Below are 144,179 nucleotides of genomic sequence, written 5' to 3' on the forward strand. Positions count from 1 at the left end.
TTGTATGCAAAAATCATGTGCAAAATTTTGAAATAATTTAAAAAACTTTGTTAATACTTAATGCCTTTTTATTGCTAAATATTCTACGACCGTAGAATGAGACCCCATCAATCACGGGTTTTATCCGAATTTATTTATAAATTATTACACTCAACACAATAATATAAATTTAAAATAAATCATAGAAAACAAAAATATTAAATTCTGTTCATAAAAAGGATAATTTAATTAAATCTTTAAAAAATTGGCCATATATGTTGCATATTCTTAAATTGTTCGTTTATTTTATAAAACTTCCATATAAACACTTAACCTTATTCCTGTTCAAGTATTTTATGGTATAAAAATGTTGTAATACAGATTGAAGACGTAGTCATATCAATTAATTTATGTATAGACTATCGTAAAAATTGTAAAAATATTAATCTTGACCCATAAAGAAATAGATCTGTTATAGATATAAATGCATTCATTATTCTAAAATCAGACATAAATCACGTACTACACATATGTATGCATGAATGAATTCAATAAGAAATTGAATAAATTAATAACCCCTACAATATATTGTAATATAATTTTATGAAAAAAATTAAAATTGTTCCTTACCATATCTATGATGATCTTATTAATCTAAAGTATTCATCTCAATGTTAAAACTTTTGAAAATTCAACTAATTATAATTTATGTTAGCATCATATAACATAAAGCCTTTTGTTCCAATGTTTATAAGGTTATATTTAACCACATATCTCTTGAATCTTCAACATTTAATTTATTTTCTAAAAACAAAAATTTATTTATGATATATTATATAGGTTAGAGAGTTAATTGCTGATATGTATAAAAAATTAAATTAAATGTACATACATATACATACATAAATGTGGGTACATAGCTGATTAATATTGACAATTGTATATGCATACTAATTTTTTTTTATTTTCATTAATTAAATAAGATGAACAGTGAGTTCCATTTAGAATTTTATTATTTATTTTAAAGCATCATTAAATGTACATGTTATGTCAATTGTAAAATATTTATGCATTTTGTAATACGTGATAACTTATATTGTGTATAACAATGTCAAATATTATTTTTTAATACAAAATTGTAATTGAAAAATAAAATTCAAAATCTAATGAAAAAATCACTTGTGAACCATATAATACATACAATTATAGTTGACAAATATTGTGATAAAACACTGCGGTATTAAAATTGAAATTTTTGAATAATTTGCAATAAGTGCTGTCAAAACAATGAAAGTGTTGTAGAGACTGTTAAAAAAAGAAGCCTTTATTCAAATATTTTTATACCATTAGATTACTTGTACAAATTGTTTTCGAAATTTAACAAAATAAAATTGTATTGCGATAATTTAGATGGCATTTCGAAAATTTTGTGTGTTTTACTCATATTTCATACACTACTTACCAAATTTTGTGTTAGGGTATAGCATTGAATAGTAAAATAATTTTGAGAACTTTTCAATAACATCTTGTCCAAAAACTTTTTAAATAAAATTACATTAAATATCTTTTGTAATATAAAAATATTTAATAAGTAAGGTAATGAGATCATCTTATTTATGAATCATAAATGTATGTACTTATGTAAAATATAAAATTACATAAATATTATAAATAAATCTAATTATGCATATACAGTAGAACATGGATAAGTGCATACTCTCGTGTATTTTAAATTTGTGCACTTACAAGTAATTTGCACTTGCACGTTAATAAAATTTGTTAATTAAGAAATTTAAAAAACGGTAGTCTATTTTTATATTAAACACAAAAGCTTATTGTAATTCACGCCATATTAAACTGCAAATGTATACACATACGTAACTCTGTATATACTATAGCGGAATAGTGTGTACACCTATTAAGAAAAAAATGTGATTGCAATTTTGCAGAAAATGTATCAAAAATATATCTGTCAAACAAATATCTGTCAAAAAAAAATTTGCACTTACACGAGTAAAAATTCATTTAAAAAATATTTTTGGTATAGAAATTTTTATGCACTTATGTATATAAAAATGTGCACTTATCCGTATTGCGCTTACCCCAGCTAATTTATAAGATCTATTACACGAATGGTAGGTACATGGGAATTAAAAAAATAATTTTCTTCGGCAAGTTTTGCATTTATCCGAGGTGAACTTAAGCGTTTTCTTTTGGAAGAAAAATGAGCAATGTGAACAAAAGTATAACTTATATATTATTACGATATATTCACAAACATACATACATATATTATATGTAATTAATACTCATAAATGCATATACTTACATACATAAATGAAATAAGCCCTTACATCTGAAAGAAGAAATAATTTTCTTAAATTCTAAATATCTCAGCTTAAAACTTGAAAAATGTGTGAATGTCACCTTAAAGGAAAATATAATAATAATATATAATTTTTTTTTTAATTTCAAAATATAAACTTCAAAATACAAAATAACATTTTATTAAATATCAACAATCAAAGTCAAATATTTTCTTAATATGTGCATAAGTATGTTCACGCACTTGCCTATATTGCTTATTTATTATATACAATTATATATAATGTACATATGTATATGAGTTTATAAAAATATATAGGCGCAATATACCTATTGCATTATCATTTTTAAATTTTTCTCTTTGTGTTTGCTATAGGTATAACATAACATTAAAAACTATTCAATAAACATACAACATATACCTATGTATGTACATTACTTAACATGTGTACGTGTATATAAAATATTAAGCTCATTTTCTCAACAAAAAATATATAAGATTAAACAGCACTCTATATTCGCATTACAGCATCAAAAAATACCGAATTTATTTATTATTCTTCTTGTACCTAAAAAAAGCTCAGCTTTATATTCATCTCTCTTTTTCTAACTTGTTGTTTTTAAATTACGAAAATTGTAACAGTGAGTTCTTTTGTTTTGTTTTTTTTTATTTCTCGACTCGAGTCTCAATTATTTCTTCTTATTATATTTTTCTCTTTTTTCTTGGTACTATATACATATACGTATATATATATAATTTTGTTTAAATTTATGATTGTATATGAATATTACCTCATATAGTTATCACATACCTTTTTATTTTAACAATATGAATGAAGCAGCTTATGTTTTAATTTTTATAGTACATGGGCAATTCATATTTTAGAAAAGAATTTTTTCTCCAATTTAATTAATATTTTTTCTCATTATTTTCTTTAAATTTTAATAACCATTATGTCTATATAAGTTTGTATGATTTTAATAAAAATGCATGAGAACATTAAATGCATTTAATATTCGCCTAAATATATGCAATTATCAAATATAACTCAAAACATCAAATAATGTATGGAAGTAATTTTTATAAAATAAATATGATAATAAGACGATAGCCCTTTATTGTACATATATACGGACCTCTGTGTATTATGTGATTTTAAACCTATGTATTATTAAATTCGAAATAAAATTTTAGCATCACAATAACAAATAAATAGCTGCAATATAGTTTAATAGCTGCATTGTGAATATAGTTTATACTAATATATAGAAGACCATTTTTGTAATTACACAAAGACTGACTGCCTTTTTAAGAGGCACTAGTGAATATTAAATTTTTAAACTTGAAATAGCGCTACTCAAAATAAAGTAGTTTTATTGTGTTTTTACAAAAATTACCTTCTATATAGCGCTCTAAACAATATACACAATGCTACAATCTAAATGAAAATTTGTTACAAAAAATTCTTGTTTTAAACTCTACAGTACATGTATGCACGTATGTATATTTTTTAGTAAATCTCACTTTCAATTAAAGATAAAATTTAACAAAAGTGTAGTCTGTCTGGTCTCTTATTTTACCTAATGAAATTTAAATAATCTGTAAGTATGTACATATTTCTATGTAGTACACTACACAACAATAGGTAGGTATGTATATATGTACATAGTTGATAATAATATTTAAAATGAAATCGAAATTTAACAATAATATTGGTATCTAATAACAATAAATAATAAAAATAAAAATATACATATGCGATCCTACTTGCAATTGACATAAAAATTTAAATATCAACAAAATATAATATGTAAATATTTTATACATAATAACATATTATGTATGTATATAAGTAATATACGTAATTGTTCTATATAGGTAGTATATAATAAATATATGTAATTATTAAGATTTCTTGCCTATAATGTGTTTTGTTTATTTGATATTTAATTCATGCAAATACATACATATATAAAATATACTGAAATATTAAATAAAAAACAAAGCCACAAATATATTAACAATAATAATGATAATAAATAAAATTAAAAAGAACTCAAAACTGAAGTCATTAAAATCGTGACAAACACTTCTATGTACATACATATTATATATTTTAACATTTTTTTTGTTAACATTCAACAAGTGATTGAAAATAAACAATAAAATAACAAAAAAAAAAATAACAGAAACATGAGAAAAAAAGACAACACATACAAATATTAAAAGCACTAGTAACAACAAAAACAACCATACGTACTTTGGGTTTTTTTTTTTTTTTGTATATAACAAAAATATTTTTGTTTTTTGTTTTTATTTTCTGGTGTTGTTCAGTAGATTCAAATAAGATAGAAAAGCACTAAGTAATACTCAGTGGTTTGACCAGTTTTAATTTAACATTCGTCGGTCGAACATACACAAAATATTATAAAAATAAAAATAATTATTAAATACGGTAAATTAAACAAAATAATAAAAATAATAAGTAAATAGTTATTATTTACCAAAATAAGTAAATTAAATTTTATTCTAAAATAATTATAAATTTAAATTTTCATAAATTATAGAAAAAAAAAATAAATTTTCAATTTTAAAATTGTTATCAAATTTTGTTAAAGGCTAAGAGTAATTGACATTTTGAAAATTAAATTTTGTTTCTAGGTTAAAATTACCATCCTTCAAAGTTTTTTATAAAATTTTTCAAACGGGAATTTTAAAATTTTTTTTCTCCCTCTTATACAATATTTTACATTATTCGTAATTTACCACAATATTTTGAATTTATGATTTTTAAGAGACTTACATTTATATTCATTTTACATAACATTATGTGCCCTAAAGATAAAAAAAAATTTATTGAAATTTTTTAAAGAAATAAAAATTTTTTTTCCCATAAAACAAAAAAATAAATAAATTTATTAATAAGAAAGAAAGAAAAAAATTTTTTTATTATAAAAAAATTATGCAATAGGCTCAAGTTTAAAAAAAAAAAATAAATAATTTTGTGAATTACAACAAATGATTGTGTGAAGTATTTGACATCAAATGTACCAAATCCAAAATAGAAGAGTTAAAAGTGAACAAAATATAAACACGCATACAAATATAAGCACATATTTTGTACACAACATGTGTACAAACACGAATACCTACATAAAATAAATAAAATATACAATTTATTTTTTTTTTATTAATTTTCGTAAACAAAAACCAAAATGAAGAGAAGAGCTACAATATTGTAATAATTATGCTAAATGAAAAATACAAAAAAAAAAAAAATAAGCGGAAAAAATTAAAAATTGAATATTCAAAGTCACTCTGTACACAGCGTCGCGTATAGAGCATTTGACAAATAAGTTGACTCCAAAAATACCTTTTTTTTTTTTTATTTTGTTGTTGATCTTAAAGTCGTAGGTTTTCAAAACTTGAACTATTTTTTTTGTCTTATTATTTTTTATTTTTTTCTTGTCATATGGCAAAGATCCGTTTACAATATTAAGAGTTAATCAAATAATTAATTGTCAAAATATTTTTCAGAAAAAAAATATTTTTATTCAATTAATTTTGTTATTTTTAATTTATACTTAATAAATAGGAATTAATAAAAATAAAATTATCAAATTTAATGAATTTTATAAAAACAATTGAAATTTTTTATTTAAGTATAAGAGAATTTTTTATTCATACACAATACATACGTACATATTTATTAGAAGAAAAAATAATTTTATAATTTTTTTTTTTTTTGAGGTTAGAAAAGAGTTTTTAATAAATCTTTCAAAATTGGTTTCAAATCGAGAAATTCTGTTAATATAACTGAAGATCCTGTCAAGGTAAGTTTATATAATTTAATTTAAAAATTCTAAAAGAAATTATGTTTCTTATTATAAAATTCATATTTTAGTAGGTATTTATGTAAATTTAAATACGTTTACGGTTATTTCAAAATAATGCCCAAAAATAAAATTGTTTAGAGTAAAGAATAAATCAATTATAAATTGGGCAAAAAATTATTATTAGAAAATCAATCAAATATTATGGCTTAGATATTCCTAAAAAATTATGCTAAATGGCGCGCTTGTTCAAATTCAAATTTAAATTTGTTTAAGTTTAATAAATTTTCTGTATAATTTGGCAAACAATACTAAATATAAAACAGAATTCAGTTTTATAGTACACTTATATATAAGTATGTATATGATGTCGATGGCTTATGGAGGAAAGCCACATATGGAAAACTTAATCTAATATTTGAAAAATTTTGAAATATTTTGCAATCTTTTAGAAATGAACAATCTGCATATTTGTAATAAATAGTCATGAATTAGTATTTTTTGGAATTTTCTTAAATAATTTCAAAATTTTTAAAATGTGAGATAGAAGGTTTTCTCAATCAGCTTTCGATGTTTAAAATTGATACAATTTTGGAATTCAAGTAGTCTTTATTAGACCCATCCAATTTTATATTTTATTTTAAACTAATTAAAAATTATTTTTAATTTGTTATACATATATGTGTATATGTATGTATATTTCAATAAGTACACATGGAAGAATTTTATACCATTTTGCTTTGCCGTTCCTTTTTTTTTTACTACTCGTATTGCAGAATATTGGGTTGATTGTAACGGCAATTCTTATTAAACTGTTTCTTATATTTTTACAGAAACTGTAGAGATTTTGGAAATTATAAGAAATTATAATAATAATTTAAATAGACAATTTATTTAAAACAGCATTCAACAGCATTAAGTTAAATTAATCGATTTTTGTTGATTAAATTGGGAATGAAGCATCTTTATATCGAGTACCATTATCCAATCAAATAAATTTTAATCGACGATGACTAAACTATGGCATTAATTTCAATATCTAACACAATTAGAATTTATTTCCGGGAGTATATGGCTGAATCACTTCACTGTATAGATCTTTTCATAAAAAATAAATCTTCATTCATATTAAATTTAATTAAGTCGTCAATATTTGTATATACATAACATCTTTATACTTTTATTTTAAAATTATATTACCTTCATTTTAAAATATTTAATTTTGAAAAATGCGGTTCTTACACTTTCTCTGCTTAGTAATATATTATAATTCATAATTAATTCATAATTAATCACATGACATAAGTAATTAGTTTTAATTATAGTGTTGGTAGGTATTAATTTTTGTTACAAGAATGATCTTTAAAGTTTTAAATACTCCGGTAAAAATTTTTAACATTGTCTTATCTATATTATGTTTAACAAAAGATCTAAGAATACATACATATATGTATACACACAAAGGTATGCAATGAGGGTAAATATCGAAACCATTGTATAATCGGATTACCAACAACAAACGGAAGTTCATTGTATATTCAATTCAATAAAATTTTTTACTTTCTTTTATATTAATTATCGTACCTATTACATTCTAATTGTTAAAGTGATATAGAGAATGAAATTTCAAGCCCTTTAGCGTTTATATACTTATATACAAATATGAATCTTTAGGTGAAATTTAAGAAATTCGTAAAGTAAAAGTATACACATGTGTTAATTTAAAATTAAATATGTACATACATAAGTAGGACTCATAAAATGCTATGAAACGTGAATGTTGAAATCTTTAATAAATTAAAGGTCATAAACCATTACATATAATATTAAAGGTTTAAAGAAATTTCAATAAATATTTGGAAAATATGTTTTTTTTTGTTTGGAAATCAACTAACATTTTAACTTATTTATAGATTTATGTATATGTATGTGTGTATGTTATATGAGTTTCAAAGTGCGTTAATTGTAGTTTAAATGAAATTTTATGACTTCGATTCGTACGGGTATTATAAAATTGGACTTCCGTTCGGTACTCTTACAAATAATGGCCTATATATTTACACCATTATTGAAAGAATCCAAAGTGGGTAGAACATTTGTTCAGAAGTGAGTGTCAAAGCTGGACTGTGTTAGAAGTGCCTATAGAAATTCGAAGAATATTTGATCAAATTATTACTTGCTTAGGTGTGTTTGCTTATAACTTCCGTGGTAAAATTTTTGAAAGTACTAATACCGAGCCGGAAATTCATATACAGTAAAAATCGGCTATAACGTTATTCTGGTGCCTTGAATGTATGCTGTAATCGATTTTTACTGAAAAAAGTAAAATTAATATTTAATTTTTTACTGAACTTTTGTTAGCTTTTTGTGGTTTGTGAAGCTTCGAAATACATAAACGTCTAATTATACAATTATACATTCAGACATACGTATATGTATGTATGTATATGGCAATATATATTAATAAATTTCAAGTTATTTTATCATTAATTTTTATTCACTTACAAATATTTTTTTTTATTTTTGTTATTGAGTTTTAATTTTTTAAATTAATTCTAACACCTAAGAAGCCAAGCCAAGCCAAGAAAGTTCTATATTTCTAAATTTATAACTTTAATGCTAAGCTCATATTGCAAATGTTTTTATTGTTTTTTTTTACACGTAATCGCATTAGAGTGTAAAGACAACAAAGAAAAAAAATAACCAGTTTCTCTTATTTTATGCTTCTTTTCATTTGCTTGTTTTTATTTTTTTATTTTGGATTCGGTTATTCTCATCGTTCATTAGCAGAGAATTCACGAAATCAGGTTTTTTGACTTAAGTATAAACTTTATTTAGTTGCTTTTGTTGTATAGAACTTTACGAGAATTATTTATGTATATTTAATAATAAACTTTATGAAAGCAAAAAATTATACAGTATAATATGTAAACATGTGTGTATAAACAACATACATTATTTATGTATACAGAGTGTGTAGGCTTCAATAATATAGTTGACATTTTGCAAATCGACCGTAAATTAATTGCTAAAATAGATTTTTACTTTCTTTTCTTTTCTTGCACCTCAAGACTAGCCTTCTAGTTTCTTATCTTTGTAATATTGTTTTAGAGCTCATAAAAAATTATATCCTGTGCGAAATATGTATAGGAGCTATGAATATTAACAGTGCAGTTCAAAGTACGCCGAGCAGAGTGCGACTTGTAGAGAATTTAAAATTGTATACTTAAACTTTCGTAGGTATACCGATTTCTCAAAATTATAAGTAATTTAAACTATTTCGGCAATTAAACTGGCACCGTATCTTTGAAATTAAAACTGTTTTATGGAAAAAGAGAGCAAGAGAAAAAGCGAAATACTTTCTGTTATTTCGAAACCAATTTTATACACCCTGTGTAAGCTTGCAATTTTTTACCTGAAAAATAAAATAAAAGAAGAAATAAAACTTTGTTTGTATGTACCTATAATAAATTTTATGAAGGTATGGGACCAGTTAGTGCTTGACTCCAAAAAACAAAATTTATTTTTATAGTTTGAATTTTTGTCTACATACATATGTGTATATGTATGTAGATATAAGTAACGAAAATAAATTGGAAAATAGTGACAAATTTTTTTTTTTAATTTTGATCTCTTCTGAAGTCTTTTGAGTTAAAGAATTTTTCAATTCTCATTTCAAAATTTTTTGTGCTCATTGGAAAGCCATTGATTATTTTAACAACATTTCATACAAAAAATCATGTATGTATGTATATATGAATGAATGTTAGCATAAACCTTTTTAATTATTAAACGTATAGTACCCAAAGCATTATAAAATCTCTAAAACAGCTCAGTCGAATTTTAAACTTAAGTTTCTTATTATGATTTTGATATTTTTTACACAACCAGATTAGCCAGAATTAAAAATTCAATTTATATGTATGATTTTTTTTTGCAATATTATGTTTTTCCTGAGAATTCTAATTAAAATTAATATTCTTATGTATGTGTGTGTCATACACTAAAGATGATGATTCACTATAGTAAGTCAGTTATGCAATTCTACACACCTGAACATTATAATAATGAAATTGTAAAAAAAATCTTAAATCGTAATTTTTATTGATTATAAAAGTTTTTTTTATACAATCATTTTTTCAATTATTAATCTTAGAAGAATAAAGCAAATGGAATTTTTATGAATCAGTGGGAAATGTAATAAATAAAAATAAAATTAAAATAAAAAATACGGTCTCACTTATTGCGAGAACCGAGAAATTCTACGAAATTTTTACTTCAACGCTTTTATTAATGCTGAGTATACGAAAAGGATAAATAGATCTCATAGTAACTCAAGTATTCGAACATTGAACTCAGCTAATGTTTTCAACTAGGATTGCAGTTAGTAAAGCAATAAGCTTTGCTTCTAAAACCTAAATACTTCCATATTGGAAGGGCAAATCTCACATAACTAACTCAATATGACAATAGCAATTGTAACGCTACATATGCGTCCGAGTAATGTCAAAATAAACATTCCAATCAAATTATATTGCTTTAAAATTGCATAAAGCAAAAAAAAAAAATTTGAATTATTACAAAGATTTTCAACATGATTCATGAATAACGATAATCACTTAAAAATTCTGTAATTTATTCCTTTTTCATACCATATATGTACGTACATAAGTGTATGTGTACCCTAAACTCTTATATTACTTGCCTTTAAGTGCAAATTTTCGCTTTTTTTTCCCATTAAAAGTAAAAAGAAAAATTACTTGGGTGCATGCACCACTTTCGATTTTCAATCAATGAATTTATTTTTATTTTTTTTTGCTTTTTATGTGCATAATTCTTATAAGCATAACATAATAATGCCTATATCCTAGTTGGTATATCTATGATATTCTAAACCTGTTCCAATAGACTTACTTCTTATTTACTAGCATAAGAATTTTTATATTTTCTATTTTAAAAATGAAAAGAAACATAAAAATAAAACCGGTTCACCTATTTTTTTTTTCTTCAACTTCTCAACGGGTTGTTTAGTTTTTATTTTGTATAAGCTTCGTGTTTGTTATTACATTTTTTTTTCTTTCCTTTTCCCTCATTTACTTTGATTAGTAGTTTTTCTTTCATTCAGTGTTTGTTTTTTTTTCTTTTTTTTTTTGTAATTTTTCCTTTATACCTTTTATGCCCTTATTCTAAATAAATATACAACTATTATTTAAACGGTAAGTCTAGCCTAGTTTTCATAATAAATTCTTAAAAGTCACACAACACCAATTGTTAGAATAAAGTTAAATTAAACTGCAAAAAAAAAGAAAATAAATAAAAGTTCAAAAAAAATTTCTGGTTTTCTGTACATACACGGGCTAATTCTAATAAACGATGCGGTTAGATTTAGTTTATAGTAGATTTTGCATGGAAGTATGTACTTGGTATGTATATATGTACATATATATTGGTATTCATGCATGTGGAGTGTGGACATGAAATGTATTGGGTGCGTTTATGTAATATGCGGTGAAAGGAAACTGAAAATTTTTGCTATAGTTTTTTTTTTTCTTTTAAAACAAAAAATGATTTTTCACAATTTAGAAATTCGTTACGATATTTTCATAACAAGTTTGTATGTAGGTATTTAATAAAGATTGTCAGATGAGTACTAAAAGATTTCAGGAAAAAATTACAATTCTAAATTAAGTATGAGTCAAAGAGTTAATAGAAGTCAAAGAAATGAGAACTGTTTGATTCTTACATACATAATTAATGAAATGATTTATTTTTTATAATTCTGACTAAGTCAGAGCTTGTAGCAATGAGTTATTTAAGAAATTTTTTTGCTGAAAAATGAATAGTGTTCTATGGAGTCAAATTCATACATTATAATTTCGTGTGAAGGTATGGCGTCGAACTATCATGAGATGAAATAAAAAATGTAAATAAAATTTATATACGCATATAAATATGTACATATGCAACTCGAATAGTCAAAATGCACTGAATTTATTTGGCAAATGCTTTGCTAATCAATTAATTACGATGGTTTCTTAATATACTACCTATGTAAATAAATTTTTACATAAGCAAATGAGTGTACAAATTTTAATACGAGTATTTAATTAAAAACCAATTTCAGAATAATTATAGATTTATTAAAATCCACCCTCTCACGTTTCATTTCTAAATTATACAATAACATTGCTATTATCTAAAATAATTATAACATTTTAAGTTCAATAATAAATATTCAATTGGAAAAAAAAAATGGGTTAGGTCTAATTTTAATTATTTCCTCTTTATATTCACAATGTATACAGGAACTTGATTAAAATTTTTTATGATATATTAAAAATGATGATAAATTTTTAATTAAATTAAAGGTTTAAAACAATGTTAGTAATTTGTTCTCAATTAACTAAAAAATTTTTACTCAATTAAATCAACCACATTTAAAAATTTCATTTATTTTTCATCACATTTAAAATTTCATTTAATTTTCACTTTAAAAATATGAACTTACTTTAATTTTATAACAGTTTCTTATACATTGTTTTTTAACAACATACACAATATTTGGGTATAAAAAGTAAATACTTGCAAAAAGTAAGAAAAATTTTTTCAATACATATACACATATGCACAAAAAGTATGTGTATTCTATATGGATAATATTTTAACATAAATTCATTTTAAATAAACTGAGCAACTGGCAACTTTACTTCTACTTTACAATAGTTCATTCGTTTTTTATTTCTTGCCATTCTTAAAAGTATAATAGCATGGCATAAAAATCGTATATGTTTTTACTAACATAATAGTTAATCATAAAGAAATTTGATATCTTATATTATAATATAACAAATAATAATAATACAAACTAAAAGATTTATTAAAAGACAAGTATAATACCCAGCCATTTTATAATTCTAGTTTTCAAATTATGATTTGTAATTGGTTTGTTCATATTCTTTTAGTTTTAAAATTTCACTTAGTGTAATTTTGTCTCATTAAATAAATTTTGTGTTTGATATCAAACACAAATGAATCAAACTTTTGATTGAAATGTTTGATTTGGTCCAGTAAAGTATGATTATCAAAATTATTGTAATTATTCTATCAAATTATTTATTTGTCGAAACATTGTTGTGTGTCGTTTAAGGTTATATCTAGTTCCAAAGTATAATATAAAAGTCTCAACTTACATACTGATAACGCTTGAGCTGTGTAACATTTTCAACTAAAGAGCAGGATTTGGAAGGAATATTAATATAAATTTTATTCCGGTAGATGACTCTGTATGTATTTTTATGTTTGTTTAAATTATTATGACCATTATTATGCAAATTTAAATATGTAGTATATGTCATATTCCGGAATAGGTATGCGTTATTTTAAAAAAAATATACATTGAGCTTTGTAATTTCAGTATTTTTGAAATTATTTGATATTATATGTGTATGTTTTCTTTATACTGGCCTCATTTCACTTACACTTTATATGTATATACAGAGTCTACCATTTTATATGTCCGGTACACTGTACACACTATTCAATAAAACATATTATATACATACATATATGCAACGTATAAATAAGAAAAACATCAAAAATAACATATTGTTGTAGAACAAGAGAACAAAAATAAAAGAACACAAAACAAAATAACCAAATAATAACAAGGAATTGAAAGAGAAAAAATAAAAACAATAAAACAAAAAATAAAAGTGAAAATGTTGCAAATTTTTTTTTTTTTAAAAAAAAGAGAAAGAAAAAATATTTTTAAACTTAAAAAATACAAATACACAAAAACACGTGCATATGGTTTGATTCAATATACTCGAATACGTAACTACTCATACAGGTGCATATGCTTAGGCGCTCAATCGCTCATATATGTTTGGTTTATGCATGTTTGTGTGTTTGTATGAAATATCTAGCATATAAAACAGTAAATATATATTTTATTTTTTCATTTAAGTATTTATTGTGCCTTTCTTTTTCTTCCTTTTTTATTGATTTTTAGGAACTCATTTGCATTTTTTATGTACGAAGAGTTGAACAGAAAAAAGAATTTCTCATACAAATTTTTTTTTTTTTTGTTTCATTTTACATTCTGTTATTAATTGTGTGTTGCTATTTTTATTTTTATTGTTTTTTTTTTTTTTTTGCTGTTCTGTTTCTGTTATTTTCATTCTTATTTTCTTTATATGTGCAACAAATAAAGGATTTTTATGCTTGTTCTGCTTTTTTCTTTCTTCTTTTCGTCTTAAAATATGTACAAGTAGTAAGAAAATGAAGGAAAAAAAAAATATGTAATATAAAAATGGCATGTGAAAAAATTCTCAAAAAAAAAATAAAGGTAAAAATACACACAAGTAGGTATAGTAAGAAAAATACAATAAAGGAATAGTAAAGTAGGAAAAAAAAGGTAGAGAAATACAAAAAAAAAAAATTAAAATGGTTTTTCTTTTAGATTTTGGATTTGTGTTACTTTTAACACAGTCACTTTTCGAATCATAATTAAAAAAGACGTAATAAAAATCGAATCTAATTCGTTTACTGTTATTGTTGTAAGGCAGAGGTAGTAAAAAGAATGAAACGCTTAATTTGCAACCTAAAAACAAAAAAAAATTAATTATTTTTGAAAATTATTACATTGTTTTTTTATTATCATATGTTTTCTAAATATTCTTCAATTAATTCATACTTAAGTTGTTTTAATAAAGAAATCGTATTTAATATTATACACGGTAGTTAGTTTTGCAAAATCGTTTGGTTACTAACAACATTATAAACGGGAGAAAAAAAAATTTATTTAAAATTTAATTTTAAAAAAGTGTCCAGCTTTAAGTTAAAAGCAAAAACTATAGATCTAATATATAAAAGAGTTTTCTATAAATTCAATTAAATTTTTATGTGAAAAATTCAAAACTGTTCGTGTATTTAAGATTTTAAAAAAATATAATTATAAATCTATTTATATATTAAGTGTTATAACTAATAAATTATTATAACAGTATATATAATTATCTTTTGGGAAAGGAAAACAAAAATTACTTCAAAAATGATACGATACAGTAAATGTCCTGATACTGAAATGAATGTTTTCAATGAACAAACAATGAATTATGCTCCTGTGAGTTGATAAATTGCATGCATATTTTCTTTAATTATTTTTATAATTTTTAATTATTGCGAATACTATATTATTATATTTTAAGAATAAAATAAATATAATAGTATATTTAATATTTATGTAAAGGCATTTGTATTGTATAAAAAGTTTATTGTTATTAGACACTATATTGCCGAAAATACGAGTAATTAAGTATTCTCACACACTAGTTATTCTAAGTTTCTATTCTTACTTAATTTCCTAATAATAATGGTTATTCTTAATATAAGTTCTCAAATTAGAACTAGAGGATTAAATAGTATTATTTAAATATTTTAATTTTCTTCTTCACAGTATGAATATATGAAAAGTATAATGAATTTTATTTAAATATCAAGGCTTTATCGGAATAATTATAAAATAAGAAAACGGAAATTACTATACTTAACTAATATTGATTAAGTATAACTTAAATTTTAATATTTATATTTAGTTAAAAAAATATATTTTGGTATAAGTATGTAGTAAATATTTCGTATAATAACAATAACAAATAATAAAAAACTATTCTTAACTACATAAAAGCTGTTATTATTCACTTAAAAATAACTACAATAAAATTATTGTGTTTATATTTTTATATTTTATATATTGTTATACAAAAAAAATTATTAAAAATAAATACTTATATACTATTTTTGTTCATTCACATTATTACTTATGCTCAATTGTTATTTTTATTATTTTTCAAATTTGTTTTCGTTTACGATAACAAATTTCATTTTTTTGGTAAAATGAATTTTTTATTAGAATTCTTTTATATATAGAGAATTTATGAATACAAATAGAGATAGAAAGATATTTTTAACTTATAAATACAATCCTTGTGTAACATAAATGTTATGCATTTATAGGCAAAAATACATATTTGAATTATTCGTCGGCAAAATCCTAAATGTGCCATTTTTATATCATTATTTATTGTAAAGAAACCACAAATATTTTTAAAATTCTATGTAAACGCTAAAAAGGAGTGCTGGGCTTCTTCTATCGCAGTATAGCATAGTTGATTTAAAAAAAAGCAAAATGGCCATCATAATTAAACGTTATCTAAAATCTGTTTTTTTTTTCAAGTTTTTTGATGTCGTTTTTCTTCCAGATGGCAATTTATAAAAACCTATTTATAATAGTTTATTTCGTTAGAAGAAAACTTTTTTCGACCTTAATCTGCGCTCAAATTATCGCCACTCGAAATTTGTAAAATAATTTTTGGCACCTTGTATTTTCGAAACTGGAATCTTTTCGAAATTTCTATAAACGCCGAAAGCTAAAAAGAAATGCAATGTACTCAAAAAATATAATTACTCACGCATTTAACTCTCATGTTAAGATCTCCTTAATTTTTTTTTATCTCATCCTAAATGTATGCAATCTCTTGAATTATTTTTGTAATTATATTATATTTTTCGTTATGATTTAATACATTGTTTTTAGAAGCAGTAATTTCAATATTCTTGAAGCAAAAAGTGTTGCTTTAAAAAAACATTTATTTAAACTAAGTTGGAACTTAAAAGTTTTGAACATATAAAACATTCCATTTACATAAAGTCTCTATGTAATTTTAAAATAAATAATAAAGGAACTTATTTTTTTTTTTTCATAAAAGAATAATAGTTATAAAAAATGTCTAATTTTTTTAATTTTGTTTTTTAATAAACAAAATTCATTTACTTTATGTATAAAATGTAAAATATTTATAAATGAATGTAAACATTTTATTAACATTCTTCAGAATTGCTGATTCATCATTTAATGGCGAGCCGACAATAATTATAATTTAATAAAATTTTATGTCCTCTCTTAGTATTTTTTACTTAAAATATGTTACTCATCACTTTTACACAGAAAAAAAAAATAAAATATTTATTATTCAATACGTGAACTCACTATAGCATAACTAATATTATTAACAGAGCTGCAGTAAATAATCGACTATAAGACAATCTGACATCTTTTAAAATAAAACTACTACATACAATGACTAGTATGTATATAAATTTAATAAGCTGCTATTCTTAAAGACTTGAAGTTTTAAAACTTTTCAAAAATATGAAGCAAAAAAAAAATGAGAGTCAATTCCTCAGTATATTGCGATTTTTTTGTTTTTTTTTGTATAAGAGTAAAGAATATTAAAAAATAAATATTATGTTAAAGAAAAACCGGTTAGCAAGCAAAAATTAAAAAATAATAAAATACAATGGAAAAACATGTATGTTAAAAAAAAAATTATATTCAAAGACAAAGAACACTATTTTTGTTATTAATTCTCTTTTTTTTTCCTTATTTTTTCAAACAATAAATTCAACAGCTTATCTTTTACAACAAGTCAATCAGAAAAATTGAATGTTGCTAAAAACAAGATCGCAAGTTCAAAATGAAAATTATGTTTACACAAGAATAGGTATACACATGTTTTTTAAAACATACACATTTATACATACACATGCAGGCAGTGGATCATTAAAATTTTCGTGCTTATAATAATCGTAATTCAATATTCACACTAAGAAATTAAACAAAGGTTAAATACCTCTCTAAAATAAGAAAACAAAAATCGTAATCGAGAAAAAAAAAAAAATTTCACATTCATATAAAATTAATAATTTCATGAAAACCCAGAGTTCTTAAACTTTTGTTTAGTTTAATCAGCTATAATTACTAAAATCACTTAAATATAAATTAGACAGTTTTGATTACAATCTATATGGAAAAAATTTACAAGAATACTTTTATATTATTTTGATAACAATTAAGTATAATTTTTAAAAATTTTCGTTACGGATAATTAAATATTTTTAGAAAAATTACTGATTAAAAATTCTTTTCAAAATTGGACCAATTAGTTTTTGTCTGACCGTCCGTCATTAGCAAATAAATCTTAATTATAGAATTGCATTTTCCTCTTTAGAAAAAATATTGTCGTCAATATCCGATTCTCTTTTAATTATAGCCTCTAAAAGCTCCCCCAAAAGTCTAGTGTTTGACAGTGTGTATCTTGTACTGAAACCATGAGGAATCGTTGAATTCTGTAAGCTTACGAGCTTCCCCTTTGAACAAGAAAACTTTTAAAAAAATTTCAGTATGTCAAATTACTTTTCAAAATTTTTAATACAATTTTTGTTTTAAACCTGCAATTATTCTAAAACTAAATAATTGGGTGAACATTTTATTTGCTTCCCCTTCTATAATATTTCTTCTCAAAATTAGGGATACTTCAATTTTCTATCAGTTATGTCCTTGAAATTGTAGCTCTATTGAATTTCTCTAATACTTAACAACATTATATTTTGTAACTAATCACTGTTATATATGTATTCAAACAATGTAGAATGTATGAACATTTTCTATTACTGTTATACGAGTATTGTATATCGTTGTCATAAATGTACATATAAAATTTTCTGTATTGCAATAAAATGAACAAATATTTCCCGCTCTATACAAAATAAAATGTGCTACTCTGCCCAAACCATTGGCTCAATCAACTAAATTTCTTTTTTAATATAATTTAATTATTTCATGATAAATGAGTTTGTTCATATATTCGAAAATCTTGACATTGCATATTTAACCATAAAATTTTAGATTAATAATGGTTTTTTTTTCTTTTCTACATAGAACTTTCGTTTACATTATTGGTAAATCGAAATCTACTAAGAAAATTCTGGTATAAAAAATACAGACAGGATATAAAAAAATCTCAAGATATAAAGGTCGCTCGAGACATTTAAAATTAGTAGTGTTTAAATAAAAAATTCTTAATCATCATAAAAATACATACACATATATAAAAATTACCCCCAATTATATAAACAAATTTTACAAATTATAAACAAAATTTGTTTTAGATTTATTGTGTCATTAAAAATTTATCATATTAAACCATACTATTTTAGTTACATAATTGGATAATATACACTAAAAAAAAAATATTTTAATTTTGACACGCAGATTATGTCAAATTCGTAATTCGACACGGATTGTATAAGAATATTTCTTATTAATTATACTTGAATTTCGAGCAATCCTTTAAAAGTTAATTGTAATTTGTCAAATTAAAGTATAAAATTTCGATAATTTCAATTCTATTTTTAGTACAACAGCATTTAATTCAATATCAAATACATGAATATTTTAGGCGGATTCCGAACTATGAAATATTGTTCTTTAAGTATGGCAAATTGTTGGTTAATACTTAAAATTATTACTGGTTTAATTTTAAAATTTTGACTATTTTCAATTTTGAACCTTATTTATTTTGTTAATTCAAATTTCCTGATAATGTATTCCAATTAGAAAGTCATATATGTACGAGTATATATGTAATTCTGATGCATTCAGTTTATTGCTTACTGATTATGATAATTTAATAATTATATGTGCCTTCTTATAAAATAACACGTTTTTCATAGAACCGGCAATAATTAACACATTAAAAATTAAAAAATTTAAATAAGTACATATACATACATACAAACAATAATTGATTTTCATTCATAAATTTAATCATTAATTCCTGATTGGTATAATCAATGATTTAATAAAAGCTTAATAATTTATACCCATTTATAATATTATAGTACTTATATGTACATACATATATGTATAGATATAATTCATGTATGTATTTAAAATTTTACAAACTTTACACTCAAATATAGTGATGACATCGATTAATCATATTATCGAAAATTCCAGTCCTTGAAAATTAAAAAAATTTTTTTTTTTAATTCTTAAATTAAAAATCAGCTCACATCCGAAAAAATGAGAGGCAAAAAAAAAATTTTTTTTTTGTTCTTTTATTTTTCTTCTTATTTTTTTACGTAATATATATTATGTACATTAAATTTATATATGTATAGTATTATTAATGGAATTCTAAATCGACCCACTATAATGTATTTAATGTATAAAATTAATTATACACACTGTTGTGTAATGCATATACATACAATAACAAAAAAAAATGTGTTAATCCCTTTAAAATATTCAAGCTTTACAAAAAAATATGCTTACAATAAGATTAATTGTATTACATTTTAAATATAAAGGAGCACCAGCACCATAGCTATATACTTACTTAAATAATATGCGCCAAAGAAAAATCAAAATATTTACAAACCACTTAAAATTACTGTCATTTATTTTAGTTGCTTTTAGTTCGTTTCGGTATACCTATATAGGTACCAATGTATAACAATATGTTTAAGGGTTTATCCACCTTTGCTTTACATTTATATGGTAATGAAATAATTAAAACAAAATAATAAAAAGTACACATATATGAGAACAAGAAAAATATAAAATAACAATTAAATAATTAAAATATTTTCACCTGTTTTGCAATAATGTGACACCAAAAAAACTCATAGCGCACACAATACACATGTTTGTTATAGCGCAGAAGTTATAGTAACATTTTTTTATTCCACATACCTATATATCACACTACAAATTATTATGTTGTATACAACATAAATATTAACACACAAAACACATACAATACAGAATATATAAAACGTAATTGTAGCATAACAGTATATCAACAACATTGATTAAGATGATAATGATTGTTACAATGATGGGTGCAAAATGATTCGTTCACTTTATATTTTATTTTATTATGTTTGCAATTATGTTAAAAATATAAAAGAAAAAGTAAAGCATAAAAATTGAAACCATAATTGAAATCGAAACTTTTTTTTTTATGTTTTATAGATATAATATCGTAAATGGAACATACACACAATGAATATAATAAAAAATAATAATTTAAATAATAAAAGTAAAACCGCACACGGCAGAATATACGAGTACATACATATATGTACATATATTACACTTTATAAAGTGACTTACTTTTAATTTGTATAATACAAAATAAAAAAAAATGTAAGTATGTATTTAGCATACTAAACGTTTGTACAGTCATTACTCGCTTTTTAAAGATGACTAATTAGGTCATGGTCAGAGTATGTACAAAACAAAAAAAGCGCAATTTTATATAGCTTTGTAATTTTGTTTTTTGTTACACGTATTTGAAGATTTCCACACAAAATATATGTGCATTTATTTACAATATTACAAAAATATGCGCACATTTACATGCACAGAGCAAAAAAAAAAAATACCTATTGGAGTTTATCGTAAAATAATAAAAAATGAAAAAACAGAAACGATGGCAGCGCCATTAATCGCCTTTAACAGAAAAAAATATGCAATGAATTAATTGTGGTTTTTCTTTTGTTTTTTCTTTGTTCGTTCATTTAGAACTTACCGTTTTGAAAATATCAAAAAGAAGAATTTTTACTACATATGTACAATATTCATACTTTGCTTTGAAAACGAAAGAGAGCAAAATACTAGTATTTTAAGAGGAAAAGATTAGATTTTTACGAACTACCCAAAACACAATTTAATAAAAATTTGCGATAACTGCATACACTAATCAAAATTATTTCAAAAATCATTTTTCTTTCTGCAACAACAACATTTTGCCATACATGAATTTCAAAATTTACCGAATTTGCTGAAATATCTCGTAACAGTTTTCCAGAAAATATCATATTTTATTACTTAGTCTGACTAATTAAAAATCTATAAAATTGCTAAACAAAATTTTATTTGTAGAAATAAATTCTACTGCATGGCTATGCAAAATTGTTTAAGACGCTAAACGGTCACACTTGTAAATCAGTTTACGTACTTAAATAAGTTTTGTATGTAATTACATACCCGATATTGTTTTGTTTTTGTATTTAATTTTAGCAAATTAAGTAATTTAAATATTTTTTTTTTGTTTTAATTTTAGTTTACTTTTATCTTTAACTTAAACAAGCGTATTTTAATTAAAATAAAAAAAATTAATATAAAGTACAATTAAAATTTGAACTTTTTAAAATTTCGAGATTATCATATAATTTTTACATCATTAATTTGGAATTCAATAATTAATAATATAATATATGTATAAGTGAATAATACTGAGTAGTTATACAATTTTAAATTCAAGTTTACTTATTAATATTTTCAATAAAATTAAATTTATACGACTTCTATAGTCATTTAATTATTACAGAATATTGTGAAATTAATTTTAAAATTCAAAGAGCTAGCTTATTTTTAGAAAATTTCTAAAATTCAAATACAAATGTTTTTTGAAGTCTATATCTCTAAAACAATTTTAATTAAATTTCTAAACAAATATTGTCAACTATTTTTATTTTTAATTACTGCATACTTATGACTAAAATATTTTTTATGATTTATTGCGGACGTGACTCTGAAATCAATTTTTTTTACGAGTTGCAATTTGAATAATGTGTTTTATTTGAAATTATTCAATAACAAAAATAATAAATTTTTTGTCAACTTTAATTTATGCAATCCATTGATTTATTATTTAAATTATTTAAAGTAAAATTTTCTTAATGACTTCCGCTATAATGAGAGCAATACATCTTATTTTTTATTATATTAAGTATGTGATCTCTGTGTATATAAGTATAGTCGCATAAGTTGAATTAATCTCTCATTAGTTAAAATTAAAATTTATTTTTTTTATTAAAATTGTCATTTAAAAATTAATTTAAGATCATAAGAAATTTGATTTAAATGAAGTTTAAATTTTTATAAACAAAACTTTGACATTGCAATTAATTTATATTATATAGTATAACAGTTTATTTTTTTAAATTAAATAAAAGTAAAATATTCGTATATATGTATGCAAATTTCACTGATTAAAATTTCATTCATACACTCTTTAAATACTCAATTAACTTTGCGGTATATTTTATATGTACAAAACACAATATTTACACTCAATTTGATACATTTATAAACAAACGAACACACCATTTCATTAACCCATGTTGTACAGTTTCATTTTAAGTGACATGCGGCATTCGATTGTCAAAAATTTTGTATTGCCACTAAGCCATCCTGAATATTTGTATAAAACGTCAAAAACAATGAAAATAATATTTTTTAGTTCCAAAAACGTACGGTTGGAATGGAAAAATCTCTGGATAGTTTCTATATCACACAGTTTATTTGATTTTCAAAATATTTTTACATATCCTTCAAACTATTTTAAATCTATTAGAGAAGCACAAAAGAACAAAAAAAAAATATATTTTTCTTTTCTTGTTTTTAATAAAATGAACAAATCATAATATGCTTACAATTCATTTTTTTTTCTTGTTTTTGGAATGAATATTAAAATTCTTAATCTAAAGAATAGAACCTTCAAAATATTCATTACTGTATATACTTTAAACAATATTCTTTGACATACTTTTAGAAATGTACATTTAAATGAACAATAATTGTTGTTGAAAAAAGTCATTAACCTACATAGTCTTTGCAGTGCAGTTCATATTATTGTTATACTATAAATGCAAATATTATATACATATTAATATACATATATTTATTATACATATTTATGTACCTACAAATCTGCAATATGCAAATTCTTTATCCTTTTGTACAAAATTTCTATACCCTTTTATACTCATATAACATTAACAATAGGTGAAATATATAGAAAGTTTTTAAAATCAAAATATATTTTAATGTTTCAAAATATTTTATATGTGTAACCTGAAATATATTTTATACATATAACAATATTATGCCTATATTATGTACGTGTATATTTTGTAGTAGTTCTTTATAAATAGTTGGTATACATTTTCTATATTACTTTTATAGGAATAGATTTTGGATTTTATTTCACTGAAATTTCAGGATGACAATTTCCACTTTCTATTTTACTTTTAATGCACATTTTTAGAACAATATTTCGAATGCCTAAGATCCTTCCGGACTCAAATAGTCTTATACTGCTTTTATTTTCTATAATAAATTTTTATGGCATTATTTTGCATGTTGCATGTCATACTTATTTAAAATAAATTTCTTAAAAATTCCTTATTATGTTTATTAAGATGAATTCTAAAAAAGTATTGTTTAAGGAAATGTAGACTAAGTCAAGTGTTGAAGATAATAAAAATTTTCTTAAATTATCTTTCACATATTTTTGTTTATAAACATGGAAAAGTCTTTAACATAACCAGATAGAAAATTATTAAAAGAACTTTTTACATATACATATTCAAAGAAATTGTTAATGATGCTTAAAACATTTTTACTTTATTAAAAAAGTGCGTACTTCACTTGAGATAAACACTTAAATTCGATATTCTTAAGTTTCTCCTTTTTTTCTTATTACGACGTGATATGAAAGAGAAAATTTCTTATGTAATAAAATCATTAGGGAATTTGACAAAATTCGGTATACGGAAAAATTGCAATTTTTCAGCAGGGCGTAATTAAAAATTTTTAAAGTGAGTAGTTATTGAGTTTTGTTTACAAATAACCAAACTTGATTTTTAAGCATCAAGGGTGCCGCAATAGTTGATTCACGTGCCAGGTGAATTAATCGTCTCCTACGCAATACTTCACAAAAACAGAGAATATACTCGTCATCATGACAAAATCTACACAAACGATCCCCACATGTCCCAATTTGTACAAGTGATAACCCAGTCTACCATATCTACTGAAAAAGGCTAATCACTAATTTTTCCTTCCTGTTATTAGACGTCAACACCTCACTGGACCTTCTGGGAGACGGACCAAAAATGAAAAGCTTCACCTGCCTCATTTGGGATACTCAATCTCAATACTCCTACTCTCGGAACCCCATTCGTTCCTCCACACACGCCTTGAAGTGACAACTCACAGAAAGTCTCGACCCAGCAAAAGGCAGTTTCGCTCCCGACCACCGAAGAGCATCCGCCTCTTCGTTACCTTATTCCTTCTACAAAGTTCCGCTATCGCCTGTATACACTCCCACACCAAATTCAATTTGATTTGGTAAGAGTCTAATACCCAAATTACCGCCTGGCTATCCAAGAATATGTTCAAATCAAAGACCTCTACCAGGAAAATCATTAGAGACATCCCATAGTTTGCAGTTATTTTTCGTTACTAATTAAAATTGGCCTATAATTATTGGATTGTCGAAAAAAATATAAACAAATTGTCTTTTAATTGTGGCTTGCCGAATTTGAATCCTTTCTAAAATTAAAACTACTATTGTAACATTTTGATATCGAATGTGCGATCAACTAAAGCCAACATATTAAAAATTAGCAAAATAATAACAAACAAGGTGTTTACTACATTCTTAGTATAATTCGCATTTTTCGCTCACAACTCCAATTGCATTATACGTAACAACTCTTAATACCCACAATAGTACCTGCAAATCAAATTTCCCAATTATCATATTAGAATTACATCTGAGTCAAGTCAAAGATATGCGAGAGCTAAAAATTTTTTTAATAAAAATTTTCAAATAATTAATCATTCATTTTCACGCTAAATTACTTCATAGAGCACCTATTTATTATATTTTTTTTTATTTATTTAAAATATTTGCAAATTAGAAACTTCTAACAATAAAATAAATACAAAAAAAATTTAAATTTATCATTCCATAAAATGGTTAAAAAAACTTTTATTTGCCACATCGATTAACATCTTGACGCGATTTTCATAAATGACAAAAAAAAAAATATTAATAATAAAAAGCGTTAACATTTCACTTTAGAATTTTATTGAGTAAAAATTTACGCGTTTAACAATAATATTCATTTTTTTTTTCATAAACAATTTAACATTTATGATAATCAAAGTGCTAACAATTACAATAATAATTAAACATCTTAATAACTATCAAAAATTTTTGAAGCATAATGAAGTGACATTTTGAAAACAATGAAAATGATTGTTAAAAAAAATTGTTATTGACATTCCAAATTGCAAAATAAATGACAATTACCAAATTTTTACGTAATTGAAAAATATTAGTGACAGAATGAGTTGATTATTTCCTGTGATGCCCAAGTTTTTGGCCAAAAATTGACACCTGAAAACAACACACTAAGAATGGAAAATTACCAAATTTAGAGTGAATGACATTTGTCAATTTTTTAACCAAACTTTAAATTATCTCTTAACTTTAAGTTAAGAGAACAAACAAAATAATTATCAAAATGTCAAAATTTTCCATCAATTAACAATTGAAGATCAAAATGCTTTTTTTGTCTTTTAAAACAATTACTTTAAAAATTATATTATAATTTCTGGGAAAAAATAAAAGTTAAACTATAAAAGTTTTGTTTTGTTTTTTTTTAAACAATATTTACTAACTAAATTATACCTTGTAATTTATACTGTGAAATTTGTAATTTATAAATTAACAACGTTTATACGTGACCATAGCAAATTAAAAATATTAAAAAACCGAAAATAATAAAAAAGACCACGTGAAAAAATTTTTCACCGACAAAATATAAACTCAACCGCATTGTAATTTTGTGATAAACAACTACATTCATTTATACAAAAGGTATACACATATAGATATACAAATGTTAATGAAAGTGATGTCACACTTAGTTGCATCTATTGTGTTATTCAATCAAAATTATTATGCATTTGTTAAAATAAACAAAAGAAAATTAGTGCGCAATTTAAAGCATTTCGTGTATTACAAATAATGCGCATTTTTTTTTTGTAAATTTATTTTGGAAAATTTCGAATGGCGTGCGTATATGCAAATAAATATGTATGTATGCATATTTGGAGCTGAATCGAAATTTTTAAATGGCAAATGCAAAAATTATTTAATTAAGATCATATTTAAGTAAAGGGAGAAAAATTTTTTTTGAGTATATCTAGGAACTGTGGTACAATAAGCAGTTGAATCAAACAATATTTATTAATTTTAATCAAATTTTAATAATTTTTTAGATTTTTCAATAATACTCAGGTACATAAATACATACATATATTAACATATCAAACGACTTTTGACTTTTCAGTATGAAACTATGACATTTTTGAGACCGTGGGTTTTTCACCTGAAGCATTTGAATTTTTTGTCATACTATACTTCATGCCTATCGAAATTTTTTAACTTATTTGACTATCTAATGGTGTAAACGAGCCACTGTAGTATTTTTATGTAATTAAGTATATTGAAATTTTTGATTACATACATACATATGTATAGATTCTTTTTCTAAAAAATTCTTTAAGAGCTGTTAGTTACCATTTACATAAATGACAAAAGTCGTTATAAAGTCATATATTTTGTCAAAATTTTGACGTAAATCTCACCGCCGTCAGAAAAGTTCAGTTTGATATATAAACAGTCAACAGACTCTATTGTAGATTTAATTTTAGATTTTGTCGTATGTGTAAACAATACCATATTCTTTATATACATTTTGGGAAAATAACACAATTTTTTAGCACTTTTCCAAAAATTTTTTGAAAAAAAGTGCTTATTAGTTTCACTCTGTCCGTCCGTCCGTCCGTCCGTCCGTCCGACCGTCCGTCCGTCCGTCCGTCTGTCCGTGTGTCTGTTTACAAAACTTCTACATTCTTAAAGATAGAAAGCTGAAATTTAATACGTGCATAGATCTTTACTAGAAACTTATTTTCGTAGAACAAAATTTTTACCTATCTCCCCCCCTCTAGAAGTTATACCCCCCCAAAGCCAGAAAAATGGCCCATTTTAACTATTTGTTGCAATGAAACCATAAGCATTTTTGAAATTTTGCAAACGCAGAAAGGCAGCGGCTGGCTTTCCCTAGCGCGGTATACTATAGCTAAACCTTAGAAAAACAAAATGGCTGTTCAAATTTACCGTTATCTAAAGTCCTTTTTTTCCAAATTTTTGATGTCGTTTTTCTTCTAGACCCCAGCCTGTAGAAGCTTGAAATTTTAGGGGCTTTTAGACATTAATAAGTAGTTCATTTCGTTAGAAGAAAATTTTTTTCCATCTCTACCCCCTCTCAAGTTATCGCCTCTTGAAATTCGTAAAATTTGAATTTTTGACACCTTATATTTCCGAAACCTCAAGCTTTTTCAAATTTCTATAAACGCAAAAAGCTAACGGTAAATTCCATGACATTAAAATATATAATTACTTTTTATAACTCACACAATTAACCCTTAAAATCGAGCATTATGTTAACCCCTCTTTATATTAATTTTTATCTATTTCAAAGACTGCATAAATCGTTCATCCTAAATATATGCAATCCTAGAAATAGTTTCGTTTATGAATGAAAATAATTTTAATAGTGTGGTGGATATACATAGATTTTTAAAAGCAGAATTTTCACTTGTTGAAGGGAAAAGTGCTACAATACAATCCATTGGTTTGACCCAACTTTATTTAATTCTATATTGGACAACAACCATAAAGTCTTTAATAATTCCATGATATAATGTCATTTAGATTTCCAATTCACCTGTGCGTTTGGCACAGCTTAAATTGAGAATTATTTAATCGGAAAATAGTTTTCGATCTCGTTTCCTCAGTTTTCATTGTATCATCTTGGAAATTTTAATATGGAAAAATTCAATTTTACAATTGAATTTGAATTAAAAATTCAATTTTATAATTGTGTTTTTATTCTTTATAAACAAGAAAGTTTTATAAAATATAGCTACAATTTTCAGATTACTATTATAATACCAACATTGAAACTAAATAAAAAAATGTAACCACTAAATTTTTTTCAATTATTTTAACCATAATGTTTACTTACATATTGCTATTATAATATTGTCTTATTACACACACAAATACTTAACACAATTAAATAATTTTTTGTATTTCGTAAACTTCCTTGAAATCTATTGAAAAATGTTTTTATTCTCATTGCTTAAAGCAATTACTTAAAATTCATTTATACTTACATACATACTTACATACGAGTATATAGTAAAACAATCTTTAAAAAATACAATTACTTTCTTTTAATAATATTTTACAATAGTGGCTATTATTAACCGCTTAATTCAAGTTTAATAAAATTTAAAAAAAAGCCCATACCACATAATAAATTCATTCAAATATGTATATTTATGTATATACATATACATTTATGTATGTTCCTATATAGTGAGTATGTATGTGGGTACACCATTGATAACATGTAATTTAATATTTATAAGCGTGACTTCATTTTTAACGTTTACTATAGTAAAGTCGTAAATTCATGCTAGTAAAGTCGTAAATTGTACAAAGTGTACATAGGTAAGCTATACACTCAAACACATGCACATTTACTAAATTGTTGTTGAAAAATTTTTTTTTTGTTATTACTAAACTACTATTAAAATGCGACTAAAATTTTCACGTTTGTAAATATTACGCAATATATTACAAAGTTATGTTAACTATACGGGATATAAAACACATTAACAAACATACATACAACAAGTATAATGTAACATAAACAGCACGTCATATTTTATTAATAAAATATGTAAATAAGGAAAAATATTGCGTTTAATTTCAAAATATGCAAATATGTACATACAAAATATGTGGGAATCCCCAATAACAAAAATATTAAATATGTATATATTCAAATTATCATTAAAATGGAAATTTCGAAAAAAAAAAAAAATTGTCAAAAACATTTTGCGTATACAAAATGGAATGCGTACTCGTATTATAATTTTGCAATTTGGCATAGATGCCAAGGTATTTGTACTAAAATTTGAGCACTAATCGGACAGTCTTATGCTATGGAGTAAGTTAAGTATAGTCAAACATTTTGTGGTATGCAGAAATACTTAAGTATATATACGAAGTTTATAAGTTAAATAACATTCGATATATGTACATACTATAATTTTAACAACTTCATGCCATATAAACTTTGTTTCTTTGAGAATTTTAAAAAACGGTATACTCAAAAATATCAAAAATGATTCGGATCAAAGTAAGAGTAAAATAGCACATTTCCAAGCGAAAAGCATTTATTTTCAAGAACTTATTTCCTGCATATAAATATTGTTATACTCATACTTGATTCTCTTAATATCATTATTAATATACCATATTATTGCATATCTTCAGGATGAAAATTAATTCAAAAGGAACCATTACAAGTTGATGAAGTTCTTTTTTATAATATTTTAACGGGTCATTTAAAATATTTAATCATATTTTTGCATAATAAGGCACTTTCCGCCACTTGTTTGCTTTTATAAAGCTTCCATGGCATAGTTCAAAGAAATTAGTTGTTTTTCTGAATGGAAACAAAAATTTTCGTAAAATGTAAATGGACGAACAGAGTGAAACTAATAAGCATATATTTTTTTTCAATTTCTTTTGAAATATTCTACAATTTTGCAATTCTATTGAAATGAACGCAAAATCATATCATTGAAATTTTTTTAAGAAATTTTTCGTATAATTATTTTTCAAGAATTTTTCATTTTTTTTTTTTTCAAATAAACACGTTAATGACCGCGAATTTAATAAATTCTCAATTTAATTCATAAATACAAAAGAGATAGTAAATAAAATAAAAACAAGGAAATTCATTCAAGTTTTCAACAAAAAAACAAAAGCAGAAATTTATGAAAAATTTTAAAGCGTCTATCAGATAGACGCTTAGATTTGTCATTTTCTTTACGCTTTTCTTTTTAAAAAGACAAGGCAAATGATTTTTATGCAAATTTTTTGTTTTTTTTAAACAAAAACTTGTTATTTTCAAATTTCAAAAGAATCGTTTAGCTATAATTTTACTTAATTTAATTATTTTTTTTACAAAACATTAAATTTTCATGTGTCTATGAGCATAATTATTGTGTTTGAGCATAATTTGTGTTTAAATTCAATTGACGCTATATAATTTTTTTTTTTAAGTTGCTAATAACAATTTATGTAGCTGTTTAGAGAAAAGAAAGAAAAAATTTTTTGAAGGTTTTACTCATTAACAGGGCTATTAATTGTTATTTAAATAACATAAAATTAACAAACAATGAATTTAATTTAAAAAAAAATTTAAGTTGATTTTGGAGAATAAGGAAAAATTAAGAATAAACAGTGATTACTTACATGCCTTAAATAAAAATGGCCTTTCAAGAAATAGAAAAATTTGAAATTATTTACACTAAAAGTAAAAGTATAAATTTTTTTTATAATATTAAAAAACAAGTATATTTGTATGAATGCGTATACAATATTTTCTATATTAAACTCAAAACGCTTTTAGAATAAGATGTTTTAAAATTTTAAATGAATCTCAGATATATAGTATTAATCTCATTTGAAAAACAAGTTACCGGTATATGGTTTCCATTTGACATTGATTCTTATAAGGCCATCTTAATTACACGCGGTATCCGGTATGCGGTTATAAAAAATTCGCGTTACTAGTGAAATTAAACTTTTTTTATTAAAGTATAATTTACGCTTGTACAAAGCGTCACAAACAAAAAAAATAGTGTTATAGCCCCGTGTATTTAACCGTAGTCCTAATAAACAGATTAAAAGCGAATCTACCATCAATTTGACTTATTGTTGTCATTAAACTTTCATTAATAAAAACTTGAATCAAAGCCTAAATCAAATTGGTCTCTTTTTTTTTAAAAATTTGTTGTTTTGCTGAATTTATGACAAAAAAAAAACAATATTTTTAATTAGCTGGTTTTTGTTTTGTTGAATATCATGTTTTTAACTTACAAGATTGTAAATATTTGGAACGTTGCTGTCAAAATTTTGACATAAAGAGATAAGATGAAATCTATTGTACAAATGTCAGATAAGATTTCATCTTATGTTCAGTCCTCGGGCCTTATCTTATATTAAATCATAGATTTAGTCTGCTGAATCATTTGAATCTTACACATTTGAAGGTTATGTATAAAGAAGTGTCAAAATCTTAAAAAATTAAAATTTAACAATTAAGTTCTAATCGATATTCAGCTTAAAGTTAAAGTTCAATTATGTAATAAAAATTAGGCTAAATAACACATTTTTTTTTTTAATTTATTAAAATTTCGAAATACATACACACGGACCTATACCTATATACGCATACGTATGAGTCTAGATTTTATGTTCATCTATGTAGCTATATACATAGTACAGTATGATGGCAATACTTAAACTTATAGATGAAAGAAAGATAAATTAACTGACCTCCAATGACCTTGTACTTGACAAAAAAACAAAAAATTAATTTAGCTATTTTGGAAAAAAAAATCATTTCATTTCTCTTAGTATGGTCATTTTTTTACTCTTTTACTATATTTGTATTTCTATAATTAATATATTGGGTTCTTACATAAGAATAAAATTTTTGTATAAATTTAACTGTATAATGTTTTCTAAACATGTGACTTTGCAATAATTTTGAAAGTTTCTGTTTCCTATTTCGTTGTCTAATTACAAGAATAAAATCAAAAGAAAAAGAAAAGAAATGTGAATAAGCGAGTATAAACCTATTAACGCCTTGGCGTATTGTAATTCAATTTTAATGTTGCCGTCAATTTATACAAAATTTAACTCTTGAATATTTCAGCATATTTCTGTGCCATATGTGCCATATGTGCCACATGTGCCATAGCAACATAGTAAATAGAAATTTTTAATTAATTTCCCTCTACTTGAGATGTGTTTGCGTCTACGCGCCTGTGAAGATAATAAAAGAATCAACTGATCTTGGTAAAAAATCATTTTCGCAATGCAAAATTTTTACATACTCACCCCCGCCTGAATTAATTTGTTACCGAGAGACATACATATGCCAGCATTTCCTCTATAAAAAGTCATTAACAGCACGATATCAAATAGAATCTTCAAATTACGTTTTTTTTTTGACATCTTAGTCGCTGTTTTCTCTTTAAATTGATCCAGTATTATTAATTCATTTCTTGTAGTCATTTCGCTTCTACATTCTGGAATAAAAGACATGAAGTCTTAAAATTTTACATGCCTGAATGTTTCTCTTTATTTCTATTCTTTCCTCAGCTAATATTCTCAACCTAATATTTTTTAGATGACATAGATTTAATCGAATAAATATAAAACGATGAAGGTATCAGTAATCACTTTCTTGTCCAAATATATACATTTAAACTATAAAATTTAATTAATTAATTAATCTTGGTGCATTATTTTAATTTAAAATCATTGTTATTTTAAGATTCGTCTCACAAAACATAAGTTTGACCTACTGTATTTTTTCTGTATTTAATTAACATAATTATACATTCCTTTCTATTTTAAATTATTTTTCTTATTAATGACTTCTTCTAGAGTCAAAGTATAACGAAAATATTAAATTTTATATGACATACGTCATAATTTATTCATATTATGTCAATATAATTATAAATGATTGTGCTCTTTTACAATGCTTAAAAATCAATACAATTTGCTGGTAATTTATGTACAAAATAATACTATAGAACATGAATATTAAAGACTTCTCATGTTCATTCATACATGTATGCGAAAATTTTTAATTAAGTGCATACATAAATAATTATATATGTACATTATCGATTGATATATCCATCTATATTTTATAAAAGTTTTTTAATTGTAACACACGCATATGAAAATAACATTGCATTCCATTTATGTTATATTTTATTGCAATGTTATTGTCAAGAGCAAGGTCTTTAATCATTTATTTCATTTTATTGTATCTTATTGATTAATTATTTTTCTACACATGAGTATACTTACATACAAACTTATATTATAAATGTGAATTGATTTATTTAATTTATAAAACAAATAAATACGCACGTAAAAAGAATCATAAAATTTAATATTAAATCGATTTTTTTTTATTTAATCGAATAATTATGATAATTAATTGCATTTCTTGTAATTTTTTAATAAGAAAATTTAAATCTTTTCTTTCAGAGTCAATTTAAAGTAATGTTATTACAGTCTACTACTGTATATACATATAGGTATTAATATGTAACAAAAATTAATTCTTAGAAAAAGAAGAGGATTAACCTTCATTTTAATTAATTTCATTATCAATTATTTTTGTTTCCATTTGAAACTATACAATATTGATTAAGGTTAGAATTCAAGTTCACATGAAATTGTATAGAAGATTTTTTATGTTTTTTATTAAACGTTATATATATACATAGATAAATATCCCACATATACTGCAGAAAACAATTAATAAAATGATAAATTTTGCACTTTACCTCAGTGTCACTGTACAGGTCTTCTTATTAAATTGCTTTATTGTGTGTTTGTATATTCAGTTGATAATTTTACTTAGTTGCATTTAATTATAAACTGTTCAAAATTCTGCCGATTCGCCGAATATTTCGAAAAATAAATATAATTAAATAGACCAATTGAAAATAAAGCTGTGTTTATAGTAATGAAATCTAAAATTTTATTCGTATGTAGGTTCGAATTTAAAATTATTTGAAGTGGTAAAAATATTAAAATTATTAACAGTTGAGAGGGTTATGTTAAAAATTTTCCAGATTTAATTATTTAAAAATTTTAATAAAAAACCATTCTAAACAATAGATCAATAAAAGAGGCGATCTTTTTAAACAATTTACCAACTCGTTACCTTATGATTTAACAAATCCAGGCTATTTTTAGCTAGAATATGTGATACACAGCGTGAGTTAAAAACTTATTTACTTTAACAGCTGTAATTCGAGACATCGGTCAAAATTTGAACAGGATGTCTTCTTTAATGAGCCACCTCTACGAACTTAAAAGAGCTTTATCAAAAACGTCTTTTATTTTTGTGCATATTTCTGGCTTTTCTAATCATAAAGAAATTTTAAGAATATCAGAATATTTATTTTAAATAAAATTTATTATAAATTTCCCTTATATTTTTCTATATTAAATTAATAAATTATTTTCTCTTCTTTTTTTTTTATTTACATATAGCACGACAATATGGGGTTTGGCACACGTATGGACTGTTGCGGGCAGTTCGTTAAATACAGTTTATTTATAGCAAATTTAATAATATTCGTAAGTATATTTTATTTTATTTAAAATTATTTCGAAAATTATTTTATTTAAAATAAAAAGGATAATAAGCTAGTATAAAAAAAACTCATTTATTAATGAACCTCGGGACTGTCATTCGTCAAAGATTCAGTAAATTAAAATTAAAATTAAAGAAGCAAATTGAATTTCCAGAATTCGAATTTTGCACACATATGAAGTATATTTAATCAAACGCATATTTTTAGTTCTTCTGCAACTTTAATATCGTCGGCTTACCGGATATATTTACTCACATTATTGTGTTAGTCGCACCTCTTGATGGGTTAAGATATTTTTGCAAAATATTATGTTTTTCAGTACGGAATATAATATTTTCAAATTGATTTTATTTAGAAAATTATAAAAATTTTAAATAAAAACACGTGTGACGTCAAGTAATACTGCTAACAGAATTTGAATTCGACTAACAGAATATGAGTTCCAGTATTCGTACACATTTAACTTTTTAAATAACAAAGGAACATTGTTTCAATACATCACATAATAAGATGTGTGTACCCATTTGCAGATTAAAATTTTACTACAGTTCAATGATTTTTAAATGAGGATGGAACTTGATTTTTGATGAGGAGGAACTTGAAAACAATAATATTATTATTAACCTTTTATAAATATTATTAATTACTTTTCTATTGAGGGTACAAGGTTTTTAGCCCAGAAGAAAATTCTGTTTATATTATAAAAATTTAATTTTTAAGTAATTGCGGCCCTTATGATTTTAAGCAATAATTTCACTATAATTTTATGTGATCAGTTATTAACTACTTGTTTGTGTTAACAATACACAATTTGACCAATCATTTACTAAATTCAATTATTTAATTCAACTATGTTATTATTAATTATATGCATATACATACATAATTAATTTATATTATTTTATTGAAAATTTTTAGATTGGCGGTGCCGTTGTATTCTTTTTGAGTGTATGGACATTAGTTGATAAAAGTTTTGTTAATGAACTTTTAGGTACAAATTTATTTTCTGGAGCAGTTTATGTATTAATTATAACATCAATAATAATATGTTTATTATCATTTGTTGGTTGTATGGGAGCAGCAAAAGAAGTTAAATGTCTACTATTGACGGTATGTAATGGAATAATAATTATAATAAAAATTTTTAATTATAAAAATGAAATTATTTATTAATTATTTATTTAATTTTTTTTTTTTTGTTGTACAGTATTTCATTATCGTTTTTCTATTATTTGTTACGATGTTAATTGGAGGAATTTTAGGTTATGTATTTAGAGAGAAAGTAACACAAACAATGAGACAGGTAAATCACAAAATATTTAATTATAAAAAAAAATTATTTTAGAAAACCGGGCACATAAAATATTCGAAATATAGAAATATGAAATAGTTAAAATGCTTTGAAAGGGTGTGAAACTCAAAAATTAATTTGATTCCTATATTAAACAATCTGATAGACTCTGATTTGACCATTTGTAAATTTGAGTAATTTGAGAAATTTTTAGCGTCTCAATGTCTAAATATATCATATTGTAGTTGTTGTTATTGTAGCACCGTTTTTAGGCCTTGTGTACAGAACAAAGGCGGGTACTGATAATATTTAATCTATTTTCCACCTAATGCTGGTCACCAGTGGCCCTCAGATGCGTAGATGCGATCATATTGTGCGTAAATATTGTTCATATTAATTGCTGACATTTTTCTGATATTTATTGTAAAACACACATGTTAGTTACCTTCATATTTCCCTGTTTTAAAATATAATATTCCCAATTGTTTCGATAAATAAAATCGATAGTAAAATCATTCAAAATTAAACGAGAATAGTCTTCAATCCCTTTGTTGTAAATTGTTAATCTCAATAACTGCGATTCTATTTATAATGAGGAGTTCATAATGTGTTCTAAACTCACAACTATTTAGTCAATGAAAATCTGTTTACGAGTACAAAATCAATAATAATTGCATAAATATTTTTTTCTTAATTTCTAAAAATATTTTTCCTCGACAAAAATAATGATGGCAAAAATTTTTTATAATAAGTCACGCGTATATTGCGAACCTTCTCTATTTTTCCTCCCTTTATTTTTTTTGTTTTTTAATATTAAGAAGATTTAATTTCGAAATATTTTTAATTGAATATCAAAAACAAATCGTCATATTTTTTCCATTTGAATGATTTTATAATTATTGTGGTTTAAAATTTCAATAAAAAAAAAAAAATTCTCATACAATACCATGCCAGGTACTTCGGACTATTCCAGTACTGCGGCCAAATACAAAACATTATTGAAGTTCAATAAATGGTACCGACTACTCAAAACCAATTTTTATTTATTTTTTTTATAATAATAATTAATAGAAATTTATTATTTTGCGATTCGTTAATTTTTTAATTTTTAATTTTGTACAATTTCATTAATAGGTGTATTAAAAAAATGTTTTTGTTTCTGTTTTTTGTTTTTGTTGAGAAGGTTCTGGTTTTCAATTTTAATGTGCGAAAATTCAACCTTGTATGCTTCAATAAGTCATTTTTTTTTTGTAATTCTATAAAGTGATTCAAATAAGATTAAGTTGCCTATACGCGCTAATATGTAAAGTTGAAAAAACGAAAATCATTAAGCAATTTTGTGATTTAGCACGAAGAAATACTATTTTTTTTCTTTCTATTAAATGCATATAGTATAAGAACATATACTAAGCTTACTAATATTAGATTGATTATTAAATTTGTTAAAATTAATATCTAATCAAAGTCTAATAGATATACTTTTCCATGAAATTGAATTTTCAATGAATTGAATTTAATTTCCAATTCAAATATGAATTCTAATTCATTTCTCACATACTTATATCGATAATACAATTTTTTAATTAGTATCTTGAAATGCATAATAATTTACGATTTCGAAAACAAATCGATTAAATAATTAATATCACACCCTATTTAACTTATTTAACCTGTATTAAAAGCATTAATACATGTAGTTCAGAAATCGACTACAAATTTTTAACAGATTTTCTAATTAGAATAGAATTAGATCTTAGATAATATTATAAAATTGAAAAATTAAGAAAATTTTAATTGCTTTCTGTTAGTCTGAAAGCTTTTTTATACATTAATTTAATTAATTTCAGAGAATCAATTTAGTTAAAACAGTATCCAATAGTGTCAATTAAAATATACGAATAAGAAGATGTATAGAATTCGGATGTCAATAAATTAAAAATTTTTTATTTATTTTATTTAGTATTTAAATATAATATTGATTAAGATCGAACCGGAATGTAGAGTTCGAAAATTGTTGTTTCCGAACCAATTTGAATAAAATTTGTTAAAGAGAAGAGCTCTTCACATGACCCATAACATATAAGCCCAATTTTCTAAAAATTTTACTCAAAATTGTTGTCTAAACTGAACTAGTCACTTAGCGACAGATTTAAAATACAGATTTTTTTTAAAAATTAATATAGCATCTTTAGAAAACTTTAAATGTGGAACTCTTTCTATTTTCAAATGAAGAATTTAAATTATAGATTAAAGCAACGGTTATAGTTATTTTTTTGTTGTACAAGGGACGAATACGGTTGGACTAATTTAGAAAGAAAACAAATAGTGTGTCATTTGAAGCATTTCTTAAAAAGTTATTGAGAGAGGAAATAAATCAAACAGAAAAACCGTTGAATTTTTCTAAAAAATTTACCCTATTCCGACTTTTTTAAAGTAAGAGCTACTTTTCAGTTCTCTATACATTACACGCTAATATTTAATCGGCTTATAATTATGCAAGTTATAACCAGTTAATTCGAATACATCTTTTTGTCGATATTAAAAACTTTCAACAGGAATTTTGGAGGTAAAATATTAATTTCCGGGTTCCCACCTTTCTGCCCCAGATTATTGAAATTATACCGCGTTACAGGTTCATCCCGTAATTGATTATTATAGATGCTATAATTCCTATACATATAGGAATGAAAAAATCTGTTAAATAGTGTGTTAATCACTGCAAAAAGCACAGAGAGCAGACATCACTGCAAAATATCATTATGGTTTTCATTGTAATTCATAATCTTGCAATCACATCAAATCACAAATATGAGATTATAGATTATAGACCTTTAAATATATAGACAATGTTTTTTTTGTTCTAAATCAATTCGTTTAGAACTTTTAAAATGTAAAAAATAAAATTTAATGAATTGCTTTTATTTTACATCACGTTTTTGCAATTAAAAAAAAAAAATAAAATAAAACAAAAATGGTTTTAATCGTTTTCATAATAAATATCGCGAAAAAAATTAATTTTATTATTCTTGTTTTAATTTGCATGCATTATAAATAAAAAAAAAAAATTATTATTCACAAATTAATATTATGTATTTATGTATGTATATGTATAGGAAATGCGATCATCAATGAGATTATATGGTAGTAGACGTGGTATTACACAAGCATGGGATGAAACACAAGTACGCCTTAAATGTTGTGGTGTCGATTCATGGCATGATTGGAATCGTTTTGGTCCAATACCAGAATCATGTTGTCAAGAAACATTTGGTGGTGAAAGAAAACCATGTATTGCATATCCATCAATTACAAATTTATATAGTCAAGGTTGTTTAGAAATAACAACACATTTTGTTAGAGATCATGCAGCATTAATTGGTGGAGCTGGTATTGCGGTGGCAATATTAATGGTAATTTTTTATTTTTATTTTTTTTTTTTGTATATTATTTAATTATTATAATTAAATATTAATTATTTTTTTTTTTTATTTTTAGATATTTGGAATGATATTCTCTTGCATACTATTCAATATGATAGAATAGTAGTTTTTTTTTTTTTTCATTTTTTTTTTTCATTTTTTAGAAAGAGAAGTTTCTTTTAGTTTCTTTATAATAATTAAAAAAAAAAAAAATTCAAGCAAAAATTTTTGGACCTGTTTGGCTTGTTCAAATTATGTTGTGTTCTTCAAATATGAAAAAACAAGAAGAAGAAGAAGAAAGAAGAAGAAAAAATACATTCCACATTTCACACACATTTATTTTTTTTTATTATTTTTTTTTTTATATTGTATTTTAAATTTTTGATTTTTCCAAATAGATTTTTCTCTAAATTGCTTATTTTATTCTGTATTATATTTATTATATATAAAAATTTTTATATATACATAATATACATACATACATACATACAATATATATACATAATATAACAAAAAACACTGTTGTTATATAAAAATAGAAATAAAATAATAAAAATTTTGTAAAAAAAAAAAATATAAGAATAATAAAAAATTTTAAAATATTTAAAAACAACTTGAAAAAAAAAAAAAATTAAATAAAAACAAAAACAAACAAAAATTGTTATAATCAATTTTTTCTCATGATTCGAATAAAAAAAAAAACAAAAACAGAAATTTTTCAAAATAAAATAATATTGTGAATTACCCACATACATACAAACATATATACATATATGTATCATGTATATCCAAAGCTACAAATGTATTTAAATAAATTATTCACCTGTTTCAATTTTAGCTTTTATTTTGAATGCTAACATGTTCAAAATTCATAAATTTTAACTGTGCTATAGATTTTTATATAACAGTATGGAAATTTTCAAATTTTATAATAATTTTTTTTTTTACTATAACCTCAATCAAGCACGTTATATATATATTATTTCTGTTAAACAGGAATGGAATTAATTCTTAACATTATTATTTTGATAAAAACAAAATTTTGTCCTACAAGAAAATAATTAAATCTCATTACGCAAACCTATTAATAATTAATTAGAAATTCTTCCATTAATAATTATGATTAAAAAAAGGATCATTTCTACAGAATTCTTATAGCATTATTTTTGTCATTTAATATTAATGAAACACATACATTATTCATGTAAATTACAAATTTTACTAAAACAATTTTACATATACATAGTTATTCTTCACTATTTCTTAAAAATCTTAAAAATCATCTTTAGCATCTTTCTAATATAATAAGAAATTAATTAAGAAAATGTAAACAACGAAAAATCTAATAATAAATATAAAATTAAATTTACTAATAATTTATATTGGAAAATTATTTTATTCAATATCATCGCGTAACAAATTTTTAAATTTCGAATTTACAGGATTGATTAAATTTACTTATAGGAACGATAAGACAAATTTGTTATCAATCTTTTAAAAATAGTTATGAAATCTCATAAAAAATCAAATTAAATTATTCTTCCAATTACACCTTATATACATCTTCCATTTGACGAAGTTTATTACATACCCCCAAATTTTAAAATTTTTAAATAAGAAATCTCTTATGTGAAAAATCTTGATATATTCAGAATTTCATAAGAATCAAGAAAACAAAAATGAGAATTGAAAATTGCTTGAAAAAAAATACACACTTAATAAATTTAAAATCTTATTGTACCTTTTTTTTTTTTTAAATTATTAATATTATATTTGATTAAATTAAAATAAAAAACTTTTTAAATTTTTATAAAAAAAAAAATATTAATTAATTTTTCCATTAATAAAATTTGTAAAGTGTATACTTTTATTTCTACTTTATTTGAATAAATTGAACTTGAAGAAAATAAAAAGAAAACAGTCAATAAGTAATTAGTTTATTGTATAAAATTTGCATTTAAAATTAAATAATGTAAAACAAAAAAAAAATTAATAAAAATTTGTACAAAATTCACTTAATTATATTGACATATAATTAAATTAAAATATTTTTTGTTTTATTTTTTTGACTAATAAATTCTTTTAAATTGTTCTTCAGCATTTTAAGTAGCATAATATCAAAATTACCAAAACGATAATATTTTTGATGAGGGAAAACTGGAAAATTACAAAGCTTAAATTAATCATCAATTTTATTGATTTTTATAATTTAAATTTAAAAATTTAAATTAGATACCCTTATTTTTTCCTTATATCAAATGTAAGGCACTTAAGAGGAGGTCCAAATTGATGGTAAATAAAAGCAACATAAAGGAAAAGAAAGGAACGTTTATTCTTCAATAAAGAGTCGTAATTTTTAATTAAATCACTGAAATGTTGATCACATGAGAAGGAAAACTCATAAACAAATAGTGAAAAATATCAAAAACCTTTGTAAATTCATCTAAAAAATTCAAATGTTAATTTTTTTTAATTATAAAGTGATTAAAAAATCAAGTTGCAAATTTTGGTACTTTTCTGTCTAAAAATGCATTCTCGAAAATTTAATTAGAAATTCATTTTAGACATATTAAAATTCAATTTAGACATATTATGAATTTTAGACATAGAAAATCTGGAAAATTCAGCATATAACTTTTAAATTTGACATTGAAATTAATTAAGAACTACAATGTAGATTTTATAGACTTCAATGTTCGGACTAGAGTTTCAGTTCAAAATACAATTATTGGATATTAATGGCTATGTTACTAATTTCTGCACATTTGTAAGTATGTTGCGAAAACTTTTGAGATTTAATTTAGTGTATATCTGAATTATCGAAAATCCCCATACTCTAATTGAAATATAAAAGTTGTGACTGCATTTTCAAAAGAAACTCAATCTTGAAACTTAAATTTAAAATAAATTTTTTTTTTTATTTTATTGTTAAGTTTTATTGAAATTACTTGAACAAAAAAAAATTCATATATAAGAATAATGGTTTTTTTTTTTGTTTTTGTAAAAGTTTTCTTTTATTTTCGCTTAATTTCCCAATTGGTCCAATTTAACTTCATAAAGAAATCAAATGTATGTACATTGATCCAAAGATTTTTTTTTATAGTTTAACTTAAAATTTAAAACAAGCATTTTTCTTTTTTTTTTCTATATATATATATATAGGATTTATATTTTCACGTATAAAATGATTCTTTTTTTTTTTTTTTGCTTTTTGTTCGGTTTATTAATAAAAATCAAAGTGTTTTTTTTTTTGTCTCTAAATTTTTCTCATATTGATTTTTCATAAATTTTCCTCTTTTTTTCTTTTTTATTTGTTTTTCTTTTTGTAACATTTCAACGCCTAAATTTTATTTTGTTAGAAATATCTTTTTACACAAAATATAAGATTAAAGTTTAAAGTAATAATAGTAATGTAAATAACATTTAAGCAAACCTTAATTTCGATAATAAAAGTAGATTTTTATTTTGTTTTACACTAAAAAGTACAATAATTATATTTTTATTTAATTTTCGCATTTATCTAATTAAAATTCCTCGAATGGAGAAAGAGAGAATATTTACTATAAGAAAATAAAAACAGTAATTTAATGAAACTAATTTATTAAACTTAATATTTTTTTTTTTTATATCTAAATGAAAAATAAAATTAACAAATTACATACATTTATTATGACTTGGGCAGTAGAGTATTGTTGCCTGTATTTTAAATTATTTTATCCATTTAAATGGAAAATTTTTAAAAACTTATTCCCTAAAAATATATCGTTTTATTTTTTTTTTTTTCATTTTAATAATTATACAATTTTTTTCCCTGAAAACTGAATAATCTGAGATATGGAGGACGGTCAAAAATATAAACAAATTGTAAATTATTTTTCTATTCTTTTTGGTTATAAAAATTCATAATATAAATTCAAACAATTTAATTAAATATGATTTTAATTTAATTATGCAGATTTTTAGAAAAAGTATAACATGCAAAAAAAAAATCTATAATATAAAAGTCGAATCTTTAATTTAAAGAAAAAAAAAAAAGGAAATTCTAAAATATTTAATACCAATATAATTGTGAAGTATTTTTTTTAAATAAATTCATTACACATTTTTTTATTCTGGGTTAAGCGCCATTTTTTAAATAAAATTGCATATTTTCAAAAAATTCACACAACCCACTTTGAAATTTTTCAATTTTAACAATATTTCTTTATGTTTTTATAATTATATCAATAAATTCTTTCCAAAAATTTTATATTATTTTTCCAAAAAAAAAAATTCTTTGTACAAGTTTTTGCTAAATTTCAAATATAAAACAAATTTCAAAAGAATATTTTCTTGTAAAAAAAATATTCTAAACAAGAAAAACCGGATATTCAAATTTAAAACTTTTGCAATTATAAAAAAACAAAATATGTAAATTTCGAATAAAAACAAAACAAATAATTTCATAATTATTATGTATATTATTATGTAATATACGAAAAATAAAATAAAACATTTCAAATGTGTTATTATATAATAAAAAGAAATAAAATTATTGAAATTACCCATTTAAAATATTTAACAAGAATAAGTTTTGTCTTCAATTTTCAATTTAATTAATTATGTAAAATAAAAATTTGAAAAGGTTTTTAAACAATTTTTTTTTGTTTTTTTGTAATTTATAATACAAATTTAATTAATAAAGATTAGAATTAGAATTATGCAATTGAACTTTTTAAAAGCGTTCATGAAATCAAGGAATCGCACCTCATTTAAAAAACTAAATTTTAAAATCTAGATTTCTTAATATTTATTGATAAAAATATGAAAACATTTAGGAGATTTTTTTTTAGCACGAACCAAAACATAGAATAATTATCCTTATATTATATTTTAACACTAAAATCAAGTAATATCACTTTTGTTTTTTTTTTCATAGATATGAATAATCTAATAACATTTTTGAAAATCAAGCTATTACTCAAAATCAATTAATTAAACTGAGATCCTTTTTTTCTTTTTGTTTTGTTTAAAGGATACAGAATTTTAATATATATTTTAAAGAAATTATAAAATTAAAAAATTTAATTACTTTAAGACCGATTTAAAATTTTTATCTTCAACTTAATCCACTATTCTATGTCTAGGAACGTACTTGATCATTACTATTTTTCTTTTGTCAAATTTGTAATTTTTAATTTGATTCTATTATTTAATTTTTTTCCCCCTTTTTAGTGTTTCTTTTTTTGATGCACTTTCAGTTCCGTGACAAGAGCAAATTTTTTACCACAATCATCACATTCGTGTCTTCTTTTTAAACCTAATGCATTCTGTTTGAATTTAAATTTTAATTTTGTTGGGGATTCAGATTTTAATTTATGACCAGAATGGGATCGTTGATGCATTGCTAAATGATTTGATTGATAAAATTTCTTATGACAATATTCACATTCAAAACGTTTCGCTTGATCATCTGAATTATCTTTGTTTGGTGAAACTTTAAAATTTGTTTGCGTTTGTTGCAATTCCTGTTTTAATAAAGTTTCTGTATTAATATTTGTTTGGGATTGATTTTGTTGCTGTTGATGTTGTTGTTGTTGTTTTTGTGGTTGTTCCTGTTGTTGTGGTTGAATTAATATACCATTATTTTTATTTCCTATATTTATTTCGTTAGATGTTTTATTATTTTCTGCGTTAAGATTATTAATTAAATAATTTTGTTCATTATTTATGTATTGTTTTATACTAGGTACTAAATTCGAAACAGTTCCGCCGCTAATATCACTGTTGTTACCAAGTTTTAATAATGTTTCGTTTAAATGTGTCAGTTGATGCGCATTTAATGTAGTTTGATTTGTAAAATATGCTGAACATATATGACATTGATATAAATGCTCATTACTGTGGGTATTTCGGCAATGCATTGTTAAATGACTTGATTGTGAAAAACACCTATCACACTCCGTGCATTTAAAAGGTCTTTCGCCCGAATGCGTTCTTTCATGGGCTAAAAGATGAGATAACTGAAAAAAACGTTTTCCACAATCCTCACATCCGTATGGTCTTATTCCAGTATGTTTTAGCATATGTGCGTCCAAATTACTTTTTTGCGGGTAAGCATTATCACACATATTGCATTTATAAGGTTTTTCACCAGTATGGGTACGAAAATGCGTTACTAAATTTATACGTTGTGCAAAGCATTTTCCACATTCAGGACATTCGTGTGGTCTTTGTTTTGATTTGACATATTTTGGGTTGATGGGTTTTTTAACATTGGGATAGTTTGATAAAAGTGGTATTTTATACTCTCCAAGAGCTGCAATTTGAGGCAAGATTCCAAGCAGCTGAAAAGAAGCAGCTGGATTTAATTGTGATACTATATCTAATTGAGATACTCTATGTTCAGAAACTTTCGCAGAAGTTTCTGGTATTTCTTCTAGTTGTTTGGGTATTTCTGATGTACTTTTTGACGTGGTTTGCCTTTCTAATATTTTCTGACTGATTTTTTCCGGCTCCACCTGGCTATCTGAAGGCTGAGGTAAGCTTACCGTTTTTGCAGGCAATTCATTTTTCGTAGAATCTTTTGGTGGTGCAGTTTGTTGTTGGATTGTGCTTTGCATATTTTTAATAACATTAAAATCCACGATCTTTTTACAAACCGAGTTTTTGTTTGTATTATCTTTTAGATTCTCTCTGATTGCATTGACTGTTTGTTCAATTGCCAATTTTTGTTTTACACTATCTTCAGAAGAATCATCTGAATCAGACGATTCAGAATCATCAATTTCAATTGTAGGTATTGTCTTTTCACCATTCTTATTCTTTTCTTTGTCTTCATTTTCGTCGTCATCATCGTCATCATCATCGTCGTCATCGTCATCATCACTTTCGGATAACTGTAGTGGAGCTATGTCTATATTATGATAATCTAATTTCTCTTTCTTGAATGCGTCCAACTGGGAACCTAAAATTTATATGACTCTCATTTAAAAAGGAACAAATTTTAAAATAAAATCATTTACATACCTCCATTCATAAAATCATCAACGTTGATGTCTTTATGAGTTTTCTTATAACAAATACTAAAATGTTGCAGGAAACTCTCATATTTATCAAAATTCTCATTATTGCATATATTGCAAATTATCAAAACTTCATTTACTGGTTGCAAGTAATATATTTCACCACATTTAACATGAAAACTAAAAGCGTTTTTTAGGTTCTTTATTTGTATTGATGAATTAACACCTCCTTGATTCATTTTTATAACGTTGATAGCTGAAATTGAAAGAAATGTAAAGCGATGCTCTTAAATCAAGCTTTTCGTATTTTTTGATTTTGAAATGCAAAAATTTTATTGTAAAAAATCACAACATTGATGACCTTGAATTATTTCCTGGTTTGTATTATTCTTAAGTCGGTCTTCAATATAAAATTATACACGAGGAGAAAAGAAACTTCAGGTTAAAATGGAAAGCCTAAGAATGCAATTTCAAATTTTGGTAAAACCGCAAATTAGTTCAGGCCAATTTGATCTACCAACAATCCAAAATCCTTTCTAAGACAATCTATAAATTCTTGCCAAAACTCAAAAAACCGACACTTAAATAAAATTGATGCTGCCACTTAATTTTGCATAATCATAAGATGTAAGGATATATAAAATTTACAAATTTAAAATTTTACTATTCGAAAACAATGGCAAGCTAAAAATCTTTTGTAAACAAAATTTAATTAAATTAGGTTGAAATTTTACCCACCGTTCTATCCATTAAATAATGTAGACAATTATTTTGAGTAATTAATACTTGAATATATTTTTATTAAATATCTTTTATTTAATATAAAAGGTTTGGTAAAATATTTATTATTTTGTTTGCAAATTTTTTTCCGATGGATACTCAGTTTGACATTTGTAATATATTCAAGAAGTAGCAGCGTTAATTATTAAAATGTTGCTACACATTTACGATATAAACATTAGCAGAATTTTGCGTTAAGTTAAACTTGTACTCATTTACTTGTCAAATTACAATATTAAAGTTTTTTAAATACCTACATGGTTATAATTTTACGTGTAATGCTCTACTAACGTTAAATTTTCTTTTGTTCAATATTCCAACAATAATTATGTCCTGTATTTTTTATTTATGTTAAAATATTCCGGATGCAATCTTTTTATTTTTTTATCAAAGATAGAATAAAAGAAATTGAATGTAGCGATTTACTAATATAAGGGTTCCACTCATTCGCAATATTCTATTAAGTTGCAATTGAGTATTCTATTTTGACATTTACAGATTGTGAATACTTATGATAATAATAATTATAAATTTCTTAAAGACTTTTACCAAAATATTTCGTTTACCCTATTTAAATGGCAGCTTGAAGCGCGCTTGAAACTTATTTTTTGTCCATATAAACTTTACTTAACTTGAAGCCGACTTCACTCAACTGAATCAAAAAAAGTGTGCTTACTTGACTTTAAATGTAAAAAATGACTTAAAATGTAATAGCCAGATATTCTCAAGAACTCAAACTGCTATATAAACCAGGTAATTAATTTTTCAATATTTTAAAGTTGAAAGTAACCTTTTATAGACAAAGTAATCTTTTATAGAAGCATGAAATTATAAATCATCTCATTATCTGACAAACTTCTAATTTTAATCTTGTGAGGAGACCTAAACTACTAATAAAATAAAATGTTACTGCTCAAACGCAAACGGCCAAAATTTTCCAAAGTTATCAAATAAATTTTTATTGATTCAAACAAATATTGTAGATGGTAAATCTATGAATAAAGTTTTTTCTTAAAAAAAAAATGTGGCAAACCGGAAAATTAATGATTTGATTCCCAGAAATTACAAAATTTTATAAATTCAGAAGCTAAGATTGTTAAAATATTATGGATGTTGATGCTAAAAAATCGTTTCTGTCTTAAATCACACATATGTATTTAAATAGTGTTGTTGAATCGATTTTTAATTAATTTATTAATAAAACAATAAGATGAATTTATTCACCTGTTTTACATGCCATGAACGAAACTGCATTTCTTATTTACATAATGTAAATACATACATATATACGCACATACAAAGTTTCAAATTAAAAATTAATGCTACGCTCCTAAATTAAAGTTTTTTTCATTCTTGCAAGTATATAATAATTGTAATTTAGAATCAATTTCAATTATAATCTGTTACGCAATTAAACCTTAATTTTTAAGTTAACTTGAATCGTAAAAAAATATTTTAAATTAACTTTTAATATAAGAGTTTGCATTTAGATATGTTTTTTGTTAACATACATACATTCATATATGTATGTATTGCTATTAACAAATAAATAAAAAAATTAGTTTTATGTAGTTAACCACAACCTACCTTAATTTCAATTCAACACCAAAATTTCTAAAATATGTACACAATAATATGTAAATGTGTGATATGTAAATACCCAAAATTCCTTGTAGTTTTACATGTTTTTGTATATATTTTCTATCCCAAAAACAAAAAATAAATAAAAATTAAAAAGCTTTTGATTACCATTCTGTTAATATATATATATATATATATACATGTACATATATATTTAACCAAATAAAAAATATGGTGTTTCAACATGTACGACTCCATCTTTGAACGCTATAAAAACCATTATGTTGTATGTAATTTTATTTAATGAAATAATTTGAAATTGGAAGATATGTATATCATATATGGCATACAAAATTAGAACATAATAAATCTTTTTCTTTCAATAATAATTTCAAAATTATAAGTTTTCGTATTAATTTCTTATTATATTTAGCATAATTTACTAAAACTTACATTGTGTGACTTATTATGAAAATGTCAAAAACTGTTTTCTTATTTGTTGGCAATACTTTTACATATTTTTTAATAGATCGCAAAGGCGGGAAAACGGTAAACTAAACACAATAAAGTGTAACATGACAGATTAATAATATCAAAATTCAAGATTTTAAGATAAAAATACTTTTTTCTTGTTTTTTTAAAAAATGAATTTAATTTATCGACTTTGGGGTAAATACTTGATAAAAAAACCCAGATATGATATACATACATACATATAGAAAATAGAAATGTAATTAAGCAATAACTATTAATATGTGGCATAAATTTATTGTAAAATTGATCAGATTTTTATGTTGATGTGCGTCTAATGCTGGGGGGTAAATATTCTTTTCCTACATTACATTTTATATATGTAAGTTAAAAGTTTTTTATTTGAATTCAAAATTTAAGGTATCTATTCTGTTTCTAGAGCGATTGATTTTGGGCTACACATGGCCACAGCTAGAAGATCAGTTTACAATTTAAAGCATAATGAATGGAATTCTCAAATTGTAATGCTAAATACATATTTGAATTTCTGATTTGGTAAGGAAATATTAAATTCCTCTTAAAATTCTAATGAAATTGAATAAATGGAATTAATACCCTAAACTTTAAGGTAAACATAATGTAAGTATGTAAGTAAGGAATTTTTTTCCGAACAACATAAAATATCCTTGAGGTACTATAGTCAGAATTTAATTTAATAATATGAAAAAAGTACAAACTTCTTGCCTTATTGGATAACCTTTTTTTTCATTATTAACTACAATATATTTAAAGAATTTTTAACGAAAAATATACTTTTATACATGTTTTCTTTTTTCGTCAATTTAAGTATAATAATATAAATTCCTTTCACAAATTTAATACAATTTATATATATACGTAGTATATATTCAATTACCATACCTATAAGTTAAGTTAAGAGAAAAAGGATAATATACTAACAATATGTGTACTTAAAAAAAGCTTTCCTCAGTATATACCTCAATAATTTATATGTTTGTCTATTTATTTTTTTCCTTTTCTATATTTTAATTCCCATATTTTTTCCAACCAGTTCAAGTTATAAGCTATAAGAGCCTACAAATTACTGTATTATAACTAATAATAAAAAATAATAATATATATAATAAAAATTTTATAACTTATAGACATTATAAATTATACTTTTTATATATTCAGTGTTCAAAATTCTTAAATTTTTTTTTGTTTTCAAAATAAATTTATAACTCTAAAAATATAAATTTTTCCCACAATTTTTTCTTTTTGGTTAAACTGTGATAATTTTCTAAAAAGCAAAGAAATATTTAAAAGAAATTCAAATGAAAACACAAAGATAAAGGAAAATAAATTTTTTTACAAATCTGGGATTCTGTGCAAATCAAGCGCATAAAGAGAAAAAAATTTTTTTTTTTGGATTTTCTTATTTTTCTTAAAATTTTTATAAATTTTTTTTATTTTTTATTTTTAGTTATATCATGCTTTTTAATAAATACTGCATACTGCATAATATTAAAAAAAAAGGAAAATTTCTTCATAATATCTTTGAAATTTTATATGCAGAAAACATAAATTTGAAAACAAAGGAAATAAAGAAGAAAGGCTAAAAAGGATAAATTGTGTTTTTGGAGAAAATAATACAATAAAGAAAAAAAACTAACAATAAATTTAATTATAATTAATTTTTCTCAAAATGTGATTTTAAAATAATAACAATAAGAAAAAGTTTTATTCAATTAAAACATATAAGATATATGCATAAAAGTTTTATTATTTCAATTAATTAAAAAATAAAAAAGATATTTAAAATATTTGCAAAATTTGTTATTAAAGGACTTCCCTTTTAATTAAGGGAAGTCCTATATATCTTTTTTTTATTCATTATAAAAAAAAATTGAATTGAACTTGAAATAAAATATATTTATATATATACATATATATATAACAGTAAATTTAATAAAAAAGTGAATATTTAAAATTAATTTATTGAATATATTGTACCATAATTTATAATATATAATAAAAATTTACATTTATAATGTTATTAAAACATATCAATAAATTGTTGAATTATTGTAAAAGTAAAAAATTAAATACAATTATTACAGATTAATATAAGAAATAGTATAGAAGAATGCAGATTTATATGTACATAAACTTATATACACAATATATTAAAAAATTATAAATAAAAGAGATATTAAATTATTTAATAAAAAATTATTAATTATTAATTAGTATAACAATTAAAATAAAATAAACCAGAAGTATAAAATTAAAATTCTAAAAAAAAAAATAATTATATTTTAAAATAAGTATAAGAAATTAAAAATTATATTTTATAAAATAAAATTTATATTTATATAGATTATGTCCCAACTATGAAACACATATGATATGTAAATAAATATATATATATAATAATAATAAATTAAACATCAATTTAATAAATAAATATTTAAATTATTTAATAATATATTTAATAAATTTATATATTAAATTATTAATTTACATAAGGGAAATAAAAAAAAAATTAAACAATTTCCCTTTTATTATTTTTTTTTTTTGGTTTTTCATATTATAATATATGTAAATATATTTGAATATTACAAATATATATTATTATGTATATTATGTATATTTTGTATCTACATAAAAATATTATGTGTAGAAAATAAAAATATAAAATATTTTCAAGGACTTTCTAAAGGACTTACATATATTTTATATAGATTATATATACAATTGCATATACATATTATATACATAATATAATATATATAATATAGTATTATATTTTCAAAATAACATATAAATATTACACTATATTTATTTTCCTATTCCTATATATAATATACATAATTCGTTGTGTTTCATTTTATTCTTTATTTATTTTATTCTTCAATTTACATTGTTACTCTCAAATTGCAAAATATAATATTCGATAAAGAGAAAATTCTAAATAAAATTACATATTAAATATTTATACACTATAATATATATAGTAAATAATATAAAATAATTTAAGTATAAATTATAATCAGAATTCAAAATGTATATATTATTAATATTATAAAATCAAAAAGAAAAATTGAAATTGAAATTGAAAAAGTGATAACAAAAAATATTTAAAAATAATAAAAATAAAAAGAAAAAAAAATAATCAAATTTTAAATTAAACAAAAAATATATTATAAAAAAATATTTAATAAAATTATAACTTTTAAAACAAAATATAAATAAAAAAAAAATGGTATATTTTAAAGCACATAATTTTAAATAAGAATAAATAAAAAAAAAATTAATGGTTATTTTCTAAATGAAAAAAAATATATACATATATATATTATAAAATTAAATATGCTATTGAAAATTGCTCAGAATTTAAATAAAAAAAAATTATAATAATTAATTAATTTTAATTATATATAATACACATGTTATATATAATTAATATTTCGTTATATATATTGAACATAATATTTAATGAATATTATAATAATTAAATAAAAAAAAAATTAATAAAGAAAAATTTTAAAAATTTATTTAAAAAAATTAAAAATTTTTTTTTTCTTTCCAAAATTAAATTATGATTAAAATAAATAAAATAGTTCTTATTACAATATTAATATTAATGAAATTTAAAATGGTAAGCTAATACTATACGTATATATTATTGTATTTTAAAATATAATATAAATGGCAATAAAGTCAAAATTAATAATTGAAATGATAATGATAACAATAGTTAAATTATAATATCTTGACCTGCAATTTTTTCAATAATGCATTTGGAATTTTCTCCATTTATGGCACGAGAGAGCATTTTAAAAGAACACTCTTTCGGTGTTCCCATGTGAGAAACGATTAAGTCTGGTTTAGCTTAAAGAAGGCATTCAGCATCAAATTAAACATTCTATAAACTTTGTGATCCATATATTTTTCTTTTTTTTTAAATTGTATTAAAAAGTCCATTAGCCATTAAAGATTTTTTTTTTGTACATCTTTTATTTCTCGCAAACAGATTCAGAGTCAATAAAAATTGAGCTGACGGTTTCAATTTTTAATAACACATATCCTCTGTTACATTATAATTGATAATTGATCAAACTTAAAATACGACTGAAAATATAATTTATTTAATTGGTATGTGAATATATGAAAATAACAAAAATTTATTATTGTGACAATGTTATAATGGAACAGTATTTTGGTTATTTGCCATTTATAATAAAATCTAATACATAGTTATATATATATATTATATATAAGATGCAAATATTACAAATATAATTTGAAAAAAAAAATATCAAAATAGAAAATTAATTCTTATGAGGTCAGTTTAAAGCAAACATAATAATATATGGAAAGGGTCCTTAAATAGACCAAGTTTTTGTACCCAATAATATTATTTTTTTTAACAATATAAGTAAGCGGATTTTATTTTTAAAAATACAAATAAAATTTTGATAATATCTTAATATCTACATACCATATACACATGTACCATACACACATATATAAATGCTTCATCTTCTGATTCAAATAGAGCACGGAGTATATATAGTTTTTGTTTTTGTATTTTTTAACAAATCTCTGAAATTTTTTACCCACTTCAAAATTTTTATATGATACCCTATGACATTTTCTTAATTCCTCTTCTTTTGAATGTAACCATCATCATGTTAGAGCTTAAAATGTAAAGAATATCATGTTGTATCAGAATGTAACCATCATCATGTTAGATTTTGATATGTAAAGAATAATAAGGAGATCAATTTTTTTTTTTTGGGTCAATAGGTTATTCTCATTCAAAAATTTATATATAACGGGCATATATACATACTCGTATACGCTATGTGTGTATATGTATATAAGAAATAAGTAAATATTAATTTTGTTTTTTTTTTTTTAAACATTGTTCAAAAAAATTAAATTTTTCAAAAAATATTTAAAATTTAATATTGAATTTTGATTTAAATATTTTTACAAATATAAAAATTAATTCATGAATTGCATAAATTTGGGCTAATTAAATAAAAATTGTATAAAAAATCAATTTTTTTATATTTAAAATTTTCAATATTGCTTTAATCTGCTTTTTTAATATTTGAAAAAAAAAAAACAACTTAAAAAATTCCAATTTTTCGAGAACAAAGAAAAATCAAATATTGCAAATAACAAATTATATGTGCAATAGAGCAATTCAATTACAATTTCAAAAATAATTAATATTAAAAAATTAAATATTTTATAAGTTTTTAAGAATTTGTAAAACTTAATGAGGTAAACATGTAAAATCCGCGCGATATTCTTTCCTTGTTTATTGATATTCAAACTTTTTTCGTAATACATACGCTACAATAATTGACACCTACGTTCCAAATAATTGTAATATGATATTAATATTACGGATAAATATTTAAATTTCGGATAATATAATATAAAGTACATTTGTTTATTTAAAGTTAACTGAATTTTATGACAAATCCAAATATTAATCGTAGTAGTCTAATCTAATTTCAATTAGGCACATGAATTTTGCCTTTCTTTAAAAATTTAGCGGAAGGAAACGAAATATATTAAAAGCATCAGAGCACATAGGAAGAATAAACTTACAATGTATAAAATAATTTTGAAATCTCATTTAAATAAATTTAACTTTAATAAATCATAAGAATTAAAATAAGCTTGTATCATCAATAAAACTATTCAATTTTTGTTTTATAAAACAAGATACACAAACATTCAATTAGATATTTTGCGTAAATTTTAATTTAAAATATAAAAAGTAAATTTTAATTGGAAAAATGTCGGTAAAAAAAATAACATAATCATCATTTATTATTGTTAAAAAATATATATATATATACGAGTATATATATATATATATATAAAAGAAAGTATAAGAAATGATAATTTTAATCAAGGTTATTTCTTTTTCCTTTATTTTTTTTTTGTTATGATATAAGGTTAAATTTGAGGGACAAAAGTTCATTGAAAAATAAGTTTTTTAATATTGTTATAAGTATAAATATTTTCATATATCTATATATACATAATAGATATATTTGCTTAATATTATTATTAACAAAAAATATATAAAAGAGGAAAAATGTGTAAAAGTTTCTTTTAATAAATTATGTCCTTCAACTTTCTCAAATAAAATATACTTTAGTACGTATAGGTATTATCCTTTTTTCCTTTTATGAAAATCGATTTATGCGTATACTACATATACAAAAAAAAGGAAAGAAATGAACTATACACATATATTTATAAGAAAAAGTAACTTTTGTTTTTATTAGAAAACAATTAAATTGAATTTTATATGTGTGTATGTAGGAATGCGTGTATATGTAAATTTTATGGCTTTTTTTTAATTAAGAATTTAATTATAATTTGAATTCAATCTTATATTTAGTTAATGACAAATTTATAATCTGTAATAACTCTTTTTTTTAATATTAGTAATAAAAAAATAAATCAATTTTCATTATTGTTAGAAATTTTTTAAATTTTATTGTTAAATAAAATTTTTGACATTATAAAACAATATAAACAAAGCATAACTGGTATTTAATCAAAAAAAAAAATTTAATATTTGAAAAATTTCTCTTATCTTGTATAGGTTTTAGGCAACAACCCGCCTTATCTCTTTTTCTCATATTTATCGCTCAAGGCATACAAAAGCTTCTCCCACTCTGTCTACAATTTCCAAATTGTTTGTATTTGAAGTTAGTGATGAATTCCAAAGTGACATGATATGCAAACGTCATACATCGCAATCTATGTTGTCTATATTTAAATATTAATATACCTATGAAAAGTAAAATTCTAATATGTCAATTGTGAAAATTTTTATTACTTTTGAAACATTAAACTATTTTTGTGATTTACATGATCGTCTAATATTTGACATACCGGAAAATTGCCGGAATTTGACTTACCGAAAAATATCATCTTTTTATACATTTTTCGTATTAGACGAAAAATTTTTTGTTTTTAAGTCATTGCGGGCTTCAAGCACACACATTTTTGTTATTTTCATTATTACATTTTCCTGTATATAAATATATTTTGCGTATTTTTAGGAGGTTTACGTTTATTAATCTACATGAAATATACCTACAGTAAAACAAACTAATTACTCAATTTCAAACTGCACTTAAACAAAATTTATGAGCAATTTTTGATTTCTTTTTCTTTTTAAATAACTGTTATACATTTGAACTGTTATATAACTTTCAACTGTTATACATTGGAAATTTACAAAGTAATAAATGCTTCGTTTATAACAAGATAAAATAAATGAAACTTTACAATAATTAAATAAACGTTTATAGCATAGTTTTGGGCTAATATTTATTTTGATAATTTTTCGCATTCTATACAGGGTACATAAAAGTATCAATTGTAATTTTAACGACAATTAGTGGAATTTTTATTTCTTCAAAAATTTTTTTTTGTAATACAATAAATTTAATTTGATATTTTATTTACCATCATTTTATTTATTATATTTTATATTTTGTTTAAATTAAAATTCCTATATGTATTTAAAAATAAACTTAACATATATTTGATATGTTTGTTTTGGTTTATGAGGCTGGGTGATTTATAACATTCTCTTTGTCCTATATACGTCATTTTTGTAGTGTGTGATATAGAAAATTTTTTTGAAAATATAAAAATAAAATAAAATTTATTGCAAAATCAATATAAATTTTAATTTCATTTATTTCAGGTGACATCAAATAAGTATTGTTCATTGCAATCAGTTACAGGCCAATCAAGATATTTTATGTGTGGTAGACATGAATATTGTTGTACATTTGGATGCTGTGTTCACTTAGCATTTCAATTTTATCAACTTTGGTATTATTGGTATGTAAAAGAAAAAATATAAATAAATATAAAAAATTAAAATCGTTTAAGTAAATTAAATTTAATTATTCAAATTTTTATTTAAAATTTATTAGGTTTTTAATTTATTTAATTAAAGCAAAAAAAATATAGAATGTTTTCATTAACAGTAAAATTTATTGTTTTTTTGAAAACGATTTAATATACAATAATCTAATACAGGGTGAATTGTGTATATCAATATGTGCAGGAAAATACAGAGTATTTTGAAAAATTTATAGAAAATCAAAATTTTCTATCTATTTTTAAAATATGAACATTTTGTTGTTAAGGAAAATATGAATCTTAATTGAAAAATTACTCTTAATTTAATTACTCGTTTAATTCGGTCTTCATAGTTTTTTACTCTTACATTAAATGTAGACAATGGAAAACATGTATTAAGAAATTAGCTGATAATAAAATAGCTAATATGAATAAAAATTTTTACCGACTACATTGCGTACAATAAGAGAGGTTATGTGATAGCACAAAATTTCGAATGTCCAGTTTTCGGGGATGTCTGTCTGTCAGTCTCTCTACTTTTAGAGAGATGTCTGTTAGGTACCAGCAACAGGATATTTACTACGGGCCAAATTCACACTATTGCGCATATAAAGAGAAATAATCATTCAGTTTGCGTGAAATTAAATATATAAATTTAGGGTTTTAAAACAATGAACTCATAAAGTTTTTAGAAACATCAGGGCTCGGAAATCGAAATAGGGTCCGATTTAACATTTTTTATCATACCCATGGAATTTATTGGTCGAACTTCTTGAAAAATTAATATTTGAGTTCAGTTTACTATACCACCAATTATTGGCAAACTTTTCAGGGAATTGACATGGTATAAAGTGAAACTCTAGCAAGAGCCAAATTTACATTTTTGTAGGTATTTTAACTAAAAAGCTGACTAATGTGCTTAAAATTTGAAAAAAAGAATTTAAAAGTAATTTTCATAATCTCATACAACATTTTCGCTAAACTAGACAATACGCTTTGCGGTCGCTTATGTGTTTACCACATCAGATGTTTTTTTTTAAAATAACCCGATTTTTTTTTTTAATTCTCTATGTTCTACTTTTATACAGACTAATGATTTGATCCAAATTTATTTTTTATAACTTTAGTTAAAATAGAAATTCTGAAAAAAATTTAACTGCAAATATGAACGTGATTTTTACATTTAAATTCTCTCTTTCAAATAAGTATAGAAAAACAAACATAGAAACTTCAATGTCATTTCGTAATTATATATACTAACATAATATATATATATATAGTGCAGCGTTTAATATATAGCTAGTAACCAAAAAAAAAATCTAGATTTTATTAGTTAACCTAAATAAATATTATATAAAATACTCGTACAATATAATGTTGAATATAAAATTATTTATGATTTATGAACTTTAAATGATAGTTTTTTTTTTATACAATTTATTTATTCTTGTGTAACCACTGGTAAAAAAATTTTTTTTTTTTAACCCATGCACTATAAAAGAAAAACACTTAAGTACACTCTGGCATATTTTCCATACACACACACACATATATATATATACCGTTCATATTATATGAATAATAAAACAAAATGCTCTTAATTTATTTTCAAATTAAATAAAATAAGAAGAAAAAATTCTCTCATCCTTATATTTTTTTATATTTTTTTTTCTCTTTGTTTTTTTAATATAAAAACACTTGAACACGTTTAAATTGTATTACGGATGGTTTTCTATACATAACAAAACAAAAAAATAAAATAAAATAAGAAAAAAAAAGAGAAACGGTCATATTTTATAAATGAGAGTATTTTGTATAACATTTAAAATATGTAGGGTAATTAATAATCGATATAAAGTTGAAATTGTTATATTTAAATGAAAAATGAATTTTATATTATTTTCCCAAAAAAAAAATTAATGCATTCTTACACAATAATTTATTTTTCGTGAATTTTGATTCAAAAAAGTATGAAAATTGCCCTCATTATTTTTATCGGATAAATTAATTTGATATTATTTTTATAAATTGTGAATAAATTGATGATATCACATTAATATATTTAAAAAAAAATTAGTTCAATACTTAATTTACGTAATCACAGCTGTCACATCGGCGTAAACTATAATAAAATATATTGTATAACAGTTATATAAAAAGTGTTATACTGTTATATAAATTTAGTTACATATATTTGGTATATGTGTTGTAGCTACGAAAATTTCAAATTTACTTAATTTTCTAAATTATTTATTTTCAATCAAAATTAATTCTGTGTCAACAAGGGAAACAATTTAACTCAATTTCGTATAAAATCAAAATTGAGAAATCAGAATATCATTATTTAAATTCTTCGTAATTAAATCTTTAGTTTAGTAAGTAGCATTTAATCGAAACCTGTAATCTATTTGCATCAATTCAAAGGTAGTTTTTTAGTATAGTTAAATTAAATGTCTCTTTGTTTAATTAATTTAAACTCTTTGTTTAAATGGTAAGATCCTGGTAACAACAATAAATTGCAGTGGTGCAAGCAGGAAAAATAGATTCATAATTGGGGACCATACCGAAAATCGAACCCAGGTTTGCTGAGTGAAAGCCAGCTATCCTAGCCACTAGATCATATGGGATAAAACAAAAACAATATTGTTAAATAGAAATATTTACTTAGACAATACTTACCGAAACACTCCGATTTTGTTCATTTAGATAACATTCAAGTTGCTTTTATTAAGAGTTTTTCGAAGGAAAATAATTTAAAGTAGCTGCTTTAGGCAGCTTCACGTGATTGCTAAACAAATATTTTTTTTTACTCAGAGCTGTTTTTATTAAAATTTATGGTAGATAAAAGTTGGAATGTGAATTTAGATTTAGGTTTAAAAATGCTTTTTATTTTTAATATAAGCTCTTCTACTCACCTCCAAGAAATTGACCCATCTGCCAGGAATCTTTTAAATAAAATTCATTTTAGCTATATTTTTTATAATAGCATCCAATACAATTCCCTGTTAATGGAAACAAAGAATTGGATTCAACATCCTTTGAACATTTTAAGGATTGAATATTCATATGAAAGCATAAACTACAAAGAAAAAAAAAAGTAAAAACCAATCTGTATGAATTTTTTAAATTAAATTCTATGCTTACATATGCAATATTCCAATTATAGAATTTTATTTTATATTTTATTTACCAAAAGAAAACCAAAAAAAAAAAAAAACAAAAAACTTCTTAATACAATTACTAAAACAAAATTTATTATCCTTTTTATGTAATATACTGATGATGTAGCACAACACGTAAATCGAAAGAAAAAAAAATTAAAGAATTTTTTTTTTGAAAAGGAAAGATTTTTCTCAGTTTATTCTTTGTTCTGGTTTTTCTTTTCAATTATTTTTGTGACTTTATTCTCTTTAGCACAAATTTAACATTAAAAGATTTCAACTCTCTAATGTCAAATAGAATAAAATCTTACAAAAAAAAAATCCCTACATATGCACAAACAATTTGTTTTATAATAGAAACTATAAAATTTAATTTTATTGAGTATTTTGTATATATAGATGACTACATAAGTATAATGACTTATAAGGGTTAGGATAAAAATTCATTACTTTCCTAAAAATTGTATTACATTTTTGCATTGGTTCCCTAACACAAAGTCGTTATATCTTTTCTAACCTAAGCCTTGAAATCTTGCATTTTAGGCAATTTTTCTTTTTAAATCTAGACTCAAATTCGATTTAAATCCAGATTAAAAAAATCGTTAATCACTTCAAAAATTTTGAATCTGGCATAGTTGAACTTTCTATTGATTTCAAAAGTGTTAGTTTTTCTATGCACAATCGCTTTATATATCATGCAATTCTTTGGGTAACATACCTTTTCTTATCTGAGGTGCGCTGAAGTTTTTAAAAATTTCGCGCTACAAAATTATATGAATAATATAATGTATTTCAGCATTTGCATACAATTTACAATTTAAGTACGTAATTTAGATAGAAATTTGCTGTGTTAGGACTAAAGTGTGCTGCGATTCACCATAGTACGGTCTATTGTACCACCCAAAAAGGTATTATAGATATAACACTTTCAATACTCACTTTCTTTCGCTTTCCCTCTAAACCTTACATAACATGTTATACCAATCACCAAACCCGAAAAACTTATGGTGTTCAATTCTATGATGTTGAGCTGAATACACCCAGAGATGAATACATCCAGTGAGGCTTTGTGGATTAAAACCTCACGTTCGAGCAAATGGTGAACTTAATCTACAAATGCAATTGTTCTTACAACTAAACTTTCTCAGATACTCACTCACAACGTTGGAAAGTCCGAGCAGAGAGCATTTTCATCTGGTTCCTATTTCTACTTATGATTTATTATAACTCTTCTTATAATAGTCACCCAGAAATTCTTTTGATTGTCATAACATAATATGTTTTCTCTATAATTCCGACCTTCCCCTCTCAATTTCTTTATTACGTATTCTTGGAATCCTTTCTGGCTAATTCCTCAAAAAGAGTATACTCGCTGCCCCCCTCCGCTAGCACGTCGTGCCGTTTTGTCCTGTACGTCCATGTACTATGGTGTAGCACAGATCCACCCGGTTCTACCAATCTAATTAACTTTAGCCTCTCTAAACAGTCCCAATCTATCTAGAAGATGAGAGCAATATACAAGTATTAGTTTATTGCTCTAATAGCAACCTGAATTTCCGAAAGTACCCCTATGTTCTGTCTCAGATGATTCAAGGTTAAAGTTCGCGCACGTGTTAATAACATGCATCCCTATTTAAATAATACACAGTACACTAAACGCTTTAATATGAAAGAAAAATTTTTTTACTTTTAATCAAAAAAAAATATCCTTTAATATCATTAGTTAATTAATATAAACAAACAAAAGAAAAAACAAAAAATAATAAAAACCCAAATTTGATCTCAGGAAAATTTGATTATTATTTAAACACATACTGTATATATGTATGTTATATGTATGAATGTACGTATATATGTACGCATGGGTATTCAACGTAATATATTTGATTGTTTTAATTTAATATTCCTAGCGATATGCCGATGTCCTTTCTCATACCTTTACGTTAAAAATTTATTTTATATAAATTACTTTTGCCTTTGATAAAATGCATTATTTATGTAAATATTTTATGTAAACAGAAAGAGAAAAAAAATCAAAAAATCAGGTTGTTAGCCTTAATGAAAAATTCCTTTTTAATTTTTCATATTGCTCTAATACTAATTTCATGAATACGTTTGCAAGATATACATATAAAGATAAAATCCAGTCATTAGAATATACGGCAAATTGTGATAATTGATTAATAAAGAAAAAGTATATGAATATTTTCAATTTTTAAATACTCTGCTGGTTAAACTAGCTTGCAAAATGTTATTTAACTTTTTATTCTTCCAAAACAATAGAAAAAAATATTTTAAATCTAATATAAGCTTACCAAAGGGTAAGATTACCGGTAATGCATAAGAAAATGTGGCTATACTAATCTAATTGAAAATTAATAAGTAATTTGCTTTGTTCCTGAATATCTCAAATAGATATTCGAAATCCGTGGTCACTATTTTTGATCTTCATTTTAGTGGAAACTTTTTACATCTTTTTTAATCAATTAAAAAAATTGGTGCAAAGTTTTTGTTGCACCATGAGCCAAAACGTATTAATTAACTATACTAATGAAAAAATTTCTTCTTTCAGAAAGTTAGGAAGTAAAATCAAAAGTAAAAATAAAAGTTATTGGTGCAATATGGTGAGCTGTTTTGCAAAATGAGGCCAATAGTTATTGGTCTCATTTTGCAAAACAGCTCATTTTCCTTTTGTGAATCGAGCCTTTTAATCACATATTTCTAAATTGAGCTGGTCAATCATACATTATCTGATAATATCAATATATCATTAACAATAATATCATTGTTTATGTACAAAATATGGAGTTTATGTACCTCTAGAGCTATGTATATCTTATCAAAGACTTATTTTTTATTGTTATACAAGTATACTGATTCAATAATTTCAATTATTAAGTATAAGATTATTATTAAAAAATTGAATCAATATTTTCATTTAAATAAATATTGTTATTGTATGATTTTCAGAAAACAAACGAAAATCAAACAATTAATTAATTCATTATTCCCTTTTTCCCAAAAAAAAATTTATTTACAAAACAAAATAAAAACTAGGTTAATTTAATATAATGAATCGGATTGAATGCTGTGTAGAGAAGTGTTATACTTATATACACAAATGAATATTATGCACATACGCCCATATAATTAAAATACTGCTATGCATGTGTATAGTAGTCGTAAGAAAATGTCTCTTATTTTATAATTTAAAAGAAAATTAATTTATGGATTCATAAGATTGGTGTTGACTAAGAAAATCACGAAAAATAATATTAATTTTCTTAATATAACACCTAGTGATGTTGTCTCCTTTCTCTGCAACCAGTTATACCCTTTTTTCAGCTATGAAAATTTTATATTTATTCTGATCAGCGACATCTTATTCTGTTGGGTCAACATTGTGCAATTGGTATTAATTCGGTAAACCACGTTACCTTTTCCTTTCTTCAGCTTAGTTGATTTGCCTCATCGGTCGATTTGCGCTATCTCTGACAAGTATGTCATTTAACATTAGAGTTCATTTTTTATCCACTTGGCTTTGATGTAACTGCAGAGGTGACAAGTAATATGGCTTTCCAAACTGTGTTTTTTTTCTGTGAGAAGTGAGATAACTGTTTAAGTTCTTCCAATTTGCTATTGTGTTTGTGTTTCCGCATTTTAATTGTATTGCCTTCTTGCTGTTCATTTTTTGTTATTGTTCTGTTTTGTAGCCCTATCGTTATAGTCCTATTAAATAGATTCCGTTTACGGTAATTCTTAAATGGCCTTCTGTCACGGGTCGAACAACACTACTGAATTGAGAAAGATGAAATATCTTGATCCCGCTTTTCATTTCTCGGCGTTGCAGAATCTGTGGTACGTGTGGAATCTATTCAAAGTACTGAAAAGAGCAATTTTTGCCGATGCACCTTTTGATTTAATTGTTTAATTTAAACACGTTATCTTAATCTGCAAAGCATTAAACGTTGATGTTTCAACAGCATAAGTTAAGTAACGGGCGCCGTATATCAAGAGTCTCGTTCGCCTCATTATTATTTGAATCAGTTTTATTTCATATGAAAAAATTTGACTTCCGATGTAGTGGACGAAACAAGAAAATACTGTTTCTTCGATCGACAACAAATTCATTGACATTAGTCATTTTTTACAGTTTCATAATTTCATTTATAAAGTATCCTGTTGCGTTCAATACGATAGTTCCTTCTAAAGAAAAGAATAAGAAGCCCTTACATATATCCTACTTCTACTTATTAATTTATCTCAATTTTTATTACTTACAAATTGTATCATATACATATAACATAACATTATTAACATAAAATCACCTAATATATTTGACATAAATATAATATCAACCTTATATACGTTACTCAACATATTCACATATATTTGACATAATGTAATCACATACAAATTAAGTTTTATTGTATTTTTTTTTTCATATTGATTTCAGTATTGCCGTAGTTATATGCAATAATAAAATGATTACAGTTTCCATACTACATACTTAGTATATGTAGCATTATAATAATTCATACATTTATCATACACTTATATTATAGAAATAAAATATTTATTCTTGAAATAATATTATTATTATTGCCAATATTTTTGTTTGTACATATATATGCATTTATATATTTAAAATATTATAAATAATGTTATTGCAATATAAATTTACATAAATATACATTTTATTTCGTCACTAGAGAGGAAAAAAAAAAGAAATTTTTTCACGTAAATACACATAACATAGATATATATTAAATATATATATATATATGCATATAAATTTCATGAATGCAAATGAAACTTTAAGAAATATAATAATAATATCAGGAAAAAAAACTAGCATGAATAAAAGAAACCTTGTTCTTGCCGACGTTATTTGTAACCTTTACGTTATTCACATTGAAAAATTTTCACATATATTATATATATATATACATATATATATATACATATATATATATATATATATATATATATGCATTTAGATGTTATTTACATTTAATATTATATATATATATATATATAAATTTTATATTATAAAAAATATATATGAAAAATCCAAGAGAATATCCTTTATAAAGGCCGAGGATATTCACACCTACACATAGGTATGCATAGTTAATATCTTGCATGCATAATAATTTTTCACAAGGTGCTCATTTTATATATTTTTTGTTTTTTCTTCTTTTTATCCTTTATTTTTCCCTTTTTTTTTTTATATTATAAATTATTAATTTCACTTATATATCGTTTTTATTTTTTCTTATGATTTTATTTTTTTTTTATAAGCATTTTTTTTTGCCCCAACAACATTCACCATGACATTGTATCTCTAATAATAATTTCCATGTAAACATGTAATTCAATTTATCCTTGTTATTTTATACAGAATGCACATGTATATTTTGCATGCATGCATATGTACAATATATATAGAATAAAGCATACACGATATATATGATATACGATGATATATGCGATATATATGATATATATGTATATATATCATATATATCATACATATATATATATATATATATATATACTTATTATTATTATATTTAATAGTCTAATATCATGTTAGTTTATTGCATGCGATATATTGATGGTAAATCTAATATGCAGTTCTTAATATACTTATACGTAAACGAAAAAAAAATAACAAAAAAAAATTAAGTAAAGAAAACACTTTATTCATTTTTCCACTTTTATATTATTATGAACAAGAGACTTTTATTCAATTTATATGCTCGAATTTATACATATATATATATATATATATATATATATATATATATATATATATATACAATATTAAGGAAAACAACAACTAAAACACAAGTTAAATATAAAGAAACAATAGAAACAATAAGGAAACAAAAATTATAAACAAAAGAAAAGCAAGAAAATAAACTTTATATAAAAAAAACCTCTGTTTCATGTTTTAGACGTTAAAAGGACTTACACAAGAAAATTGCAAAAAAAAAACAAAAAATTATAAGATTCTCAATTTCCTTTCCTATTATTTTAAAGCAAAACAAAAAATCTAAAAGCATAAAGGGAAAAAAAGTCTTAAGGCCACGTGTTTAAAAGTGTAGGTGGCGTTGGTGGTGGTGCACAATAACTTTTTCTATAAATAACAATAATATAGTTACCAATCTATGTATATATATTATTGACTATGACACAACTATTGTGTATGATTAAGGGTTCATATATGCGAATATATTATATATATATATAGAAAATTTTAACTATCTGTACACGAGTATTACTTGTACCTGTGCTATCTGTATATACACGTGTACATGTTACATGTATTAATTGATAATATCCAATAATAATTTATGACATTTTAAGAAACGTTTACTAAAGTCATATTATATTCTATTTAACATTTTATACAAACATCCATATATTTAGCTCAAAGCAAATTAACTCCTATACCTAAATCTACAATATATATTTATGTAAGTTTATAGTTTAACAAGAGAAAATGATTTTTTGTTTTTAACATTATAATTTTTATATTGTCGTGTGTTTTCTTTTGTATTATTCAGTTTTTCTTGGAAAATGTTAATGTCATTGTGTATATCTGTAAATATGTTGTTAATTTACATGATTATAAGCGATATATGTACAAGTATACTAAAACGTACATATATAAATGATTATTAAGCGAAATAAAACATATATAAAAAGTTTATGAGAAGGGAATGGTGGGGGAAGGGGAGGGGTGGTGGAGGAGAATAAAAATCAAAATAAAGAGAAAAGGAAAAATTAAAAAAAAAAGGATAATAATAATAAGAAAGGTTAAGGTCTTAATATATACCCACTATATATATACCTATATACAACAAATTCTATACTTCTGGTGCCATGCTTATTAAAAAAGAAAAGCAAGTGGTATAGAAAACAAAAGAAAAATTTTTATAAGATTAACTGTATATATTTTTACGTATATATATGTACATTACTTATGTAAGAATATATTTTGATTATTATTTCTGTAGGTGTGTATAGCAGGATTAAAAGTAAAAATTATAAGCTAAATTATTAAATACATACACTAAAAAAAAAAACAGTGTTATGAAATGTAAATATAGAGAGGGAGAGAGAGAGAGAGAAAGAGAGAGAGAGTGGGAAAAAAACGTTCAATGAACTTAACTAATTTTATAAGCCGATTTAATTTATGAAACAAAAGAGGCCTTCATATACGTTATCTATATATATATGTACGTATAAATAATGCATTAAAACAATTTACTTTGAACTTGATTTTTTTAATAGTCAATTATATTTTTTATTCCGTTATTATATAAATATTTTTATAATAATAACGGAGTAATTAAAGTCAATATTTTTTTTTTTGTCAATTCATATGTTGTTTAACTGCTGAGGAGAATGAAAATTCACGATGTATATAGAAGTTCTATATGAATACTTGAAAATCCTGTTTTCAAGTATTCACGTATATTCTTAAGCATTTCCTTTAAGGTGCCTGTTTGTTGATTTTCTTACAACCAACAGAAATTTTGATTTTTTTTTCATGATCTGCTTCAGAATTCAACAATATTGTTTGATGTTCAACATGCTTCGTTGTTCAACATGTTTCGTTGTTATGAAAAAAATTTCTTATCGAACTTGAAGAATATTAAGTATACAGAATTCAATATTTTAGTCCTTTTGTAAGCTATTTGAATAAATTATTTTTTTTTAATATAAATTGGGTGTTTCTTTTGATGACTAATTCGCTGGTTTATATTTGATGTAGATTTCCATTTGAATTTCTAGCTTAGAACTTAAATATTTTTAATAAAAAGTAAATTGTGCCTCAAAAATTAAAAAATATGCAAAAACATGCTATAATAAAAAATGCCTAGGAAGACCAATCAAAAGCTGCTTGGTACAATATAAAATTAATAAGTTCAGTATTATCCTAGTCTTTCATTTGGCTCTCTTAATTTCTCATACTCCTTTCTATCAATTGCGCTTTCCGTTTACTTCTTACACCCTTAATTTTTTTCTAGCCCGATACACTCAAATTGGATTAAACTTGATTACAATGACTATCATTTCCGAAACTGCTTGGTAGAAGCACAGAACCTAAAAGGAGAGTTCATCCAGTATTGAACCATATTTCTTATCATTAGCATCTTTCCAAGCCTCAGACCAGTTTAACATTGTCGAATTGATCATAAACAAGCAAAAACATCTTCAAAAATGTCTGGCGATATTGATTATAAATAATATGCGCCTGCATTTACTTCATCCGTTGGTTGCTATTGAGTATGACACAGAACAAAAACCTTGCATATTTAAATTTATTCCTTACTTTCTCACTTTTATTTTTTCACAAAAATAATCATTTTTTTTTATAATTTATTTAAATTTTCATATTTCTTTTTAAACTAAAAATATTTTACTTTTAAAATTTCCATTTTAATTCGTTCAAGCTGTCGAATTTTAACAAAAAACAAAAAGAACAAAAATGCTTTGTATATATTGATTTAAATAAAATGATTACAATACAATATGACGTCATAAACATATACATACACACACATAATATACTTGAATAAATAATTGTATACTATAATTATGTATATAATATGTAGATGGTAGAAGTATGTGTGTACTTATGTAAATGTGTATAATGAAAAATTTAATAATATGGCCATCAAAAATTTTAATAATATTTTTTTTTTCCTTTATATACGTTTTTATTTGCTTTATTCCTATGAAGTAATTTGCATGCATGTACAGAAAATAAGCACATACTCGGTGTTATAGCATGTATATCAAGCCTATATCCATGTATGAATATAATTTTATTTACTGTTTTGCTTATATGTTGGATACGTAGTGTGTGTACATACATATATGTACATACATATATGAAAAATATTCAAATTCGTGTTTTATAAAATTACAAATATTTACTATTGCGTTATAATATTTGAGATGGTTTCCTTATTATTGTTGATAAAAAATATATGCGACTTATTTTTTTCCTTTCATTATTTCAAGGTCCTTTTCAATTAACATTTTTTTCTTTTTCTTAAAATTCAATATAGGAATTTGTAATTTTTTTGAATTAATATCGTAAATTATATTATTATAAATTATATTAAACTATATATTGATTCTATGAATGTTTTAATGTTTTAAAAAAGAAAAATTAAAAAAAAATTCCTAATTTCCTTCCTTGAAGGAAATGAAGTAGATTATTCCAGTACCTTAGGTAACTTTAACTTGCGTGGCGGAACATTTCGATATAGACGAAAATAAGAGAGTTGATGGTTTCGCCCGGAGAAGAGCGTCAAATATTCGTTAGGCCGATGTTTTGCACACCAAAGGTGCTAAGGAGAATGAATCCTTGAATGGTTGGGAGGAATTGGTCAAGGTCGACATTTGGGAAAATTTCTCTATCTCACTTCAAAAAATTTATATCTCATTTGGAATTAAAAGGGCGAGAACTATAGCCACATTTGGTCGTTCAGATTTGAGGCTTTCGGTACGTGTACTCACTGGATACTACCTCTTGATTGTCCTCCTGAAAAGGATTTGAAAGACAGAGAGGGAGATCTGTCGCATGTGCCTGGAAGAGAACTGGTGAAGCACTTATTGTATAATTGCGAGGTGGTGGCTCGTCTGCGATTGAGATGTTTCGGAAGGGGCTTTGTGACTGTAATTCTGATGATCTCGAGACTTGAAATGGCTGCAATATCGCAATTTGTCAGGGGCTAATAGATATATTGCTAATGTAGGTGAGCAAAAGGATTCCTATATCCTATAGGTGGACGCGAAAAGTGCCTAAAAGCCTCGATGCCTTACAGGGTGGAAAAAAAGAGATGCAATATCTTGTCTTTCTCCGGCGCTTTAAAGCTCACCTTCCTGAAAATAGTTCTTTAAGTACTTACAAATATTCGATAGAACTGTAAAAAAATTCTAAAATCTGCTTATATTACTTTTATTCTGTTCGTATGTTCTTCGTTCACTTCTTTTTGCTATATTAAAATATATTAAAATATGCCACCTCTTGTACCACATCTTTACACACTTTAGAAGGGGAAAATTGCATAAATTTTGTACTGATATCAACTAATTAATTGTATATTTATCGACTGAACAAAATTTTTCTTCCCCTCGGAAATTCTGCATTGATGTTTATATTGTTTATTAGCATTGCCCTCAAGGTAGGCAAAGTCTTTAATTTGGTTCAAATTTATTCCTTTCTTCTCCTCGGAACCCCACGCCTCAAAGTAAGTTTTTCTAAAAAGTGCTACCCTTTTATAGCAAAAACTTTGATATCGTTCTCTTTACTTCTCAAATGCCGTTAAATCTTTAATAATTCATATATTACAATATATTGCTTTACTGCCTCAATTTTAATATACCCTTCTAATTCAATTAGGGAAAATTTTGTCAGAGCATTCACAATATTTATTTGATAAAACTTCCATGTACACGTTTAATATTCAATTTATATTTCACATAAATTTATTTAGAACTATTTAAAAAAATAAATTTTTTCTTCCAATTTTTATTTTCTATATAGAAAGACTCATATTAAATTATAAAATCTTGTATAATTAAAATTAAATAATATAAATTATTAAATTCTATATTAAAATATAGAAATTTATTCTACATAATTATTTTATAAAATACTCATATAGGTATGTATATATGAGCCGGATATTATTGAACCGAAAAATTAAATCCTCCTATCTAAAACAATATATTCATTAAATAAAATCCTGAAATAAATGAATTTTTCTCCAACATCTAAATCACACATATGTATATGCATGTATGTAGGGAGTAGGTGTATGTGTCTCTAAAACATGTTCACATAGCAAAAATATAAACTTTATAATTATCATACAAATTACAATTTACTATTAAAAATGTAAAAAAAAAAAAATGCTTATATGAACCTTTTAAAAAGGACTTTGTCAATCCTTAAGAGACAAATTTATAAAAAAATTATTCTATTTTTTTTTTTTTTAATAACCTAATTAATAATTAATTTTAATGATCATTAACATGTAAGGGTTTCAGAATTTTTTATGTTTAATATTTAAAAAAAAAAAAAAAAATTTCAATTACTCTTTAATTTTTTCAAAATTTTCTCTTTTATTTTTTTTTAAATTTATAAACTTATATGATGCTTGATTTTCACTGACACAATTTTTTAAATATTTTGAAAAATAAAAATGTTCCCATTAATTTCAATTTGTCTGTTTGTCTGTTCACTAGTTTGCAAAATTTTCTACGTCCTTTAAGGTAGATAGATGAATTTTTGTACAAGGACATAATTTTTTTTTCCTCTGTCACCCTTATAGAATAATAATGACAGGAGAGATATAGGACTGCTTCATGGCAATAGGCATACCGCACCGCAGCTTCGTAATCAATTGTGTTTTAACTTGGTTTGTGACTAACTTGTTGTTGAGACGCAAATAATTAATAGTGCCAAATTAGAATAAAATTTTTTCGAACTTCTCTCATCTATCTCGAGTTATTTTAAATTTGTAAAATGTACATTTATTTCTTCGGCTCTAATTAACTTCATATCGAACTTTTATAAATGCAGTAGTATTTTCAAATATGCAAAGGCAATATATGTATACTGTTATAAGCTTAACTAAATTATTAGCGACACAATTCATTTTTTGATTATTTTGATTATTCATTATAACTCTGAATTTTATGCAAATTTTGAATATTATAACTCCCAAATTTATGCAAAATTATTTCAATAGATTTGTGTTTGAATAATTGAACTTTTTTTTAAATTTATATTTAAATATGGTGTTTTATGTTTACCTATAAATTGTTCATGATATGTAAATGTGCTATTTTAGATACCATGGGTTTGATCGAATGCAGTTTTCATGTAATTATCATAATTTTATGTGTATATACAAAGACCCATGTATGCACAACGTCCCTATATAAAACGATTTTGAAATTACTTCTTTATTCTAATTGCATTCTTTCCGTTCTTCTTCTTTTATATTTTGTTTTTTTGTTCTTTTATTATATATAGTTTTAGTCCTCCCTTAACAATAAATATATTCTTATTAAATCATATCATAATATACTCTAATAATAATATAAATAATAATCATAATAAAAATAATAATTTAATTGACATGTCCTTTGCCTTTAAATATTATAAGTGCAACACATGTATAAGAATTCTTTATTTAACATACATACATACCATGTATATACATTCACATTATTATGTAGACGAATATTTTTTTTTCATATTTATTTTTAATTTTTATTTTTAATCGGATAACCTTCCTTCCGATCACTTTTATCTATATATATATACAACAAAAATATTCGAAATGAGCATAATATGAAAGAATTAAACATGAAATATGAATTTCGTATGATGTCCTTCTTGAAAAATTCAAGCTTTTTTTAACGTACACGAGTTTATGTGTTTGTATTTTATAAAATATAATTAATATATGTATATATATATATAGAAATAAATGCACAAATAAAAATTTTGTCTGATTTCGTGCACAATTCTTTATGTATGTGCGTATTTTTACCTTGATTTTCTTTACAGCCCCAACTTTATGTAAATTTTACCATTTAAGTAGAAAAGCAAAAAAAAAAAAAATAAAGAAAATGTTGAAAAATAAAAGGAATTTTAAAAGGAAGAAATAGTGGAGTCAGCGCACTAATTATTTATGAGCTTTTTTTTTTTTTTGTTTATTATTCTTTTATACATATATGTATGTGTGTACGTTTGTGTATTTATTGAAAATAATTTAAAGAAAAATACAAACATGGTCAAATTGTCAAATGCTGAATAAATTTGAAAAATATTTATTATAATCTTGTGTTAAGGTTCTAACTAAAGCTCAAATCCGAACAAGTAATCATTAATGTAAATATAATCAAAAGGTAAAGAACCACTTCAAAATTTTGGCAGCTTCAAAGTAGACCTTCAAAATTATCTTATTTTCTAATTTTGAAGCTGTTATCTGTCCAAAATTTTCATTGGTTTAAGTTGTTGTTATTGTTTCAGTATATATGAAATTTTTGAAACTGTAAAATTTTGAAATACCGCTCTCACATTTTGATTATGAGCTGAGCTGAGGTCAATTGCTCAAAACTTTGAAGAAAAGAAAATTTTTAAGTATCTCGGCGTATCCGGATTATATTTATCGCTTTCATTTAAATAAATAATACCGTACCCTATTGGCTTTATTTTTCAGGCTTCTAAGTAATGATGCACAGGTTTTTTTACTTTTATTCGCAATCTCAGAGTGAGGATGTATGCAGGTTTCATTTTAGTAGAAATAAGAAAAATCTGTTGAGAAACCAAATTTAGCTGATCAAATTAAGTTTGCAGCTCACTTTTATTTTTCAGGGCAAAGGTGCAACTTTTAAAAATTTTACTCATAACTACGAAGCTAACCTAGGTATATAAATAAAGTTATGACATCACATACATTTAAGCAAGAGAAGTTCAAACTTGTAATAAAATCAAAAACAGTAAAATTCGACTTGTACAGTTTTTTAATTGAGAGCAGATTTGAAAGAGAATTATCTTCACATGTATATGAAGATTTTCTTCGTGAACAAATTGTCGAGTATATTTTGCAATTTTAGTCAATCTATATATAAAAGATATATACAGCTGGGCTTACCAATTCAATATAGATTCTTAATAAAATAAATTTTCTCTTTAAAATAAACGCTTTTTATTTTTATTCAACAGGTTACTATTAATTTTTATGTTTATGGTATGTTCGGGTGGTAGCTGGTGGTATAGATTTTGTCGACAGAGTGATTCATCTGGTAGTATTAGAAATCAAATAAATAATGGTTCTGATACAGGTTCTTATTATGGAGCCAATCATCATTTATTACATTCAACACCAACAAGATCATCAAATAGTGGAAATAATGGAAGACATTCTAATGTAGCAGCAAATGATTATGAGAGGCGTGTAACTTTAGTCCGTAATAATGGAGTGCATTCATATTACTATCGTAGTAAGTGCTCAAAACAATTGTTGATAATATTACCTATCTCTATACATACAATTCTTATATAATTAATAATTTTTTGTAGATGGTAGAAATTCAAATTATTATGATACCGCATCTGTTCGATATCATAATGGTGTAACAGGTGATAGAACATTAAGACGTTATCAACAACAGCAACAACAACATGCTCATCAAACAAATTTTTTACCAAGATTAGAATTATGTCCATATTATCAATTATATGGGCCACCACCAAGTTATGAATCTGTTGTACAACTTTCTTCAGATAATTTATCAACATCTTGTACATTAGCTGAACCAATAACAACAATTGCACCAATTACAAATGATGAACAACAATCAAATTGTATTGGTTCAACATTAGTAACACCTCCTCCACCTACTTCAACTTTATCATCATCATCATCACCAAGAATAATTCAACCAATTGTCACCGTAAATTTATCAAATGCCTTGTCAACTTCAATTGAAGTACGTCCAATATGTACCGCATCAACAAATTTACCATTAGGTGAACCATTACAACAATCTCAAACATCCCATAATAAAAATTTAAATCATGTTGAGGTTATTCAACAACAGCAGCAACAGCAACAACAACCTATACAACATTCTATTGAAAATCATATTATGACTGATGAAAATTCACAAGAGCATAATAATAAAAATCAATTAGCAACGATTGAATCAAATAATGATATTTTACAAAGTGATAACATTATATTAGATGACCAAAAACAAATATATGAAAATGCTTGTACAGCAACTACAACCACTACTACAACTATTGTACCATTACCATATCGAACCAATTTTATAATGAGAAATGAAAAGAATTCAATTCCGTCCGTTTGTTCTTCAATTTCAACCTTAACAACAATACCAAATAAATATTGTAATAGTAATGAGCAGCAACAAATACAACAACAACAACAACAACAACATCAATCAGCTTTGATACAACAGCATCAGCAACCTACAACATCAACAATTCTAAAAGATTTTGATAATACTCAATGTACATGTTCTATGGGATCATCAACAACAATGTCATTAGTATCACCATCAACGACTAATACAAATAAATCAAATAAATTTTTAAAGTCCAGTAAATTTAATAGAAAATATTATAAAAAAAATTCAAATAATAGTAATAATAGTATTTCAAATAATAGTAATAATTTAAATAATTGCACTATTAGTCGTGGTACGAATTGTAGCAGAATAAGTCCAGATGAATCAACTATTAATACTCAAAATAATTTAAATAATGTAGATAGATCTGTTATTGTAGATAATAATTGTTTGGTTTCTAATCCAAATAATGATAATAATATGATGATTCAAACTACACAAACAACACAAGATACAATTGTAACAAGTTTACCAATGGCTGTTGCAATAGCAAAAACGCCTTCTAAAAAACACTAACATAATATTATAATAAAAAATTTACCTGTTTTTAGGGTATTAGCTCAAAAAATTATTACCTTTAACACAATATTATATATTATATATATATACATGTTATATATATATGTACAGGGTCATTTTAAAGAATTCATCGAACATTAAAAAGCAGATTTTATTTCAATAATAGCTTGTTGTACGAATATTTCTTTTTTTTTTTTTTCAAATTTCAATGAAATATCTATGAAATATGCTCTGTACAAAAAAAAAAATAAAATATTAAAAATATTATATTTTTAAATGATTTTTTTTGTTTAACTTATATTTTTAATTTTTGTGATTACCCAAGATATTAATTTATCCAAATTAATATCTTAAAAAAATTTAAAATATAAAAAGAACCTAATAACGCTTCAATGAATAGAAATTGTTATATAAAAAAAAATTAAAGCATTAAAATTGTATTTGTAGTTTATAGAGTTAACAAAATTGCCAATTTTTGTAATAATAAAAAAAAAAACAAAACTTTAACGTCCATTAAGTAATGTATATTTATAGTAGAGCAAATTGTAAATTTATATTTTTGAATGTATAGGTATAATAATTTTCTTTGAACGTTTCTAAATTAAATCCTGTAAAATTTATTCTAAATATTTTTAATATTTAATTTTAAAAAAAGCTATTTAAGCACTGATATATTATTTTATTATCATAATTAATTTTTGTTTCACATTAGAAAATTAATTAGGTTATATTTTAATTTTAATTTAATTGAATAATATGCAATATTCCACAAAAACCTTTGTATTTAATTAACAATATTCTAATACATATTGTAGCAGACACAATTTTTTATTTAATTTAGAAGTTTGATTAGAAATTTCTGACTCAAAATCGAATACAATTATTTTAAAATTAATAATACTCATTAATAATTTTTAATAATTGTTTACTTTCTTGAATTAAACAAATTCTGTTCATAAATTTTAAACTATATTCATATATTGAATTTTCAAATTTAGAATTTGATCGTTCATATATTCTTTTTGAATAATTTATTATACAATTTTTATAATATGTAAATACATATTTCATTTCTTTTTAATTTATAATTTGCTAAAATTTATGTGTGGAATAAACTTTTAGTCAAATACTTTTGCAAATTTCTAACATAATATCCTCAGAATCCTAATATCCCAAAATCTAATTTCAAAATTTCCTTTTATAAAAATTAAGTATTTTTTTATTTTCAAAAATTTATCATAGCATAAAACCAAATTATTTTGCTCAACTTAAAACCTGCCTTAATATACTAATTAATAATTAGTATATTAAAAAAAAAATTATGTCTACATTATTATATAAAATATGATAAAATTGTAAATTGTGTAGAAAAACCCCGTATAGAAAAAAAAATCTAATATTAGAATGTAAATAAAGTCATTGTCTATTTAATAATATTTTAAAATTATTTTTAATTTAATTTTGTTTTTATATTGAAATTATTTTTAGTTTAATACATATAGCTCTTGATTATATTTTATTAATTTGTAAATTTTCAAATATTTAAGAAATTTCCAATTCGAACCTAGTATTTCTTTAGAGAAATAAGGTGTTGTACGTTACCGGAATCATTTGTAAAATTCTATAACACTTTAAATTTCTCACAACAAGAGATTTTTATTGGTAAAAAAAATATTTAATATTAATTTCCTTGTCAAGAATCAAGAGACCCTCATTATTTTTTCAATATAAATTGGCAATGACTTTTCTTACAAACTAAAAATTTTTGTTTTTCAATTTTTGCAGCAAAAATTTGTAACCTAAGTTTTGCAAAAATAAAAAAAATAATTATTTATTTAAATAACATAAATATATTTTTCTTTGATATTAATTGTTAGAAAATGAAAATAAAAATAATAAAGTTAAAATTAATTAATTAATAAAAAAAAATTAAATGTTCAATATGTAAATTTAGAGAGCAAAAAAAAATGTAGGTCCAAATAGAAATTAAAAAAAAAAAATTAAATTTATTGAAATTTCGCACAGAGTTTTTAAAATGTAAAACAATTAAAATTAACAAAAAAAAAAAGATATTACACAAAATAGCTAAAATGTATATTTATATATCAAAATAACGGTAATTTATATATACATGAAATTATACATAATTATATATTTTATTTGCATTATTCTATATAAAATATTTCAACATCAAATTTAATATTTAAAAATTTATTTACTGTAGCTATTTAATTTTACTTTATTCAGATAATTACTAAAATATTATATTTTTTTTATTTTGACTTAAAAATTAACGTGACAATTTTAATGCCGAAAATATATAGTAGAATTTAATATAATTGTACAAAAGTATTAACCCTGTACCATATTTAGAAATGTCATTAGTCATAGTTTATATGAAGTTCTGCAACTGTAATAAAAAATATTATGCATAGGTACAGTTCATTCGATTTGAATTTAAAATAACTGTACAGCACACTTTTAAATTAAGTCATGTCAAATCGAATATTGAAATACATACAGCGAGTTGAAACAAAATAAATCGATTTAGACCTGTTTGGATTCCATTAAGCTCAAATTTTTTTTAAAATTTATCAATCAATTTTTAAATTTTATAAATACTCTTTGAGTCTAAGGCATTTGTTTGATGTTGAGATATTTTGTAAGCATATATACAAATTTAAAATAATCATAACTTTTGCCACATTGTTACTTCCATAACTTATTTTTAAAATCAATTGTGGTTAAATTAAAAAAAAAAAAAGCAAAAATAAAGCGAATTATTAAATGATTTAAATGAAATATATTAATGGGAATATATAAAGAAACTTATTTTCTTATATAATTACAGAAATATTATAAAAATATTTTAAAGAAAGAGGAAGAAAAAACAAAAAACAAAACAAAAATTTAAAAATAAAATTTAATTAAAAATAATAGAAAAAATTTTTTTAATTATTTTTAATATCATTTTTATTTTAGGATATTGAAATTATTGCAGTTAAACAACAAGCAGTTAATTTGTTCTTTCTAAATTGTGAATTAAAAAAGTTGGATTCGCAGGGAAACTCCATTAATTTGAAAGTTTTCTAAATGTGCTTTATTTTACTAACGTCAAACTAAAGACAATTCTAGGATTTTATAAGAGTTTTCTTACGATGCAAGTATAATTTTAAATTGATGCAGCTTCAATATGGCAACATAGCAGAGTCCAAGGTATAAGTAAGATATAAAAATTAAAAAGATGCTATGGACGGGAGTAAGAGCAGCTATTGAAGGCAAAAAGGTGAAATTGACAGATGAAGCTTATGTCATGTCAACTTGAGTGAATAAACACAATTTCTAAAATAAACAGAAGATTATTATTAAATTTTTGCATTTAATTTTTTTCAAAACAATCTTAAAATATAAAAAGTTTGGGGTCTAAAAAGTCAGCTCAACGAGTACTCAATAACAGGCTTGATTTCTTGAAAATTTTTAAATTTTTTTTTTTAATATGATTTTTTACCTTTTTCAATTTCAATTAAATAAAACCATTTTTTAATTGTATTTATAATAATAATTATATGCATTGAATAATTTATTTTTAAATATTAACATTTTTTTTAACAACTCACTAAATAAATATTAATTTATTTTATTGCTGTGCTTTATTTAAATAACATAAAATTAAAGATGAATATAAAAATTTAATATAAAAAAAAAAATACAATATTGCAATATTTTTAATAATTATAATAATTTGGAAAATAATATTTGTATTTATTTATAGGAACAATCATTTTAACTTAAACTTAAATAATAGTAAATCTTAATTTATACAACCGAGTAAATAAAATTTGCATAAAAATGAAATCAATTTGTAAATTTATAAGTCAAAAAAAAATTTCAAAAAATTTTTTTCATTAAATTCAATTTAAATGCAAAATCTTAAAACGTAAATTTTTTCAATATGAAAAACTTAAAAATGGCATCCAAAAAAAAGACAAAAACTTGTACAATTAAATTAATTAGTAAAAATTTTTAAGGCAAGTTTCGTAAAAACAAAAAAAAAATTTATTAAATTTTTCCAATTTTTTTCAATTAATTTTTTAAAAACACTAAATATTTTTTATCAAATTGCTGGAGGATCCCAAAACCGCTAACACAATTTTCGTATTCTCACTTTAAAATCCACACAAATATTTAATAATCAATAAGGGCGTCTATAACAATGCAGATCTAATGTAAATTACACTTATTTCAGCAATTGTATTGCTAAATAAATTAAATTGACATATTAGATCTATATTTTGATAAATATCCTAACTTTCGGTATATTCGGTATTTTTTTACATCATCAAAAAAAAATCGATATTTCTTAAATATGCCATTCTAATTTGAATTGAAATTAATTATTTTACATCTTTTATATATTTTCCTTTAATTTGAAATTTATACCAATTCGATCTTCTTCAAAAATCATCTTACTTTAAAATTAGACCTCTCTTAATCGTTCAATTAAATGACACGTATCGAGCTTCGAACATAATAGTCGATTTTTTGAATTCCGAATTAATTTCTTATTGTTTGACATTTTATTGTTCGAATTCTGAATGAAAGAATTTGTTATATTACTTAAATACATGCATACATACATAATAATTTTTTTGAAATCCTCCATTTTTAAATTTTAAATTAAAACATTTTACAACAATTTTTATTATTAATAATTATTATTAAAAATTATTTGGTTTCTTTTTTGGTATTCAAAGCATTTGTTTTTTTTTTTTTTTTGATTTTCATTTAAGAATTATTATGCATAATGTCTACATATTTTATTTAAATTGTGATCTTAATATTATTTGAAGACAAATTTAGTTATTACCTGCTGCTGAGGGTTAATTTACCTTTTTCAATTTTTAATTACCCGGTACAATTTTTGCAGTATGTTCGCAATGCATTTATAAAACCGAGCATTGCATTTAAAGAGTAACGATAGAGTATTGCCATAAATTGTTGCTGCAAGTTAGTTAACTATAAATGAACTACTTTAAATATAACTCACATTATTATTTTATGAACGCATTATGAACTTCAACATTATGTAATTAAAAATAATTAAAATTCTCTGCGTTATGATAATAACGATCAATATTTGTGTCATTCGAGCAAATTAATAAAATATTATCGTAAAATCAAAATTAAAACTTTAATTAAGTAAACTAAATTTAATTTACAAATTAGTAATATTAAATTTAATTTAATTGCAAATTAAATGATATAATGAGGACGTCTACCGAAACAAAACTCTGACGTCAACTTGACTAATATATTGATTTGACAGCAATACAATTTTGCTGACTAAATAATTTCTGAAACAATTGGAAATCATTAAAGATAATAACTAAATTTGCCTTCTAGTGATCTTAAATATTTTAAATTTTTGGGTTTTATTGTATTGTTTTTTGAAAGGATTGATTTACGTCGATCACTCGGTACCAAGATTATTTTTCATAATAAAATTCTATTTAAATTATAATAATATTTCAATTGAACATTCACGAATGTATGGAAGATCGAAGTAAATCGAAAACCTTATAACGATTTTGTTTTCTTAATTTAAATTCTCTAGAATTATTTGAATGCTTGGTGCTAATTTCAATTTAAATTCTATATTTTTTTACTACTTTTTATTTTTCTTTGTATCATCATCTTTTATCTTTTGATCTAATACTGAATTTTCTGAATGGATTTGAGGCGATGATGCTTCTGATAATGTAGTAGGTTCAATTTTTGTTAAATATTTTATTTTTAATACAATTTTATTTTTATCTTCTGGTGTCGCTTCCATTGAATTATAACGATCCATTTCAATTTTGAAATCATCTAAAACTGAAGCGCTAATATTACGATTTGATTTCGCTACACTTCTTAATTCTTTCATTAAGGGTCGTGATGGTTTTATAAATTTTTGATTATGAGTAAAATCAATTTGTTTGACATTCAATGAATTTTCATTTTTTTCAATTTGTTCTTTAGAATCCTTTTTTAATGTGTTTTTGGGTGAAACTGAGTCTTTAGAAATTTGTACTTCTGGAGCATCAAATCGAATTGGGCTTGGTGGTTGAATTTTGCTATTAATTACTACGGATGATGTTTCAATTGGATTTGTTGTTTCGGATATGTTTTTCTTTTCTTTTTCAGTAATATCTTTTTTATCACTATTAATTTCAATATCCAAAATACTTGGGCTTGGACCTTCAATTATATTAACAGGTTCCCTTCGAATTTTACCTAACGGTTTTACAGAACTTTTTGAGAATGGGCTTTGTGGTCTATTATGCTCATTATCGGATTGTGAAGTGAGTTTCTTTTCCAATGATTCTTTTGGATCATTTTTAGTGGCAAAATTTGTTTGATTTTTTATCTTTTCATTATTTTTAGACTCATCTTTCATAACTTTTTTAGTATTGTCTACTTCTTCCACCTCTTCCTCTTCTTCTTCTTCTTTATTTTCATTGTTATTCTTTTTGGGATCTAATTTGGAATCAGTTGCACTAAGCGCTTTTGGTGATGATTCTTTTTTATCAACTGTGTTAGATTTTGGCGAAATGTTAGGGACATTGGACAATTTAGAAGAAATTATTTTATCAGCGGTTTTTTCTTTCGGTAATACTGATGCCTTTACTAGTACCTCCGGGTTTGGGCTCATCAAAACTTCGTCTTTTTCAATAGTTTGTAGTAAGGGTAGTTGGGTTTTTGATGCGTTTGTTGTATTTATTTCTGAACTTGAAATAGAATTTGAACGAGAATCAGTCAATAGTTTCATTGTGTAATCGATTTTTACTTGTTCAGTGTCCATATTCGTAAGATGTTCGAGCAATGACATGGGCTTAATCATATGGTATGGTGAACTGTTATTTGAATCGCTTCTTAAAAATTTTTTTAGTTTGTCAGTAGCAGATATTCTATCTGCTTCAATAACATTTTGTGTTTCAGTTTTTGCAACAGTTTCTGTTGAGTTAGCTTTTGTCGTTTCTGTAGGGGATGCTGTAGTAATGGGTGTTCTATTTAATATTTCTTTTTCTGAATCAGTGATCTTTGCTGTAATAGGCTCTGTTAATTTGTCAGCAGTTGTAACTGTAGTGTTATTTTCTGATTTCCCTTTTGTTAACTCTGCATCAATAGATTCCAATTTTGGTTTTTCTTCTTGTTTAGATAAATAATTTCTTATTTTATCCATAACCGATTCAGAAGGTTTGTGAGGTGCATTCGATGCTTGTATGGGCTTTTTGGGGTGTTCATTAGAAATTCCTAATATTTTGTAAAGCTCTTCTTCATCGTTTTTTGATTCCATTGTAGAACCTCTTAATACCTTTACATTACTTCCAGTATCTTTGGGATGATTTTTAAGTTCAGATTCTGATTTTTGTAAATCACTTTTTGCCTCAGGAGTAAATTTTTTACTACGTATATTGTTAAGTTCATTTATCACACCTTGAGTCTTTACGTCTGAAACAAATTTATCAGCTTCTTTTTCAAGATTTGATTCCAATTTTGTTGAAGATTCAGTTTCCGATATCATTTTAGTGTTTTTAACGAAAATTGTACTTTCATTTTGTATTTTCGATTTAATTTCAGGTGTTTCTGAATTTTTTTTAGGGGCAAGTGGAGATTCCATTTTAATTAAAGATTGAGGTACCACAGATGTTTCAGCATATGCAACAGCCGGTTTTTCTAGTTCTTGATTTTTCACATCCTTTGATTCCTTACTCATTAAATCCCGTTTCGACATATCCATATTATTCAAAGAATTTTCAGAATTTTGAGTTTCTAGTGAAACTTTAGAGATCTCTTCAGTTTTGCTCTTAGTGTTATCATCTAAAGTTGTCTGAAGTTTTTGGGCAGCAGCTGGAGTAATTGTTTTTGGTATTTCAAAACGTGAACTAGATTGATTTTTAGTTGCATCTTCTTTAAGCATGTTTTTAACTTGATTATAAATTACCCCAGGTTTGACAGATGTTTTATTATCAAAAACTGGCTGGGAAGCACAACTTTCCTCAGATAATTTTATAGTATTTTTACTACCCTCTTTTGGAATTTCTTGATAAGTAAAAAGTTCCTCTTTTATCATATTTGTAACCTGTTTCAGTATTGATTCTGATTTTTCCTTTTCCACTTTAGTGTCTTTTGGTTTCTCTTTTATGTATTTCTTCAGAAAACTAAGATTTATAAATGGAGACTCATTTGCCGTTTTATCCATTTCTAATTCAGTTTGTTTAAATTTAGGTTGATCTTTTGGTGACGAAAGATGGTATGAAAAAGGAATGTATGTTTTACGAATAATATTTTTATCATCCGTTTCTGGGTTTAAAATTTTCTCTGGTTTTTTCGAACTTTCACTTAAAGATAATTTCTCTGTAGAATTTTCAGTTGTCTTTTGTGAAGCTAACGTCTTAAAATTTTCTCTAAATTCCTTAAGTGAATTAGGATCTGCAATTGAAGTTTTGATTTTATCATTCGATACGGTTAACTTTGACTCTTCAGTTGCCAAATTATTTTGTATTTGATCCAACTTTTTATCAACTTTCTTATACATTTTTTCTAAAGGTGAAAGTTTTTTCAAAAGTTCCGGTTCTTTCTTCGTCACTTCATCTTTCAATACTGATTTTTCAGCAATGTTTAAGTCAGAATGTGACTTATCATTTTTGATAAGTGGTTTTGTTGCCTGTGCATTGACATCAAAGAGATTCGGCAAAGTTTTGTCCACTACTAAATTTGGTTGCTCTGTTGTTTTTTGAGTGTCTAATGTTTTTGGAGGATAAGAAAATATGTATAAATTTATTGGTTTCGACTTACCTATATCTCGTTCAATATTAAGGACACCATTTTTTCGAGCTATTTCTTCCAAATTTTTATTCACTATAGAAGATGAAACAGGTGTAAATTTATTTGTGACCGATTCATTTTGTATATTTTTATTAGTTGAAGCTATGGATGTTGCATTTTTTGCTTCAGTAGCCGTATTCAACACAAATTTTTCTTTATAGTCAAATGTATTCATCTGGTAATCCTTTGGTTTTGTAGGAGCCGAATTTATTAAGTCACCTTTTAGTGCTTGGTTGTTTGATGGTACAAAGTCACTACTTTGTGATGTATTTTTTAACTTCGAGGTAGAACTTTCGTTCAGTTTTAGTTCATGGTATTTGTTTGTAGTGTTTTGACCCGTTTCTGTATCTTTTTTCCTATTTTTGATTTCATTATATTGAATATCCTTAGAAATTGCTGGAGCATTATTTAATTTTTGTGAATCTGGCAATGGCGTTGACTTTATCTGCTGTTCCGTAACTTTATTGTCTAATTTGGTAGATGGTAAAATTTTCAATTGCGTATTAGCGTCGAATGGTACGTCCTTTACTTGCGATTTTATTTCCAAATTTTGATTTTGAACATTTTTATATTTCGCTGCTTTATCTTGATTTTTTTTAGAAATTTCGGGAGCATTATTTAAATTTTGTGATTCCAGTGATGGTACTATTTTTTTTGGTTGTCCGGTAACTTTCCCGTCTATAGTCGTGGACGAAAAAAATTTTGGTTGTGCATTTGCCTTAGTTTCTGTGACTTTTACTTGCGATTTCGTTGCTTTATCTTGAATTGCTTTAGTACTGGGGACTGTCTTATTTAAATTTATAGATTTTCCGATTGCTTTCCCATCTAATGTGGTAGATGTTAAAATTTCTGGTTGTGCATTCGCCTTGGTCTGTGTAACTTTTGCTTGCGGTGTTGTTTCTAAAATTAGATTCCCGACCTTCTCGTGTTTTTCTACATTTTTCAGATTTTGTAGTTGCCGTTCTGATACTGATTTTATTTGCTGTTCTGTAACTCTTTCATCTAGTTTGTTAGGTGGTAAGATTTTTGACTGAGCATCAACCTCAGGTGGTACGATTTTAACTTGTGATTTGACTTCCAAATTTTGATTTCCAACCTTCTCTAATTTATCTTGATTTTTTTTAGAAATTGCAGCAGTAATATTTAAATTTTGTGTTTCCGTTGATGATATTGACTTTGTTATTTGTCCGGCATCTTTTTTTTCTAATTTGGTAGTTGCTTCTGGTTGTCCATTTGGCTTGGTTTGTGTGATTTTTGCTTGCGATTTCATTTCTAAATTTTGTTTTCCTTTCTCCTCACATTTTACGGTTTTATCTTCAATTTTTTCAGAAATTGTGACAGTGTTTTGCATGTTTTGTTCTTTTGACTCTGATGTTAATTTCATTTTCGGACTTGTGACATTATTGTTCAATTCAGTTTTCTGCGATGCAGATAATAAACTGTCTGATTGGGCATTAATTTTTGATTGTGGTACTTTCTCTTGAAGTTTTCCTTGTAAGTTCTGTTTAGATTTTTGATTCAACTCTTCCTTTCTATTAATTTCTCCTTTTTGAATTGTAGATGTCTTTGTTTCAAAATTGGAAAAACTTGGCTTTGTTTCAGCTTTATTTTTCTCGCTTACTTGTTCTTTTTCAGACATCAAACTTTCCGACTTTTTAATTGTTTTAATTTTTGGTATTTCCGCTGACAATTCCGGTTGTGAAATTTTTGCATCATTTTCTGTAACGCCAGGAAAGGATGACATTTGCTTTGGTTTTGATTTCTCAACGTCTGTTCTTTGATTGATTTGAGAAAATTGAATGTCGGATTTTATTGTACCTTTTTCATGAGGCCTACTCGACTTCGTTTTCTCTTTAGTTTCTGATTTATCTTCAGATAATGTACCTTTATCTTGGTTTACTTGCGAAGATAAACAGGCAGATTTTGACAGAGGTTCCTCACTTATTTTTTTTACTTTACTGTTTTCAATATTTAAATCTGCTGTTGAATCATTTGATTTCTTTTCTATTAACGGTTCTGCAACAGAATAAGTTTGACTAGTGTTATTAACAAGGACAAATTGAGTAGGATTCGAATTAGATGTTTTAGTGTTAGGCGGCCCAAGAATTATTGTATCAGTTTTAACTTGTGCATCAGATAGTTTTAAATTTGATTTATCTTTTTTGCTCTTTGGTTTTGGAGAAGTTTCCAATTTCTCTTCACTTTTGTCGATATTATCGATAGTTTCAATATTATCTTCAACAATAATAAAACTACTACTTATATTTTTATTTTGACTTGTAGATTGTAGCTCAGTAGCAGGGCATTTTACTGGATTAGATGATAGCTTCTGCGCTTTAGATTCGTCAAGAACGAAAGATGAAGAAGATTTGGCTGTATTATCAAGTGAAGATTTTCCCAAATGTTGATTATTACTAAGTAAATTTTTTTTTGAAATTTCCTCCGAAGTATTGGGTTTTTCTTTATTTAAAGTTTCAACTTTTCCTAATAGTTTCGATTCATTTTTTAGATTTAAATTTTCGGTTTTTGATTTTTTTGTGGTATCCAATTTTAAGAAACCTTCGGAAGAAACTTCAATTTTTTGAGGTTTTTCACTATCTTTATTTCCTGATAAAATTTGTTTATCTTTCACTGGCTCAATTTTTGTAGCCTTATCCTTTTTATCTTCTATTGTTATTTTTTCGAAATTTGTGAGAGGTAAAGCATTCGATGCAAGCGCTTCCGTTTGATTATCAACTCTTGACCATGTTGATGAAAATGGTTTAGAATTTGCTTTAGATGGCTGGTCAGTAACAATTTTTTCCCTTGAAATGTTAGATTTTGGTTCAACTTTGTTGTTTAAAATCGGAGTAGCTAGATTTTCCGTTTCTTTATTTTTTTTATCAATTTGATTTGATACTTTTTCCAATTTCATTGATTTTCCTTCTTCTATTTGTTTATTCTTGTTTATTATTAAATCATCTTCTTTGATTTGGGCATGTTTTTCTTCCACATTGTCGCTTACTTCTTTCGTTAAATTTGACTTTGGAATTGGGATTGGGTTCAAAATTACTCTAACTGGCTCAAAAGTCTTTTTAGTTTCTTGGTTAACAGTTTTTGCAGATGAATTTGTAATAGTTGAATATTTTTCAGTATTTTTCTCGAGTTGAGCTGCTTGAAAGGCAAATTTTTTGTTATTTGAGGATTTCTGATTTCGTAGATCTTTTTCTCCAGTTCCTAAAGTTGGTTTAATCTCTCCTTGAACATCTTTTAAAAGAATATTTTCCTTTTCATGTTTAACCGGAATTCCAAATGTTTCAATCACACCTTTTTTACTTTCTTGAGTTTTTTCAACCAAAGGATCGTTTTTAGATGAACTTGCAGAATTCGATTTTAAATCGCTTTCCCACAAATTTTTCCCTTTTGTGTATTTTCTATTATCTTTAATAACAATCCTTGATAAAACATTGTTTCCAAGAACAACTACATCCGGTACAATAGATTTGATGGAGTCTGGAAAATTACGATTTTCATGGTCGATTTGTTTAATGTAAGACGTTTTTGTATTGTTTTCTGCATGCTTTTGATTACGGGTGTTTGATTTATCTATTAATTTAGGCAACCAATAACACATACTGCCAACAAACACGAGTTCTCTTTCATTTGTTGAATTATTTATTTGATCAATTGCTTTATTTATAATCTTATCTGGTTGGGATTTAGAAAATTTTGTAATTTTCATCTGTGCATCATCTTTTGGATTATTTAAGCTATCTTTATCATTTGCAGCGAATGTACTTGTAGTTGTACAACTCCATCTTGACATTTTATTGGAATACGCACGAATTTCTTCAATCTTCCTCTGTAAGTCGACGGGCATATCTGAAATCTTTTGGTTTTTAATCATTGGATTTTCTTTTTGATTTTTTATTTGATTGGTTTCTTTTTTTGAATTGAGAACGGCAGTTTTCGAATCAGAGTCAAACCAATGTTTCAGAGCATAATTAGATATTGTTTCTGCTTGTAATTTTTCTAAAGATTTATTTTGTTCCTTTGCTTTTTGAACTATTTGGGGATTTTCACTTGATTTTACTACTTTTAATTTATCTATTGACTTGTCATAAACAACTATTTCTTCTGGAATAATTACACCAACTTCTTTATTATCTTTGTTATTGTTTCCTCTTATGTTTCTTTGAGTAACATTATCTTCTTTTATTGAATTTTGTTTTTTATCTTTTAAATTAACAGAGTTTGAAACAATATGCGGCTTAGAATTTTCTTTTCCTGAATCTCCTTGAATAGAGTTTTTTTGTTTAATTGTTGTTTCCAATTCATGAACAACCTTCTCAATTTCATTAGATATTAAATTAGGATCTAAAGCTGTTACATATTTGTTTAAATTATAGGTTGGCACGGACAAAATTAAATCATCAGATGCTTCTTCTGGAAGTTTAAAGTTTTTGATAGCAGTTAGGAGCTCGTTCTGATCATCATTAGTTGGCGATTTTTTTACATGTTTAAGAGGCGTTTCATTTTTAATATGCATAATTTTCAATTCCTTAGTATTCTGGTCAACTACTGCCATACTTTTAACAATTTTTGCTTTGCCCTTCACTTTTGAAATACTTTCATTTTTTGTTTTTTTATGTACTTCCATATATTCGTTTGTATTTTGTTTATTTATCGGAATGTTGTTTTTAGCTTCTACAGAATTATTTTTTTGTGTTATTGTTTCAAATTTACTTTCTACCTTGCGATCAACTTTTGATGAGCTTTCTTGATTTTGTTGTTGAAATGCAGATGTTGAAAATGGCGACTTTCTTTGTTTGGAGGGCGAAGTTGGAATCCATGTAGCAGAATGTCCAACAAATACTATTTTTTTATTTCCTTCAGTAACTGCATCTTCAATATTGGGCTTAATTTTTTCAAATGGTAGCCATGTAGCAGAATGACCAATAAAAACTATTTTTCGATTTGATCTATTTAGTGTTAATTCAGGCTCATGTATGACACGAGAACTAAAAAATATATATATATATTTTTTTTAAATATAATTTTATGTTATCGCTTTAATATTTTACTTATTTCGTCGTTCTATTTGCGTATGAAATCCAGCTCTCGATGGCTTACTAAAATTTAAACACATTAATAAATTATTTAAAAAAATATGAAGAACTTACATTTCAATAACTTTTCCCAAAAGGGAGTTTTGTTGATTTGATATCATTTGAATAGTTTCTTCTACATATAAAGGAAAATATAAAAAATTTTATGGAATTATTTAATGCATATTTAGTATGAGAATATCCTAATAAAAAATTAAAGAAAAACTTAATACCTTAAAAAATAACAAAACCAAAATTAAATTAAATAAAAAATTGTATTTCATTTTAACAAAACAAAACATATTAAATGAAATTAACATTATATGATAATGATGTTATAATTAAATTAACTACTTGTGAGTTGTTTCTGTTCTATTTGTTGTTTTTGCTCCTTTTCTTGTATTAAATCTTTTAGAAGTTTCTCCTTTTGTTGAAAATATTCTTTGAACCAATAGATATGATCTCTTTTCTCTTGAGCAGTTATATATGGGTTTTTTGATAAACCAACACAAACTAGTTCCATAAAATGTCTAACAGGACCTTTCGTTGGACACCAACCCTCTAAATGTTGATCTAAAAACACATGTTCTGAAAAATCTACACTCTGTTCTTCTTCTAAACCTTGTTCATTATCAATAGGAAATTTCCATAATTTCCCTTGTTCGGTCCACAATATCATTTTTTCGAAGTAGTTACGTGGTGGATGTGTTACAGCTAATTTTAATTCTCGTTTTTCTAATAAAGACCAGGTTTTTAGAATATCGGGACTATCTTTTAATAGTGTAGGATCTTTAAAAATTCCTAATGGTTCCTCTCCAAATAAATTTACACTACCAGTATTAGGCACAGCTTCAGTCAATTGCTTCCTACGAGGTTTTTTAAAGCGATCATCACTTGTTTCTGCGAATTGTTTACCAGATAAGGCTCTACGAACATATTGACTGCGTGTAGATGAATATTTTAGTTGTGAATCGTCTTTTATTGTTGGTTTCCGATCAATTTTCATCCCAACAATTATATCACTAAAACAATGCATACATAATTATATAACCAATTTAAAAAAAATTTGAAAAAACTATTTAATAAATAGTAACTTCAGTAAAAAGAAACAATAACATAATATTTACTTTAAGTTAACTTCTTTAGAGCTTTTTGCAAAGTTTTCAGAAGTCGCTGCCTCATGATCAATATGATTCAACAATTTCGACAAAAGTTCTGATTCTGTCTTTCGTTTTTGATGTTGATCAGCCCCAACATCTAATGCTTCAGCTACATTTTTGGCGGCTTCAATAATATTTTTTGGTTTCTTTTCTATACTATCATCTTTCTTTACTGTTTTCTTTGGCTTCAAGCGAGCACCCGGTTTTGATATTTCCACTTTTTTTGTTAATGTTGTATTATCATCTGTAGACATGCTTGCAAGTAATCTGTTTAATTTACTAGCCGATGATTCTTCTTTAACCTCCCCGGTTTTCTTTTCTCCTTTTTTTTCAGCATTTTCATTTTCAGAAATTTTTTTATCATCACAAAATTGCAAAATTTGCGTTTTCTTGAATGAAGTTGACCTAAATTGAAATTATTTTGTTAAAAATCGATAAATCAATAAATCTTACGAAATCAAATATTTTATTCCGTCCAAATTTAAAACAGAGATGTATAAAAATACTACCTTAAACTATTTATTCTCCCAAACCGAAGAAGCATCATTTTTAATTTAGCTTAATTATAAATTTTTTATAAATTTATATCTATTAAAAACTTAAATAAAAATATTTTATTTTTGCAACTTTAAGTGCTTGAAAAAAATCGCGAGCTCAACTAATAAACGTCAAATTTTATAGCGAACTCTCGAAATATTTTCCAGAAAATTTATTGATTGAAATTTTGTGTATAGTATTCAAATTTACGTTTTTCATTGAAGGTCTTGTTACCTACATTGATCCATTAGTTTCACGACAGCTGATTTTAGTTCGCATGAAAATTTCAAATTTTGACGTTATCATTATTTTTAGTAAACATTTTTTTCCTCGCTCTCAAATATTTAAATCAAATCGAATTACAATGGCGGAGATTTTTTCTAAACGTCAATTTTATTATTATTCAATATACTGCACTATCATAATAATATGCTGTTCTTGTCAAAAAAATATCAAATAAAATATTTAATGAAAAAATTCGCTAAGTTTATTTTAGAGTTAAAACAAATTAATAAATTATCAAGAAACGAATTAATTCCAATATTTAAACCAATATATCCACATTTTAAAATCTTGAACAAATAAAACTGAATAATTTTATTTATTTAAGCTTTGTCGTTTTCTTATCCATTCAGAAATCGGAAAAAGACCTTAAATCTAAAGTTTAAAGAGCATAAATATGTAGTTAATAGTCCTCATATTAAGCAATTAGATTATATCAAGCAATTAAACAGCTCGTAATTTTTTACATTTTGTATTTAGGTGCATTTAATTTTTTTTGATTACTGCACAATTGCATACAAGGAATTTACAGTTATACAGTAATCGCTAGAATTAAAAATTGCACCCCAGCGTCTTATTCCCACTAATTAAATTTCAACGAATCAACCTGATTTTGTAATTCAAATTTAACATTTATATTTAAAATCAAAAACACAATCAATTTAAATTAATTTTTTTTAGAAAATTAATAAATATTCAAATTTATATACTAAGAGTGTATGGATTTTATGTGGATTACTTCCAACAGCTGTCATTATTCCAATATTATAAATAAACAAAAATATAAATAAATATAAATCTTTCCTTTTCCATTTGAAATAGAATTATATATTCATCTATTTCATACCAATTATAATTCTAATAAGATAATTTTTATTGCTTTTATAATATAAAATTCCATCTTGTATAGCAGAAAAAAAAAAAAACAAAAATAAAGAAAAATAAAAAATAATATGAAAATATTTTTTTAATTTTTTGAGTATATTTTTTACAGTTATTTATATTATTTGATTTCAGTATCAATGAGAAATTTGTTTCGGTCGTGTAGGGTTGTACGCTCGCGCTTGTTATTTTTTTTTTTGAATAAAAATCATACATTTACACATACACATGTATAATTCAATTACAAAATATTTTTAATATAAATTTTTTTTTTCAAAATTTTATTTTCGGAAATTTTTTTTTTTTCGTTTTCGTTTTCATAATTTTATTTTCTTCCTCTTAAATAAATTTCACATAAACAAAAAAAAACGTAAAACTATTAAAAATAATTAAATAATTTGTGTGAAGTGTAAATATTTCAGAAAAAAAAAAAATAAAATAAAAAGTTTAAAAATTTTCTTAAAAATAATCTCAAAAAATTTGTAAAAATATTTAATATTAAATATATTTGGATGCATACATACATATGTACATATATATATATGCATATGAAATAATAGATGTATGTATGTCTAATAAAATAATTTTTAGTGAAGAATAAAAAAAAATATAAATAAAAAGGTGAATATTTTTCGCGTATATGTCGCGTTTTCGCGTCATAAGGTTTTTTTTTTAAATAAAACAAATATACTTATAATTATATACTATATTTACAAACGGATATACATATATATATACAAATTTTTAATAATATTATTTTAGATAAATACTATATCACAAAATATATACATACATACATACATATATATGATTGAAAGAAATAGAATTATAAAAATTGTAAATGGTGTGCAACATAAAATAAAATCTCTATAGCAATACCTACCTATCTAACAACTATATTATGTATATAAACATATGTATATAATATGGTAACAAAAAAAAATAATAATAACATTGTGTTTGTGTATTCTCAAAATTACATATAGAGTCGTTTCTTTTAAACAACCTAAAATTATCCCAAATTTAAAAGGTTTGGTAAAAAAAGGATAGCCTTAATATCTATATAAATGGATGCTCGTCATTCTTATTGTATTTGTACATTGGAATTTATTTATTTTCCAATTTTTCTTGTTTTTATTTTTTTTTTGTATTTTTTTTTTTCATATAAAGATAGATAATAACTAGTTATATATATATATATATATAATAAGAAATGTCATTATTTTTATATAATACAGTTATATATGTATGTAAATAAAAATAAGTAATCATATTTTTTAATAGTAAATAAATGAATGTTTATATTTCATAAAAAGAATTATTTTATAATATGTATGTATAGATTGTTTTACATACATTTATATATATACATATATACAATGCTAGTATATGAAATATTTTTGTAATTATATATTATATTGTATTCATAAGTATGTACGTACATATGTAAATGCAAACATATGTATGATTAGATATTCTGATATCTTTGAATATTCTGCTTGTTTTTTTTATGCGAAATAAATTTTTTAATAAAATATTTTTAAAAGAATAATAATATGAACTATGAATTTCATTAATATTAAAATTTACTTATGTACATATGTATGCCTACAAGTAAAATAGAGGGAATTTTTTAATACGTCTTATAATTTTCTAAATAGGAAAATGTGCTATTTGAAATTTTTATTAAAATTTAAAATTATATTTACCCCTGAGTATTTTTAATATTCCATAAAATTATGAATTAAGTGTGTAATTTGTACACATATTACATAGTTATATGTCTGAACATATATATTTAAATGTACATACATAGATATTTTGGTGTTTTAATAGATTCAAATCGGCAATATACGTAAGTTTATGTTTTAAAGTAAAAATTGTTTCAAATATACATGTCTATAAACATACATATTATATGAAATTCAGAAACATATTGTATTAATTTTCGGTTTGCATATATACATATATAATATGCAAGAATATATATATAAATAATTGAATTTTTATGTACATAAAGTTCATACATATATTCTATAGATATAAAATATCTACCTAAGGCAAATAGTGCATACTATATCTACATAATATATAAATAATATGTAGTCTCGACATTATAATATAGTTCTTATGTAATATATAGTACTTGAATATTTATTTGTATGTATATATTAATTTATTAAACAATTTTAAGTATGTATTTGTGTAATAATTCATGTGTCAAAATATAATTTTGTTTTTTTTTTTTTTAAATAATAATTGTTGCTTATTATTTACATTTGTGTTTGTATATAAAATAAAAATATTTATTTTAATCAAATAGAAAATACGTACAATACATAGGATATAGTATTTGTATATATTGTATGTTGAATACAATAATTTTTTTAATATTTTTTAAGTAGAAAAGTACACCTAGTTCAAAATTTTTCGAATTCTTTAAACACAATTCTTTTATAATTAATTTTTTTAAAATTTTTTAAATTTAGTTACTATTTAACTACCGATTATTAGATTCCTAATTCCTCTAGGTAATGAAAAATAATTTCTAATTATAAAAAAATTATAAATGCAGTTATTATTGGTTTTAAAATTGCACTTTTTTTCTGCATTTTATCATGTAGTTAAGTTTATTTATTATGTTGTTAAATATTATTTTATTGTAATTGAAGGCGCAACCTTACTTTTTTTTAAGTTACTTCAATAAGTATAGTAGTTTCCCATCTTATATTATTATAATAGTAATTCACAATATTTCAGATTTAATTATCTTTACTGATTAGAAATACAAATGCCAAAATATAGCGAAATAAATTTTTTCAAAATATTGCGTAAAATTAGAAATAGGTGTACGTATATTGTATTTGAAAATATATTTAATCTTATAGAAAACATAATTATTCTAAAGTTGCTAGATATATATACATACATATACGTACCAATCTACCTAGATAATTACAAAAAATTATTTAATTTCTCTATAATTTTTTATAAAAAATTATTTCCAATATTTAACTAATATAACTCTAGGTGGAGTATAACTACATATTTATTGGAAATCAAATAAAAATTCATTGTTTATTCAAATTATTTCTTAAAAAATTATAAACTAACTATAACTAAATATAGTTAACAATAATTTTTCTATAACAAGATTGAGAAGAAAAAAAAAACTTCTTCCTGTTGCGAATATTTGTTTTGACGTTATCTTTCATTATTATCAAACAAATAAAAACTTTATCGGTCTTTTCATTATACCATAATATTATTAAATAATATGTATGTATATATTTAATATAGTTTATGACTATAAAATAAAGATACTTACATATTGTGTACAAGTTTTTGTATGCCGTTGTATAATTAAATATATTATTATTTATTATGTATGTATGTATTTTTTATGAAATAAAAGTTGGACTCTAGTGAAATTGAAAAATGATATAAGAAATTTTTTTCATAGAGATATTTGTTTTTTTTTTGGTTAATGAACGAAGTAGGTACACTTAGATATTGAGAATTTAAGATCTAATTCATAATTGTTTTTAAACAAATGGCAATGTATATATATATATATATATATATATATATATATATATACCTGCTTATACATTTTAAATTATTGTTACATTTAAATCAATTTGGAAATTAAGAAATTTTAGATTTCAAAACGAATTTTATTATAAATTCGGATTAAATATGATTTATGTGAATAGAAAATGTTCTGTAAAATAAATGAGATAGGAAGGACCTCACAAAACTTGGTGTTTTTTAATTTTACTTTAGCTCAACTGGGTATACGTGTTATTGTAGATGCCCATATATATATCTTAAAATATGCTATAAATTATTCGAATAAGTAAAAAGAGAAAAGCTATTCCTTTGCTTATTTTAGGACAAAAGTGATTCAATTTTGAAATATAAATGACAATATCCAAAATAATTAGTTAGATATCATAAAAAAGACAAAAAAATAATCAAATATTTTTATGTTATTATATAAATAAATTCTTAAAAAATATTCAAATTAAAAACATTAAAAATATTTAACATTTTTTTTAAAATAAATTTAAAGTTAAAGAAAAACTTTGTTAAGTATACTCAATTTTTTCTTTATTTTCAGAGTACATATTCAATTTATTAATAAATTTATATAAAATATTTACATTTAAAATAAAAAATATTAAAATAAATATTGTGTATTAAATTACTAATAAGTAAATGTAAAAGTTTTTAATTCTTTAATTAAAAATAACAATATTTAAATTGTAATCGAATCAAAAATAAATTAATAAATAGTTCCCTACCATTAATAATTATTGTAAAAAAAAAAGTGAAAATTTTAATTAAATTCCATTTTTATTTAAAAACTTAAATTTTTAAATGTAAAAAAAAAATATTTAAAAATAAATTACAAGAGTCCAAAAATAAAAGAGGAAATTATTAATAAAAGTGAATTCTAAATACGAAATAATTAAATACTGTCGAATATCACAGAAAAATAAAAAAAAAAAACAAGAAGGTTTCACTACAACATAATCGTTTAAATACCTTATAAAAAACGAACATCTTTTATAAATCATGCTAATTTTCAAAACTAGACTAAACTAAAAGACAAAACTGAAAATTTTAAAAAATATTTTAATAATCTTATTACACACTCAGTGAATTTGTTCCCAGTTCATTTTGAAACGAAAATAAAAAAAAAAAAAAAACTAATAATAACAGAGAGTGATTACATTTTGACAGATCACTCTTATCAAGTAATCAAATTGTTTTATTCATTAAGACTGTCACAATTTCTAAATAATACAAAAGTACTTACTCTACACTTTTTCCTTTTTTTTTGCTTTTGTAACTAAGTAAGTATTTTAGGAATTTTGCAAAAAGGAAAAACAAGAAATAAGGAAAATAAAACCGAATTGTGCCATTTTATTTACGGATTACAAAAAAAAATATTAATAAAAAAAAAAACAGTTTTGACAAAGGAATAAATTAAAATAAAAACTACTTAAAGGAATTTTTTTTTCCAAATTAGAACAAAAATTTTTTGAAAAAAAAAAAGGAACAAGAAAATATTTTCAATCAACTTGGATTAAAAATCAAATGCTTAAATGGACGCAACATCTATAATAACTCAAGTTTCCAGAGATGATGAACAACTTAATGTTTATCCAATCGATAAAGGTAAGTGAAAAATAAGTAATTTTAATTTTTACAATTATACTTAAATTATATTTATTTAAAAATCGTATTCAAGTTCCAACAAAAATTTATTTTCAAACAAAATACTTTAATATTTTTAATGAAATTTATAACGTTTACGTAAGTAACTAATTGTAGTTTTTTAATTGTGTCTCAATTAATCTGGATTCAGAATTGTACTTTTGTTTGAATTGTACTTGAGTGTGGTGAATTCGTCCCGTTTATATTAAATATGCAGAAATTCCTGTGATTTTCTGTATCGTTCTGAAATACAAAAGGTAGCCTTTTTTTTTTAAATAGGTACCTATAACTAGAAATATATGCTAAAATGTTCAAGCACGTATTGTATATCATTTAAGAGGACATTAAATAAATAAAGTACTATTGCTTACGATAAAGAAATTTCAAAATTATTTTACCTACTTACATTAGGAACCTTCTTCAATAAAATATTTCTGAAGGATTCTGTTCTGAATGAGATAACTGAATTAAATAAATTAAAAAAATTCTTAAATATTAAATATATGAACCTGTATTTGCTAAATATTTTCTAGAATTATTCATTTTTAGCTTAAAAAAAAATTGAAGAAATAAGTATCATATCTCACTTAACAAAATGTAGCAGTACAATCTTATTTATCTTGGTACATTATACTCAATGTTTTTGGGAAACTTGTTGCAGTAGGAACCAGTGCTTGCTTGCTTGAAAAGTTTTCACATTAGTATTATAATTTGCAATCAAATATTTTTACTACTAAGTACTTACTTGTTTGGATAATCATATTGCGTATTGTAATTACTAAAATTTAAGTAAGTATTAAGTTAGTTCCAATTTCTTAGTGAATAATTAAAAAGGAAATTGAGTATTGAGTACCGATAATGTACCAGTATCAAGTTTTTATAAGAATTCATAATTAAAATTTATTAATTAACTCTTCTTCTTTCGTCGTAGGTACTCAAGTTACTTTTAAAATATGTATAAAATTTTTTTATAGGTCAGACACGTGTTCCTTTAATATTTCTTACTTTGGTATTTTTATCCTAAAATTCAAATTACTTCCACCTTAAAACAAAAAAAAAGTTTATTTTTTTTTTACTGGGGTACCGTCATGAATAAAAAATTAAAAAGCTGATGGCCAATATTGGTTTTAATTTTTTTTTTTTTGTTTTCTTATTTTTTTGTTTTCTTAACTAACTAGTTAAGATAATTTACTAAAAAAAAACTTGTTTTATTTTATTTTTTCGTTATCGTTTTTTCCTTAATTATTTTGACCAATATTTAAAAGCTGGAAGAGAAAAACAAGTTATAAAAAAAATTACATAATTAAAAAATAAAAATAAAAAAATTTTTTTCCTTAACTCTGATGAACTCAAAACAAAAAAAATTTTTTTGTTTTTTCGTAAACACTAAGATAACGCTATTTTTACCTGATTTTTTTGCTTTTTTATTGTGTTCTTTTCTGTATTTTAAAATTCTCTTGTTAGCGATTTGTGCACTTTTTTTTTTTTGGTATTCTTCGACTTAAAAGTCCGAGTTCAAAAATTATAATTGTTGTGCGATAACATTAAATTTTTTGTATGATTGGAAATGTAGGTAACATTAAAATTAAATTACTGTAGGTATACACACATATACAAATACTCATTAAATTTTTGTATGAATAAATATATGTATGTGTGTATAGAAAATATTTGAATTTTAATTTCTCTTTGAGTTTTAAAAAAAAAATAATATTAGAAAAACGCAAAATATTTAATTTTTGTTTTATGATGGTGAGATAATAAACCGAAAATAATACTTAATTTTTTTTTGTTAAGGTGCATTTTAATTAAATCATAAATGTGTGTATATATGATTTTGTATACACATAATTGTACACAAATAATTGAGCTTATCATACTTACACTGACAAAAGTTCAATATAAAATTTTTTGATAATCGTAAGACATTTTGTTTCGTTTTATTATTGTTGATACACAGTTAATATAATGTGAGTATGAATATTAAGTATATGAGTAAAATTGTAAAATTTTAGTAAACAATGTTTAATTTATAACATTTAACTCTATAATGGGAAATAGTCTTAAAATGAACCTAAAGTTATAAGTAGATATATGCGTTCAATTGATTTTTTGACTGTAAACAAGAAGTGAAACACATTAGTACATATACTTCTCGGGTCATGTGTTATTTAAAGTAGTCTAAAATTTCAATTGAAAATAAAATTGCATCGTTTTATACAAACAATTTTTTTAGTTAATTTTACAATGTTACCGTTGTAGTTTTGTTACAAGTATGCTAAATGTTTTATTTCTATATAATTTTTTGCAGTGTATGCCCTCACTAAAAATTTATTTATTTATTTATATATAAACAAAAAGTTTACTTATGTACCTAATTGATATCTTTAACATAACTATAAAATTTAATGATTATTATACTTTCTTATTTGTATATATATATTTAAATACCTTAATATAAACATTTTCGCCTTTTTTTTGTAAGTTTTGTACACATTTACGTTATATACATACGTACGTGTATTAGTGCATATGTGACCATACGTTCATTTGTTGTGTGAATATTAAATATTTATAAGTATGTGCAATATTTTTATAAGCGATTCCGGATTATTTACATTTTTTTTCTTTTTTCAAGAACTAAATGAAAATTTGATGTGTATATTATTCAAGTTGTATTTGTAAATACAGTGGAATTTTATTTTTGTTTTTATAAGAGAAAGGTAATTTTTTGTTTTAAAGCCTCTATTATAATATAGTGAAGGCTTCCAGAGTATATTATATTCTGGACAAGTGAGATTTGCCGAAAAAACAATACCTATATTATTGTGGCAACGTTTTCTTAAAAAGATTGAATTATTTAACTATTTTGTACAATAGGAAATCCTAATATTTCAATAATACAAGTAGTAAGAGTATTAAGTTAAAGAATCATGATTGGTCCGCAAACAGTACATTGTCGACGGATGCGCTGTCACATAAACATGAGTACTTATAAGTATTTTATAGATTAAATAATTATTTTCATATCTTTTCTATGAAACTTATCATATTATGTTTGTTTTTTTATTGCGAATAAAAAAAAACTCACAATATTTTAAAAAACAAACATAATCTTATCAAACTTTAATTATTTTATAATCGATTACTTATTAAGTACTCACAAAAATTACTTTATAAATGAACTCAAAATTCATAACTAACTAAGTAATTAATGTGTTACTTATAAACCAAGTCACATATGCCAAGTAATTGTGGACTAATGAATAATAATTTTACTTAAATTTAAAGTACTTTCTTTATAAGCATGTGCTAATTTGCAAGAATGATGTAATTTTATACTTGAACACAATCATCTGTACATGAACGAATAAGTATCTATAACAAAAATACTGTTCAATTAAGTATATATACTTGCTTAGTTCTTGTTTGACTTTTCATGTTATTTTTTATTGCAATTTTGGTTTATAAAAAAAAAAAACCCACATTCATAACATTTACTGGCATAATCATTATTAAGCTAAAAAATGATTACTTATGTGTGAGTACATAAAATGCATATTCATTCAAGTTCATTTTAATTTTTTTTTTTTTACTGTCAGTCGTGCGTTTGTCACCTTGTCATTTTATAAAATACTCCCCCATATCACCATATGGTAAATATTTTTTACTCTTGTTGTCTTATGACATTTTCAAGTTTTTATGATTTTGTATTTATGCCTACTACCGGTCTTATTTAGCACTACATTAAATTTATTATTATAAAGTATATTTTTTAAGAAACATTGTTTATATGCATTTAGATTTGTATATGAAAAAAATATTAGAATTATTTTGTTGTAAATATGTGCTTAAAATTTATTAAGTATAAAACAAAACAGTATACGCAAATATATTATTCCCTCTATTAGATTGCATTGAGTATATTTTTTACAAGAGGAGAGTATTCATTCATTTATGTATTCATTGTATATGCTAACACTATAAATATTAAAATATGCAACTAAAACTTATAATAGTTACTTATATACAAAAAAAAATTATTATTATTATATTATTTTTTTGTTAGAATCTCCGCATTTAGAGCATAACAACCGCCTACGATTTAAATGAAAATAAAAAAATTCCGCTCCAGAGACAACAATAGACAAAAAACAAAAATAATAAATAATAAAAAAAAAATACAGTTCTCCCCGGTTAATTGAACCGAGAAAAGTTGCACACTTTTTGTATCAATTAAGCGGGTAAATCAATTAAAAAAATCCCGTTTAATTGAACAATTGGTGCAATAAAACGAATTTTTTTAACTGAATCGTTTACGCATGAAAACGAATACTCGCTATTGAAGATCAGGCGCAAAAACGAATTTGATCCTGCTACTGCATAAAATTAATAAAAACAATAGGAAGCATATCCTATTACATATACTTATCAAAATATCCTAGGTAAAAAGCTATATTTAAAATAGGGGATACACTAATGAAATACTAAAACTCAAATTTTTTTTTATTTCAAAATTTAAAAACTTAAATTTTTCTTTATTTCAAAATTTTAAAACTTAAATTTTTCATCATTTTAAATCCATCTAAGTAATGTAACTGTGAATTCAAATTCAAAATATGTAAACCATAATATTTTTATATCACATAACATAACAAAAATTAAAAATAAATATTTCATATCAAAAATAAAAACAAATTATTCCATATGTTAATTTTATAATTTTTCAATAAATTTAAAAACTTAAATGTTTTGACAGGTCAATAAACAGGGGAATTTTTCACAGTTTTTATAAGGTAATACCAAAAAAAGAGATTCATTTAAGCGAGTTGTTCAATTAAACGGGACTCAATTAAACGATGTTATTCATGTATATTTTAATAGGGATTTAAAGTTGCCTTAGTTTTTCGTTCAATAAAAGGGGAAAATCAATTAAGCGTGGTGCATTTAACCGGGGAGAACTGTATATGTATTTTGTTTTCCTACTGTTTTATTATTTTTATATATTTTTTTTATTTTTTAACAACGGATAATTAAAGTACGATCTCATAAAACACACTTACTTACTTACTCTCCTATTCACTAAAATAACTAACTGACTAACTAACTAACCAACAAGTAATATTTACTTAGTAAGCAAGTAATTCATTGTTTTATTATTACAATACAATATGAGCATTAATTTACTTTTAGAAAATAAAAAAATTTTCCGAAGAGAATCAAAAAATAATAAAAAAATTCATATTTGGCCGAATACAGATTTCGCTTTGAAAAGAATACAGAACTCGGCAAAATGTTACACTGCACTCTTAAGAGAAGTTGACAGTTCTGTAAGAGAGAAAATATAAATTGAATTGCGTGTAAAGAGAAATGGATTTGAATGCCTTCTTATGAAAGATAAAAACCGTAAGAACCATAATTAATCCGCCACTTGCAAAATTTTTTCTTAGAAAAATTCAAAATTTATAATTTTCCTATGTTAACAAAAAAAAAATTAATTTTACATTTTATGTCCTTTGCAAGTTTTTTAAGTGAGTTGTCAAATTTATTTTTTTTTTTTTAATTTTAAAGCGGGAATTTGTACAAAAACTTTAGTAACTTTTACAAATTTTTTTATTTTTAATTGAACCATGTTTTTAATATAGGACACTACTTACATTTAGGAAATTACTTACCATTCCTAAAATTTTGCACCAAACAAGTTTCCTTTAACGAAGAAATGGAGACAAAGTACAACAAAATGAGAAGTTACAGATGAAATTATAAAAATTTATTAAAAATATAAGGGTTTGATGTTGTCAAGTCTTCTTAAAACCTAAAATGTTCCCATTCTTATTGATCATTCATTATAGGCATTAATTATTAATCATTTCTATCCTGTTATATTTGTACTTTAAGCATTAATAACAGTGTATGTGTCATTAATTTCAATCGTTTTAATGTCATTGTTTTGTTCCTACATAAGTGCAATAGCTCATGTCTGTCTTACTCTAAGACACAAATAATTTCGTTTAATATTTTATGAATAAGTTAATCAAAAAAAATTGTAATTTTCTTCTTACAATCTAGTTATACTTGGTGTGCAAATTATAAATTTTTTTTTTTTCATAGACTACACTTTTAAGTACTTACTAAATATTCTGGTGGACCTAGATTGTATATAACATACTACATATACATTTATAATGACCATATAATTATTAAAATACTTAAATAGCATAAAAATATAAGAAATATTTTAAGTAATATCTGGTCATCACAGTACATTTATACTTACTAATTTTATATTTAAAATTTCATTTTTGAATAATTTAAATTTTTTTTTTTTTTTTGAATATTTAACTAAGTAAGTGTAATTACTCTGTTATTAAGTTAATTGTGTCTAATGGTAGTTGTGTAATTTGTCTAATGGTAAATTATGCAATTTTAAGTACTTAGAGTTGCCTTTTTTCATTTTTTAAATTTTGATTTGTAAAAATATTTTTTAAATTTTATCAATTTAAAAATTTTTGAATAAATTTTTGTTTTAGAGAGTGAAATGAAAATCTCAATATTTTGCTGTTCAATAATGCAAAAAAAAAAAAAAATTTTTTTTTTTCTCTATTTTTATTATAAAACCACAATTGAAAAATTATGAGTTGTAAATTTCTTTGAACTTTTGTTAAATTTTGTTTGTGAGTCAGAAAAAAGGTCACAATATTTTTGTATGACTTACGTACTTTAACTGTATAAATTTAAATATTATAAAAATTGAAATTTAAGAAAAATTTTTGATTTACTCAAATTCCATTATTAATTATTATTATATTGTTAAAAATAAAAATAAAAAATTATTTATTGCTTATATCATGATGATACGTGATTTTAATTTTTTAAAACAACACACAGAATTTAAATTGAATAGAGCACAGTTATTATAAAATATGTGCAACTGGCAGATTGTTATATAGGTATGGTTTGCTATTATACAAATACCCTACACTTAGTTATGAGTATGAGTGTGTTGTATTACGTTTTTATAATTTTAAGAACAATAATGTTATAATTGGTAATCAAATCACAATAGATTATTAAAATATTTTTTGAATAGAGAAATTGTTTAAATGATTTGAAATTAAGAAATTATTTTTGAATATTTTTCTGAATCATTATAAAAATAAATTTTTTCATGTAAAATATGAAATTAAATGTACTGACTTATATAAAAAATTGTTATTACTCATTGTTTTCTCATACGAGCAATTAATGTATCGTAAGTCGAAAATTGAATTTTATTAAAGAGCGCTTTAAACTCTAACTGTAAAATGTTATTTTTGTGGTAAGTAAGTACTTACTTTATTTTCACTTGTTTTCGATTGTGTTTTACTTATACATATCTACAATATTGTAAACCGACCGAAATGATAGGATGTATGATCATTTTCTAAAGTAATATGTTAAACACGTACAGCTATACTTATTTGAATTAAGTAATATAAAAAGGCAAATTTAACAAAATATTGCGAGTTGTTATCTTTTAATAATTTGACAGTCAAACATTTTCTAATTCATGAAATTTTCATAGAACATGCTTCATTTATTGCAATTCCATTTAACGGTATAAGTCGAGCTAAATTATTATATTAAAATTCTACGTTAATATTCTTAACAATATGTGTACTTACTACTTTCTTGCAATGGTATATACTTGCTTCCAATTTATTTAAATAAGTCATTATCAAAATACAACATATTTTATTTAAAAATATCAAAATAAAAGTGTGTAGAAATAGAATAGAAATTATTTTTATTGCAATATAGAAAATCAAGTTGTTATAATTTTAATTGTATATGAAAATTAAATTTTATATTAAATGTAAATCAAATTAAAAACAAACTAGTCCTATATGTTATTTAGATTGTCTATATATGTATATAAGTAAGTATAATAATTTACTTAACTAATTATTAAAAATTTAGTAATTCTTAAGCTATATAATATAAATTATTTAGCAAATACTCATTAAAAATTTATTAACAAATTCTATAGAAAATTCTCACATCTTAGTTAATTTTTAATTTTGATTTTCTTTGATTTGACAATTTTTTCACACTTACTCATAACACAATAATTTTTATTTTTTGCTTGGTTTGTTTTTTGACTTAACAGTGTAATACAATTATCAATACCACCTTCACTGGCCAGTTCTTTTTTATTGTTAAATTTTAGATTTTAAGCAAATAATTGAGATTTTTATTATTATATATTTTTTTTTCTTCTACAATTTTTATAACAATATAAAATGTTTTTGTTCTGATATTGTGCGGGAGGGTATAATGAATTTGAAAATTCGCGTATATTTAAGATATCAATAATTGAATGCAAATCTAATGTCAACTTGACATATTCAGTATTAGGATGATAATTATTGTTAGATCTACATTTAAGTGTTTGATCTTATTTATTTATTTTAAAAGTAGTGGAGACAATTATCAATAAAAGTGTTTGTGAGCATTTTAAGTATTCTATTGCTGAACTTATTCCTAGAGTGAGCACTTCTATGACATTATTTCTAGAATATAATTGAGTTTTTTTTTTTTTTTTTTTTATTCATTATATTAAAAGTTATTTTGAATGGCTTCTTTCAAAGAATTTCTATTGTTTAAGTGATGCGTAAAAATTTTTTTTTTTTTTTTTTATAAAATTATAGTTGACTATCGAATTAATAATAATGAAAATTATCTTAAAGAATAGATTTAAATTCGTTGTGCTTGTTTTATTTTTTTGTTTTCTATTTTTTTGTGTTCAAGTTTTGAAATTATATAAGAAATAAATATATATGTAAGTATTGTATGTAAGACTACTTGAAGTACTTGTGTATCTGGTTTAGAATAATATAAATTACAGTAAACCCCTAATGTAAGAAACTCTGATATTGTTTGTCTTAATTGTTTTTGTAATTCAATTGCTTGTAGAAAATAATTTTTTTTAGAGAAATTGTTCCCTTCCTTGAATAAAATAATTAGCTGTAAATATTAAAAATAGTTTATTTTTTGGGTAAATATTAATTGGTAGTAACTCAAGCACAGTGAATAGAGAATGTTCTGGAATCCTCTTAAGTATCTAGCGGGTATTAGTCTATAAAATTTAGTCTGATCTATTTGTAGTTATGAGTTTTATTTGCAAATGCCATTGATGTTTCTGTTATTTTTTCAAAATTCGATGGTCAATTAGTGAAATTATAATGAAATTTATATTTTAAATTCTTCTTCATTTTTCTAATGAAAATTTTCTAAATAATATTCGAAATAATTGTACATTTAAAAAGAAAAATGCAATAACAAGTATTTATTAAGCAAATGAATATTATTTTGTACCCAATTATAATATCCGATACAACAACCTTTTTCGATTATAATTACTTATCCGATATACAAGAACAATTTTTTATGCTTAAGTTGCTATTTGTCTTTTATAAATGACATTTACTGTGACAATTACATGTAGAAGGAATGTTGTCTTTACTTATACATATATGTATGTATGTATGAAAATCTTATATGTAGAAATAATTAGAAGATAGCCAGCCAGACTTACTTATTGTACTTATATATTATATATTAATTTTTACTTATTAACCGATACCTACTTATTGTGTCAATTAAAGTTCAAATATTGATCGTAATTTTCACAAAAAAAAAATTTATTTTGTAATTTAATCTTAGTGTACAAGTACTTGCGATCATGTTTTCAATTTAATTTTTTTTTTTTTTTCATGTTAGCTATAGTTGAATATTTTATTTTTATTTTAAAATTAAAAATTTTCTATTACTTATTTTAATTTCCTTAAAAGTTCAAAGATTTGTTAAGTTGATTGGAATTTACATTTTATTATTTTCTATATAAAAATGTTAAACATTTTTAAATTAAATGAAAAAAAAAAAATTTTAATTAAATGAAAACTTGTTTTTTTTTTTTCAATTTCGTTATTTATTGTAATTTTGAAAGACAAGTACTTACTTACTTGTAAAATGAATGCTGTAATCAAAATATTTACTTAGATTTTCAATTACTTTTACATATACTTACTTAAATATTTTATAGGTTATGAACATTTATGGTTACTTTATATAAAATGCGAAATGAACGATTTAATTGTATTAAATAAAATATAAATTAATAGAAATATTCAATGTTTTTATTTATAAAAATAAAATGAAAAAATTAATATTCTTTAATGATTCCATATATAAAGATTTTGAATATTTCATTTTGTTTTTGTAAGTAATTCTTGATTTGGTTGTAAATCGCTCTTTGAATTTTGAATGCGTCTCACGATTTAGACATTTGTATTTATATTTTTAGATTAATTTTATTTTAGCATACTTAAAATCTATACTTTGCGTAATGCTAAGTAATGTTTTACTTATATTGAATTTAATTAAGCGTGTAGTTATAAGTAAATTAATTTCAATACATAAGCAGTTATTTATGAATGTTTCACGTAATTATTTAAAATTTCATTCTTTTTCTATAAATTTACAAATTTTTATGTTTTTTTTTTTATTTTTACGATCAAATTTGCATGCCTAGAATTAAAAAATTGCGTGTAGGTATTTTAAATAAGCAATTGCTTGCATATTTGCAATAAAAAATTTTAAAGTAAAATAAGTAAACAATAAGTAATCAAGTAAGTATGTACATACTTATATTTTTTTTTAATTAAAATAAGGAAAAGAAATTATTCTAATAATTGTTAACTTATTATAGCCAATTAGGCTAAATATTATAGAAATATTTAAAACATTTTAAAGCATAAAATATAAGATTTTCTTTTTGGCTTCATTTACTAGCCATACGATTTATAATTAGGTATTAATTCCCTTAATATTTGATTAAATTTTTCATATATGGGAATTTTCACTATGACTTTTATACAAGATCAATAAAGTAGGGTAGTGAGGAAGAAACTTATTAAAATTTTCTTATTTTACGATTTCAGCTTGAAAACGAGTCTGTAAATAGACCGTGATTGTGATATTATTTAATGTCATGTTTAGACTATTTCCTTTGCAGTTAAATTTTTTGTTATTATTTGATTGTGGTCTGATATTTATCGTCTGATTGTGGTTCTGAAAAACAATATTAAACGCATATTTAATAATGATATTCTTATCGAAATTAGCGATAAAACCACTCAATAAGTTGGAATATTTTATTTTAATTATTTTGTGTCAGTAACCCATTTTTTCTACTTTTCTCAGGGAAATATGTAGGCTTTACGATATATGTTCCAATCGAATTTTGATAAAGATTTCCGAGGTTTTAATATTTGAAAATGGAAACCAATTTGAAAATGGAAACAAAGTGGAAACCTAATTAATGTTAATTTATATATGAAAAATCCCCCAGAATTGCTTGAAGGAAACATCAAACACTAATTCACAATTAGAGATCTTATTAACAAGGAAACTTTTTCCGAAAACTTTAATAATTTAATTACTTTATAAAATTATTTAAAACAATTAAGTATTTACTTAAGTATTTTACTTACTTACTTAATTTTGCCTAAATTCTAAATTCAATTTAAAATTCTTAAAGTTAAAAAGTTTTAAATCACAATATTGCATTTTAAAATTTTTGCGATTAACTTTTCTGTTTTATTTTTTTTATTTTTTTACTAAGAAGAGTTAACAACGCATAACCCTATTTTACATTCTATTTACATGAAATTGATAATCTATGCCCTATGGAATTTAAGGACTTTTGTTATATAAAATGCATAACTATGCTTATGTATACATTTTGCTAGATAAATTTTTTTTTTTTATATTTTCAAAAAGTTCAAAATAATTTCCTCCTTATTTTTTTTGTTTCTTATCGGATAGCATAATATTTCTTTTTTTTTTTTTTTGCATAGATTCTGATTGTAACAGTGAATATAATGTTGTAATTTAATATTTTATTCAATTCTTAACATAATCCTATTTTTTCGCATGCCAATTCGATATGTAAGCGTATGTACTTATGTATATAACCTGCGCATTAGAAATGCTATTTTATACAACATACTGAATAATAATAAGTAGATGTGTTTGCATGTAAGCACTTAAGTAAAATGTTTAACTTACATGCATTTCCTATATTCTATAAAAAAAAAACATTTCTTATTTCATTCGGATAGTAATTTATTTTATAATGTTGAAATTCGAAGTACAAGTATGTTTAAAATAATATAAGAATTAAGAATATAATTTCATTTTTTTTTCGGTGGAAATACGTAAAATAAATTTTAAGTTTCCAAATACACTTGTGCTATTTTGAATGTTTATAAAATTACAATCAACTATAAAATAAAATATTGAAATATTCATGTACATACGCATATATACAGTGAGTTAGCAAAATTTTCGTTAAAAACTTAATATTATTTTTAGTACAAATACATTTTGATGGAAATCTTTGCAACTACATTACCTATAGGCGATATATTACCTCATTACTTATAGGAGTACTAATCTGACAATTTGAAGAAGTAATTCGACAATTAATATTATACTTAAATGTTCTTGTGTAAAAACAAGCACGGCCACTTTGTCTCATTGATAGATAACCAAAGACGGCATACCTCACCCTCCACCTCGCCCATTCTTTTCAGATGAAGTATCGAAAGGCGGTTTCTAGTGAGTACACCTACCAATAACTACAAGTTTGGACGACCAAGTGTGTTAAACTCCCGCCTCTTAGCCACAAGGGAGATAAAATTTTTTTTGAATTAGATAGACCCGGGAAATTGTCCCGATGATTGACACTGGCCCCTTTTTCCCAGCAATTTAAGGCGCGCAGAGTTGTTGTCCTTGGCACCCCAAAGCATGACTTCGATCAAATGAAAGTACTTGACGCTCTTCTCCGTCTCATTTCCGTTTAGGTATATCGTAATGTCCCAGTACCTACATTAAAGCTCTTTTGTTATACCTAGCGAAGATTTTAAGGTAATCAAAACCATTTTCTTAATAGACCAAAGCCAGACGGCAACCCCTTGTCCTGAAAGCAGCTGAACTCCTTTACAATATTAACTTGGCCCTTAAGATTATCATATGGTTTTGCAATATTATTAACCAAGTTAAAAATTAGAACTAGTATCGAAATTGTAGTACTAAAGAAAATTTTTAAATACACTCGATTAGTGAATAAATTATGTATGTGATTCTAAATTTTAAATTCATAAAATTTAATGTCCAAAAATTTCATTTCACTGACTGTATATACATAATATCTAAATATATGTATATTACTTATATACTTTAACATTATATATTAATTTTTATTATATATTTCTTAATATTGTATACAAGCATAATATATTATTAAAGGGTACCAGTTTTTTTTTTTTGAATAACAAGAAAAAAATATGAAGGGTTTGATTTCTTAAGAAATTCTTTCGTAAAACATAAAATATTTTATTTCTTTTTTTTTTTTTTCAACATAAAAATTCAACCCTTCAAATTTGAAATTTTGATCAGAATTTATCCATAAATAAATATGTGAGTCTTGTAGATGTACTTATGTATGTTTGCAATTGTAAATTTGTATTCTCTAAAAATACTTACATACATTACCATCTTATTATTATTTTTTGTTTTTGTTTCTGAATTTTATTTACCCTCCAAGCATTTACATTTTGTTCCTGGAATACATGTAACATAAATTCGCGTGCTATGTCGTTATTTGCTTAAATACTTGTTACATATTTATGTACGTAGGGTCTTTTTGTTTTTCACTGAAGGAATCCCATTTAAAAATGTAATAGAGACGAAATAATGCTAAAGTACCCCTTTTTTTCAATTATTCTTGATTTAAAATAACAAAAAATTTTTATGACATTTTATTTTTTTTTTTTTTTTGACGAATTGTTGATGATTTAACTTTCTATTTTGAAAATGATAGTAAAATAATAAAGCAAAAACTGAAAATTTTTTTGTTGATTTAAAATGAAAATGAAAACAAGAAAAGAAAAATAATAAAATTATTTTTTTACAAAAACAAAATCAATAATAAAGCAAAACAAGCTTTTCTAAAGTAGTTTTAGAGCGGGTTTTGTTAATATTGTGCTGATGAAAACAACAAAACAAAAAAAAAAGACATGATCGCCTGTCTGAGGTAATTTTTCGGATGTAACGTGACTGGTTCCTATATGATTATTATTTGATGATTGTTTTTTTTTTTTTTTTGTTTTCTCCTACTATTTTTACACGATTTTAATTTATTGTTTGCTTTGATTATTTTGGTATGGATGTATTGAATTCCATGTATTGTTTACATGGGTTTGTATGTGTTCGTTTAAGGTAATTACATATATATGTTGGGATGTACATAATGTTGGAATATTAATTGCCCAGTACATATTTGAAAAATTTTAATTATGAATCACTTAAATTAACTAAAATGCTTTAAAATTTAAAAATAAATAATTTTATTTACAAGATATAATCGAATTTGTTTAACAAACATTTATATTTAGAACGCACAAACAAAAAGTACTTAAATGAGAGTGTTTTTTGGTTTGATTTACGTATGGTTAATGTTGCATATCATTCTTACTTGAAATATTTAACCCTATTGTGTCATTGCGTTAACACAATCTCACAAAAACTAAATTATCACTCTTTAAAGATTGCCTCACTTTTTATAATTAATAAATTAATCTTCGCCTCACTAATTCATACTTAATTCGTTTAGAAGATTAATTTTCGATAATTCACTTCTGTTACTGTAAAGCCGATGTGACCCATGTTTTAATAATTTTTTTCTGCTTAAAGATGCGTAGATTCATTAGTCATAAACTGTTAAAATGCTTGAATGCATAAATTTATATACCCTACGTGAAGGGTAAAATTAACTTTGGTATGGAGTTTGTCAAATCACTTGAAGGAGCCGTTTGCGTAATGAACATGTGTATATATACATATATTCTTGCTCAAAATAAAAGTCTGTGTTAATTTAGGAACTTGTGTCCATTACTTCGGTCGTGCGATAAGCACAAAACTTCTACTAACTGTCTCTTTTCTGTCAAGGACAGCTGCCATTGTAATCAGACCAATTCGGACAATGTCATTCGAGTTACAATCATATAACTCAAATATTAATATGAAATTTTTTAAACGTATGTCCAATTTACATAATATTCGGATTCACCTTTTACACAAAATTAGGAAAATTTGATGGAATAACTGCAAAGGTTTTGGTATAACTGTAAGGGATTACTGCAAGGATTCCCATATAAACCTAAAAGATGAATTTTTTATTAAATTATTTGGCAGGTTGCGAGTAATATAGCCATAAAGCCAACTCTAAATAATATTTCAAAAACAAGTTCAATTCTCAGATTGTCAAGGAACCAAGTATAATTCTGTCGGTTTACACTGACTTTAACGTTTTTACTTGAGTTAAATGGTTGCCTTATTTTGATCTAAAAATAACCAAATCTCGAATAGTGAAATGTACTATTGTCAATTTTGAATTTTGGGGAAAATACTAAAGAAAAAGGGAGAGAATAAAAAATGAAATTAATTCTATTAAAATATTTTTAAAATTGAAATAAATAAAGATCGTAAAAAACGCATTTTTCTTTTTAAGGGAACAATAAAAATTTTTAAAACGTCAATAGAAAAGAATATAATAACACAAAAAAAAAAACTCAGTAATTATTTCAAGTTGTTCAAATTATCTGGGTAACCCAAATTTCTTCTTTAGCAAAATACCAAACCAATTGTTTTGTTTTTTTTTTTTTATTTATTGTGTTTTTGTTTATTTATTATTCTGTAGTTTTTTTTTCTTTTATTGTTATTTTTGAATAAACACTCTAGTATTAGAAAAAGACAACATCAACAACGTCTTCTTTATTTTAAAATTTGTTTTTTTCTTTAATTTTTTTCTCAATTTTTCTATTTGTTATTTTTCAAATTGACGCTTGGCACCTGACATTTATATGTACACCTGTTTTTCTTAGGTTTTTTTTTTCTATTCTTTATTTTTTTTTTACTCTTTTTTTATTTTGTATTTTACGCTTTTGTGTTTTTTATTTTTTTTTATCAATTGTATTTCAAGTTTCTCGGTTTACTTCCTGTCACAAGAGTTTAGTTTTTGTTTTTTTCATACATTTTTTTCTCGAATTTGGTTAAACAAATGAAATGAAATTATAAAATAAATTTATGTTTTATGCGTTCCATTAATCGATTAATTAAAATTATTGATAAATTTTTAAAATTAATATATTTGTATGTAGTATGTATGTATGTGTGTGTTTGCATTTCTAATTAAATTAATATTTTATTGTAATAGAGTAGCAAGCATTCCGCTTAAGAAAAAAATTAAAAAAAAAAAACAAAAGTGAAAGTTAGAAAGGTTTATGTGAGTAAATAAAAAAAAAAAACAAAACGACAACACGTGCATTGACATATTTTTGAAGTAAAAATAAAATATTTGGATTCTCGCACAACCATATTTAATAAACGAATATTTTATGAGACAGTAGACGCTTTAATTTTTGATTAATTTGATGTTCGAGTATGCGACATTTAAATTACAGTTATGAGGTACGAATTCAATACAATGTTGCCAAATCTTATAAAATAAAAAATATGGTAAAATTAAAATATCGTAAAATTTATTTCAAGGGCAATAAATATCGGTGTGTATGAGAATAACTATATTGAGCCATTTATAAAACTGTAAATTTTTCATAATATTATGTGTAAACATAAATTTCATTTTCAATTTAGTAAAGGGAAATTTGACATAAATAAAGGTTCTTATACAGTCAACTGTTTTAAATACAAACAGAGAGTCGAATTTCTCAAAAAAAACACCAATTTAATATTAAATAGCTAAATACTTAGCAAAAAACAAAATAATTTGCAAAATACAAAATCCTACATACTTAAATAAAATAATTTGTTAATAGTTTTGAGGTGGGAAATCGTAATAGTTTTTGATTAAGTAAGTACTGATAATTTTTTGTTTTCAAACTTTTCTATTAATAATTATAACTGAAATATCAAATATTTTATTATATCAATTATTAAATTGCATAATATTAGATGATATAGAGAAATTATTTATCTAACAAATTTGATTTTTTACGTAATTTTTTATTGCCAACAATAATTTATCATCATTATTTAAATATATGGGGTGGAAAAAAAAAATTTAAATACATACAAGTAAATACGAGTATATATATATGTATAAATATGTATATTTGTTATTGCTTCTTGAATGTTTGTAAAGTATTATGAATTTCCTTTACTATTTGCAACGCTCAAAAATAATTAACTAGAAATATTTGCTTTTCTTCCATAACCAAAAAAAAAGAACTAGCTAATTAAATTAATCTTCACTAATTTTCGCAAATGTTTCAGTATAGTAATGGTTAGAGGGGTACTAAATTTAGATGTAATCGATGTTGGTCCGAGTAAGTAAAAAGAAAACAGAAATTTTCTAAAAATTTACAAATAAAATTGCAATATTGGGAAGAGTATTAAAGATTACATGTGTTCGTAATTGTAAATGCGAAATAACTTTAATCATAATTTAATTTTACCCCGGAAACTACTTTATAATGAAGTATGTTTTTCGGAAAAATAGTCACGGTTATATAAATTCAAATGAGAATCAAAAAAATTGCAAAAATATCTTAGAGTTGACAGAGTAAACTTTCTCCCTATTCTCGTGTTGTTATACAAATATTTTCATTTAGAAACAATTCTATTATAAAAAATTTCAAAAGATTTATCTTGATTTTAATTTATTTTTTAATTAAATTTAATAGAAAACAAATAATATTTTTTTTTTTTTATTGCTGAATAATTGAGTTGTCATTCTGTTAATAAATAAAAAATGTGTATAAAGAAATTATAAATGTAACTTTTTATTATTTAAGTTTAATATGCGATACATATTGTGTTATGATTGTTAAAAATTAGTTATTAATAAAAATCAAATATATATGTATGTATATGTAGGTAAATATGTATAGAATAAGTAATTGCTTTAATTGATGAAGAATGATTTAAAAAATGATTTTAATGAAGAATTTGATTAAATTTAAGTGTGCATTTAATTATTAAATATTACAAGTGAGAAAAATCTTGATTTTTAAAAGTTACTTGTTCTTATATCATTGTAAAACATGATTAATTCTAAATCTAAAAATCTGATGTGCAATTGAGATAATTCGATTGAAAATTGCAATCGATTGAAAACAAACGATAATTTCGATATTAATTTTTATAAATTTTCATTAATGACAATTCAAGCACTGTAAATGTCAACATCAAATCGATTTAGTTTAATTTGTCATTTTACTGTAAAGAAAATAATTCTCAAGCAATGGTTCTTGTATTCCTTGGTATTAAGTTGTCATTCATTATATTGGATCCTTCGCAACCATTTATATAAAATTGCATGTAAATTTGTGAACGCTTAAATTGACGACTGTTTAACCTGACCAAGTCCAATTCGATTAAGCTGAAAAATAAGACCATGAGCAAAGTTTTCGAAAATGAGAGATCGAAAAACCAATTTTAAAAATTACTGTTATCTCATTCTTGTCTTTCATTATTTAATTTTACTTTCATATTTACTGAAAAATTAATAAAATTAAGTATGACAGTTAATAATTTCATCTCAAAACCTCAAATCAAAAAACTCAATTCAATAAAAACATTTAAAATATGAATGAAATTTAAAAATTCATTGATAAAAAAAAAATTTGGTTGCATTTTTTTTTTACTTTTTACTTTTGCTTTACCTTTTTTGATTAGTTTTTAAATTTTCATTCAATTTTAAACTCTTTACTAAAAAAAAAGAAAAAGCTTTGCGTAGATGGCTGCTTTAAGTACTAAAAAAGCATGTAAAAAGAAAATCGGAAATTTAAATGCAAATCTTTTTCTTTTTTTTTTGCCCGTTTTTTAAAAATCCATTTTTTTTTTTCAACATTTTATGCATACAAACTTAGTTAATTCAAGGCTATATATACTTACACATATACTAAGATATAATCGAGTTAAAATGATTTGGCAATGAAAATCCAATGACTATCTTTAAAATTTCAATGTATTCTTCAGATCAATTTTGATTACTCAATTAAACTCAAAGAAATTCAAAGCATATTCGTCGAAGAATTTTGCAAGTATTGTAGGCTCGACTTTTTTGATCTTTTGCCAATATTATAATAAATAAAAAATATTTCGCTTAAAATATGTGAACTCTTATATACATAATGTATAACAGTATATATGTAAGCAGATATGCTATAGAAAAGAAATAATTTCGCATATATGTACATATAATCCCATATAATAATATAAGTATATTAATTTAAATATAGTACGAGAATATTATAGTGTATTAAAAATGTAAATGGCAAAAAAGTAGTGAGCAAATTTTTATAAAAATAAAAATTTGAATCAAGACTATAAAATTTTATGCGTAGGATGTTTTTTTTTTTTCTTCTATCATAAATTTTTACAGACATTATAAATAAATTATACAAGTACAAAAATGTATATATGTATATACATATTTAAATGTACAAGTAGAGTAACATAACAACATAAAGAAAATAAAAAGAGCAGAAAGATACTAATTCAGCTCCATTTTTGGACAGATTTCAAATGGAAAATAAGCAATAAATGAATACTTTTTGTGTTGACTGTGACATGGTTATACAATGTATATAAGTAGGTACTTATAGTATACTATGAACATATATAGATATAGTAATGAAAATACATACATATATATATACAATTTAAAATATATATCTGAAAATTTAAATTTTATGAATGAAAGTTTTTTCCAGTGAGTATTACCAATATTTTAAATATACGAAAGTAAAATTATTATTAAAAAATTGTGTTATAAGTAAATACTAGTGTCATGTTATAAGTAAGATATAATATTGGAGAAAAATTGGGTACTACTTAAATATCAATTTCCGGCTTGATCGTCAGTGAGGTTCACACCCAGATTTTTAATAAATTCGAGTGTCATATGAGAAAATTAAGGTTAATGAACTAAACAATGATCATATTTTTGTATTCAAACTTAAACTGTCCATCAGAGTGTTTACAATTTCATGGTCCAACCAGTCATTTAAATTTCCAATCTAACCAGAATTTTGATTTGGAATCATAAAATCCTTGAATCAAATTTTCAAAAATAAATGCATCAAAATTTAACCAAAGGAGCAATATTTGAAAATCTATAGGCTTAAACTAGGTTGTACAACTTTTGTAATAATTGTTAGAAAATCAGCAATTTTGCAAAAATTACTAATGTTTTTGGTGAAATTTTTGAAATAAATCAAAGAACCTAATCTTTTCTGAAAATTACAAAGCCTTTAATATTGATTTGTTTTGTAAATAATAATTGCCGCCTCGTTTTTTTTATATTTCATGTTTAATTCAAAATAAATAATGTCGCAGCCGAATTACATTTCAAAAATTGTAACAATGAACTAAATACAAACAAATTCATGTAAAAACGGAGTAAAAAACTAAAATTATTTTTGATTTACATATTTAATCACCGTAATTTAACTCCTTTGGGCAAACGGGAGAAAAACTGGTCGAAATATTTCGAGTTGGAGGTTTGATACCAAAATACTGATTGGATTTAAACAAAGTTTGTTAATGATGCTTGATTCAAATGATAAAATTATTATTTTAACAACTTTTGTTTTCCTTAAATTTCATAATTTAATGTTAATTGCTTCCAAATGGAATTCCAATTAATTTTTAAAATACACTTACGCAACTAATTATTTTTAATTTTGATCTTGTATGAAAATTCTAATAAGTACTTAAAAGTTTTCATAAATTAATCCACAAAACACTTTGATAAAATTAACTATAATTTTATTCTTTGTGAATTTTTGTTATAAATATAAAATTAATTTCTTATTATAAGTACCTTAATTGTTTAACTTGAACTAATTATTAAACAATAATTAATAAGTGTATAATTTAGTATGAAAAATTCTTTAATTTTTCCTAGGTATTTTGTATTTCAAATATTTTTTTCAAATTCATTTTATTATACACACAAACATAAGTGTATAAAAGAAATAATTGTATGGGTGTATAAAATATCAATTATCCTTTTATATAATACATGTATAATAATTTATAATAGTTTATAAGATAAAAAGAAAATTTTAAATTAATTTTCTGCATTAAAATTTATAATCACATCAAACGTAATTTCAATTCTTTTGATCTTTTGACGGCGTCTTCTTCTATATACTTTTGAAGTTTTTTTTTTATTGGAAGTCATTGACATATGCATTTAAAATATAGAAACATTAATTAAAAAATAAATATGTATAAATATGTTTAAACTATAAAGATTAAAATTGAATTTCCTTTTGATTACTACCATGTTTTCTTGCCATTTCTTAAATTCTATTTATTGAATTTTTTTTTATCACATTATTATATTTCATCATTCAGAATTAATTAGTTTTATTAAGAGATTTATAAGCATAAAATCATCCTTCCCTACGTCAAAAAATATTCGATATTTCGAAATTTTCATTTATTTATTTAAAAATAATTAGTTATCATTATGATTTTTCTGTCCATGTATCCATTTATGCGCATTTTGATAATTCAAAATTGAAGGCGGTGGACATGAAAAGTGATAGTGTTCGCAGGTTTTGGAAAGAAATGAAAATACTTATATGAAGTATAAGCTCTATAATAAGCTACGTTCTATAGAGTTTTGCAATTTACTCGTATTTATATAAGGAGAGTTTATGTCGAAAAAGAAAAATGCATAAGTACAAATTCTGATCAATTTAAGTTGCAAAAAGTACAAGGGCGATTTTCCGCGGCGAAATGTCAAAATTTATATAGAATACAAATATTTAAATGGGATTGCCCATAATCAAGCGAAATTATCGTGTTGCGAGTTAACATAAATTGATTTTTTACGGATTAATATCCAATGCGTGGAAGAGATTATATGCAAAATTGTACAATAGTTGATTTTGCCATTCTGCTATTGTTCTGGGTTAAGAACAGAAATCGTCCGCCTTTTATTTGGGTCTGCTTTTAAAAATTATAAGTTTTTTTATATAATATTCAAAATTCTATTTTTTTTATATAAAAATCATTGACATTCTATAATCGAATAAAATGTCATTCAATAATATTGTCATTTCTAATAATGTCAATAAAAATTTAGTTTTTGATAGTTTTGATTTCGAGAATTTTAAAAATTTAACACAAAATTCCCATTAAAACTGGCAACACTATTTAAAAATTATGTATAACAAATTTCGTATGGTGTTACCTTTAAAGGTAATATAATTAATAATATAAGCAATGATTTGTCAAAATATTTTAATATTAAAAAAAAAAAAACAAATGATTTGATTAATTTTTTTCCATATTATTTAAAAATTATTGTTTCTTTTAAATTTTATAGGCTTTTATGGTTCTTTACTTATAAATTCATAGAAAAAATTGATTTAAAATTTCAAATTCTAGAAAGAAGAAATGAGAAAGAATCAAGAATATCAAATCTTTTTTATTGAGTATCAATTGAACAGATCAAGATTCCAAGTGGGATTTTGTAAAACAAAAACAAAAATCATGATCAAATTTTTTAAAATTTTATTTCTTATTTCATTGATCAAATCTATAAGAGAATTTTGATTTCATATACTTAATCTTTGTATCAACGTGACAATTGTTAGGATAACGTGATTAAAACGTGTAAAACTAGAACAATTTTATATGATTTTTTGTGTTGTTTTTCTCATACTTACATCTTTAAAAAAAATTAAATTTTAAATGTGCCTTTAAATTATTGGAAAAAAAAAAAGATTAAGGAATCCTTTTAGGTTCTCATTTGATTGATTATACATATATGTAAAATATAATACCATACATACGTTTATTTATATGTGCATTTATTTCTATAAGGAAATCCTTAAAAGTTCTATAAAATCTATTGAATAAATACAAAAGAATAAAGGAAAAAATCAACATTTTCTTAATAATAATTTTCTTTTTGATTAAAAATTTTAAAATTTCAAGAATTTTTCCCTTTTATAATATTCTTGAGGAGGAAAAAAATATTTGTGATTTACATATAAGTATTCATTATTTCCAATAACATATAAAATGTACAAGATTTCTTTTAAAATTTTAATGAATACAAAATAAGTGTGTTACGAGTGTTAAAAATGTATGTTATTTAAGAAATTTTCAGAATATGATGAATTTCTTTTATTAATTCGATTATATTTAATTTCGCCAACTTGAATTTCTGAATGTGTTGGAAGGAACCTTTACGCCTTTATTACATAATCTCTTTAATGCCGAGAGGAAATTGAAAGTTTAATAGGCGAATTTTAAATGTAATACAAAATTTTCAATAATTCAATTTATAAGTACTTCCTATAGGTGTATCGTAAAGTTATTAAAAAAGCATAACAGTAAGGCAACAGCAATAGTAAATTTTAAAGAGAACATTAACAGTAATTAAAAGTAATTATTAAATGGGTGACAATGAGTTAACGAATCAAATTTAACTCGTAAATTATTACGAATAAGAGTTTTGTGTTTATTAAAGAGTGTAAAGTTCATGTTAGGAGTTTAAAAACTTGTTATATGCGAAAATGTTTTGTGATCTTAATTGCTCTAAGATGCTTTTATTGCTACATCAAATATTCAAATTTAATTTTCTTTCCATTTTTTATTTTAAATAAATTCTTAATGTCAGACAAGTAAAGTGCATTTAAATGACATCATATTGAAATAATGCTTATTGTAATTACATAACAGTTCATACATTTTATAAACTCTTAAAGAGTTAATCTAAATTTTATTAATTTGTATAAAATTTTCAAAGTAATCGACTGAATATTTTACAATACAAGAATGTTAAAAATTTTACTAGAAGCAATAGCATGTTTATTTTACTAATTTGGTGGTTAGTGTTCCTTCCAAACTTTAATTGGTTCCTATTTTTTCTTTGATATTTTGTTTTTGTTATTTTATAAATTTTAATTTTCAATTTGATAGGCCATTAGGTCATTGTAATATTCTTTAAATTTTTTTATTTAACTAAACTCATTTCCTATACTTATTTATTATGGCCATTTAAATAAAAAACAAAAAATTAAAATTTCTAATTTATACTGAATATTTTAGTAGCTAGTAGTTTTGGATTATAGACTAATTAATATGCTTAACACTTAAATAATTTGTTTTTTTTTTTTAAATTTGTCTATTTTATATTAAAGGTTAATTATTTTAGAAGGTTTTATACTTAAGCACTTAATTAGAATTTTTTTAAAAACCAGTTTTAAAATATATAGAGCGAATCTAATATTATTATTGGCAGAGTCGTTTTAAGTTACAACTTTTTTCGGTATTTAAGTGTATATATCAAAAAATTACTCCATAAACTGAATCTGGATCTAGAAGATCAAATTAAATTTGCTTAATTTTGCAAATTTTTTGTTTTAACTCTCTTTCTCTCTCTCCCCCATTTTATTATACGTATTGATACGCTTTGGAACAAAAATATTACAGTAGGGCCAACTTAAAAAAAATATTTTAAAAAACAATTTAATTTTTACTTTTACCCAATTCATATAATTAAGAAAAGAATAGCAATACTTTTTTTTAAAAAATGTGACATTTTTCATAAATTTAATTTTGAAAAATTTCAAAATTGCATGAAATTTTGAACAGTGGCTCTCAAACTGTAGGTAAAAATCCCTAACTGTAGGTAAAAATTTAGAAAATCACTGATTAATTTCAATTAAATTGCAAGATACAACGGAACGCTAAATTCATTTTTTCGAAATCGACAAATATTATTGCGTTAATAATGAATTTGTCGATTTACTCTCTACTAAATTGCGATTTGCGAATTTAATAGAGAATAAATCAGTAGAGAGCAGCAATGAAAATGGAGAGAAAATCCTTTTAACCGTAAGCAAACAGTAACAGTAAGAGAGTAACATATTATAAAAGTACATAGACACATTAAATTTTATATTTAAGACCGATTTGAATTAAAAAAAAATTTATTGAACAACATTGGAATTTAATGAGGAATGCAGACATTTTGTTTTAATTTTCCTATATAATTATAATTATTTGCCTACGGATATTTCAATTTTATTCTACTTAAGTACTTATAATCTTATTAACATATTTATCAATATAAATTGAATTTTTTTATATATATGTATATATTTTATATTATTATTTTTCTCATATCTTTTATAATTTAAAACAATTAATTTTAATAACGAATATTTGTAATTGTTTCAATCTTATTTTAAATATTTTTTGCATTTTGCTTTTATTGTCTCTGATTTATTTTTTTACAATTATTGTCGGAATATTTTTATATATTTATAATTATTATTATTTATTAAGTATTATTTATTACATACTTACTTACATTTTTATTATTATTTTATACATAATTAATCTTTCAAGCTATTTATATTCGCCTACGTACAAAATTTTTTTCATACATCATGATTTTTTTTTTCTCATTATAAATTCATTCGAATCAATTGTGAACTCGAATTTTTTTTTTCATTTTTTTTGCATTAATTTTAAAATATAAATCAGAAAAAGAATTTTTTTCAATATTACCTTGAATTTAAATAATTTTTTTTTTTTTAAATTATACATGTGTTTATCGTAAGCCAATTTATTTTTTTTTCCCCCATTTTTCAGTTCATATACTGGCTTTGATTCATATTTTTTTTCTCTGTGTTATTTTTGTTTTTGTTATGTTGCTGCATCAAACAGCCAATATTATAACCTATTGCCTTATACAATATTTTGAAAAAAAAAAAAAACACTGAAAACAAAAATTTTAAAAATGTGGAAAAAATGAGAAAAAAAAAAATTTATTATTTTTCGTCTGTCACTGACTTTTAATGACTGTGCAAAAGTGCAAAGTTTCAATTTCTTTTTATTATGAGTTATTCTTGTTTTTTTTTCCTCTTTTTTTTCGCTCTCCTTGTTATTGTTTTCGTTTTTTCTCTTTTTTTTTCTTATTCTATTTGAATTTTCCATACAATGGTTTAATACAATTTGTCTAGGTCAGTGATTTGCAAACTTTTTTTTTTTTCATATTTTTAATAATTTTTTTTTAATTATTGTTATACAAATACAAATTTTATGGGAGTTAAAATGCATGAGAAATAAAAATGAATTTTTTTTTTTTGTTCAAAAAAAGAAAAAGGTCAACTTATTGAATTGGAATCATTTTCAATATTATCTTGTTGTTAAAATGTCAAAATTTTGATTGAACACATTAAAAAAAGAGAAAAACAAATTTAATATCAAAAAACAGTAACAAAAAAAATTGAAGTATACTTACAACGGTACCTTCAATAAATGATAATTTCAAAAATTTTTTAAAATTCTTCATTTTATGCATTAATTGCTTTCTGATTTTTTATTTTATAGTTAAAAATTAAAAAATTTAATTGTATGAATTTTATAGTGGTGAGTGCGTTTATTATTTTCATATTGACAGCTGTCAAGTGTCATCAATAAAATATACTTAAATATAGGGTATCTTCGGAATTGCATCTTCGACGTATCAGACATATTACGTCTTTTGTTTCAGACCATACTAGCCGTTTTGGAATATTTCTTACAAAATATTGGTTTGCTTTTTTAATGTCTCTAGAAGATTGTGAGATTCATTCTCAATTTGGTTGATTTCGAAGCAAATTTTTATATAATATTTCATTTGGTTCATTATGTAAGATATATACACTTTTTGCTTATTGGATTAGATACACACATATAATTTTTTTTATACATGTACACTTAATTCTCTTTGAACTTTAACTTTTACCCTGAATGTCCAGAAGATGTAATACTTTATACTATATTATTTTACTATAAATTATTATTATAAAATGTATTTTAATATATTTTTGCCTGTTCTAATTATAATTATACGATATACGAACCAATTATATTGTTAAATATTTATCAGTACACCCCTGTTTACAGAGTTTTCACTTATGTGTTGAAATTCTTGTTCAAATCAAATATACTTATCTACTTAATTACATACCTACTGATATACTTACATAAAAGTACAAGTTATTTAAGTATATTTATACATGACATATTTTGTATGTACAACGTATGTACATCTGAAAATAATTTTTTTGTGTGAACACGTTCTGGTATTAATTTAAATCTATGAATTCTTCTTTTTATTGTTAATTATTTTTGTAGAAAATATTAAACTTTTTGAAATGAGGACCAAAAAATTAATTAAGGTTTGAGTTTAAAATATTAAAAAATTTTTAAATAATTTTATACTTTGTATATTATTAATATTAAGCTATTGTAAACTAACCTAATAACTTTGTATTTGAATTTGAATAATTTTTTTTTAGTTTTAAGTGAAAAAATCACGTACATGAAATTAATTAATAAATATAATTGCATAAATACTTACATAACAACCTATATATTCATTTGTATCTTATTCCTTTATTATAAATATATAAATTATTAGTTATAGAACAAAATTTGTACAGAAAATAACGAGAAATTATAAATAATGAAATCTAATTATTGTTATTTTTAAATAAAAGTATAAAAATATATTTTTAATATTCTTGACTAGCTACATACAAAAAATCATATGTACATAATTTAATTTTGATGTATTTGTTGAAACTCAACAAAAAAAAAAAATTATTTCAGGTTTTTTTTTTTTTTCATCTCCTTCAAGGTCAAAAGTGGAAGTTGTAGATTTAGTTTTGCGGTAATAGCAACGCGAACGCGAACGAAATGAAAGCTTTAAAATAGTTTTTATTTTTTTTTTTTATTGCTTTCATTTTTTTGCTTTTATTAAAAAGTTTTTTTTTTCATATTATTTAATAATAAATTTTTTTTCATGTCAAGTTTGAATCGAAAATTTGTATACTCGTACGTATACGTTAGTTATGTACATACACAGATGATCATAATGTATGAATGTACGAATACAAGCTATTATTGCTAGATGTTCTGATTTTTTTTTTCGTTATTGAATAAAAAATTGTGATTCTTTATTTTTTGGAATTGGCAAATTTGTTAATTGAATATTTTTTTTAGTGAAAATGAAAAAAAAATTGTAATTTCATTTTAATTGTAAAAAAAAAATTGAATTTTGACAATAAAATTCAATAACTTTTTTTTTTTTTTGCAATATTGCCCTTAAAAACATTTTCTAGTAATAATTAAATCTCAAAATTGTGTCATTAAACGATTGTCAAACGTACCGTCGAAAAATTGTATTCATATTTATAGTAACATTTTGATGATTAGGCAACACGATATGCAACATTTTATAGCCATTCTTATTTTTACTACATTAAATATTAACATGACATTTTTTAATATTGTGATGTCACTTCCATTGCCTTTCAATTATAATATCTAGTAAAATAAGTATATTGACATACATTTATGTGTATGTATATTCGATATTTGTATTCAAAAATTTAATTAGTAGATTTGAGAAATTTAATATTTAAGTATATGAGACTAATTAAGATATAAGACTATTACATATTTGCCTAATCATTACCCCTGAAAACCAGCACTTTTTTTAAGAATCAATCATCTGATATCTAAGTATACAAAAATTGTGTCCTAAAGTGGTTAATGGTAATGGAATATTAATAAATATGTAAATTAAAACAAAATAAATTTTAATTTATTAATTATTATAAATAAAATTGTCTTAATCAGAATGGTACTGCTCTTGTAATAAATATGATCGCATATATGTATGTGTGTACCTACGTTTTTGGTGGTGACCCCTAAGTTCATTTCAAATAAAATGAAATGTTCAGGCCGTTTAGTTTTCAAATAACCAAAAATTCTGTTAACTGGTTACTTGCTATATAGTATATTTATTTTCTTATCCAATAAAACATTATAAATTGCTTTGTAAATTATAGAGATTAAGGCCATTTCCAAAATAAACCATCCATATCATGTCATTGATAGTTGAAATGTAAAAATCTAACAATAAGAGCTATCTTTTACGAATAATTACAGCAAATACTTTTATGATGTCCATTTTATGGCATTAAAAAAAAATCTGTCCCAATGTCCCAATTTATTAAATTAATTTTATTATTCATAATAAGAACTTTCTCAACTGAAATTAAGTTTTTTTTTTTTGACCCATAATTCAGTATAAACAGTAATTTATTGGTGATATTCAATTTTCAAATCATAAAAAAATTTAATATTTAAATAAGCTTAAATAAAACATAACGAAAATTTTGCAACATAAGTACTTAAATAAATAAAATATTTTATAATAGGAATTTTAAATATGCAAGTGTAAGCGTTTAAGGATAATATTCTTTTAAATTATTATTTATCTGAATATTAAATATATTAACAAGACTCAAAATATATTCATGCCAGTTACTTATATACAAGGTACTTATATTTTTTACTAATATGGTAAAAATGTTGAGATACATAATTCATATATTTACATGCATAAATATTTAAGTGTTGTTGCTTTTATAATATTGTATGCTACCAGAATAATATAAAGGCCATTCTGTTTTAGGTAAAACGTAGATTATCATCCGCAAAAAGAAAACCAGAATAAAATCATAAGAAATTGTACATTTGTATGTAGATTTACTTGTGTAGTTACTATTGTATATATGCATAATATGATTGCACATCTGAATGTATGTGCGTACATATGAATATATTATATGTATGTACAGTCAGTTTTTATATATAATAATTTCAAGAGTATCTAAACAAAAAGTCTGAAAATTTCTCGAGCATAAAATAAATAAGAAATTGAAAATAAAAATTGTTTAAAGGCACGCGGTTAATGCTCTTCAGCTTGTCTGTTTTTTGTTTTATTTTTTTTAAAGATAGTTCCTTTTAATAATTTTATTCTTGATTATTACTTACATACATATATGTATGTATAATATTATGGATTGTTCTAAATAATGTCTATTCATTAATTGTTTAACAATGTTACATTTTATTGAAATTTTAATGAAATTACTCGTATAATTAATTTATATTAAAAAAATATTAAGTTTTAATTTTGAAGGTATTTAACGCGGCATTAATAAACAATTAATTATACATATATACATATGCATACGTATACATATTTGTTGCAAATCTATTTTGTATAACTACTCCAAAAACGCATCTTATTCAATACTTATTTCTTACGTGAGTAAGAAATAAGAATTGAAGTTTTATTGACGTAAGCTGTATGACAAAATTTAAGCAACTTCATCGTAATTTGTCTTAAAACGTGTAAATTCACAAAAGCTGCATATGCAAAAATGTGAAAAATTTATATGTATGTATGTAAGTGAATGTGAAAATTGATACATAATTATTTTAAAATTACAAATACGTTACATGCATACATACGTATGTATGTTAGTTAGTTGAAATTTAGTTAATTTTTGTAAACGAAAATCTATGAATATTTACATACATAGTATATGGATTGCATCTTAATAAAGTAAACATAAAATAGTATGTACACATTTACATACCTATTTTTGAATTTTTTATATACTTAAATATGTACATTTACATTCAAGTTTGCATTTTTAGGTCTATATTTCTGTAAAAATTATTGTTAATGGAGCAACAACCGAAAAAGTAAGGTTATATTCTTTAAAGTATTTCATATATAAATAAATACATGTACATATGAATGTAATTCATATTTCAATCGGGCTAATTTTTAAAATTCAAATTTTTGAGTATGTATATTTTCCTATAAAATTTAACTGTTGTGCAAAATTATTCTTAGAAATTTAATTTAAAATTGGAAGTAATCCCTGTATTTTTACAATATTACGGAATCTAAATGAAAATTCAAATTGATTTTCATGCGAAAGTATTTTTTTTTTCGTTTCTTTTTATTTTGTTTCCTTTCATTTTTTCTTATCAACTTCATTTTTAAAAGATGACATTTTGAATTTATTTCCCTATAAACAAATTTTCAAATATGAAATAACCCAACAAACCAAATGACATAAAGTCAAAAAATGAAAAACAACAAAAAAACATTATTCCAATAATATAAAGTAAAATACAAATAACTATTGCTCTCTTTTTTACAGCTTTATAGTTTTATTGTTTTCTCTTTTCAACATACATAAATATTATGTTTTTATTCCAATATTTCCAAGTTTCTTTATTGAAAAATTTGTTCTTGTTTTTTTTTTTTTTGTTATTATTAATTTTTGCCTATTCTTTTTTTCGCTGTCAGATTTTTATTCGCTGTATTTCAATTAAGATTTTCCCTGTTTGCAAATTTATCGTCTACAATTTCTTTTGTATATTATTTTTATAAATAAATGAATTGTGTTTAATTAAAATTAAAATAATAAGTTATAAATTATGTAATTTACTATTTTTGAGATTAAAGAAATAAAAATCGAAGAATTATTAAATATTTAGGTAAGTGTTATTCAAAAAAAAAAAAAATATATTCTTTATTTTGAGGTTAAAATTATTACTTTTTTTGCTTTTCACAAAATGTCTGCCGATAGAAAATTTTTTCCAATAAAAAAAAAAAAAGAAAATAAAAAATCGATTCGTTGCTTTAGCAAACATAATAATTTTTTTTATTAAATGTAATTATGATTTTATTGTTCTTATTTTTAAGAAATATTTTTAATTTAAGAGAAAATTAAAGAAATAGTTAAAATTCAGTAAAGCCAACATAATTTTATTAGCTTACCAAAAAAAAAAACTTACAAATTATTTTTGGAGGGAGAATATTGTTATTTTTGTGTCGTTTTATTTTTTTTACCAAATTTTTTGATAAGATTTTTTGTTAATTGGGTAGATCTACCTATAATTATTTGCATATTTTTACACTTATTATTTTGTATATTTTAATTTAAGCTTCATGTAATCTCCTGGTGGTTTAATTTTCATATATGAGTTTAAATTTAAAGTTTGATAATGCCGGGTAAAGAAAATAATGTTTTTTTTAACATTGTTTATATTCATAGAATTCATAGCTGACTATGTAGGTATATTCGCACTTAAAAAAATTTTAATTGGTGACACATATACTTTAATATACTTACATAAATTATTTGCGTATACTTTGTAGGTAGTGTTGCTTATTAGTTATTATTTTTGTATATGGGTGTCCTTTAGTTCCTTAAAAATTTAATAAACTTCATTGTATACCTACTTACCATACACAAAATTTTTTTTTGAAATATAAAAGAGTTTTTATTTAAAACAATTATTTTTTTGATTCTGGGAAATTGTAACAATTAAAAACCTCAATTATGGTGGGTAATTGTTTTGGAGAGAGTAATTTTTTTTTATTAAGCATCCTATAAATTATATTGAAACCTACTTCTGATATATACTAAACTGAATTTAAAAAACAAATTTTTAAAATCAAATTCTTTAATATAAAGCGAAAATAAAATCGCAAATAATCTTAAAGAGTAGAGTTCTTATAGCGTAAATAACGCGAAATAATGATAACGACTTATTTTTGATTTAGAATTTCTAAAAATAATACAAAAATAAATTTTATCTTAAAATAAAATTACAAAAAACAAAATCAGTTTTAAGAGAAACTTGTGTTGTCGTATGCCTATGTCGGACTTAGTTTAAGTATGTATAATGTTTCAGTGGAAGATGTGAAATTAAGAAACAATTCAAGGACACTTTAAATTGATATTGCACGTATATAAAATAGCTTGAAAAAATTATCACTATTAGTATAGTATGAAAACGGCAAAAAAAAAATTAAATAAGAAAAATTTACGTGAAATATAAAGAATTTTATTCTTTAATTGAAGTTTTTGTGTGAAACAAAATGAAATAAATTTAAATAAAATATATAAAAATTGATGATTTTGTTCGCAACATAATTAGATCTTTAGAAAGAGGAAAAAAACAAAGAAAATAAAGTATGATATGAAATGAAACATTTATGACTGTTAATGTTACAAAATTAGGCGCAACACTTTTTGTGAAAAACTAGAAACATAAATTCAAATGCATTTTAAGAACAAAGGACACTCATATAATTAAATTGAAGCCTGCCTAGATATTTTAATTGTGCATATTTCAAAAATTACGATATGTTTTCAATTTACCTAAATTTTTTTTAATCGGCAGACTAGTTCAACTAATTAAAATACGAGAAGTTTTGCGATTTCTAAATTAAATTGATTTAAAGTGTCTTTATGTTTGTTTACTTTATTGGTTATTTTTTTTTTTTTTTAAATTTAGACAAAAAATATTGTGTCCGTCTTTAACATTGTCTACATCTTATAAGAATAATGCCGAAGGAAAAAATTTTAAATGGTGATATTCCAATAAATGGCAAAAGAAAAACTAATCACTTTCATTCATTTCCGTCAATAACAGCTGCTAATCATAAAAATGAAACAGTTTTCTTGAGCGGGCAAATTTTATATTTTGAAATAAACAAGAAATTCAAGTTTGTTTGCAACGTATGTAAAACAAGAACATTTCAAAGATTAAAAGAATTTTTTAAACATTTTAAGAAATGTTACGCTAAAGAAAATACACATAAGACGAAAATTTTAAATGGTAAGTTTTTGTAATAATTTGAAGAAATTGTTACAAAATATTTGCACAGAAACATGTTATTTTTATATTTGAAAATATATGTATAAAAAAATTTTATTTAATAGAATCGAATTCATTTGTGACCGCGCCCAGAATAATAGAAAATACAAATATAATAGAGAATATAATTCGTCAAAATGCTTCAGAAAATATTACTGATGAAACTGAACAAATTTATATAGTAAATTTTCCACAATTTCCAAATGATTTAATAAATGGAATTCATATAAATTCTGAAAATATTGATGAAAGATTATCAAGTAATTGTCAACTTGAAGAAGGATGTGATGATGTGCAAGAAATAGGTGAAATTGATTCAAATTATTGTGTTGAATCCAACGATTCGTCAGGCGATATCGTTTTTTATAATGAATTATCATCAGAAAATTATAATACTTCTAGTCAAAATTTGGAAAAAGATTATATCACTGATAATGAAATAAATATAGAAAATGAAAATGATCCATTTAGTATAATAAGGCAAAAAAAAAATTCAAACGAATCAAATGTTGATGGTGTGAATAGCCTTACTGATTGCGATATCAGTATAGTAAATAATAATAATTGTGGAAATGAAATTAAAAGTCATTTATATTTGAATTTTAATAATATAACAGAAACAAAATTAGATAATTTTGAATTATTTGAAGCTATTGAAGAAAAATGGAGAGTTGAACTCAATAATGATAATAATGAAAATTTAAGTATAGAAAATTCTAATGAAACATTTAATATTAGTACAAATAATAATTTAAAAGATAATTTAATTGCAAATCATAGTACATTATTAAGTAATATTATTGAAGATAATGATTTTGATAGTAATGATACATTAAATAGCGTAGAACCAAATATTATTGATAATTGTGAAATTATTGTCCATCAGGAAGATTCTGAATTTGATGATTTACCTAATTTTAATATAATTTGTGAAAAATGTAAAGGTCAATTTAATTCAATTGAAGAATTACAAAAACATCGTAAAATTTTAAATCCATCAAATCCAAATATATATGAATGTGATTTACATTTTGTCACTAAAAAAAACAGCACTTTGATTGATTCAACAAATAAAATCGATAGAATATCACATCAGTGCGTATATTGTAATAAAAATTATTTAAAAAAGGATCATTTAATTGAACATGAACGTAGTATGCATTTAAAAGACGCACCATATGAATGTGTTTATTGTAATAAAAAATTTGTAACAAGTGTAGCACGCGCCAGTCATGAAAAACGACATGTTTTAAGGAAAAATTAACGATTATTTATATTTAATATAATTTTTAAGCTATAATTATTAAGATAGCAATATAATTTATTTAATATTTGAAATTTCTTTTGTTTAGTAATAATTTTTTGTTTGAGTTGTTAAATAAATTTCGGCTAAATTTAAGTTAAAAAGGAAATTAATTTAAGCACAATTGAAATTATTTAGTGAATGTACTTATTAATATATTTTAGATATATCTGTCTTAGATATTATGTGCACACTTAGCCTAATTTGAAAAAAAAAAAAAAAAACAAAAAATAATAAAATTAGCATTTTTTTTTTAATTTTAGACAATTAATTTTTTTTTTGTTACGTTATTTATTTTTGCTAAGCAATGTAGGTCAAATTGATCAGTAAGCTTTAGGAAAAATTAAAATAATTAGGTAAGGTTCAAAAATTCTGATAAATTTTAAAATAAAGTTTTATGGTAAGTGAAAGTATTCGATGAATTTTTTTAAGTATTTAAAATTGTAAAACACATCCATTCGCTGTTAATTTTTTGAATGTATTTAAATTTCCTAATAGAATTAAGGTAATCTGTTTAAATATAAATAAATTTTCTTGCTCTCTAAAACTTGTTTATTTGGGGTTTTTTCAATTTTTACTGTAACAAATTCATTAATTTTTCAATAGCATTTTATTGGTAATACGGCTGGCTTCTTCAACGTAATTGTGTTTATAGGATAAGTTTAAAAAACTGTTTAACTATAAATATCTAGTTTAAAAAAATCAGGATACCGAATTTTCGCAATTTTTTTTCGACAAAAATTTGAATCAACACAACTTATATTAATAGTTTTGTAGTGGACTACGAGTACCTCTAATTTTGTAAATAATTTTAAGGGTAATAAGCTTAAGATCACTTGTATTTTTGCATACGAATAATTTTTAAAATTTTGGTTTTTTATTCAAATTTGTATTTAATTTAATGCTTTAAAAAATTTGACTAAATTCGGCAGAGATTTTCAATTGAAATTTTATTTATTTATTTTCTGTAATTATATTTGACTAATAAATATATTTAATAATCTAATATCAAAATTAAATTTACAGACATTTTTTTTTTTTTTTTTTTGTATAAAACTTAGACCCAAAGCTAATTTAGAATAACAATGAAAAAGATTTGGGAAGACGATTAAAAAATTTTTTCTCATTTTTCCAGATATTCATTTAGAGAATGCTAAAACTGAATTAGTAATTTTTTAAGCCTAAGCCAGAAATTTTGTTTTCATTTTGGATTATAATGGATAGTTTCTTTTATTCCTGCGGTCAAATATTTTATAAAATTGCAAATAATAATTTTCTTATTGTATGTAATACATGTAATACAGAAAATTTTGAAGATTTTAATAATTTTAAGCAACATTTTCAACAAAATCATTTATTAAAACATGATAGAAATGATATTGATTATAATAAAAATTGTAATGGTAAGTTAATTGAATTTAAAAAAATACAGGCAAATTGTAATATAAATTTGTGCAATTTATTATATTTAGATTTAAAATATTATACAACTACAAACGACACATGTAATAATGAAGGCTCATTCGAAACGAATAGTAATGAAGATTTTTCAAATATCCACTCTACTGATTTAAATATTTATAAGAATGATATAATTGAACTAAATGATGATTCCGATGATAATATGAAGAAGGAAAATATTGTTCACAATGAAAACGCAGCTGTTATGGTTATTGCAGAAGAAATATCTAAAAATAATTTGACAAATATAATCACATCGAATAATTTAAATAGTTTTGAAGAAAATATTAAAAATGGGAGTTCTAACAATTTTATCTTACCGAATGGATTCACATCTACTTCAACAAAATATATTGAAATAAATGATTCTGAAGATTCAGAAGTGGATGAAGAACAAACTGAGCATGATGTTAAAACTGTTATTGATATGAATGATGATAATAATTATAATGTTATTGAAGAACAACCAATATTTGATTGTGATGCAAATATTTCAATTAATAATAATATCAAAATTCAGACATCAATAGCAATTGAAACACCAATAAATGATATTTTATCATCATCCATATTAACTAAAAATTCAGTTCAATGTAATTTATGTGAAAAATATTTTAATAATGTTAAACAATTAAAATTACATCATCAAGATTTTCATACTATTATTAATTCAAAATTTTATCGTTGTAATAAATGTGATTTAAGTTTTTCAAAAGAGAAATCATTAATAAATCATAAGAAAATTGCTCATAATATTGATATTTTAAAAATTTATTCCACCAATACTAATAAAAGAAACAATGATAATGATAATGAAAGAAAAATATTAAAAAGAAATTTACAAAAAGATGAAGAAGAACAAAAACAAAATACAAAAACGTATTTAAAACAATTACAAAATTCAAAACAATCAACAAAAGAATGCAACGAAATCTATTCAAAATTAATTACTGAACAAATAACTCATATTAATCGTAAATATTGTAAATTATGTGGTAAAAGATTTAAACAAATTCGTCATTTAATTGCACATGAACAAAAGCATTCATTTAAAAAGAAATTAAATCCTTGTTCATATTGTGATAAAAGTTTTGTTAAAAAAGGTTCTTTAATTGATCATGAACGTACTGTACATACAAAAGAGACACCATATAAATGTGAATATTGTTCAAAATGTTTTACAACATCATTAAAACGTGATAATCATAAAAATATTCATACTGGTGATAAACCATATAAATGCAGTGAATGTAATGAAGGATTTATGACATCAACAAGAAAATATCGTCATATGATGACAAAACATTTAAATTCTGATGATGGTGGTAGATATAAATGTAGATTTTGTACAAAAAATTTTTTTACATCTAATGAAAAATTATCTCATGAAAATGAAATTCATTCGAATTTATTATATAATATTAAAAAAAATTCAATTATAAAATAAATTATTTATTAAAATAAAAAAAAAAAAACAAATTAGTAAAACTTGCTAATAATGATAAAACATGGTTAATTATAATGATAATTCTAGTCTAATCCAAAGAATAATTAATTATTATATTTTTTTTTTTAAATAAATAAATAAAATTATTATTTGTTTGTCAATTATTATTGTGCTTTTTATAGACTTAAAAAAATTAAACATTTATATTAGTTTATATTCAAAAAAAAACATATTTAAATGCAATTAAAATTTAAATATAAAAAATAAAATTAAAATAGTATAAATTTAAAATTCAAATTGTAATAATGCAAAAAAAAAATTAAATTATTAAGTCAATTAATTTGTGATTTTTAAGAATATTCATATTTGACGAAAAATAAAAGTTAATTAGATAAAAAGTTAAAATAAGTGTTATATTACTTTTTTTTTAGATTTAAAATATAGGGGATAAGTAAGCATAATTAGGTATAATAAAATAAATTTTTTAATTAGAATTACATATATGAACTAACAGAACAATATAGTCAATTGAAATTTAATAGTTAAGTGATGACTAATTATAACCGTGACCATAAATTTAAGTTTTTAAAATGTTCGAACTTCAACTCTTAGAATGGAAAAATGTAAGTTCATATATATCTTACTTAAATATTATTATTGAAATCCAACAAAGTATTGACTGTAATCATGGTTTGGGTAAGCTAATGGAATACAATAAAGTATGGCTTACATAATCACCCTTATTCTGTAAGTCGTGTCGCTTGGCGTGATGGTGGGCTCGGTGTATTTTCATAATAAAATCAATTTAAAAATTTAAAAATTCTATACTGAAAACCAAATTTATTTAATGACTGTAACAATAATTGAATTGATTATGAGTTTAACTATAGTATGGCTGGTCAAATTCTTGAATATTGTAGAGATTCTTTAAGCTATTTCAATTAATTTTTTCGGCTTCCCTTCTATAATTCTTAACGTTAGAGTATTCAATATTTTTGTTTCAAATAAATTCTTGTTTCATTTGTACCAAGATTATTTTCTTCGTATTCTTAATATTTAAATTCTCAAACTTTTAAATTAAACTATTACAATAAACTATTATGTATACCTATAAACACATTATAATGTTATATACTAACTAATATAAATATTGTAGTTCTAAAATGATGTCAATTGAATAGTAATTTCTAGATGACCTTGCATTAGTTTTGCGTTGTTTTACATATTTAACAGCATTTTTTATATAAGTACATTTTATTGCAGTAAATTTTATTAATTTTTTTCTTTTTTAATATTTAATGTAAGCCGCAATATGATTATACATAATAAGGTTTTTATCATTAAATTTAATAGATGTGTAAAATCAACAAACGTCACGCATTCTATTCAATCTTTATTTTTTTTTATTATTTATTTTATTATTTGAAATTATCATTTTTTTTTTATGTTTCTTTTGAATTCAATTTGGATTACTTGTAAGTTTTTAGTACATTGTAAGTATTTAGTCAGGTAATACTTATATAATGCTATTAAAAGATTATTTTCGGTAAAAAAATTTGTATAAGAAAAAATTTTAATATTGAAAATCATATTGAAATTGTTTTTTTTTTTCCAATTGAATTATTTTGATATATATAATCATTTCTCAAGAGCCAATGTACTAGTACTGTATTACTGCAAGTTGTATAACAACTATATTGCTAAGCTTATTTAGTATTAACGTGAATTCATTTAATTATGAAAATAAAATTTAATGTTGAATAAAATTAAATAATATTTTTCTTAAATATACTTATATATATATCTACGTACTATATTTCCTTGAAATATATTGTAACAAATTAATATAAATTCGATAAAATTTATATTTGTTTTACAATTACAAATTATTAGTAAGCATATGTATTATACAATTTTAATTAAGTATAAGGAGATTTAGTTATATAAAATATGGTGAATTTCTCTTTATTGAATTATAATTATTAAACACTTTAATTTATTTATTAATTAATAAATATTTTTAAAGTTCGTGATTATTGTTCTTGAAGTATTAATTATTATTTAATTGAAAAAAATCCTTTGGGTTTGAGTTTTTATGTGAAATTTATTAAGTTTAGATCAAAAATTTATAAAATTATTTTAATATTCCTCATTTTTAAAGTAATATAAAAATTGCTAAAGTAGTTCTGTGTCTTATTTTAAATTTTATTATTATAAATTTAGTGAGAAAAATCCTATATATAGTTCTATTTTTAGTATTTTAATAATCTTCATCTGAAATTACTTATATATTTAAAAATTTTTAATTTTCTGTCATATAGAACCTTTTGCGTTATACTTTTTGTGCAGCTCAATAGCTCAATATGTTTTATATTTTTATATTATGTTTCATAGAATAAGCTCTTGATATACATATATTAGAATCATATTCTCTCTCAATTTGAGATTACATTTAAGAAAATATAAAATCAAATATGAAACTTTCAAGGCATTAAACATTTTGAAACACTACACTACCTGTAAGTCAAGTTAACTCTCTTTTTGTTACTTCATGCAATTAAATATTGCATATTTTTAGGTTATCAAACATTTTTTCAACTCAACATTTATGGAAATTAAGTAAATATTAATTGGTTTAAATTGTATTAGTAGACTACTTTCAAGATATAATGTGAAAAGTATCATAATTTAATAATATGTAAGACAAAAATTAAAAAAAAAAAAATTAGGCATATTAGGCATAATAACTACTTACTTGCCAATTTGTTTTTATTTCTGAATGACACAATTTTAAAAATTTATGTAACATTAACGCTGGTTGAAGGTAATAATATTCATTCCTCTCTATTCAAATTTTTCACCTCATAAAATATAATTTATTACCAAAACAATTTAAATGTATAGTAATTATGGTTTTTTTTTTCTTGTTTAATATTTCTTAGTAGAAAACAAAAGAGTGTCTCCACAAAATTTCACTTAGGAATTCAAAACATTTCTGTGTCAACATTTTTATTTTTTAAATTTTTTTTTAGGATTAATATCACATTTTTATAAACATGACATATAATAATTCATACTGTTATGTATGAATCTAAATTTGTCATTATACACGAATGAATAAGTATGTATATTACATTATGGTAGGAATGCTTCTGTTTTTTATTTAATTAAATTGAAATTCCTAAATATTTAAGTAAGAAAAATGAAGAGCAAAAAAGGCAAATATGTGTGTAATAAAAAATTGGTGTAATGTTTGCCATATTAATGTTAATTTTTATGGTTAACACTTTACAGTTTTTTGGCATTGTGATTTTTTCTTTTGCTTATGATGCCTACCATTTTTTGGATTTTTATTATCTTTACTTTCACTAAATAATTATTATTCGGCAAATAATAAAATAAGTAGAAATAAAATTAAGAAACAAAAATAATTTTTTTCTACGGTTCTCTTTAATGAAATTAATAAAATTAACTGAAATTTTTTAAGAAAAATAAAAACTTAAAATAAAATTTAAAATAAAAGAAACCAGAAAAACAAAAAAAAAAATAAAGCAAAAAACATAACGCCACCACAGTCCACCGACACCATTAAAGCACTACACAACTGTTGTTGCTACCATCACACATATTGCTTGCCATCACAATTACCATTATCGTAATAATTTATTTGTTTTTTTTTTATTATTACATTTTTTTTTATTTTTATGATCAAAATTATTATAAAGATAAATTATATAGCAAAAAACTTAAAAATAAAATGAAAAAAAATTTTTACGTTGAAATGAAAAGTTCACAAAAATTATTTACGTGTTGTGTTGTCTTCTTGTTGCCGAAAACCAATGACTCAGTTAATCGTTAAAAATTTTGATCGGAACGAAGGAAAAGAAGAAATAAAAAAAATGGCGAAAGTAAACAAGATAAAAAAAAAACCCGGACGATTGATTTGATCAACCTGACGCGAATTTATTTATTTATTTTTTTCCCCCATCTTTTGTCGACATTTCAAGTACGTAGGGAAGCGTTCACATCATGTCATATACCTTAATGAAAAAAATTTGAAACATTCAAGAAATTGCCAATTTAACACTTTCAAATAATTTTTTTTTTTGTACACATACATAATTACGATTTTGTTTTATTTACTTAATGTGGTATAATTGGATTATTGTTTGCCATTTACGGGATTTTAATTATGGCCAGATTCAAATTTCGATTTCAATATTAATGTTTCAATTATAAAAGTTTACGTTTTGAATCTTTTAATTTCTAATGAAAATCAATTTTTTTAATAAAATCTTGTAAATTTCTCTTGCCATTCGTAAAAGAATTTTGTATATAACTCAGATCGTATGTAATTGGGAGTTGAGATATTGAAAATCAAAAAAATAATTCCGTTGTAAAAATTTCTTTTCCTTCAATATATTAATTTTAATTTAATTTACGATTTAATTTTTAATTTCACATAAACTCATGAAATTTCTTATTTGAAATTTTTGGGAGAACATTAAAATCTATTAAATTTACATTAACAAAATACATACTTGTGAGTTTACATTCCGTTATTAACTTAATTGTTGTATTGTTAAGAACGTGAACTTTATTATCAAAATGTCATGAATATGTCATCTAACTTCCAGATTTCAAAATTATTATTGTTTTCTCTTTCCGTGCTTCTCTTCTTTATTTTTCGTTCTTTTTTCTTTTTTTACTTTATTTATTTTTAATGTACATTCATACAAGTAATTGTTTGGTCTATCGTAATTTTTCTAAACAGACAATTTAAGATATTAAAACTATAAATTTTTTTTATTTTGATAAAAATCTTATACAGACGTCAATGCTGCTATTGTGTGTTATGAATTTTAAAATACAAAAGATTTTTGTATTAAAATTTTTTGTAATTTGTAAAATTCACGTTAAATTTTCAATTGTTACTGAGAAAGATCAACGTAACAATTGGTTTTTTTTTGTTTGAAAATTTTATTTTATTACCATGACATCATTACAGCTTTTAAATATAAAATTACTCTATGAGCTTCTTGAAATTATAACATTTTTAATTATTATTTTATTTTTAAAAACAAAAAATTTCGAAAATATTTACATTTAAGTAAATTTTGAAATTTTCCTTACAAAATTTTATTCTCTTTTGCCCAAGAGTATTTTTGATGTAAAATGGAAAAAAAATTATTTAACCCATTAAGGTCATAGAATTGAGTTTATTAAAAGAGTACTATGAAAAATTTTGAAATCGATGGTTTTCCCTATAATGTATATGCTTAATTTTGTATTACTATTGACTCATTGAAACTATTCATGTCAATTGTTGCTTATTAGGGTTATAAATTGCGAAAGAACCTCTCAATTTATTCTGATTTTAATAGACAATTTTTTTATTTTATATTATTGAATCTATATCTACAAGATATGTACATATCTTGTAGTTACTTATTAATTTTATTATAAAATCTCATTTTTCTCAATTATATATTGTTCTAATTTTTCTTTCATTATACTTTATTATTTATTAATAATAATTTATTATCATTATAGTATGTATCAAACAATGTTTGATTTATTCACTTTTTATACATACATATGATTCATACAGAATAAATATGTTATGTATGAATGTCTTTCATACATATTGTTTGAGATGAGGTAGAATAATTTATTTGTTGCATATGAGGTTGTATCATGAATTAAACAATTTTTTTTATTATAGTACTTTGTAAATGTGTATGTAGGTACTATTCTATTATTCATAATTTTTTTTCTTATTATTATATTACATTTTCATAATTTTTGTTATTGTAATTTTTTTTTTTATTATTATTGATCAAAATATTATTTACATTTTTTTTTTGTTGAAAAATATGTTAGAAGAGAACAAAAAAAAAAAAAGATGACAATTTTTGTCGACCTAATTGCATACAATAAGAAAAGTGTTGTGATAGCATCAAATTTTGTATTTCGAGATTTTGAAAGCTAGATACACTTGACCATGTTAGATAAATAAGTACAGAAAAAAATTAATTTTTAGTAAAATTTCGATGTTTCACTCGGGTCTGCCTTCGTTGTATTTGAAAAAGAGTTTTTGAAAATTAATTTGCACTGAAGAACTTTTTTGGGTATGTCATGTTTCTGCAACTGCATTTTCACTAGGACATGAACTTAATCGAACAACTTTTTTGGGAAATGAGAATTGTTTGAGAAATATTTGGTTCCGGAAAATGAAAGTGTGACAAGAGCTAAATTTACAATTTTACAGATATAATAATTAGAAGCTTTCTTGGTCTCGAAATTGCAGTAAAAAAATATTAATATACCATTTATCGCCTAAAAATCATAAATTGAAATGTGTATTAATACTATATTACGAAAATTTTTAATTGAATTTGAAATAATTTGCAATATTCACCTGAAATTTGTTATAGTAATTCATGCTCTTTTAAAACCCCTAACATAAACTAATAAAGACATCATTTAATAGAATTTAAAAATATCATTCAGAAAATACAGAATGCGATTGAGTATGTGATGACCATCACATCAGATTTTTGCTTGTTTTTTTATTAATTTATTTTTGTTTTGCATTTTTGTGTGCAATACAAACTACTATACACTGTGTTCTGTCACGTTGATTATAATTATTTTGTTTTAATATTTTTTTTTCTTCTTCTTTATTTATTTATTTATTCATTAACTTCATTTTAAGATTAGAAAAGAAATATTTTTACATAAATACTTTAACTATTTATGAACTTATTTTTTTTTTATTATTATTTCAAACATACCTATAATACATCATATGCTTGCATAGACACTACTGTGTAACAAAACAAACAAAATATCTGTGTAAATATGTAAGTGTACAATAGGAAATATTCTCATATCTCTATTCTCCAGTTTTGATGTAGTATTCTATTAGTATAAGATATTCTCGATGTGCACAGAACTGGATAAACGTAATAATAATATATTATGTATGAATGTATTCTTATATGTATGTATATATATTAAGAATTATAAAATATTTAACTATGTCAGATTGTATTGTGTTTGATTTATTGTGAAAGTGTAAATAATATAAGAAGAGCATTTTTTCATTTTTCCTATTTTTTTTTTTTGTTGTGTTCACTCAAGTATTTTTCTTCTAATATGTACGGTGCGGTACGGTGCGGTGCTATGCGGTGCGGTGTAGTACACGTTCATATTCATAAGTATAATAAAAAATTAAAGTGTATAAGTATATAAAAAGTGCCTATATATACCTACTTATATTTATTCATAATTTTCTATTTTTTTTTCATTCTTTTTATTATTAAAAAAGATTTTTCTTTTAAGTTTATAAATTTTTTTTTGTAGCCAGCTTGAATAAAAAAAAAAAAGGTTTTTGAATTATATTTTTTTTTATCGTTTTTTTTTTTTTTATTATTGCTTCTTATTATTGTTTTTTTTTTTTTATTTTTCACTTGACGAAATTCAACGAAATTCAGCATTTTCTGTTCTCAGTTATGATAAAACAGTCGCGTTGTGCTAAACATATAAACAACATCATACAAAACACAACAGATTATTTATTTATTTATTTATTTTTCTTTTTTTGTGTTTGTTTGTTTGATTATTATTTTGTTGCTTCTTATTATTTTGTTGTATTGAATTGATATGACAACAAAACAACAATAGCAATAACAACAACAAGTTTAATATATTGTAAATTTAAAACTTTTATACATAAAGCTTATAAAAATGTATAATAGATGTGTGGTGTGCAAGTAAATTGTATGATGATAAAACTAATAAACTATAATTTTTTATAGTACAGAAATTGATTCGGGAAATATTTTTTGAAAACATAAAAATAATAAGAATAAAAAGAAAATAATAATT

General features: G+C 23.2%; 6 protein-coding genes across 10 annotated transcripts in view; 4 read left to right on the plus strand and 2 right to left on the minus strand.

The window, feature by feature from the left end:
• The first annotated feature begins 4,644 nt into the window (after positions 1 to 4,644).
• LOC129613939 (CD151 antigen) lies at positions 4,645 to 41,820 on the plus strand. Of its 4 annotated transcripts, none has more exons than XM_055528287.1 (7): positions 4,645 to 4,760; positions 6,061 to 6,138; positions 35,091 to 35,177; positions 36,113 to 36,304; positions 36,402 to 36,497; positions 39,599 to 39,895; positions 39,981 to 41,820. In XM_055528287.1, exons 3-7 carry the CDS (start codon positions 35,100 to 35,102, stop codon positions 40,026 to 40,028), a joined length of 711 nt encoding a protein of 236 aa, XP_055384262.1. In that variant the 5' UTR covers positions 4,645 to 4,760; positions 6,061 to 6,138; positions 35,091 to 35,099; the 3' UTR covers positions 40,029 to 41,820. The 4 variants fall into 4 exon arrangements, with proteins under 4 accessions (XP_055384262.1, XP_055384263.1, XP_055384264.1 ...); XM_055528288.1 differs by having other exon boundaries at positions 4,710 to 4,760; positions 6,056 to 6,138; XM_055528289.1 differs by having other exon boundaries at positions 4,733 to 4,790; positions 6,056 to 6,138.
• A 3,044-nt stretch (positions 41,821 to 44,864) lies between these two features.
• LOC129613973 (zinc finger protein 184-like) lies at positions 44,865 to 47,785 on the minus strand. The gene is made up of 3 exons (XM_055528328.1): positions 47,647 to 47,785; positions 46,913 to 47,164; positions 44,865 to 46,850 (listed from the first exon to the last, which is right to left on the minus strand). Exons 2-3 carry the CDS (start codon positions 47,145 to 47,147, stop codon positions 45,115 to 45,117), a joined length of 1,971 nt encoding a protein of 656 aa, XP_055384303.1. The 5' UTR covers positions 47,148 to 47,164; positions 47,647 to 47,785; the 3' UTR covers positions 44,865 to 45,114.
• Positions 47,786 to 53,215: 5,430 nt separating this feature from the next.
• On the plus strand, positions 53,216 to 76,732 carry LOC129613996 (myb-like protein AA). The gene is made up of 4 exons (XM_055528361.1): positions 53,216 to 53,404; positions 57,503 to 57,642; positions 74,602 to 74,879; positions 74,959 to 76,732. The coding sequence occupies exons 1-4, from the start codon at positions 53,345 to 53,347 to the stop codon at positions 76,326 to 76,328; spliced, it is 1,848 nt and encodes a 615-aa protein (XP_055384336.1). The 5' UTR covers positions 53,216 to 53,344; the 3' UTR covers positions 76,329 to 76,732.
• A 4,916-nt stretch (positions 76,733 to 81,648) lies between these two features.
• LOC129614012 (titin homolog) lies at positions 81,649 to 92,103 on the minus strand. Of its 2 annotated transcripts, XM_055528380.1 has the most exons (7): positions 91,959 to 92,103; positions 91,417 to 91,854; positions 90,644 to 91,311; positions 90,365 to 90,425; positions 90,266 to 90,313; positions 85,173 to 90,202; positions 81,649 to 85,118 (listed from the first exon to the last, which is right to left on the minus strand). In XM_055528380.1, the coding sequence occupies exons 1-7, from the start codon at positions 91,994 to 91,996 to the stop codon at positions 81,997 to 81,999; spliced, it is 9,405 nt and encodes a 3,134-aa protein (XP_055384355.1). In that variant the 5' UTR covers positions 91,997 to 92,103; the 3' UTR covers positions 81,649 to 81,996. The 2 variants fall into 2 exon arrangements, with proteins under 2 accessions (XP_055384355.1, XP_055384354.1); XM_055528379.1 differs by having other exon boundaries at positions 81,649 to 90,202.
• Positions 92,104 to 129,749: 37,646 nt separating this feature from the next.
• On the plus strand, positions 129,750 to 134,155 carry LOC129613935 (putative uncharacterized protein DDB_G0282133). The gene is made up of 3 exons (XM_055528280.1): positions 129,750 to 129,903; positions 131,713 to 132,036; positions 132,141 to 134,155. The coding sequence occupies exons 2-3, from the start codon at positions 131,763 to 131,765 to the stop codon at positions 133,337 to 133,339; spliced, it is 1,473 nt and encodes a 490-aa protein (XP_055384255.1). The 5' UTR covers positions 129,750 to 129,903; positions 131,713 to 131,762; the 3' UTR covers positions 133,340 to 134,155.
• Positions 134,156 to 134,563: 408 nt separating this feature from the next.
• LOC129613949 (zinc finger protein 665-like) overlaps positions 134,564 to 144,179 on the plus strand; it is a 13,997-nt gene continuing 4,381 nt past the window's right edge. Inside the window, exon 1 of the mRNA XM_055528299.1 lies at positions 134,564 to 136,283. Within this exon, the coding sequence (XP_055384274.1) occupies positions 134,595 to 136,283 (1,689 nt within the window). The 5' untranslated portion in view covers positions 134,564 to 134,594. The remainder of the gene's footprint in view (positions 136,284 to 144,179) is intronic.

The sequence above is a fragment of the Condylostylus longicornis genome, unplaced genomic scaffold (genome assembly GCF_029603195.1).
Source record: "Condylostylus longicornis isolate FDR11 unplaced genomic scaffold, ASM2960319v2 ptg000098l, whole genome shotgun sequence".
NCBI lineage: Eukaryota > Metazoa > Arthropoda > Insecta > Diptera > Dolichopodidae > Condylostylus > Condylostylus longicornis.

What these genes read in the sequence shown, in the direction of transcription:
- LOC129613939 (XM_055528286.1), top strand. Translation starts at nt 15,191, where the DNA reads ATGATACGATACAGTAAATGTCCTGATACTGAAATGAATGTTTTCAAT. An exon ending in TAGCAAATTTAATAATATTC is followed by an intron (nt 35,178 to 36,112) that starts GTAAGTATATTT and finishes GAAAATTTTTAG; the next exon opens with ATTGGCGGTGCCGTTGTATT. An exon ending in TTGCGGTGGCAATATTAATG is followed by an intron (nt 39,896 to 39,980) that starts GTAATTTTTTAT and finishes TTTTATTTTTAG; the next exon opens with ATATTTGGAATGATATTCTC.
- LOC129613973 (XM_055528328.1), bottom strand. Translation starts at nt 47,147, where the DNA reads ATGAATCAAGGAGGTGTTAATTCATCAATACAAATAAAGAACCTAAAA. An exon ending in TGATGATTTTATGAATGGAG is followed by an intron (nt 46,851 to 46,912) that starts GTATGTAAATGA and finishes TATAAATTTTAG; the next exon opens with GTTCCCAGTTGGACGCATTC.
- LOC129613996 (XM_055528361.1), top strand. Translation starts at nt 53,345, where the DNA reads ATGATTAAAATAAATAAAATAGTTCTTATTACAATATTAATATTAATG. An exon ending in TATTAATGAAATTTAAAATG is followed by an intron (nt 53,405 to 57,502) that starts GTAAGCTAATAC and finishes CATTTATTTCAG; the next exon opens with GTGACATCAAATAAGTATTG. An exon ending in GCATTCATATTACTATCGTA is followed by an intron (nt 74,880 to 74,958) that starts GTAAGTGCTCAA and finishes AATTTTTTGTAG; the next exon opens with ATGGTAGAAATTCAAATTAT.
- LOC129614012 (XM_055528379.1), bottom strand. Translation starts at nt 91,996, where the DNA reads ATGATGCTTCTTCGGTTTGGGAGAATAAATAGTTTAAG. An exon ending in TCTAAAGAAGTTAACTTAAA is followed by an intron (nt 91,312 to 91,416) that starts GTAAATATTATG and finishes GCATTGTTTTAG; the next exon opens with TGATATAATTGTTGGGATGA. An exon ending in TTGGGAAAAGTTATTGAAAT is followed by an intron (nt 90,314 to 90,364) that starts GTAAGTTCTTCA and finishes TTTAAATTTTAG; the next exon opens with TAAGCCATCGAGAGCTGGAT.
- LOC129613935 (XM_055528280.1), top strand. Translation starts at nt 131,763, where the DNA reads ATGCCGAAGGAAAAAATTTTAAATGGTGATATTCCAATAAATGGCAAA. An exon ending in TAAGACGAAAATTTTAAATG is followed by an intron (nt 132,037 to 132,140) that starts GTAAGTTTTTGT and finishes TTTATTTAATAG; the next exon opens with AATCGAATTCATTTGTGACC.